This window comes from Megalops cyprinoides, chromosome 21 (genome assembly GCF_013368585.1).
Source record: "Megalops cyprinoides isolate fMegCyp1 chromosome 21, fMegCyp1.pri, whole genome shotgun sequence".
In the NCBI taxonomy this organism is placed as follows: domain Eukaryota; kingdom Metazoa; phylum Chordata; class Actinopteri; order Elopiformes; family Megalopidae; genus Megalops; species Megalops cyprinoides.
In genome coordinates, this window is record NC_050603.1 from 18,922,737 (window position 1) to 19,024,204 (window position 101,468).

The window sequence follows — 101,468 nt, forward strand, 5'->3', positions numbered from 1 at the left end:
ATCTTGTGTTACCTTACAATAGTGTTATTTTTTTGAACATAGTACCCAAAGCACTGAGAGTGTAGAAGTGTGAGATAATCTCTCACCAACAGGTGGCAGTCTTGAATTTCATTTCCAGAAGGTTGCCCTCAAGCTTTAAGTGCCTGTGGCGCAAAGCTGGTCATCTCAGCCTTAATAGGAAGAGTCCATAAATCCTTATTACTGGCATCACAGGCAAACATCACTAAGGGGCCCCTTAGGGCTGTGTCAGCGGTTCTCTCCCCTCCCCAGCCTCCTACTGCAGAAATCATTCTCAGGAAGCCTTTTCTCAGACTGGAACAACAAAAAAAATAAGGTTATCGAGAGAGAGAAACAGTCACTTTTCATCTCATAAGAATCCGATTACAGTGAACCCGCCAGCCAGCCAGAGCAGCCAGGCCTTTATGCCAGCCAATGAGGATAGGACTAGAGGAGATCAGGGGCAGGAAACAGGGGCTGGAGCATCCAGATAGCTCTGCTGCTGCCAACATGCAGAGGGAAATACTGTCTCAGGAAAAAGACTTTAATCTGACTCTCGCAGAATGGCGGAATGGGGTGGTACTTCCCTGTAAACACAAACTGCTTGGATCACTATAATAAGTGACCAGATTTGTCCTCGGTTTTGAGTGTAAATCTAATCCCTATAGTCAGTGCATGATGGTTGAAAATCCACACATGCTCAGGACAAGTCTCTGCTCACCTACTGGATCATGTGTTGGCATCTGATGTACATCCCATAAGTCACCATTTTTTGAGGGTCAAAGAACCATTAACACACTTCTGATTAACTGCTTCTGAAACATGAACTGTTACTGTGCTTTTTCCATAGTATCCTTTTCATTGTTACTGACAGTAAGATTTAATAAGGCCTGTGACAAAACCGTTAAATGCCAAGAAAGTATTTAAGCCATAATGCAAATGTTCAGTGAGCCTGGCTTTAACATTAACAAAAGCTAAAGTATGACCCTCTATCTAAAGTAGCAACAGATCAGTTGAGTCAGTGAATAAATCTGTGGATGCTGACTGCATTTGAGGAAAGTTGACATTTTGAAGAAACAAGGGTATGTTAAATGCTATTTCTTGACATTTCTCTTAGACAATACCCTCTGGTTTTCATGCAGAACCCAATTATAATTTTTTAGTGAATTTCTTGACGAATATTATGGTCTATGAGAATATATTGCAAGGTATTATTCGAAAGAACCATAGGTTATAACATTACAAATGCCTAGTGGTCTGCATATTGTTAAGTGATGCTTTGTTTGACCTATGCTTTCACCATACATACATTAAGCTTGTAAAAAGGAAGAGCCACAAAAAGATGTTATGATGATGGTCAAAATTTGGATGGATCAGAAAAATATGAAAATATGTCAGTCAGAAAAGAATACAGCAAGCTTCAGAACTGACCAAAATGAAAAGGCAAAAGTTCTGTGTGCTTCAGTGCTGTATAAAGACTGGCTTTTAGTCTAGTTAAAATATTCTTCTTGAAAACCTTGTAATCAGAGCCAAGTCAAATGGCACCACAAATATCTCCTCTTATTTTTAGCTCTGGTCACTGAGTTTGCACATGACCTTTGGTATAAATGTGTATAAATGGGCAAACATATCTCCTGACTACCGTGGCACCAAAGTGAGGTCAGAGACTGGAACGAAAGAGAGAGTAACTAAATAAGAACATGGTGTAGAACACCCACAACATTCACCTTTGCTTTTCTCATTATGGGTCAGTGTGTACAGAAGTATGTAGACCCAGCAAAGTCTGAGCATTGTGGTTTAACTTCCAACTGAAAAGAAAAGGGTCGGGTAGATGATGAGATACCTGTGCCATACCATTGCTGAATAAAGTGATAGCAGAGAATATCTGAACAGGAATTGAAGAAACCTATTGAGAAATTTTGACAACATTAATGCTTTTGCCCACTGAACATGAGCCAGCATAAAACGTACTTCAAAGCTAAACCTGTTGTATTTCATTTATTTAGAATTAGGGACTTATAGATGAAACGCCGCTACTTACAGATTCCATTAAATACAGAAAAAAAAATTCCATACCCAAGAAGCATGAAAAGGATGAACACCGTTACACCTGACTGAACTCATTGTGCCATACAGCCCTGCTAGACCCTTACAGTCTCAGACAGCCAGCTTCCTGTCGTTTCCAAAATGCCAGAGGCTAACACAGGTCACAAGGCATTTTGAAACCGGCCGCTGAAATAAAGGAATGCCTTGCCTTATCATGTGCAGCGGACCAAGACTACCTCGGTACCTGACTCAAGATCAAAACCCTATATTTGAAAGCTGTCTTATCTGCTAAAAACCCTCCTCTCTGTAATGTGTATACACAGCTATGCTGCTGGAGATTTGCTGCTGATGAGGTTACTTGTGTCACTTTGGTGTGGGCTGTATTATGGCACTGTAAAGCCACCAGACTTCTTATTATCAGACACTTACCACATGTTGGCCTCTGGCCTCTATTTTCTATTCTTTAGTCCTTTTTGTCAGACGCTACCGAAATCCCACATCCACTTAAAATACCCACTTCACTCTCAAATGCTCACTTTCCCCACAAGGAGACTCAACCTCTTTTTTCTTCACTAACCTTTGAGTTTTTGTGGTATGTCATCCTTTCATTTAAGTGACAGCGTATCTTACTAATCAATATGACATATTGCATTAGGGTACCTGATTGACTTTCAGTTATATCCACTATGAACTATATTATATGAAACATCCTTTTTGAAGCCCTCTATAATTTGGTAAGAGCACTAATTCAAATGTAATTTGGTTAAACTGACTGATTGCTGCTGTACTCTTGGCTGAGGAACCTTGCCATTTTTTCTACATAAAACATGTATGGAAGTGTACAATAATCCATGATGTGCAAGAATTTAAAATACAGCAGTGCACACACACATCTACACACACAAGCACATATGCAAATACATGCACACACACACACACCCTGAAGGCCTGTGAGCTGCCAGGTAAGAGACCTCCTGTGGAGCTGTAAATGTGGGACACAGTTCAATGCTTTCACAGACACCATCACAGCTGAGGCATGCATGTGCACATTGGCTGAGCCCTCAAATCAGCCAGCCGGCAAGAGGATATGACCAAATGAGGAAATTCATAAGGTGAACATCTGCAAATGACCGAATCAGCTGGTTGTTAGAGGAATCTAAAGGCTGCTACCTATTTGATTACACACACACCTTAGAAGCCACTTGCCACCTGCTTGCTCATTACCACAGGAGAAACCTGAAGAGCAGTTCCACTAACACAGTGAAAAATCCTCCCAATCTTTAGCGCTTCACCTGTTTGTGATGTAAGTGCTGTGTGACCTTCACTGTGTGTGTACACTTCAAGGCTGGGCCTTGAATTCAGCGAAACAGAAATGTCACTGGGGCTCTCTGTGGGTGATATAATGCCAGAGGCAACTTGACATAATTACCTTTCACCCACTTCATATGGACCAGACCTGCCACCACATAAGTTTCATAAAAGGCCTCAGTGACCCAGGAACAAACATACAGCATGTGTCATAGCCAGTGAGCTGGCAGTTCCATTCTCATAGACAATGAGAACACAAATATGGATGGTGCTTTTAATTATGTATATTATTACCATTTCAGCTTAAATTAAAAATATTGTTTTTGAGAATGAATTTGTGCACTTCCTGACATCTTCTGACTCGATTTTCATTCCAATGCTCATTCATAGTTGCAATGTAACCTGTTTTTAAAATGTTTTATCCAACAGGTATTTTGTGAAACCTGTGTTGAATTGTGTTTTAATTTAAACATCTGAAAAAACCTCTCTGCTGCAGGGATGGCTTACAGTAACTAGACAGTGGGTCTCCCTGGGAAAAATGGCTTATAGTTGCCTCACACTATATTTCTTGCTTAAAAGACACTCTCACTGAGAGAAAATTACATCAGCTTAAAGTATTTAATTTTATCCATCTGTACAGCTGAATATTAAGCTGAGGCAATTTATGTTACATACCCTGCCCAGGGGTACAGAAACAATGACTCACTGGATAAATTAACCTTTTGATTACAAGCCCTGCTTCTCAACTACTACAACAACATTGCTGTCCATTTGCAATATGATTAGACCTGGGCGATGATGAGGAGAATCCTCAACAACTGAATGTAATTATAGCAATAAAAACTATACCGTAGATGTGCACAGCAATGCACTGCTCTTGATTGCTTTTAAACAGCATTCCCATCCTTAACCTGACCTTATGTGGTGTGATGAGCTGTCACTCACAAATGACATCCGTTGTGCCACTGACCATACTGTGTCCTGACGCACATTTCTCTCAAACTCTGGGCACAATAGGGGACCCTCTAGTCGGATGTCACATTTAGTAAACATTTATAAAGAAATGGTGGACGTGCCAAATTGGGCTCGCTGAGCTTCCCTGTCTCTCTGCACCTCTCCAGGCAGCAGTTTAATTCTGCAGGCCTTCCAGTCGACCCTGCCAACTACACAGAACAGCAACACATTAGCGTGTTGTATCTGCTTATGGCTTTCCTTGCACACTTGCACACTTAAAAAAAGGCAAGTGGAATACACACACACACACACACACACACACACACACACTGGCCTATAAATGTATGTTTTCAAGGATGATGATTTAAAGGATGATTTCAAAGTGAAAATACAAGCGTACATTTTTTCTCAAATATATGAAAGCTTGCTAATGCTATTTTAACAGTTGCATGTTTAAAAAAGAAACAAATGTGTATGTGATTTTACATGCATATTGTTGTAAAATGTTTTCTATGTGTTCATGAAGAGCACATAGATGAGGCTCGCAAGAAAGTGCTAAAAATAACTATATCTGCACTTAATTACAGCAGAGATGATACAGGAATTTAATGATGCAGCGAAGTACCAGCATCACCGTTACGCGGTACATCTCTTTCACTTTAAAACTCTTCTTTAAGGTAAAATTCAAAGTGCGTCGTTAATATTTCACTGACAACTAAATAAAAATCGTCGTATGATCAGGAGTAGGATGTAATGACTACATTTTATTTAGTTCGCATCTAATGGCTGCTGGACTTTCATTGGTAAGAGAGGGTGTAGTACGTACGTGACTCGGACTTGATGACACCAACATATGAGCCACATACCAGAATAGTCACTGGACTGTCACGCCTTCTGCAGTTTGTAGCACGCCGGTTTCTGAGAATTTTCACGCCACTCCTCAGCCCCTGATCATGCGTGTCGTGCTTTCTTATTGGCTAATGCCTCACACACCTTAACTTGTGATTGGTTTTGGACCGAATTGTGCCACCTCCTCGGCCCCCATGGCTGACATGCTGTTTGAATGGAATTGAGATAAGTTAATGAGAAACATGCTTTGTTACATTTTGCTGGACGGCGACGGTGGGTTAACTGACGACAACGCTCAGGTTGCAACGATCGTTGGATATCGAGTGATACATCGCTTATAAAGATGCTGTCTTGCGTGGCTTCATACTCAGAGTTGGCATATGAGGTAAGCAGTTAGCTGATGTAGGTTGGCTTGTTTTGTGCTATCGAGAAAAGTGTATCTGATTAGTAAATAATCAATGATAACGCGCCTGTGATATAACTTCGTAGCTTTTGTGCTTTAAAAATAAGAAGAGAAACAAATCTATGGATTTTGCAACTGGATTCACATCAGGCATTTTGCTTCATTTAGGCCCGTATGATCAAATGCCCACGCAAATCTGGCAACAGCTTTCTGACATTTCCTTAAACAGGACAATGTAAAATATGAAAAGAAATTTCAGTCATTTAACGTAATAATTGCAAAGCTATTGTAAACACCCATGCCATGACGTAGAACTGTCTGTCAAACCATTTATTCTATTATTATATTCTCCACAACGATGATTGGTTTGCGAATAAATAGGTGAGAGGTTACAACTTTAAAGCTACTTTAGTTCACGTTCTCCTAGTGCTGAAGAACAGCAGCCGGTCATGGGCTGTTCACGTGTACACCCGCTTACTTTGGCACCAATCAGAGGCGACCATTGGAGGCTCAGACACCAATCATATGTCGGCATTAGACGCGGCGATGGGTTTTTTGGCTCCGGATATGCTGGAATGAATCCATTAAGGGACTGGCACGTCACTAATGAAATGACCGAGGGGGACACCCTGGTTGAGTAGTTATTTTTGTTGCAAAGGGTGTGTCCGTATGGGTTGTCGCCAGTGAAATTACTGAAGTAGGCTACTGTACTGTACTGTACTGTATGTACTATATGATTTGTTGTTAAAAAGAAGAGGACACTAACAAAAGCATATCCATATGAATTCTAGTACATATCTTTTTAAAATAATGCTGCAACAATTCTACATGCTTTCTACATACGTTCAGACATACATTCTTAGTAGTTATTAAACAGTTGTGAACTAATTAATTCTAATATGTTTTCCTTAAAATGTAACTATGTCTGTGTAACTGGCATAAATAGGTTAATTTCACAAATGGAAATGCACTTGACAGTCAAGGGCATGTCCTTTAAGCACAAATATTAGTCCCTCCCACTGCAAGGGAGTCATGATTTAACAGGGACATTAATAGACTATGGGTATAGATTTACCAGTGAGTTCTATCTCAGCCCACTCATGTACTGAAGTGGACAGCTTTCTGGAATGCCAAGTTTTTTCTGATCTCTATTGACCTGAAACCTGCTATCAAGCAAGGGGAGCTTTATGATTGTGTGGAGCAAAAGGTGGAGCACCTCACCCTCAGGAAAGGGGAATGTCAGTTTTGTCAGCTCTGGCAATGTGACAGGGGTGATTCCTCCTTGTCCTGGAGGTCCATTGTCCTGAGGGCTTTATAGATCCATCTTAAACAGCAGCTGATTGAGACTCAAAAGCACAATTGACTCAAGTGCCCATCCAGTCAACCACTCAACTTAATTAGGCATGAGCTACAGTGCAGAGCAGAAACCTGATGATCATCAGTGGACACAGCGGCATGGTGTCCATGCATCCTTTGTAGTCAAAAACTGGACTTGGGGCAAGGGGAGTCTCTTGGTCAATAAAGGCGGCATTAGCTAATAAGCTTCCTCTCATTGTGGATTCAGGGCGAGATGATGGAGGTTGGTGTAAGTCACAGAGAAGACAAGAAGAGATGGAGCTGCAGCCTGGAGAACGGGAACATGGAAGAGGTGGAGGCTTTTGTGTCCATGAATTCATGGAAAGCTGAGTGGTGTAGGTTCCGTGACCTACGACCTCTCACGCCCTCCTCAGACACCCCCGAAGAGGACTCCCTTCTGCCCGATCCTGTGGAGGTCCAGGACTCACCATTTGTAAGTGTCTCATCCTCTTGTTTTTATGGATGTAGATCATGACCCCCCTTCTCCAATATTCATATCATCAACCTTCCTCTGAGCACTGTGCCAGTAATCTGTCACTGAACAAATGAAATAACCTTCCTTATTTAAATTTCTTATCAGTGTCTGACACCACCGTACAGTCCTCCAAACTTCGAGGTCATGCGAGCCGCCCCATCTGTGTCACCGGAACCGGTTCAGACCGGTTCGTGTCAGAGCAGAAGGCTGACAGAGGAGAGCACCCCGCCTGCATCCGCGCAGTGCAGGTCTCAGGTCATCAGCGTGATCCGGCACACAGCGGACTCACAGCCGTGCACCTGCAGTACCTGCCCAATCATATGGCGGGAGAGGGACATGTTCTCCAGGAAACGCAGCCCTGACTGGGGTCTGCTGAAGAGGACGACAAGAGAGGGCAGGAGAGGAAACACTGCACCTTCCTCTGGCTGCCTACCTAAGCTATACCCACCACCCTCAAACTCCACTTCCCTGCCTGTGTCTGCTGATCCCCTCCAGGGGTCAGTACCTGGCATCCCTGTTAGTTCTGCCTCAGTGGGAGTTTCCCTAAAGCCTGCCATCTGTCAGATGCTACCTGTGCCCTGCTCCGCCCGTACCATTGTCACAGCCATTATGCCCCCTCCTCCAGCCAATCAGCAGCCAACGGTGTGTCCGACTCTGGTGCTCATGGGAAGCCAGATGCCTGAGGGCCCAGTCATGGTCATCCTCCCTCAGCCTGTGACCTCGAAGCAGCAGCCCGCAGCAGCGCCCCCTGGTGGCACCAGGCTGCTCTCCATTGCTCCCGCACCGGGCTTCACCCCTCCCGTGCAGAGGAGCGGCCAGCAAGTCAGCGTGTCACGTCCTCGCAGCTACATCTGTGCCCACCTGGGGTGTGGCAAGACCTACTTCAAGAGCTCCCACCTCAAAGCCCACACCAGGACGCACACAGGTAACAGAGGTCCTCCGTTCCAAAGGGGACATTGGAAGCTGCCGTCACTCAGTTTTAGCAATATCCCAGATGCCCTTTTTGTAATGTTAACAAAGCTTACACACACAAGCACACACACACAGACGCACATGCACACGCAGTATGGGGAAATATACAGTAAATAAATATGGAGGGTGTCTGATTGGTCTAGCTCCAAATTAAGTTGTTTGCTTTCTGTCTTTGTTACGCATGAAAACCATTTGTACTTAAACACACTGTACTACTAAACCACAATGGGACAAAATGTTTAAAGGATGACTGTTCTGCACAGCTTTGTTGATGACACAGAACCCCCCCCCCATCCCCCCACAGGAGAGAAGCCATTTGTCTGCAGTTGGGAGGGGTGTGAGAGACGGTTCGCCCGCTCTGACGAGCTGTCCCGCCACCGGCGCTCGCACACGGGGGAGAAGCGATTCGCCTGCGCCGTGTGCCACAGCCGCTTCATGCGCAGCGACCACCTCTCCAAGCATGCCCGCCGCCACCTGTCTGCCAGGAGGGCGCCCAGCTGGCAGCTGGGGGCCCGCCGCCTCAGCGCCCTGCCGCCTTTCGCCGCTGTCTGCCCCGTGCCTTTGGCCTGAGTTTGCAAATGGTCGGATGGGGGAGGACAGGGGTGCCCGCAAAACAAACGCCCCACGGACTCCTGCGGGGCTCTGAGGAAACCTTGCACACGGTGTAAATTGCACTCAGAGGCCGGACTTGAGTTTGTTTGGACTTTTGAGCCCGTTTTCCCTGCTCTTAACTCTGTCCCCGGTGTTGAAAGGGTTTGGCTGTCCAGTGTTTTACACTTTTCCTGTGTATATGACTGTCTGTTACTTGTCTACAGTGGTTTCTATACCAGAGCTGGCCTTACTGTTTGCACCACCATTAGAGGTGGCTTTGCCATCCTATTTTGCACCACCTCAGGGGCTAGGTCCTGTTTCTGACAATGACCTCAGACTGTCCTCCCACAATGCTTCACACCAGTCCTCACTGCTCCCATGGTAACAGTGATTAGCCACATGTTTTGCTGCAGCAATGGTGCATTGCAGTATTTCTGCCTCTGTCCTCTAAACAAACGCTGCAGTTTTAACAGATGGGGAACAGATTGTGAAATAGCAGGAAAGTTAAGTGACGGTGTTACAAGCTTAATGATGAAGAGCACATGAACTGAAGCACTGACAAGGAGGACAGCCCAGAGTCAAATCAATTTGACCTCAGTGTAGTTTTTAGACTTCTTCACTTTGTATCTTGTCGTATTTGTTAATGAAATAGTGTTCTTTGGTTCTACCAGTAGGAGAAATACCTGTTCAGTTCAGTGTGTAAACCATGACCAAAACCAGATGTACTCAAATGTAGCAAAAGGCCTAGTCTAGGGACACGTGTGAAGATTTTTGTTCAAAATTCTATGAAGCGAATTGAAACTTTAAAAACACAAGTGTTTTGTGGTGGTTTAATTTTGTTCATTGGTTTGAAAATGTTTCAACTGTGATGATCTGACCAAGTCAATGTAATGAATAAATGTCAGCTAGTTTGTGTCACAACTGCCAGCAAATGGCTCCCTTTTTTACATCAACAACTTTGCAAAATCCTTTTTACAGCATATTTTTTTGTCAAAGGAAATAAAGCCTTTTTGCAAGAACAAGACTGAAGTGTTATTCTGTTGGAAGGGTTGATAGGAGAACTGAACAACAGGTGCCCTAATAGATGCTTAAGTTGAGTGTGTACATCGCTCATCCAGGTATCTTTACACTAGAACATGGACAGAAAGCTGACATTGTGAGAACATTAGTTGTGCCCCACTCAATGTGCTACAAAAATAAGAACCATGTTCGTGTTTGCCTGATTTAGTACACGGTGCACTGATAAAAATAACACAGTTCATGATTTGCATGAGCAAAGTGCACTCAATTACAAAAAGCACATCAGCCCTGTCAGAGATTTATTAAGTTAAACAATTTCATTACTTCATCCAGCACAATTTTACAGACAAATATACACTATGGTCCATTAGTGCCGTAGACAAAATGTATTTTACATTAAAGCTTGCATCTTTTTCTCCATGGAAGAGTTTAAAAATAGCAGACAGTTAAACTACCACATTGGAACACTACAGGGCTATAGTTCCAAACAGTGACATGCACCTGAGTTGAACTCATCACTTGGAGGTAATGTCCTTACAGACCTCCTTCCTGTCGGGGGTGCTCTTCTGATCTAACAACATTCACCATCACGTTTCCTAAAACACTTACTCTACGCCAACCAAAGCACGTTCAGGAACAACGAGGTGGGAACGACCACGCCACTCAGATCTCTGGCTCAAGCTTTTTATAGTCGTCCTCTTTGCAACATAAACAAGAACAGCCTTCTACTCTGTACAGAACTCAATTACCCATCAGTCACCTGACCGTACACAACTCAATTACCAATCAGCCACCTGGCAAACAGCCACTACAGTCTGAAAGCCACTTTGAGAAGACTACTTCCCAAGCCCCGCACACAGAAGGTCAAGATACTGGCATTCTGAGGTACAATGAAAACTTCAAATGAGGCCTTGTTAAAAGGCAGCACTTCAAAAAAAAAATCAATATTTTTTCTAACGTTTTTTCTAAAGTTTTTGTACAACTTAGATTTTTAAATGAAGGTAACCAAACTGATACAATGTTAGCTGGCATCTTGAATGGGTTGAGTTTTCATGGAAAAATGAGAAAAATGTTTTGAACTGCTTTATTGCACTAGATAATGCTAAAGATTTTTGATTAGATTTTTGAATTATATGTTCAAATCAGACCAGACTGGATTTCTAGAAAACTGCAATATATGGGGCAGACAACTGACTTAAATTGTGGTCATATGACAAGTATGAACATCATAAGCCTACAGGTATGTGAACTGAAAAAGAAAGAACCCAGTTTATGGGTTATCTCTGCTAGATCATCCATTTTGTTTGCGTATTTCATTAGATTAATTTCAGATGGGTTTGCTGGACACCATATTAGCTTTTCTTTCAAATAGAAAAATATAGCTGTGAATCCAGTGTTGACACATTCTCTCTCTTCTCTGTAGAGAACACTCTTCTTCATATTCTTAAGGTGGAAACACTGCTAGGGGCTTCCTTCAGGGTCATTCCACCTCTGGAATGATGACCCGACAAATTCTGGGGACATCATGGGTTGGAGAACCACTCCGATGTCACAATGGACTAGGGTGACTGTGTCCTCCCATGAGCTAGAAGCAGTATGGCACCAATAACGTATTCAAAGTGCTGTCCAAGTTGATTCCAGCTTCCTGCATCTCGTACCTGTGGATCAACACAAATGAGGAAGAGCTAAACTCCATATTCTGTATAGACCTCCATGTTGTCTTTAGTTTTGTCTGCAAATGGAAAGTTTTTATTCCTACCACAATTACAAGCTTTGCCCTTTGTTCAAATTATTGTGCAATATGCATTACCAGTTTGTATTAAAACGACAGAGTCTTTTGCCACTGCATTATTCAGTAAACTTGAAAACAATAAGCATGCTTTCATGTTTCTCTACCAATGGAACTGAAAGAACAAACAATCCAATTTAAAAGTGTATTTAATGCACTCATCTCTCATCTCCAGTGCTGTTTGTGTATATGTGGAGCGCTCACCAGTCTTCTGCAGTGACGATGTAGTAGACAGGAGGTTTCTGTATCGCTGTGCAGCTAGACGGCTCCCCCAGACTGCCGGTCCCCATGTTGCTGAAGATGACCCAGTCTCCAACACTCAGCTCGGGCAGAAGGAGGCGCTCCACCACCCGGTCCAGCCCGTCGCACGAGGGCCCCCACAGGCTGCTGACAAACAACGGCTCCGCCCCCCTCGCAGATTTCTGGGATGGAAGACACAAACGCAGCACTTCACAACACAGACTCCTCCAGCCACATGCAGCCTAGCCAGTGCTGACCCCCAGCTTCTTTCCACTGGCACGTATCCAGGTGCACTTAAACGCTGCCATGCTAAAAAAACTCCACGGTTTACAGCGAGGTGCGGGAGGCTAAAAACTAGCTACGTGTGAATGAAAAAAACAGAGGCGAAAACTACTGATTTTCAACCACTACTGACCAAACTCTGGAACTCTCCGTCAAGTTGCATCATTTTTCCTCCAAGACAGCTAGCTGCTACTAAGTAACCAGGTATTAGCTCCAGTTGCACGAGTTGCTAGCTGTTCCCCACTGTGAGAAGTAGGGTGTAAAAAGGTAGACATCCAATGTCCTTCCATACCTAACTGTACCTCCAAATACCAGAGTAAGAGAACACAGTTTAATTTTTGGATGGTCCATGTATGCTGGGGTCAAAGGAGCCAAGTTATTTGTCTTTTCCTGCCGAGATAAGCTCGAAATCCATTTAGCTGGCCTTCTGATTCACCACTGTCACCTGTGCACTCACCTTGTGAACTGATGGAGCTGGGATTGTGTCCTCCAGCAACTTGATGGCAAAAGACCCGTACACCCCATCGTTCATGTAGTACAGGAAATCCGGCTCGTTGCCCGGGGACATCCCATCTGAGAATGAATCGGATAAAACCACGTGAGACAGCGAGAGGGCAAAAGCTGCCTATTATACATTATAATGCAGGTTGCGTCCCCTCTGAACAGGGACATGGCTAACCTGGAGGCTGGCCATGTTGGTCCTGGCCCACCGCTTTCTTGCCAATGATGGTGACCGCCAGGGTGAAGCAGGAGGACACATAGTAGCTCCCGGGCTCGGCCATGATGTGCACTCCGGACAGAGCAGGGAAATAAAGGTCAAGCAGCGGCCCAATGGCGGACGCAATCTGTGCATGATGGACAGGGAGAACAGACCACATTAAAACCACAGGTGTAGAATGACTGACCACATTACAGAAGGGTTACTTACGTAATAAAACTGTGAGACATTATGTGAGATGAGACTGAACGTAAGATTTTGGCTCAAATTCTCTCTCCTTATGACAAATATGCATTATCATTGTCATACTATTATTGTCAACAAAAAAACCAGCATATAAAATTTAAAAACTCTTTTAAAAGGAAAACCTTCAATGCTTAAAATAGGTGACACATTGGACTTCGAAGTTCCAGGAAAACCCCAAAGTACCTGTTCCAACTGGCCCTCTGACCCACTGAACCCCCCACCAATGTCCAGGATCTTCATGTCAAAGCCAAACTCCTCCTGTAGGACACGATGCAGAGACAAACAAGTAAATCAACTGGAACGCTGGCACGATGTAAGCGGTAAAAAGTCAGTATTAGGATAATCCAGCTTCCCCACATTCTGCTGAAAAGCATCACCTTATTTACTCCCACCCACCACCGGCCCACCCAGCAGCCACTCACCCCCATGTCAAACACACAGCGGGCGTCAGACAGCGCGTGGGAGTACGCCTGCAGGCTGCTGCAGGAGGCGGGCACGTGAAACCTGGCAGGAGAGAGAGAGTGTGTGAGTGAGAGACAGAGAGAGAGTGAGAGACAGTAAATGAGAGGGAGTGAGTCAGAGAGAGAAAGAAAAGGAACAATGAAATGAAACACAGGTGTAATTACTCCAATGGAAAGGACCTGTTAAAAGGGATCCAGGGTATTCTAGAGAGAGATAAAATAAAACTGAGGAAAAAGTCTTTGTCTGACAGGCCAAGCATTTATATACATGCCTCGTGTGGGCCACTGGCTTAGCGTTTCCTTGGCATGTCCAAGGAAATGCTAAGCTATGTCTACATTATCTCTGGGGTACCTGCCAGAACAGTTAAAATTAATAACAAGTTGGACATCTGTAAGGAAAATGAGTGACAAATGAAAAGAGAAAAAGCTCCAGGTGACCTTTGACCCCCCCCCCTTAAAAGAGCTAACAGACTCACTTGACTCCCACCACCTGCAAGCCCAGCTCCCGGGCACACTGCAGCAGGTGTCTGCAGCTCTTCAGCGTGCAGCCAAAGGGCATGCTCGTCTCCTCCGCCGCAGTCGCCGTGGCCACCTGCAGCAACAGCCTAAGGACAGAAGCACAGGCCTACATAACCAATGGTGCCATCGACAGCATTAAAGCCCGTCCTTTTAGACCCGGTCCAAAACTCAAAAGTTTCACACTGCATTTTTTCTTTGCTCGCCAGACACCCCTATACAGAGCTATCTACACAGATTACAAACCATAAATTTATTCAGCTGGATATTTACTGAATCAATCTGGGTTATGTGCCTTTCTCAAGGGTAAAACAGTTACCCCACCTTATTTCAAGTTATTCTAAGACAACGGTGTACAGGACCAAAAATAAGTTTCAACGCATTGAACGTGTTCTAGGGGCCGCTTGTTTAAACAGTGTCCTGGATATTGCAGACTCGTGCTGGGGAAACCCCGGGCCTACATGTGCTCTGTAAAATGGCAGACGTGTACCTGGCGGCGGGGTGACACCGTGCGATCTTACGCAGCTCCGTCTCGCTGTCGCACACCAGCAGGTGGACACCGGTCTTGGCGGCGTGCCTGACGTGGGAGAGCTGCTTGCAGGGAGCGCCGCAGACGATGCTCTCTGGAGGCACGCCGTAGCTCAGCACCTGCTCCACCTCGCTCTGACACGGGAGAACACGCGTGAGCAGCACACACGCCACGCACCTACACAACCGCACCAGAATAAAACTAGGGCTGCTTTAACCAATAAAAACCGTTCTTAAAACATCCACCTGTACTATAACTTTCATTTCCAAGAAGTCTTTTTATACTTTTATTCTGACAGCCACTGGTTTACTTTTTGTGCACATGTGCCTTTTTCTGTGACGTGCGCAAATACACCAGAAAAATCCATGAGCCGACTTGTTACTTGTGTGTTACTGCAGTTGCCTTTGTCAGTAGGATACAGGCACATCTTACTTTTAAGATACGAGGCTGCGTCTGGCAATACACTTTACTGAGGCTGGCATACACTTCTCCAGTAGGTGGTGCAATTTCTCAATTTTCTTAGGGGCAAAGCGCTCTAGAGGTCACATGACAATGAGCCTTCTGTGTATTTGTCATACTTCTGAAAGCAGAACATTTTGCCCTTGATGAATCTCTTTATATTTTTTAAAAGCACCTTTATGCTGTCTAACAAATTTTATATAACCATATTTATACATGTAAATAATATATTTTTATTGGTTGCTGCTGCTAATAAGCTTTATTTTTAATTTGCCCATCTCCCTCCATGTTTTACTACAGTGAAGTAGCTGTGATGTTCACTTAGGAATACCTACTAGGTTATATCAAACTGTTTTACTCATACGAAAAAGAAAATATATCTTGAGCAGATGTGAGATATTGGAATGAAAGAGACTGTGTGTGTGTGTGTGTGTGTGTGTGTGTGTGTGTGAATCACCTTGCTGGCGCACACAAAGGCAGCGCCGAGGGCGGCCAGCACGTCAATGACCACCGGGCTGCTGTTGCATGCGACCGTGTAGAAGGGCCGGACCCGGGCCATGTGGGAGTGCCAGAGGACATGCTGTCGCATCAGGGCGCCAAGGTCAGCCACGAAAAACGCGTTCTTCTCAGCCTGCAAGACACAACGCACCAGACCTGAGTCCACACAGGCGCACACACACTCACCAATGGCACTAAAATGTGCTGAGCTGGAGTGGACTGACGCACAAACAGCAGACAGGACTAAACCCGGGTCTGAATCTGTCCGCCACCCCGGTTAATCGGTTACCTCAACAAACAGGAACGAGCTAAAAGACAAGTTAATTTTTGGAACTCTTATCTGCAACTTCGGTGAACGGGAGGGGATGATTATCGAGTCAGCCACTAATACAAAAGCTTGTTCCCCACCCCTGTGGGTTCTGCTGTCAGGTGGCTGACCGACGGCGCTTATTGGTCAAGTACAAACAGAAGTTCGGAGACAGAGTCCGTGTTACTGAAGCGAATAAGCGCTCCGGCAATCATTTTCCCAGTCTCACCGATTATGCAGATATTCATGTGTAATGCATTTACTGCTGCACTCACCAGAGTTTGTTCGTGAATGCGGTCGTCGATGACATCATCAACGGTCACCCCTCTGTCCAACACGTTAATGGTGTAGACTGGTTCGTCAGCAAGGACTTTCATCTCAACCGTGTTCCGCAAATCAGCCAACCACAAAGAGAGCTGTCCAGAGTCAGAGTCGACGCCGAGCTGCTGGGGTCCTGCAGGTCTGCATTAAACTGCAGAGAAGAGGGAGAGAATCACCATGCAGGCAATGCAAGACACCTGATTCCCAAACCCTCCGTATAGCAGTAATTCAATTGTACTGTACATATGAGAAAACACACAGAATCTACTTGTCTGAAAAATTAATAAAATTTATTCCTCCAACATAGACTATACATGTTACAAATGATTGTCTGTTGTCTTGCATGGGTGATAGACCCTGTCTGAAACAAGATATCCATACTCGTGAGGACTTGAAAATGAATGTCAGAATAACAAATACAAGTGTATAACACTTTTCATTTTATACAGGTGAAACTTACTAAAGCACATTGGCTTTGACTGGAAAGCATGTACTGACAAATTACTTTAGCAAAAACAAAATTGTGTTATTTTAACGTGCTACAACACAAACACTAAAAGGTGGGAGACTCCCAAATGCCTGGGGGCAAAAAATGCCTTGCTTTACTCCAGTTACAAAAATGAGGAGGTAGACTCTAAAGCAAAAGACCAACCGTCCTGATTGCGTGACCTCAACATACAGTGCGTGACATATGGGAAAAGACAGACAGATCGCCACTCACATGGTCAGGAGATGGACCACTTCCTCTATCAGCTGGGGTCCCAAGGCGGCTTGGCATTGAAGTCAAACTGCTCCCGCTGAAGGACCGCCCCTTGGCCTTGTGGGTAGTTTTCAAACACCTGTGCAGACAGTGGTGTGCCCTAGGGAAGACATTAAAGATTTAACAAAAGGGATGGTCATCGTACGCAAGCCCAATAACGGACAATAAGCATGAAAAAAAATGTAATTAGTTTTTGACAACAGCCCAAACAGTCTCTGTGCTGTGATAGTGGAGTTTATTCTGATAAAAAAATATTCCACTCACGGGCTAAGTGACTTAGCCTGCACACATACAATATCCCCTTTCATACTAGTTTGCACAAAATGTAAATGGGTATGGTAATACGCTCAAATTCGATTCAGGAACATGGTGTGTATACGTATTTGCAAAAATACTTATACATTACAGCCATTTACCAGATGTTCTTATCCAGAGCGAATTACATTGGTTGTATAAAGTTGTGTTTCAGATGTTCTGAACAGTTCACCTATGATACAGTTAAGCTATGTACACTGGCAAAGCAGATGCCTTTATTCAGTGCGATTAGGACGCCTTCAGTAACTCTGTGCATGTGACAGTCTGCACCCCAAATATACACACAGGATTTATAGTGGGGGAACGCTGGATGGGTTTAGATTGTGCAAAGTCAGCACACTTCACCACAAATACCAATAGTCTTCCATCATAATAATTGTCCTATAATTAAAGTATGATATCAAATTAAAAAGCAGTAAGGTATATCAAAGGAGATATTCCTGCACTGTATAGAGAATGGCGCAAGTTAAGGCGCTTCGTTAGTTTGATTGACACATGCCGGCGATGGGGGCAGGTCTCGCTGTTTATGGATTAGCTTCCGCACATGAATAAATTATCAAGCCAGGTGACTGTGCCCGCTGTTTAAACTACGGTAGCCACAGTTTACAGTAAAGGCATGGCTCGATTCAAACAAAATGCTTCAACTGTTGCCGGTGGGCGTTTCAAGGACTTAGCTTGCTAAGAGGGAAAGTTACGATCCTGCCCTAGAGCATGTCCATAATTTAAACATTGGCATTGCAATCTAATGTTTGATACTGTTGCAAAACTGTAACGCAGGTAAAGTGAGTTAAAGCCGCCAGACGCTGTTTAGTTACATTTTACTGCGCATGTCAAACTATTCGCACACCGTAATAAATTTCAGATAGCCAGCAAGCACCTTCCTCTTTCTGAGAATGAGCGTTCAAAGCAACGGTAAAATTTCACACTCTCACCGACAAAGGAAAATATTCTACAAATACGATAAAAAACTTGAATGCATTCCATAGATGTCCCTTCAAAATGTACTAGACTGACTCGCTTGCTAACCTGTTCAGTTACTACCTAGCTAGCTCAAACACGCTCAATAGGAATACCTATTACGGCATGACAGTCATGTCACAAGTCATGACAGAAAATCAGATTTTCCAATATTTCGCCAGACTAGCTAACCAGCTTTACTACATCTGCCATCAGTTAAAATAGCTAACTAGTCATTTCACATCTTTACACAAACACGTAATATTAACATTTGCAACGTGGCTAGCTAGAAAGGTGAGTTAAGTGAATATCTAACGTTGCAAGCTGCCACAACCGCAAACGATTCACTCCAATCGCCATGTTGCGAGTTAGCTGGACTGGCTAACGACGTTAGCTTCTCCTCTCCTAGCGCTACTCCAGTTGCAGCACCATGCGGACGCTGCTTCCTAGCAAGCCAGCTGACCAACACACCATTAAAAAACGGATTACAGCAAACCAGCGAGCTACTTACGCGAGATGACGGCCAAAATGTTTTGGCAAAGCGCCTTCTCTTTTTGGGCGGAATTTTTAAAGAGTAGTGGGTATACCAGTGTAAGAAATAAAAGAGGCCAGATTTGCCATACGCCTTCACTGAAGGATCAGCTGCGAATGTATGACCGCACTCGTTCAGTGAAGTTCAGCTGAGTGATGGGCGGGGTTTATCCAGTGACCAGGGCTAATACGTTACTATGTCTGAGAGCGGCTTTCCCTAGGAATATGTAATATAATTGTAATGTACTTGTAATTGTGCACTTTTTTCAGCCTGCGCAGAGAGCGAACTATAGTCATCACAGATTATTAAAAAACTGTAAGATGTATATATCACTTGCGTATTGTGCGATTCATAAGAGAAACTGTCATTTGTATTAGTTTTAACTTGAACATAGACATGTGCACGATAAAGCCAACTTTAGACCAGTATCTGCACCTACCATTTGATTTAGACTGGTATGCTGCATCTTGACACGAAAGCTTGCTAAGTAACACAATGATTCAAAACAAAACAAAACAAAACAGAAAATCTATGCTATTAAGACTGTGGTGTAATGTTACAAAACTACCACGAGCAATGCGAATACTGTGCAGATGCATTTTCTGTGACAGGTCGAAAACGTAACAAATATAGCATACTGATTTCATTGTATTTATACAGATGTTAAATATTCATGTTATTGTACTTTAAATATGCTATATTTACCTTTGTATCCCGTCATACAAACTGCATCTGTACAAACGTCATCTGTACAGTTTCTATGACAGGTCACAAAAGAAACAAATATGGCATATTTCCAATACAGTACAATAACATCAATATTTCAGACATGAACAGGCATTTTAAATGTACATACCCAAGATAGTAGTAGTGAACAACAGAGGTGGTTTTCGCTCAGAACTATCTGTGGTGTGGAAAATTTGTAAAAAAAGTTTAATCCTGGTGGTTGGTCTTCTCTGAGGTCAAACTTGATTACAATTGTCTTATTTCTCTTGTAGAATTGATGGGTGAAGTGTGCAGTGTTGTAATGGTCTGGTGTTTCTCCGATGATTTTAAAATTTGGTCGCTTTTGGCTTTACCGAATACACGTCAAGACCCTCGGTTGTCATCTGATGACTTTGCATCTAGAATTACTCCTTCCTCCAGTCAGATGAATACGGAGTGCAAGTCCTGGTCAGGCTTACTTGTGTAAGGGTTCGACAAGTGGGTTTGGTCTCTGTGAGCTGGCAAAAATCCATAGACTGTTTATGTAGTCATTTATTAACATTGACAAGGAAAAGCAGCAGAGCCATTTGTTGTCTCTAGGCCATTGATCAGAGTAGAAAGTCACAAGAGGTGTTGTTAAAACCTTCACCAGGCAAAACATATCAAGGCATCTAAGCCTACATTTCCATCGCTGCAGATGTGGCATGACCACTAAACACTTTGAACTGAAGTGTTTCAAAGTGTTTGAATCCTGACCAGTTTTTCCACTGAAGTACAAATGTTTTAGCATGAAAATTGTAGGTTTACTTGCTGCGGAAATCACAAGTACTGCTGATGCATAATCCTGGCTGTTAAAGGAGACTGAGTTAAACAGAGTTCCACAGTCTTTTGCACACAGTCAGTAGGATGGTAAATATTTTTCACAACACAACATACAGACCACTGATCCAAGTCTGAAGCAAACTAACAAGAAAGGATCTATTAATCTGTGAACTGTTGTATGGAGTGCAACAGAATAGACCTTTGCTACCACTGCAACATAGCCTATCACCAGTTTTCTGGAGGACAACAAACTTCCTGCTGACCTTTGTCATGCACTAATGCGCTTTTGTAATTAATTCTAGGTGATTGTTTACTCACATAATCCATAGTGATGTAACATAGGGACACTTTGTTACTGTGTGGTTCTTGGAAAAACTGCTGAAGTGGGAACAAGATTTTGCTCTGCATGAAAATCTAATATCATACTGTACGTGTAGGATAGTGTCAATTTCATTTCAAATGTCACGGAGGTCTATATAATTATCCATTAATACTGTTCCATATGAATTATTATGGCCTGGCTGCAAAGTATCTTTATATTCGAAACAACATAAGTGGGGTTACGTGTCAGCTTCTTACTAAACTATTAACAATACCACTACATGGATTCTGAGTCCCCTTTCAGATAATAACATAACACATCTTTCAGATGGCAATGTATTTAATTCATATAATTTCTCTGTAAAAAGTACCTGGGACATTGCATGCAAATAGAATTATGTTTAACACTGGAGTATTTTTTCTCTGTTTCATGTGAATGTAAGAGATATTTATTCCTGCATGTGTATATTTAATCTAAGCTACATCTGATAATGTTTCTTTTGGTTTTTTTAAGCCTGACTAGAATTTTTTACACAAAATCATGAAGCAGTTGTTCCTGGATATTGTTGTTGTAAGACTGCAGACACGTCCTTAAAGAACATACAGCAAATGTGTGAACAAAAACATTAAAGGTCACTGTCACTGTGTGTGACTGTATGTGTTTGTTTTCATGTCTTTCTATAAAAGGTCACTGTCACTGTGTGTAACTATGTGTTTATTTTCACGTCTTTTTTGTTTGAGGCTAAAAATAAAAATAACTAAAAATAACATACAAGGGCTTACTTGTAATGTCAGCTGACGGCAAGACCATGGGAACATAATACCCAATTGTTGTGACTTGGAGCCTGTAGGAATGCATTTTCATTTCATTCAATTTTATGCCTGTTCCCAAAGACTATGAAGACCAATAGTAAATCTAATAGCACATACAAGCTAAAGTTGCTTTTGGTTAGAAATAGAAAAAAAACAGCATTGGATCCCTATTGTTTTGGACTACAATGTGCTGTTGTCACTCAGTGTGCCCGCTGTCAAGATCTGTATGCCAGCTGCTGCAAGTGGTAAATCAGCTGCAAGTATTGTGCACCCAGAATTCCCATCCACCACCAGGAACCAGGTTACATCAGAGTCCTGACACCTCAGGTCCATGAATCTGAAACCCTATGCCGTCTGTGGGACCCCTGTCTGGGTTGCATTTCTTTTTAAATTCAGGGTTTAACTTTAGCTCAGAATCTGTGCAGCTGGTATTCATGAGGCTGCACTGTGTTACCAGAGGGAAACATTCCCTGTAGGTTTCTGCAAAACATTTATTTATCGTTTTACTGTTCAAGTTTGTGATCCACCAAAGGCAGTGCATCTGAAGTTTTTTCCTGGATGTGTAGAAACCCATTCCAGACATATTGGCCACATTAAACAATGGAGCAAAGTAACAGAGCAAACACTTTTATCATAGCTTATGTAATGAGTGAGAGACTGAAAGGTATTGTGTATGTTTGTGTGGACATAATACAGCACATTGTAGCGTGCAATAAAACAATAAAAATAAAGCAACAAAAAATGCAAGTCATGCCACATTAAGTTGGGAGGACACACTGAGTGTGTAATGATTCTTGATGGTAGAAACTACGTCTTTCCCTTCAAATTTTGCTTTAATATTAAAGCTCTGTACTTCTTCACCCCATTAAACAGGGAGTATTTTCACTTGTTGGACGCAGTCCACAAAATGTCAGAATGTGCATCTACCTAAAGAGCCCTCTGTGGCCTTTGCGTGTGTGGTAATTTACTGTGTTTTTTGAACTTTCATGACCCGTTTTATTGGCGCTTGCATCTGAACTCCAGCCCCAAAGTACATAGTTTGAAAACAATGGCAGAAGCACATTAAACCCTCCAATGGTTGCCATGGTGTTTTTGAACAGTGGAGGATTAGTTTTTTTGCAAATGCAAAGGGAAAACTATTTCATCTGATGTCTGTAGATTGGTAATGTTACCAACTATTGAAAAATACAATATCTATCTATCTTTCTCTCTATATAATATATACATTCAAATATAGAGTTTCCCCAGACTTTGATATTTCCCATCATGCTTTTTGTATTGTTGCCCTATCTGTAGATTATCAAGCCAACAACAGTCAGGATAAGGTCCAACAGTAACTCCCTTCACTGCCGCCATTTGTACCTCTCATGTCACCTCTACAATACTCGCCCATTATATTGTATTGCAGGTGTCATCACATTGTACACAAAGTAGTTCAATTTTTTTGCAAGTTAAACCAGAGATTCTCTGTATTATGTAACCAAATGATTTATGTTCACCAGCTGCCCCACTGAGATCCTCTTCCTGCCTTTGTCACACTCTTTCCAAGAGACGCAATGGTTGGCTGGGCATTGATTTTGGCCCCAGATGCTCAGTGGACCTTCTCACTGCTGCATCTGTACATGCTGCCAAACTACTTGGCAAACATTACCTGGGATGGATCTGACTTGATGTTAAAAGTCTTCACCATTTTTGTCATTGAATCTTGAGAAGATCAGACACAAAATGACATTTCACATTGTACTAGGTTACACAAAAAACAGGAGACAAAGACAAGGAATTAGCAAATTAAGAGTACAACAGAATATACAACAAAACCAGGCTTACACAGTAAGTAAATCCTTGAAGAATGAGTTCAAAGCGACCCTGGTCACAGACTGAAAGGTTTGGAGAACCAGCATGTAGTATCCATATTTGTCAGGTTAGTGCCTGCATCCAGATTTGTCTATCCTCACAGGCATAGTGGGTTGTGATTTTGTTACAGGTCTGACTCAGCCAATTAGCAACTCATGGGCTGATTACCCATCATCCTCAGCGATGTGTGTGCCTGTTTGCAAGGCCACTGCTGTCCAAGGTCCTGAAATTATGTGCTTTAGAAAGTACAAGAAACACCTGAAAAAACACTTAGCAGATGTCCTTGTCAAGGGCATGCATTCTGCACTTAACATTTTGTGTATTGCTCAGTTAAGCAACTGGATATTTCAGATTATACATCTTGCTCAGTTGTACAACTGCATTGGCTCACCTGGGATTTGAATCTGCAGTATTCTTTCCTATTCTGCTCCCCAACCCCTGCTGTAATTACGCAGAACTTCAACCATAAGTAAATTGGGCTTTCCTTGGAATTCCTGATGGCTTGGTCAGCACTGCAATGCAGCAATGTCTCTAACCCTCTCAACAAATGAACAGTTTCTGCTTATTGGTACTGTTCCTGGAAGTGTTGCTCAGCAAGAAACCTCCCCTAAACAATTACATAAAAATAAAAAAAAATATCTCAGCATACCACAGAGGAAGTACAAATGATGTCCTCCATTCTTCATGACCTCTGACCTATGTGTTTGTGGTAACTACTGGAATCATGGAGTGATTTCATGATACATGTAGTTGCGATGTGAGAAGGGGCCGCATGGCACTTCTTGTGACACAATGTGATAGGAACACACTCACTACCACACATAAGCAGCACAGATTCAGTGATACTTGTATTATCAGGATCGCTTATTTCCACAACAATAAGTTTCATGAATGCATGGCCCAAAGTGTATTGCTTTGATTTGTTTTATGTCATTGTTTTGTATGTGAGATTCTTCACTTTTTGTTTGACACTATGTGTTTGTTGAATAATTGCACTGTACATCACCCTGGGCAAGTGTGTGGGTGCAATTTATACAATTATGCAACATTTATACAATTTCATTTGTATAACTTCCCATTCCTGTGCAAATAATGTGTACTGAGAATATTAGAAAAACATACATATTAAAAAAAACAGAAACATAAAAAATATATATTTTACTTCAAACAATTTACTTAAAATCTGTTAAATATTAAAATTCAAATATGTTAAAATTCAAAATGTTTAATGAAAAAAATTACATATGTTTGGTATATTTGAATATATTTATGATTTGCATTAATATATTTTAATTTCAATATATTCTAATATATCCATATGAGTATGACACTCATCCTGCAATTCTAACTTGTTCTAAATCCTTCATACAGTTAGTTTTCGCTGGCTGCAACCCTAAAGCTCTGAACAGGAATGTCAAGTCTGCCAGGAAGCCGTGGAACACACACACACAAGTGTACCAATCACAGACTAAGGACTCTTGCAATATAAAATTAACTGCTTATCGTTTGCTGCCATGTTTACATTTTTATACCTTATCAAAATTAATAAAATGTAATTGATGAAAGTAAAATTATAACCTACGTAAGTCGCTCTGGATAAGAGTGTCTGTTAAATGCAAATAACGTAATGTAATAAAATCAATGTCGGATATTGCTTGTTAGCCAAAGTAAAGAGATTAAATGGACGTGGAATTTCTAACCTTAATTTCTAATTAAGGTTGCTTGGGTGCCATACACGTATTGTCTCAAAAGAAACCTTTTATCATTTGTTTGACAAGGGGACTCAAAACAGATCAGGCGCTTTCCGTACATGTTCATCCTGTCCAGTAGAGGTCAGAGCTGAAAACCTTGGCAAACCGAAACATTTTCCCAACCCCCATCCCAGTCCTCTTTCTGATGGGAGAGTCCTCTGCGCAGCTCGTTCTGCGCAGAAGTCCAGCTTCTCCTCTGATCAGCTGACTGTGAGTGTGATGCTCTCTCTGGAAAGACCTCTGAAATGAAAAACAACGATTAGCTAGCCGCCTAGCTATGAGTTGTCAACTGTGAGAATTAGCAACGCTTTTCGTCACGTGCCCAAGCGATTCTTTCTCATCGTAAATCCAGTAAGTGCTTGAAAGCGATTGCCATTATCTTGATCTTGGTCTGTTTCGCTTGCTAGATAGCAGGCATTAGCTGAAGGCTTACTGGCGCTGTCTTGCGAATGTTATCTAACGTTACGTTGGTTTACTATCACAGTGACTCTGATTTCAAAAAGCATGCATGACCAAACTAGCTGTCTGTTCCAGTTAGCCCTGTATTATTGTCCATGTTGCTAGCGAATGCAGGTATACTATCCCAAGTTATACCTTGCGAGGTAACTAGGGTTGATGTATTTTCATTGACGGTTGAACGGTGGCTAGTTATCTACCGATAGCTAGCCACCTAATGGTAATTATAGCTCAACATGTCGACAGCAGCTCGTGATCTGTCATGTACGGAAGTGAAATAAGTGGAACCGTGAAGCAGAAGGAGATCTAGGACTGACACGTTCTATATAGCCTTCTTAACAGACGCAACAGTTATTTGCGCGAAGTTTTCTGCAGTGCCTCCTAAAATGAAGTAATAGGTAAAATTTTCAACAATGATGGTGCCCGTGTTTTTAAATTTACGCCTGTGTGTTAACAAAGATTATAGTTGCGTAATGCACATTTCAGAAAGCGTTCATAAAGGTTACTCTCTGAGCCTTTTATTTTCACTGATTTAAATTATGGCACTTTAACCACAGACCGCTGTAGCCCAGCATATCTGTCATTTGAAGCATGAATGGAATGCTTTTCAAATTATGTAGCCGCACCGACGTGGTAAAAAGCATCTCCAGGCTGCGCTGTTCAATTGACGGTGTAATAGAGATATTAGTGTGCTTGGAATACGGTGAAAGGACAGCACTGATTACAGACACACTGTTTCTTATGACAAGGTAACAGTTTGAAGTAGAAGCAAAGTAGACATATAGAAATGTTTGACATTCCCAATACTAGAGCTGTTGCAATGATTGCATGTAAGTATTGCAATATGCTTGCTTGCAGTATCATGCTGCCACACACACATATATGCACAAATATCATCATCTTTTTGTCACGGGGGGCCTGTTTTCAGTTTTTTTTATTTAAATTTTGATCGTGGATTTTTCAGTGTCCATGTTGAATAAAAAGTGCATTTGTAACCTCATACGGAGTGTTTCTCATTTTGGTCAATGTCCCTATAAGGCAAGGCAACCCATCCTATTCAGACCTAAGGTGACTCTACAGTTGGTAATCATGGAATGTCTGTGTGTGAGCTGACAGTGGGCCACGGGTTCCTCATGGAAGCTGTGTGTCATGTCTTTCAGCTCCCTGCCCCTTCAGCCGGCCCTCTCTCTGTCCGCAGCCATGACTGAGTTCTGGTTGATCTCTGCGCCGGGGGAGAAGACCTGCCAACAGACCTGGGACAAGCTGGTCGCCGCCACGCGCGGCAACAACCTCTCCACCAACAACAAGTTCACCATCCCCGACCTCAAGGTGAGCCCTGTTTGGTCCTCCTGAGGTCACATGACCAGACCTGCCCGGCAGACTCACCCTCATGGTGATGTAACCCGGCTGCCAGTGTCTTCTCTCCTGTTCTATACTGTGATCCAGTAGCCTCACCACTATCCCAGGGTCGCATGACTGACCCATGTCTAACTGGATGAGAAGTGACCCAGCAATGCCTGGTGGGAAGCAATGGTCTTAAGTGTTCTGGACATAATTATAATGTCCACAAAAGAAAGGAGCAACATCTGAAGCGTAATACTGAACATTTAGAGACTTTACATATGGTGCAAAGCTAAAGATTGTTTATGAAGACTTTCAGGAAACACTGAAGAAGACTGAGGTTGAAATGCATTGTATGCAGGTGAGTGCAGGTATAAAGCAAATCAGCATGTTCATTGGTCTGTTTTTTCAGTGCTTCGTAAATAATCATCGGCGATGTTTAAAGTCAGGAATTGTCCACGCTTTTAAAGTCAGGGGCTGCTCCTTTCTTCTTACTTACCTAATAATGTGCATGGCTTCATGATGAGGTAGTCACAGGTAGTCTACACCATCCCCAGAGCGCCAGTAGTCTCTCAATCAGCTGGTCTGATTGGAACGAACGGCTACATCATGTGTTCCTGTGGTTTGTGCTCTCTGAATAGGTGGGAACGCTAGATGTCCTGGTGGGACTGTCGGACGAGCTGGCAAAACTGGATGCTTTTGTCGAGAGGTAATCTGCATGATAGCGCTGTGTCTGTGAAGCTGTTAATCCTCTAACAGTGCCAGCCACAGAGACAGACCTCCAATAATTTCTGCACTGTGCAAAAGGCTCCCTGTTCAACATGCAGGTTATTTGATGTGAGGTTTTAAAGAACCTTTTTTGGAGGTGAGACTTGTTCCCTCCCTGCCACATCCCAATCTGAGTCATGTGATCTGAGTCATGTGATGTTAGCTCAGTGTACCTTCTTCCTTTAACTCATTAACATGAGGAATTTCACAGAGCAATGCGACTGGACATTCTCAGATTAAAGTTAGCCATTTGCAGTTTGGTAACAGATGGACATTTCTCAGGTATATTTACAGCATGTAGAGGCTCTAGGCAACCTGGCTGGCAGAATGAGGCTCATAAATAGTACTGTGACCTGACCTGTATTTGCTTAATGCAAAATTACTTAAGTGTAGGCGTGACTGAAGGCATTGGAGCAGGAATGGGTGGGGTGAAATTGGGTAGGGGGTGTAGCTTTGTTACATGTGGTCCAGCAAGTTCCGGATCTGCATAAATAGTCCCAGAATGCAAAGCAGAACCGGAACTGTGAAAAAGGCAAATAATGTCACTATAGCAGGATTAACGTCTGTGGCACTCTATGAAAATCAAATGCATGTGTGAAGATACAATTCAGTCTGTGTTCTTTATGTACACAAACATATTTCTGACATGCTCAATGTAAACTCCACTATTGAGATGGGTCTGAAACATAGTCGTCCGTTTAGAATACTTGATGTAGAGTGTGAGGGAAATAATGTGACCCCCGTGTCAATGTGTTACTCTGACACGCCCCTGCTGCTCTTGGGCACTGTGGATGCCGGTTTTGGGGTGCGGCTGTATGACACGCCTGTGTCCTCTCGGCAGCGTGGTGAAGAAGGTGGCACAGTACATGGCCGATGTGTTGGAGGACAGCCGGGACAAAGTCCAGGAGAACCTGCTCGCTAACGGAGGTGTGGCGGCCAAGCGATCGCTCTGCATGCTTCTTAAGAATGCCCCCAAGCAGCAGTACAGGTCAAAGGGGGCCTGCGGGGGAAGGGCAGTATACATGCTATTAGATCTTATATCTGTATCATTATATCTGCATATAAAGAATGAGCCTGAACACTTGAAAATGAGACACTGTAATGAGGAGAACTACTGGTGTGTGTTGTGTGCTTTTTTAGATTTCCTGAGTGAATGAAGGGCTCCATTTATATTTTAATTATTTTTAAAGGAATACTTTAAAGAAGAATGTAAAAGGAACTTGCCCATCCTTATGCATTAATTTTGATTGATACTTGGTTGGTATAGTAAACCCATCACAGCCAAGAATCATTAACTGCCTGGTGAGGCTGCTTAGTTGAAGCTAATAAACTGTGGATTTGGTTATTACATCTAGGTGATATTCTGCACATTTAAAATTAATGCACTTTTGAGATTTCTACCAGCTCCTAGCTTCAGTTGAGTCATTTCAGTTCTAATTCTTTGATGGTGAAGGATGGCGAGTTTGGGATTTATGTTACTGTTCTCCCCATTCTAGTGGATCTGGTTACCTACATCACCAGGTTTCAGTGGGACATGGCGAAGTATCCCATCAAACAGTCTCTGAAGAACATCTCCGAAATCATATCCAAAGTAAGTGCGGCCTTGCAGACACTGCCTGTGAGCCGGCGGTGTTCTCTGATGTCATGTGGGTGTTGTGAAACACTTTAAAAGCACACTCTTACCAAAATCTCTTGGCTTCTGCTCTGCAGCAAGTGACACAGATCGACAATGACCTGAAGGCCAGGGCGTCGGCCTACAACAACCTGAAGGGGAACCTGCAGAACCTGGAGAGGAAGAATGCGTGAGTGGTGGCTCCGTCCCCACAACTTCCTGCCTGTGTCTAGACTGGCACTCAGTAGAGCAGTGTCCACGTGTCCTGCATGTTTTAGATCTCTCCCTGCTCCAACCCAGCTGATTCAAATGATCAACTCGTTATGAACTCCTGAAGCTGCTGAATGACAAACCGATCATTTGAATCAGCTGTGTTGGAGCAGGGAGAGATCTAAAACATGCAGGTCATGTGGCTCTCCAGGAGAGGGTTGGCCACCCCTGCAGTAGAGTGCATGCCTGCAGCAGCCTCAGCACTCATAGCAGTAGCCTTAAAACCCCTTCATTTCCCCTGTCCCAAAGGCAACCATTTCATTTACTTTGAGGCAGTCAGGCAGGTGATTCTGTCATTGTAACTTCATTTACAGCCCAATCGCTGGTGATTTTTTTTTTTATTACTTTGTACACTTTCTTTTTGGAATCCAGATGTCTATTTTCCATATGGTGCAGTAGGCTTTGCCTCAGACTTAAGATGCAGTTATGTGGATTAGTGATAGGGATCAAAAAATGCATCCCTTGTGGTCTACCAAAGAATACACTATTCAAGACATCTTCAAGAGAATTGAAGTGTACATAGCAGACAGAATGGTAATGATCTGTTATTTCCACAAGGGGGAGCTTGTTGACCAGGAGTTTGGCTGATATTGTGAAGAAAGAAGACTTTGTGCTTGACTCGGAGTACTTGATCACCATGCTGGTGGTTGTCCCAAAGTAAGTTTTAACATGTTAATTTTAAATAACACTGTGTTGGAAAGGAATTGTAAAGTTTTACACAAAAATATTGCAGTAGGTTGTATTATGTAGTTGCTAATCTTCTTGGTTTTGGGGAGAAAACAGAATGAGCTCCCTCTAGTGTCTAAAGATGAAGAAACAGTAAATCTGTCAGATATGTCTTCTCAGAGGGCATTTTTATTCATGGCACTATGTTTTATGTCTGTTTTTCACTGTGCTTTTCCACTGAAGAAAATTCACAATTCCCAGAGGTCCTATGTTACACTGAGTGGCCCTAATACGTGTGTATTTACATGCGCTGTATCCACTACTGTTTACATACGCATAGGTTTAATGATTGTTAGTACTATGTAATTATTTCTACCTTTTCTATGTAAATACATTTGTTTAACAGCCACAACGTGAACGTACACAGTAGTTCCTAAATGGGTACAGTGAAAATACACAAGTATTAGGACCGGGAATTAAAAAGCCAGTTTCTCTGCTGGAAATTGGAAAAATGAATAAATGTAAATTAACTGATTCCGTTGTTGAGTCTTTTGGGTTCTCTTACACTGCTTTTGTGCTGAGATTTTTGTTGATTTTTGTTGATTTTTCACATTGAAAACGCCAACCTTTTCTCTTCCTCAGAGCAAATTACGCTGACTGGCAGAAGACGTATGAAACGCTTGCAGAGATGGTGGTGCCGCGATCGACTAAGTGAGTGCATTAACTAATTACTATCTGCACAGTGTGTACAGCTGGGCTCAAGCAGTGATAACCTTAACCTTGGATCACAGGTATCCAGTGATAAAAGTCATTATAAAACTGTCAGCTTTGTTCCTGTTTCTCAGTTACAGACATTTATGAGATATAATATGGAGTCTCTGTAATCTGGTTCTCTGGTCGTGGATCTCAGGTACAATGTTTTAATGAGTAAGTAAGTAAAATTTATTTGTATAGCGCTTTTCACAGACATAAGTCAAAAAGTGCTTTACAAGAGCATTATACAACATAAAAGAGAGAAAACATGAATATGAAATGACCATCTGAGCCACGTATTTAAAAAGAACAAAGCTAAAAACTAAAAAACACAATACACAATAAAATACACAATAAATACATAAAATGCAGACCTGGTGCATACAGATTACCCAAACACCTGTCTAAACAGATGTCTTAAGCTGCCTTTTAAAAGAATCCACAGAATCAGCAGACCTTAAGGGTGTGGGCAGAGCATTCCACAGTTTAGGTGCAATGAGGAAGCAATGGTCCTGACAGATCTGATATATTGGTGGCACAACACAACGCTGTATGTCTGACTTTCCTAACCCTAACCCTAACTCTAAGTCTTTGAAAGCTGGTAGCAGCCTTCACTTTAAAACCCTTGAAATTTCAGATGTCGCATGAAATTCTGTTGTTTTCTTTAATCTTTTAGGTGATACATGCTTATTACTTGTAGGATATGGGTACATCATAATAAAACCCAGTAACTGTAGCGAAGTCATCTGTTAAGATTTGTTTTTGGCTTAGGCAGACAGGGCACTATGTGAGACACCTGGAGCTTGGCTACTGTGAGGAAATGGATAAGTGTACAGCTCACTTCCTCTCTCCGGGTCTCAGAGTTGAATGAAATGGGGACCCATTACAAAGCAGTTAGGCTATAAAAATATCCAATAGCTTGTTGGTCAGGTATGTAAACAACAGTGTCTTATTCTTGCAAGAAGCGTCATTGTAATACGCGTATAAGTGCTGTAGTAGGGGGGCCCAGTTTCTAGAATGTACAGTAGCAATCCCATCATGCACTGAGGTTTCTCACGTCAACCCATAAAGGAGAGGAACAGGGACAGCTAGCACAAAAGTTCAGGAGACCAGGTATCCATGGAAACCAGCCATCTGCAGCACGTAGGAGAGCTGAGGAAAGGAGCACTGTTTCCCATGGGACGGTGTGTCTTGCTCAGATTCAGTACCACATAGAGGGACATTATACAGAATTATACCTCTAATAAACCTGCAAAGGTGCCTTTCATTCAGTGCGGGTAAGAGAATTCATATGAGGCCAGGCTGAACTTCTGATGCTGTAGAACATTGATCCTGGAGGACTCCCAGGACGTCCCAGCACACTCCACGCCTCACGTAACACACGGTCAGGAAAGTGGAGGAGGAAGGCGACGAGCCCGGACAAGTAGCTGATTAGCTGGATCAGGTGGCTAAACGCCTGGGCGGAGGCGGTAATGAGCAAGGAGAGCGTGAGACTCATGTTAATTGAGGTGACACAGCACAGCTCAGCCCGACTGTACAGTCTAGTCTTCAGCATTCATCCGAATACGTGCCAGTGCCCCTCAGAACTGCCGCCAGCGATTATAATCATTCCGGGCACCTCCGCGGTCTGTTCATATGCTGCTGCCGGTTGTTAAATGTCATAATCGGGCTTTATTTGCGGTGTTTAAGGGTTTTTATTCCTTCAATGGGGCCCAAATGGCCCTTCTATCTGTCCGCCCTGTGTGTACTGTCTGCCATGTGTTCTATTATTGCTTGGCTTTCATAGTGGGCATCTGAGCCCTGAATGTATCTGATGTGCCGTACAGGGCTGCAGAACTGAGCGCTCATCTGCTTTCAGTACGCTTCCATGGAGTGTGAGGCATTCCAGCACCCAGTATTACATTACATTATATCATAATTTTGTCTTCTTGTAAGCCAGTTGGCATCTTTGTGGTAAATGGGTCTGCCGTCAGACCAGAGGATTTTGGGCATTTAATCCCAGTCTGGTCAAAGAAATGCCTTAAAACAAGTTCCCATTGCCTCTATGTGTCTCACTCTGTGCATTGCAGGGGTTGATTAGGGGAACAGCCCTGCAGTAGGGCTGATAGTGTTCCTTTTCCATTAGGGTACTTCAAGGCCAGTTTGTCATCCTCACTGTAGCCCTTCTGTACAGATTAATTACCCCTTAGTTTATTAATTACTCCTAGCTTTAAAAATCTGGTCATGCAGACACAACTTTCTAAAGCACTCTGAAATCACAGTCATGATGAAACATGGTTTTGATGTTTACCCCAGGCGCAGTTCTTTAAAATTACTGAAGCCAGTTGATTGGTTGCATGTGCGCGCATGCAAGCCAAGATGGGTCGTCAGGGTAGTTGTGGAACATTTTCTCGGTCGTCCAGAAATTCATTTTGCCCTCAAATTATGGAATAGCGTGTGATTCTAGCCACACAAGACTGCTGTTGATCTCATGGTTTGATAATGTATTGAATCTCTCATTGAATTTCTCCCCTGTGTGCGTTTAGAATGAGAGTTGCAGTAAATGGAAATGGATGTGTGATAAAATTATCATTTTATGTTTATATTTGACATTTGATTTTGTGATGAAGAGTATCAGTAACTCCTTAAGGGCTTACTAGAAGGCGTATGTAATACCAACTCCAGTAATGAGCTGAATACCACTCCACAGCCTGCTATTTGAGGACCAGGAGAGCGGCCTGTTCAGCGTCACTCTGTTCAGAAAGGCCATCGATGACTTCAGGCACAAGGCCAGGGAGTACAAGTGAGTCCTGCTGCTTCCAGCCACACACTGGAGCGGCTCAAGGGTAACTCGGTGTGAAATGAAGGCCAATTGACAGAACTGTTGTAAAGGTTCAGTAAGAGCTCAGTAAGAATTTGGTATACAACCAGGCCATTTGAATTTCACTTATTTTACTTCACTTGGTGAAGGCCTTGTAGATTCAGTAAGCTTTGCCAAAGAAAGTGAATTATGTAAGGTGTTTTGCTTCTCGTCGTTAAAGGACATGCACTTCTTTTCTGTTTCTTTTCTGCATTCAGTACCCAACCCTCCCCATGTGCATGTATGACTGTTAGCAGTTTCACGTCCAGAAACCCATATATATGCCAAAATGTTGGCTAGTGAATGTGGTGGCAGGCACGTGTCTGACATGAATACTGGCAATACTGCTGGGGAGGGGGGTGGTTTGACAGGGACGGCTTACTAGGGGGGGCATTGGGTCGAACGCTGCCCAGGAGAGCCATCCCCTCTGAAGCTCTGTCCCTCTCCAGGTTCATGGTGCGCGACTTCCAGTACAACGAGGAGGAGATGAAGGCCGACAAGGAGGAAATGACGCGTCTGTCCACCGACAAGAAGAAGCAATTTGTACGTATTGCTTTGTTTCCCCCTCCAGAGGGATGACTCTGCAGTTTCTAGAACCCTCTCTCAGGGAGGAGAAGCAGCTCTGCTCATGTGATAAGAAGCTACCATGATTGGAATTACCATGGTTCCAATTTTTAATAGATTTTATAATTGTAATTGTATGCACAACAATATTGTCTAAGAAGGGAGTGGAGCTCTGTGAGGAAGGCTTATTTCCAAACTTTTCCTCTTGTCAGGGGCCTCTGGTTCGGTGGCTGAAGGTGAACTTCAGTGAGGCGTTCATTGCGTGGATCCATGTAAAAGCACTAAGGGTTTTTGTGGAGTCTGTCTTAAGGTAAAGTATGCATGTCAAAACTCCTTACATTCTCTGTTCACTTCACAGTTGCTCCTCTCTGAGGTAAGTCACAGCACTGCCTCCTATATAGCTTACATGTTCTGCAGTACATTGATCCAGCTTGAATTTTACTGAGGCTGATAAGTGGAAAAGTTCTATAACATGAGTACAACTCAAGAGCACAAGCAGCAAGGTAGTACATTCGCCCAGGATATCAACCCATGACCGTGTGATATCAACCAATGACTGAGTGATATCAACCCATGACCGTGTGATATCAACCCATCACACTCAGATTCAGCGTCCAGAACTGTAGCCCACTCCATCCCGTGTTAACCAATCGTGGACTCAAGTTGCACACTTGTGTGTGTGTTCATGGTGCAGTTGGTTTTGGTGTGGTGTGTTGGAGCGGCACTGTAGCATAGTGGTAAGGAGCAGGACTTGTACCCAAAAGGTTGCTGGTTCGATTCCCTGCTGGGGCACAGCTGCTGTACCTTTGGGAAAGTGCTTAACCTAGAATTGCCTTAGTAAATATCCAGCTGTATAAGTGGATAAAATTGTAACCTATGTAAGTTGCTTTGGATAAGAGCGTTTCCTAGATGGCGATAACGTAATGTAATGTAATATGTGTTACCACGGAGGCCTATCAAGGCCCCTAGGCTGGAGCATTTCAGTGTTTCAATTGGGCAGCTCTGAGACTAAGCCCCTCCTCACCCCCCTCCCTGCTACGTCCACAGGTACGGGCTACCCGTCAACTTCCAGGCCATGCTGCTGCAGCCCAGCAAGAAGAACATGAAGAAGCTGAGGGAGGTTCTGTACGACCTGTACAAGCACCTGGACAGCAGCGCGGCCGCCATCATCGACGTGAGTAAACTGAGCCAAGCCCCCTCAGTGGGGCTCTACCAGATGAGCTTTGATATCACGCTCAAAGAACAGACTTAAACCAACCAATTTCAAGCGAGCGTGTAGAGTTGGATTAAGCTGCATCAGTCCCAGAGAGACGTAACCCAAAAGCCGTTTCTGGTTTCTTTAAAGCGCTAACATTCTCGGAACTGGGGATGGGAGCTAAATTGGTTCAGTGAAGACAGTCCTGTCAGGCAGCCTCAGGTGGTCAAGTGCCTGGAGCAAAAGGCACTCCATTGGCTGGTATTTGGCTTCTAAAAATGTTAGTGAGCCTTTTACTACAATTTTCATGGCTCAGAATAGTAGCCTCTCTGGCCCCATATTAAATGCTCAACTACATGAAGCTCTCATTGCAAGTCTTCTAATGGTTAATTACATGATTTGAAATACAATTTCCATTCTGTTTTCTGGGCACAGACTGTTCTGTGCCAGGGGTAATGTCTCCTGACATTTAGGACTGGGCTTTCAGGTCTAAAAGAGTTTCAGTGAAGTTTCAGAATGCCACCTTCATCAGTGAAGTGGTGGCACTTTGTTGGCAACCTTTTTAAACCTCATTCGTAAATGTCACCACAGGTGTTCAGACTAATTACAAAGGAATTGTCAATCAGTACCTGTTTTTGCCAGCAGGACTCTCCCATCTTGTGGCAGCAAATCTAAAGCGAAATATGTTTTTCATGGATATGGATTGCCCTCCTATTTCAGCATATGGACAGAAGTAGGTAGATCAAAAGACCTACTGAAGATTCACTGAGTAACGCCATATGCTGCAGACACTGTATGAATATTGCTGAGATTCGTTTGATCTGCACATACTGATTTTAAATGTTATGCTGAAATAAGAGTGCAGTCTGCACCAATTAACGGCTGAATTTAAACCGTCATTTCAGCCCCGACAGTAAGCAAACCTAAGCTGTCTGTTCTGTTGCAGGCATCTATGGACATTCCGGGTCTGAATCTCAGCCAGCAGGAGTACTATCCTTATGTGTACTACAAGATCGACTGCAACCTGCTGGACTTCAAGTAGAGCAGCACCCCCACCCCCCACCCTCCGCCCCCTTTACAGCAGTCCTGTTTTTCTCTGAAGTACATAAACTAATCTATTTTTCATTTACGCCCCATCCTCTCCCATGATCTTCAGATGTAGGTGAACCCCCCCCCCCCCCCCCTTCCCTGCATTTGCATGTCCATTCACAGGGGTGAAGACATCTCCCTCTGCCGTATGAACAAAAGAGAAAAGGGGACTCCTGTGTATGCAGGGTTATTTTTAATGCTATTCTTCTGAGTTTACAGTTTTCTTATTTTCAGAAACAAAATGGAGTATTTAAAATGACGTGTGCTCAAAGGAATTATTTATGGTCGTTTATTTCAAAAGGTGAAACCGAGAATCTGAAGTCATTCCGCGTCTGTGTCGTGCTGTGAGGTAGCTCAGTCGGTGAAAGGCTTACCCGTCAGTGTCATTCACATGAGGGATGGACCCTGTTATTCGTACGTGGTACATTTTAGAAGTTCTGGCTCTCCTGAGGCTACATGTCGTGTTTTCACAAAGCAGTATGTGTACGTGTTGTTTTTCTCATGATGTGTGTATATTATGATGTTTCAAAAAAAATCAGCAAGCACTGTCAGTACCAGGGAGAAAGACAAACAAATCAATAAATGTGAAAAATGATACCTTCCCTGTGGTTTTGATTACCTGCCGTTTGCCGGACTGTTGCAATACTGTGTGACAAACATCGGTGTTCAACCTGACCGTTCATCACAAACTGTCTTTGGAGATGACTGAGCAAAGGGCATGGTGTCAGTGTTTTTTTTTTTTTTTTTGTGCACAGCATCATAAATTCTCAAACCTATTGAATCTTCCGGAAACAGGCAGTCGCTGTGGAGGTCCAGCAGAGTTAAGTGCGGGAACTCTGACCTTACTTGCTCTGTATGTTTTTTTTAAACCCTGAAATTACACACCTTTCGGAAATAAGGTTGACAGTAATTCATGTTTCATGAAAAATGAATACCTGACGGTTAAGAATAAATCCTAGCAATATTTAGGGGTGTTCACGTTTTATTTGATTGCCCCGTTGTAAAAACCTGGAAGAAAGGCCATTTCATGTCAGCGTGGAATAATTTACACGAGATGTTGTCGTCACCAAGCTGAAGTAAACATTTAACGCCGGGATACATAAAGGGCTCACTTGATTTTCTGGTTTGATAAGTGCTATAAAACTGAGGAATGGGCGGGCTTCTACCTTATTTTTGTGTCAACGATTTATGACGGCATATATTTAGTAATCCATACATACACCCCTTCTCCTTGTGACATTATAGATGGTCCTCGACCAATAGTATCTCATATTTTCAATTCTGTACGCCTCTCATGACGTAAACTACTTAAGCTATATCAGCAGGTCCCGTGAGCCCGAAGAGGCTCAGTACAGAACATCGCAAGCAACTTGCATAATGACGGGGAAATTTAGTGGTGCAGACGAGCCTTAAAACGGGGAAACAGGAGGAACATTCCAGATGCAACGGGAGTGTTTGTAGAGGACGGGCGCAGGTAGCGATTCCTAACTGAACGCCATCCAGTAACGCGAGTTGTTCGCTGCAATGGGCTGCGGAGGAAGCAGAGCAGATGCGATTGAATCGAAGTATGACGAGAGTTGGACCAGAGAGACCGAATCGACGTGGCTGACCAACACGGACACCGAGACCCTTCCAACGGGCATAAACAATAACCACAACCACAATAATAACAATTACGAGTGTGCGGACAGTGCCCGTCTCATGAAGGAAAACACCACGATATGCGCAGGTAACGCTGCTTATCGACTGGTCGATGTAGCTGCGCTGATATCGAAAAGCTGTTAAAATTGGTGTACGCATTAAAGTAGGGCAATGTTTATAACGAATCTGCAAGATGTTTTCTTATGTGTTATTTCTAAAGTCATGTCCAGCAGACAAAGGGGCAGTTAAAGCAACGGTGTCTCAACCAAGAATATCGAGGTTAAATTCTTATTTAAAATAGACTGCATGAACACAATTTCCTCCGCAGAACCAACCAACATCTGTTGAACTAAATCTTGAACAAAAAAAAAAACAAAACTCAGAAAATATGTTATTGAGATTATTTAAATAAGTTACATTAGCTATTTATAAACAGTAGCACGTGCCATAAGGTTTATGGCTGCAAAAGTATCTTTTTTATCCTTTCAGTGGGTTGATATTAATAGCTTCGTAGCCCACTTTTAAAGAAACACAAACCTCTTCAAATCAATTACCAGCCCTTACCCCAGGTATTGTAATTAGGAGCTTTGTCATATTAAAAATATAAAGTTTAAAGAAGATACTGCCAAAATTTTAATACCATCTCTGTGTGTTTGATTTTACATTGGTATTGGGTGGTAATGTATTTTATAGAACATGAACAGTTTGACAGCAAGCTGTACGAAACGAACTCTGAAAAACAAACATTAAAGACCAAAGAAGCCAGCAATATGCAGCAGTACCACACAGGATACAAATATTAGTATGTCAGCTGCAATATTGTCAATGTGATTATCATAGCCTATTTCAAATATTACTGACAAAGACAAAACAATATAATGTTAATATTTGATTCCATACTTTAGTATCTTCACTTAATTATGTTTTATGATATACTTCAGTGAATAATATAGGCTATATTTGAAATTGCTGGCATCACCTACTGCATCACGTACTGTAGTTTAAATTGAAGGTTATACAGGAGTGATTGAGGAAGGTATGATTGAGAGAATGTATCGTCAAGTGGAAAAGCAATGACAGCATGATGCAATGCAATAATACAGTTTATACACACACACATACTGTACATATACATTTATATATATATATATAAATAGATAGATAGATAGCTATAGATACGCATACATAGGGACACATAAAGTAGTGCATTTGCAGTTGAAGTGCCTGTGAGGTTGCAAAGAGGCATCTGGGGATCATCCCCAGTGCTGGCTTAGCACTCACAAAGTGTATCTCACAGTGTATCAGAGGTAAGGCTGCTCCTATCTCTGCTCTCCAGGTAAGGTGGCTGGAGGTGGCTCCTCCCAGCAGAGGAGACAGGAGGCGAACCCTGTGACAGAGAGTGGGAAGCAGCCTATCAGCTCCAGCTCCACCTCCACCAACCAGAGGCAGGCCCCCTGCGGAGATGAGGTAGGACCATCCTCCTGTCATTAATTTCATTCACAGCGCTGATTCTGAGTCTGAATTCAAACACCTTCTGCTCAGAGGAGACAATCTATCCCGACACCTGCGGTTACCTATGGGGTAACCTGTTAGCAGCAGGCACGGTTTTGTGATTTAAAGGAAGGTTACGCTTTTTATGTGTTGTGGGTGATCTTTACTATGCCAGCAGTATTGATGGATTGACAAAGTGGTGATTTGAGGGTTGTAGTGTTCTGGATGGAACATTTCTGTTATAATCTAAAATAAGGTACTTTACTACTAATTGCTCCAGTTGTCAATTATAATATTGTCAGAGGTATTCATTTGTATCTAGAAAGTCATGCACTTTGTTGTATAGTATATGTTGTAATAATTTACAATGAAGAAGAGTAATGTACATTTATGTGCTATTTTTCTGTTCTTTCAGAAGACAAAGAGGGAGTCCAGGAAGGTACCAGCTATGGACATGAGGTTCTCCACAAAGGAGGTTACCCCAGCAAAGGGCACCCAACTGACCAGCAGGGTGGATATTGCACCTAGACAGAGAGGGGCAGAGTGAGAGGGACATGGGGTGGGTAGGCTGGATTGGGAGATGTGTTAATCCCAGTACCCAGCACACTGAATGAAGCAGCAGACCCCTATTTACCCACTATTTACCTTCACTTCTGGTTGTCACAGGATGTCTGTAGAATCACCAGGGGGCGTAATTCTTATTTTATGCATTACAAACATAAGTCCTCAAGTAACTCCTACCATAAGACAGTTTTCATCAGCAACTCCACCCATGTAAATTTCCATGACAACATGAGTCACGATGCTTAAGCCAGGAGCGTAGGGTGGAGATGGCTGAGGTAAGAGCTTCAGCTACTTTTTGGATGATGATGGGGTGCTGTGGAGTCTTTTGTGAAAGCAAATTGGATTTAGAGCAGAAAAGGATGGTGAAACAGGAAATGCCTTTGAGAGGGTCCTGCCTACTCACAAACAGAGCAGCTGAACCATTTCAAATCATTCATACCTGCGTGCAAGCCAACAAAATACCCATTTCTGAAGGTAAAAAAGTGCTTTAGAATTTCAGAAACTATATCACATAGACGTCATCACTTCACATGGTTATTTGTTTGGTTTATACAAAATGACAGCTATTGCAGGCTGTTGAAAAGATGGGCTAGAAGGAAAATGAAAAATGCACTTTCAAGTGTCAGTGAATCCTTACGACGAGTAATTGTGTTGGACTTGCGAGAGGCATGTAATTACACTGCCTGACCTATTGTGCTGACGAAGAGCATGTGTGAGTGTTCTCAGGTCTGACGCTTTACAATCTGTTCCTTATGGTAATGTTGTGCATATTAACAACATTCTGTCCGTTGCATCTGTTATGTAGGTCAGCAATATCCAGATGCAAAGAACTGATCTCCCCATGGAAGTTCCAAGACAGAACAGGCCCTGACAGGGCCTTCTGGCCTGCTGTGTTGCACAGTTACTCACTGGATAAGATTTCAATACTCTGCACACAGTGTCTTTATTTAAATGCCCATGTGCGCTTCACTGCTCATACGTCTCATTAAATAATGTGGGGAGCCCTACTGGCAATGTTACAAACTACTGTACACTATGCACTTTTTCAGCATTCAATTTCCCTGTGTCTATAATTGGTGCATGGTTTTGGTTAGAGACTTTCAGTAAGTATCCATGCATGTGATTATTGTCAGTGATTTAGGTTTGTCCTGTTTACATCTCTTAACATGAGTGGAATCAGCCCCATCATGGTAAAAATAAAATTTAAAGTGAAATAAAATGATAAAATCTTCAACTTTATATTACTCTATTCTTTATGAAGTATGTTGAAATATACATGATTAAAAGAATTTGCTTCAGATGAACCTAAAATTGTGTCAGTTATTGTGCCTTTAGTAAGAAGTAGTTTTGTAGTGTATGTAAATTTGTACACACACACACACACATTTATATATATATATATATATATATATATATATATATATATATATATATATATATATATACGCGCACCTTTCCTTAGGGTTGTGGGTTTCTATCATGGTCTGTGTGTGTGTGTGTGTGTGTGTGTGGGTTGACATTGTAACAGTGTAAACAAATATACAGTACATGCCATTCATTTTATGTTATATTTTAATATTTATTAAAATATACGGTTCTATAAAAGGATTATTTGGTAAAAAGAGGTATAATTTGTTATTTAAATGTCCTTTCATTAACACAAGAAACTCCAAACCGAATCTTGATCACTTGATTATGATTAGTCCTCACGTTATCCTCACAGGACCATGTGTCTGATGATGGCAGTCTGAAAATTCTGTTGTCCTGAAAATTTTCCACACCCGAACTCTCTGAATATCTGAAAACACACTATGTGTCTGCCTCTCAACCAACCATGACTCATATGCAACCCCCTGCTGCATTATAGATTACTATCTGTGTGGAAAGTTCCTCTTTATGCCTTTATTCTCTTATCCTCAGCCCCAGCCTAAAGCCGTGCAGGGCTAATTGTGGTGGCGAAGCTCTCATTAGGCTGTCTTGTTGTGGTCTGTCCTGTGTAGGGTTGGGGTGGATCTCTGCCCTATTTCCCCACCTTGCACCCCTAGAGCACCAGGTTAGGCTAGAGCTTGGCTGTGTTCCTTCCCCAGTGAGAGGCTCTGGGATAGCGAATGGGCTGAACCACTTCAGATATCGAAGGGGTTCTATCTGACAGTGTCATGAATGGGGTTTGGAGGTATTACAGTAGCACTGTTTCAGTAGAAACCTCATAATAAATGCCTGCTGTATTTTCTTCTGCAGTTAAATGGTGTATAAAATTTGGCAGGAGATTGCCCAAACAATTATTTTCAAAGGCGACCAGAGGGGATTTCAGGGCGTATAAAGTGAATATCAGAGTGCGTGTTAGAGACTGATTTCGGGCCTAATACTGGATGTGTCGATGCAATCTCGCTAACACTATCCCCACCCCGCTCCCACCGTTTGTTCAAATAATATAGTGTGCGCAGTTTTGGCACTTCTACATCCCCGCCATAATAAAAGACTACCCTGCTATTTTTAGCGTCCTCCGCTCTCAGTCTGAATATTGAAATTGTTTTTAATGTTTTTTTTTTTTTTTCCAGTTTAAACGATGAAAGCCCGTCAGACTTGAGCAGAGTGGTAAGAGGAAACGTAAAAAAAATCATTAAGTGTTCTGATTTCACATAGTCCTTGACATTTTAAATAGTCTTAAAATAAAATGATCTGTCCTGTCTGTTTTCAAGCTTTCAACGCAATTATAAATACACACATGCATTTATTTGATTTTCATTAACTGACAATTTACGTTTACTCATGATTATGGTATTCTACTTCCCTGAACTGAATAGTTTACAATAGTATATATAGTATATATATATAGTATAATTATCGAAATAATTTAAAAAAAACCAACAGCAGAAGCTAGTATTTACGTTCACTCATTATCAAGATTCGGATGCGGCAGTGTGTTATGAAACTGTCCAACAGATGGCGCTATAAACAGACTAATGAAGTCCTCACGACAGTGAATACTGGCAACGTTTCCGAAAAGAATTGACCACGTAAATTAATTGGATTAAATTGGTTTCTTTTTGCTTTATTTAAAACCCTGTTTTTATTCGGTAACGTGTAAGGAATATGATGGTAAGAAAAATATTTCATGAAACGCGGCGTAAAGTATAGCGACGGTCTAAATACTGTAACAGGTTATGGGTTCCAGTCCCGGGAATACTGATGTTGTACCCTGTACCCCACCTTAGCTGGCCCAAAGAATTTACTGTGGTTAGGGTGTCTGCAGACATACACAATGAAACATTCACATTGCTATGAGAAAAAAATGCGGAGTGTTTTAAACAGCAGCCCTATGTTATGAAACTGCACATGGTAGTGCGTCCCTGGTTGATACAGCCTGCAGTGTGCGCATTGCCCAAGCATCTTCATGAATTCCAAAGACAGCATTTTGATCTTGCTGGACATGTGCAGTCAAAGCAGGTTATTGATGTCGGCTATACACTATTGAATAGTTTTTGCACGATATTCCTTGGCTGTAAAATGCACTAGGCCTATTTTTTAAATAGAAGTGAGAATTCTTGTTAACTAGTCCCTGCGTGTATATCAACGACTGATTAATTATTTCACTGCATCTTTCTTTGGCTACCGCATCTCCTCATGAACGATAAAATAACGGAAGTATTGGAAACTAAAATTTAAAATGGCACAAACTGTTTTGATCAGTATTTGTTTTCTATTTCTCTACATATCCATACATATATTTAGATAAGCATATTTGCATCGTTAACAACGAATGTTTGCAGCTTATGTAAGCCTAGTATAATTCTCTAGTCCAGCTGATAGTGGAAACCCTGTAGACATGATCGGTTAATTTGGGAATCCTCACCTGATCAATGTAGGTATTTCTTCAAACAGGTGTTTCCGTCGTAGAATAAAACAGTGTATCAATGGTCCCCGTAACACAGAAGCTGAAACCAATCAGACGCTTAAAAGCAACACGAAAACTTGACCGGCTTTAAGACCATGCAAATCTGTCATATGACGGGAGCCCATAAGAAACCACTCTGAAGCAGAGAGCAGTCATTGACGGGAGTAAGTGCATAGGGCTCAACACCGGTGAGAGGCGCGGACACAAATCTCAATGACTTAAAACAGTGGTGTCGTTTTTCCTCCCCCCCAAGACCTTTTGTTATATCTACAGCCATTCTCTTATGTTTATAATGAGAGGATGGCTAAGAGGCGAGACGCCGACGAAGGACAGCTGATTGCCACCGCGTACCAGCAAGACCACGACGATGCACCGACTCCCGAAGGCGTAGGCATGGAAGGTGGCGATCGGGATGACGAGCTGTCTCTGGAGGAGATATTGATGCTGTACGGTCAACCGATCAACGAGGAGCAGGCATGGGCAGTTTGTTACCAGTGCTGCAGGTCACTTACACGCGGACACCGGCGAAGACTTTCCAAATCCGACAGAGAGGTGGATTATGCGAGAAGAATTGAGGGACCAGGGGATGTCCGAATTCGCAAAGACGGGACTGTTAGGTTGCAAACCCAGGATGGGCAAGGTAAAACGCAAAAAAGGGCCCTTCAACTTTATTTGAAATCGTTGTGCATTGTTGCTTAACGTAGCTTTATTTGTTGCTTATCTTGTAGTAAAGTAAGCTGGCTAGTGAAGCAAGGCGATGTTGCAATATTGCTGGCTGTTTTTCTAGGGTATAGCTATATCTGTTTAGCTCTAACTATACTGTGCGATTATTCTGTTACTTAAATTTCTTCTGAAGAGATGGTGACTAAAATGAGTTACAACACTGATGATTAACACAGTGCCACGTCGCACCATATACTGTGCAGCTGGCTACTTTACATATTTCCATCAACGTAGGTTACTTAATTTTATCAGGCATCTAGCCTTTTCACATTAAGTCCGCTTATTTGGGTAGCCGAATCAAGCTTGTAGTGGCCATATTTGCTGTGTCGCCAACAAATGTGCTGTATTTGTTGCTAATGTCCCTGAATCCATATTTAGCTCGCGATGCACGGCTAGGTACGGCCTCTTCCAAGGGATTCTCTATCTGGGCTAAACTGTCAAAAATAATTAACCTAAATAATTATGTAACTGTAAACCTCCTCGGTAACACGCGTGAAGGCAAGGCAAACCAATGGTTTTTCGCCGCGCTTGTTCCGTTGATGCCTAACGGCTAACAATAACACACTCGGCGGTTTGTCATCAAAGAATTTCATTCAGGTCGGCTGAATGCGGGCTGACAACACGAGATGTCAATTAGCAAGATTTTGAAACGAAAACGGTATTTCGGGCAGCTCGCTCGTCTGTCCCTAGAAATGGTTGACGTGAAGGTGTTGGGACTGTCACTGTAAACAATGGAGCCATGTGATTTATTCAATCGAAAGCACCTTGCCCACCGGAACAAAAGGAGCACGGTGTAAATGCATCACTTGTACAATGGCAGAACTGCTTAAACAAAACGAACAGGATGTATTGTTTTGACACACAGGGAAAAAACGTTTATCCTGCAGTTACGTTTGAATTAATATATTTGCGAATATATCATCTCTCGCCTGAGAATTGTTTCGTGCAACACTACATTTAACCACATTTTGCCGTCTTACTGATTGGGCCTACAACTCATAACATAGCTCTAATGTTTTTGTGGCGTGATGAAGGAATGCAATTTAATATTTTCACTTTCACGTCATTCACAGTCCTTCACTGCATATAGTACATCGTATTACGTATTACATTTATATTTGAAATGTTAAATATTTAACGTTTTTCATTGTATGGAATCATTTACCATAATGTGTCTCGAGGTTTTTTGTAAATGTTGTTGAATCAATTATGATTGTTTTTAAATGACTCTAGGTAACCCTCCCTTAAAACAATTACAAACAAAACAAAGAACTGCTTGTTATGAAACCGACATGAACAACACAAAACTGGAAAAAATAATAAACTTCACAAAAATTACAGTAATAAAAGCCTCCATGTCTTTTCTACAAAGGCTTTAATTATCAGTCCTTAAATCCTTCTGTAAAATACATGTGCAGGTATGTTTTACAGTGTTTTGAATGTGGAGTGGTGCATAAACTGAGATATTGCTTTTCCATATTGTCATTTGTCACACAAGTGTGCCAAGTGATTTCTGTTGGTCTATGTTGTGTATGCATGAGTGCTGAGTTGCTAACCTGTTGGCTCCTGTTCTTCGGGTTGCGGGTTTGTGCCGTGGTCTGTGTGTGTGTGTGTGTGTGTGTGTGTGTGTGGCGCGCGCGCTCTTATCCTCAGCCCCAGCCTAAAGGCGTGCAGGGCTAATTGTGGTGGTGAAGCTCTCATTAGGCTGTCTTGTTGTGGTCTGTCCTGCGTAGGGTTGGGGTGGATGTCTGCCCTATTGCCCCACGTTGCACCCCTAGAGCACCAGGTTAGGCTAGAGCTTGGCTGTGTTCCTTCGCCAGTGAGAGACTCTGGGATAGCGAATGGGCTGAACCACTTCAGATATTGAAGGGGTTCTATCTGACAGTGTCATGAATGGGGTTTGGAGGTATTACAGTAGCACTGTTTCAGTAGAAAACTCATATCCAGGTCACACTGGCTGCCATTTCAGGTCGATCTGAAAGATCTGGAGTGACTTATATCAGACTGTACCAGGTTTAACATTCCTACAGTTATACAATGTCATTCTTTATTATATACATAAGACTGTGCAGTCTATTGAGGTGTTTAGTTGACAGCATTGAATACATTGTATTTTTTTTTTTTTTTGCTAGGCAGATGCTGTTGTCCAGGGCTTCAGTTTTTTTCCAGCATTTTTACACTGGATTTACATTTACATTTGCATTTACATTTATTCATTTGGCAGATGGATTTGATAATTAGTATTGATCTGTAAAAGAGTAGTTTGGGTTGTGTTAAAGAGCAGCATTAGAAAGGACTACCTTGGACTATGAGTAGGCCCTCTGGTCAGGTATCTAATGCGGTGTAGCCCTCTGCATCAGCTCCACCTCATTCAGGCCAGCGTCCCTCTGCAGCCTGCTGTAAACAGGGATAACAAGTCTTTTCAGTTGCCTGGCCTGCCTCTCCCAGTGGAGAACATTGGGGTTTGCTGTAATAGCAGGCACATTGACAGAGCTCCTTATATCACTGCTCTTTAAGATGCCTATTGAAGGCTGGCTGATTCCATTACCCATTGGATGAGGCTTCGGAGAGCGATGAACAGCTCCTTTCAGTATTGATGTATACATAGAAACTCCAGTCTGCTGGGGCCCAGCACATTACAGAATGACAGTCAGGAGAAATCCACGATGCACAGAAGTCAGTCTGAAATGTGCTGGCCTCCTGTTTGGGAGGCTCTTTTGGGAAAGTCTTGCTGTTGTGGTCTTCCTTAGAGACTTTGATGAACAAGCTGTGCTTAGATGAACACCAGTGCTTATGTAACAAATTGTCTGCTACTAGTGCACAAAGTTGTCCCACCTCAACCCCAAATTTTCTGGTATCAGTGTACTTGTACCCAGGACCTTGAGCCTGTCTGAAATGAGCTGTTTGCATATGGGGAACATAAAATGAAAGAAGGTATGTCAGAAATAGTAATTCATGTTATCACAATTTAATGTGTTGTTGAATATTGAAATAACTTATTTACTGAAATCAACAAGCCCCAAAGGCTGCTGATACAATGGAGCATGGGAGTAGCTTTCATGTCATTTCTGCTGTGTTGGTAATGAGGTACCTTGTCTATAAAGTGCTTACTTTAAAGGAAATTCACTAGGGTCATTTTGAAACGGTTCTGAGTTCAGATGAAAAGATCAGCTTCAGAATTTACAGATGTAATCCATCGCACTCCAAACACTCCAAACTGGGCGTCACTCCAGTTCGTTCATATGAGTTTGAATTAAGATGGCGACTGGTAGGAGAGGTCAGTTAAAGTGTACGCAAACTTGGCCGGTCCTGTGTGAACGGCTCCGTGGGTATGACATCATAGTGGCCGAGGTACGGCTTGCTGTTGTCTCGCGCTATCGTGAGAGTGTATAGTTCTATTGACTGGGGCTGGAATTATGGCATTCTGCGGGCAGGCATAGCTGTGGTGATGCCCTGGGCCGGCCCAGGAATGCGGCCCTTGATTTCAGTGAGACGGGCAATTCTCCACACGGCTTTATTTTGCTCTTGGCCGCAGTCAAAGTGGAAAAGCTGGGCACAGGAAATGAGAAAGAGATCGGCACAAAGCCTTCAAAGAAAGCTTACAGGATTGCTTGGAGAGGGCAGGGCTCCGCTTTTAGCTGTGGTGTTGTGAGTGATGAGGCCGAGACCAAAAGTCCAGAGATGACTTGGACCTGTTATCGCCACGACCGCGAAATAACACCAGTGAGACTGTGCCGATAAGATCCAATGAAGTCAAGGAGAATGGTTCTGTTAGGGTTATCGCTCAATCGTTAAAGCTGTAGTCCTCAGAGGTCTGCCTGTGGACATTTTTGTGCCAACTAGAGTTGTTTGTCATGCCTGCGAAGCATGTTTTAAAATACGTGACTGTGGTAAAATTGCCCATTGAATTTAACCGCCAGAAAACATCTCTTTTTATGCTATGTTAATTTGTTAATTTTGAATATTTTGTGAATGAAATCATCACTTACACGCACATAATATACGCAGGAATTAAACTGAAATTATTTGTCCAGATCATTTGCTGCGCTCTGATGAGAATTTGTCATCTTGTTGGAGTTCTGCTTTAAAGGCTGCGGCGTGGAAGAATCGATCACTCCTTGCATTGCAGGAAGACGAAGGACAGTGGAAGAAATGACTCAGTAGAAGTGTTGCGTTAGTGCTTTTATACAGTCACAGAATTCTACACTGTATCACACAGGAATGTCTGTAATGCCATCATTAAGACACACCTTATGAGAAATGTGCATGTCGGTTTCCTGTGAAGGAGATGCAAAAAGTCTGAACTGACTGACACCCTGCGTTGCAGAATTCCAGTGTACTGCATATCAGCACGTCCTTTTTTACCCTCTGTAACCGCTGATACAATGCGTAGGTTTTAGGTACCTTTGAATCGGGAGGTTTACATGAGATGAGGTGCATCCACCAGTGGTATTTGACCATGTAGCGCATGTGGCAGGTTACTCCTTATGTTCAAGATAATAAATGTGCTTTCAGGTCTTGCCATTGTGGCGCAGGTGCTATAATTATGGTGGTGTTTTAAGATGTCAGACAGTCTGCGGTTGTGTAGGGATAGGGGCGTCCCATGAGGAGGACTTCCAGCGGTGTTTACGCTGTGCTTCTGAGGCGTCTAGGCGAACATCGTTCACCCTGACAATTTCCCTCAATGGGAGAGACCTAGTGAGAGGCAGAGGGAGGGAGAGCGACAGCGCAAGAGACGAGAAACGGGGGTTGCATAATTGAGCACAGGTGGCCATATACTGTATTAATGAAATCAGGAGATCCAGCAGCACCTGGATAGCCTTTTCTGTGAATGTCATTGTTGCACAATAGTCTGATTTCTTACAGATCACAACCTGCTTCTTGACTCTCATAATGAAATGGATCTGTGAATGGCACACTCTGCAAATAACCTTATACCATCAATTATCCATAAAGATTCGAGCTGAAGCCCTGGTTCTGTCCTTGACAGAATACCTTGGTAATCTTCACTCCCTTGTGCTAGAGCATTTTAGATTAGATTAGAAATGGGTTTTCCCAGTATGAAAGCACCTGCATAAAGTTAACCAACCGGTGCTGGGATAATAAATGCCACAGGGAGAGAAGAGGTGTAGTTTGTGGCAGAACATGTATACAGGCACAGAAAAGAGAATAAAATGTAACACTTCCCCACTCATCTGCTGCATGGTCCGTTTAACCATGAATTTTGATGGAGAGGCAGAGCGCAGCCATTTTGTGTGGGAGTAGGGGAGAGTACTTTCTGTTGGCTGTAGTGAAGACGAGTGCCGTGCTTTTCTCATTTTGTTGATTCTGACAGTTGAGTGGAGGAGAGGCTGCCAAAATGGAGGCTTGTATTAATATTATGGGTCTGCCAGCAGTTACCCTGGCTCTGGGTGTTCCAGTAAAAGACAATGTGGTATGCACAACCTCCCAGCCTGCTGTGTGGCCGGTGTATGAAATGACCAACATCATCAGAAATGATTAGCATTTTGCCAGTAATGATTTGAAGGATGGCTGGTGCTTTTTGAGGTTTGTTTTTGAATCAAATTTTCTGTCTGTGTGTTAGACAAGGATTGGGAGTGGAGTAAATATGATTCACAGTTCCACAAAATTTTCTTTTTTCAAAATGGTAAAATGTTATGGTAATTTGGAGACATTTCATACTGTAAGTTTAAAAGAATGTTTAATAGAAGTTTGGGTTTGTTTTTCCTCCTGGTGAAGAGTGATATAAAAGCCGATGTGAGCAGGGTTAAGCACTCAGCTTTATGTGGGCGTGCTGAGTTTGCGACCTTTCTTACAACAAAATGTCATCCGAGCTAGTGGAGTGTTTCTATAGCAACAATAGGCGCTGATCAATGTGGGAATGCCAGCATCAGAGAGCACCATCATGCTGTTTGTCCTGATTTGCAGATCCAAAGAAATTGAACGCCACGCGGGCGGATGAGCTAGCGCGTCTACTGTTCTTTTTGAAAACGGACGTGCTCCTGGATTTTAAGCAACGTGAAGTTCACGATTTTCTGAATTGCCTGCCTTGTCACAGGCAGATTGCACACGAGATTCTTTTTCGCAGCAAGTGCAAACTCCAGCCGGTATCGTGTAGTCTTGAGGTGAATATTCTGTCAGTAGTTGAAAAGGAGTTTTGAGATCTATTATGTTTTATTCTTTGGGGACTGAAAGCTATTGAGCGACTGAATCACATCTCCTCCTAAGGTAGCAATGAATTTAAAACTGATGCAGCTCTAACCAGAGGTCTGTTTCTGTGAGCCAGATTCTCATCAATATCACCCCCAAGCTCTGTGAAAGTGATCATTAAATGAAAAAAAAAAATACATGTATTCATATGTGGTTATTCCTTTAAATGCCCAGCAGACATTTGGTTCCTCAAAATATATGCAGCTTGAATATTGCATTAGTCATGCCCATCTGCCTTCTGTAGATTTGATTTTAATATTTCATGTTTGCTGAGGTTCACTGAAGTCAGGCCCGGGGGTCCACTGCTGTATGAGAGGGTTCATCAGTCGTTTCTTTTTTTTCATCTGTATTTGTTCAGTTTCAACCTACAGCACATAATAGCAGGGCAGAGAGGCATTGAATGAGGTGGGAAGGGGAGAAATGTAGGGAGAGGATAGGGTGAAAGAGAAAGAAGGAGGAAGGGGAGAAGAGACAGCGAAATGACGTTTTGGATCTGTTGGAGAGGATGAGGGCGAAGCGGAGGAGGCCCATTCCCATGAGGCCTTAAGCTCTCCCATCATGCCGTCTGTCTGTGCCGGTCTGAAAAGCTGCTCAAGTAACTTGCACTCAGGATTTAACACCAGATTTTCAACCCCACTGTGCTGCATTTCAGAGCAGGGGAATGTCACGCTTTATTAAATAAACTGTGATCCAGATATCTTTTTGAAAAGAAAAGTGTATTCTTTTGTCCAGGAGCAGAACAAGAGATGTTCAAATTTATGTATTCCAATAAAAAGACCCTTTGGGTAATGCTTATAAAATGGACGCATTTAGGTTGTTGTAAGGGGTTAAATGATAAAAGAATGTAGCGTGAAAGCCTGAAAAGGTGTGATTGTCATATTTGATTACAGTTGCCTGGTATCACTTACTTTACATAAATTACTACCAGGCTACATTCTGCCTGGTGTGTCATCAGCACAGTTCCCACACAGTTCCATCTCCTTTACCTAAGCAAGAATGAGGTCCTAAGGTTATGATGGTTACTATGAAACAAAATATTGAACTGCAGTTGAAGTTTGCTAAATTTACACAACCCGTATATAGAGGCAACAAATGTTTGAAACAGTTATGATAAAAAATGTCAGCCGGTGATTTTCACTGCTTGTAGCTTGGGAAATTGTTACCAAATACTGAAGGGACAGAAATGACTTTCCAGTGAATGTTCTGTAGTTTGCAGTACACATCTAATGTGTTACTCATGGGTGTCAATCCACATGTGTGCTTTTCATTATTATATTCTAATTTGTGTTTTTTTTTATTTTCTCTCCACAGATAAATACAGCTCTCCTTGCACATCGGTAGAGGTGAGTGACTGTTAATTGAGATGATTCAGAAGAGTATGTTTCTAATTACTGTGTACAAGCACAGAGATGGTCAAGTAAAAAGCGAGGCCCAGGAACAGTCACACTGCAGTGGGTGGATTCAAGGTGTGAATCTACTCTCTCTACATCCTGAGAGTTTGGCCTCTCCTAAGGTCAGCCCCTGCAGAGGCAGATGGTGACTCAGGTGTGCAGAGAGCATGTGAAAAGTGATCTCCGTCTGGCTTCTGTTCTCTCGCGATGCAGTCTGGACATGAGTCTGGACAGAGCAAATGGTTTGTTTTGAGAAGGGCGTCGGAGGTGAAGTGGGCTCGGCCTGGCTTCCCAGAGCTTTGACTGGTGCAAGGATGTTGGCCTGAAGCAGTAGGTGTGTGTGTGTGTGTGTGTTCCCAGATGGCTCAATTCTGATGAATCTGCTGACAAAAAAAACAACCCCTATTTGCTTTAGCCTTCTTCCTGCCCAGGAAACCATTAGTGAATCATTTGTGCCGCATTGCCGTGGAAACTGGAAACCTGGAACATGATTTGGCACATGCTTTAGAGCTCGTTTCTGCAACACTCCCCCAATCCTGCCCATGCAGCTCCGGGCCCGCACGCAGAACTTCTCCACAGACTGTTCAGGGGGGTGAATGTGTCGCCTTATGGAATCTGAGGTAGATAAGCAGACTAAACAAAACCGATTTTTTTCTTTCATTCTAGTTGTAGTTTTTGGAGTGGAGGATAATCGGAGCTTTTTGCAGAAGTTGGCTCTGGCAGGCCCTCATTTTCATAGTTGCTTATTGTGGTTCTTTGCATTCTCTCTAGTGCATACAGTACTACAGGTGGATGAGCACTGGGGCCTGTAGTTTGTCTCTGTCTGGCCGTGGCTGCTTTGGAGTCCAAAACAGGCCTTTAAAATGAAAAGAACTTTCGTGCCTCCGACCCACAGAACTGAGTCGGGAATGCCTTGTACTTTTTTTTTTCTTTGCAGTGCTCTGTACCTGTGTTCTCTCTTGCTGGCACCTGTGGTATTTGCATAGCATTACTCGCATAGCCTGGAGGGTCACATGTGCTGTATGGGAAAGTAGGAGCACGGCTTATGTCAAGATGCGACTAGTATTGCCACAGGAGCATATTACCAGTTCAGCTCAAATTAACATCTACAGCCTCAGTGGTTGCCGTCCGGTTTTTGAACTGCTCAGGCAGCAGAGGCGCTCTCTTCTCTGATTGGCTGCTTTATGAGGAGTCAAGATGCCTTGATGGTCTTCGGTGCTATTCATCTTAAAGAGCCGAAGCTTCCCAAGCTGTAATTCACAAACCGCAACCGGTTACATTGGGCTATTTGTGGATGTACTGTACTTCACACGGCCCGGATGTTGCTGCACTGTCAGTGAACTCCACAGTAATATAGTTGTGCCTGCTGCTTTTAATTGGGCGGCTCGTGATAATTGTGTGTGAGGCCTTGCTTTGAAGGCAGCAGCCCTATAGATGGGAGTGTGGGGAAGTTGCACTCTTTCTCTCGCATTGCTGCAGCTGTTGGTTCTAATTGGCGCTGATCGAATCTCCCCTCTCACCCCATCACGATTAAACCTCATCTGCGCTGACACTAAACGCTGGGCCCTCTGGCATTGCTCTTTGTAGTGCGGAAGGATGTCGATACTTCCCGCGGTGGGCGAAGTGGGTCAGTCGGTGCCGAAACGATTTCTAAATGGCAGCTTTTTTGAGAATGCCTTCAGTTTTGGTCACGCCCGCATTGCCTGGAGGGACTGTACCTGTTCAGGAAAGTTTAGGTGCAGAACCAGCTGCCGTGATTTAATGCAGACACATCCGGGCTTCGTCGGTTACCTTGCAGTCTCTGGCCGCTGCAGTGCATGCTGGTCTTAGCCGCACTGCGGGGGTTCCTGCACTGGTCCCAGCCCCCGGGCTTGGATGGCCGGACTGTGGGGGGGGGTCATTCCCTCATTCCTGCTTTGCGGTTTGTCACTCTGCTTTGACTGGCAAATTTTAGCAAGTGTGACCTACTTGTCACTTAAGCCCACAATACAGTTTTGGTAGAGGTTGCGTCAATAATGACAAAATGGCACCTGCTTTAGTTTGTTATTCAAAGTTTTAGGCCAAGCCGCTAAGCGTGAGGATAGATTTGCCCTTCCTCCCTTCCCTCTGCTTTAGAATTACTGCCCCGCCCCCATGAACAAGTGACGTGGAGGATTAAGTGGGACTTCCTGGTCGCGGAATTAAGGTGGGATTATGATGCATTCCATTGTAGGTTTTTCTGGCAGCCTGGACCGTGCTGCATCTTATTGCTTAGAGTTTATGGTGAAGTAGTCAATCAAAGCCCAGAATCTTAAAACGGCACACATTATGTAAAGATGTTTCTTGGAACTTTATTACGCCTGAAACGTAATCTCGGATTGTTTCGAAAATGCATTTTGGAATTATATCTTTAAACAGACAGTTCCTACTTAAGCACTGTGTTTGTTTTTTTTTTTTTTTTAATCATACACCCACCCACCAGCTATCACTCTTTCCTTCTGAAGATAGCGAATGTTTCCACGGGATGAATCCCTATGGTAAACTGCGTCCTGCCCACATACATGAAAGCTGTTTCGGAAAGACCGGATGCTGCCAGGCGAGTTTGGAAAGTCACGCCTGCGATTGAGTGCCTGGCGTTGCGGGTCACGGGCGGGCGCTGAAGGTGGGGTGGGGTGGGGGGGGGGGGGAGGGTGGGTGGTGATTCTTGCCCGGTCTACTCCTTGATCAATGAGGGGTGCCAGTGCCGCGTGTGCACCAACAGATGAAGGGGGACAGGCACGCGCTCAGGGTTCAGTGACAGAGGCTGTCAAAAAACTGCGTCCAGAGATCTGCTTTTATTCTTTATTTTCTCATTGCTGTGGTGACATAATTGGATTGTGTGGCGAAACAAACATCACCTGCGGTTCTTCACTGAATGAGCTAAAGGTCAAAATATGATGGCCATTAAATTGAGAGATATATCTTTAAAGGTAAAACCTTTACTGTTGCCTTAACTGCAGCACCACAAACCACAACTTTTTTACCATCTCCTTTTTCCTCGTCTTTGAGTTCTCAGTATTTTTAATTGGCCTTCTTTGCATGCTGGTCACAGTTTTGTGTCAGCTATTTGGTAGTCCGTCCAAGTGAGGACCTTTGTTTCCGAAAGCGGTTTGTTTTGCCTCTGGAGCAGAGCGTGGGTCACGACCTCCTCCTCCTCCCCTTTCTGAAGCGCTTGTTTGTGGTGTTACTTTGACTCTCTCCAGATGAAGTGCCCTGGAAACACAAACGGCAGTCGTTCGTTCCCAGCGAGGTTGTTCTCGGTCCTCGTGTAAAAGCGAGGGGTTTTTTCCATGCATCGTGTTGTTGGTGTGCCGCTTGTCGCTCGCTGCTGCCTGTTGTGAGAGAGGGGGTCGGTGTGTGTGGGTAGGTGAGAGCCGCTCGTGGGTTCGGCACATGCGGAGAAACGTGTGAAAAAGAGAGAGCCGGCGGGTCTCCTGTGAAAGCTGGTTTTGAGCCTGCCTGCTCTGAGTGAGGATTGTAGAGCTGCGATTGGCTGATCTGGAAGGAGAGATGTCACGTGGCAAATGATTGGGTCAGAAGCTGTGGGGGTCTCACCTGCCACTGAGAAGCGCTTGGTGCCTGTCTCTGCTCATGGTCCCCTCCACCTGCTGTGTCCTGCACCATATTCACCCTGCTATGCACAGTTCCCCTCTACACCAGTTTAAGGCAGAAGCATACAACCTTCTATTGTTCTCACCCCCAGAGGCATAATTGATACATTTCCAGCCTAGCGTTACTTTGTCCCTCAATGAACCTGGTTTCATTTGGGCTTTTACGCTAATGTTTAACTTTGTGCATGAATGCTAATATAGAGTCGACGTTACGGTTAACCTGTATGGAACAGAGCAGTTGCCAGGAAAAACGTGTTTTTTCCATTGCACGATGATGCCTGATTGGCGCTAAATAATTATTTGTAAATGTTAATACCACACCTGCACGTCTTTAAAAGTAATTTTGTTTGGAATTACAGCTTCAACGCCCTTTTAACAGAAGGAGGGATGAAAGACTGACAGTTACAGTGAAACGGGGAGTGTGATTAAAGGGTAGTCCCGTGCCTGTTGTGTCTGGCCAAAGGACTCTCGACGTGGAGACGCCCTCCTTGGAGGGCCTGGGTGCGGGCGCGGGCGTGGGCACGGCCACGGACGCTGGCCCTGGCAGAGCGGTGCAGATGGCATACGGAGCGTGCTCTCACTGGCAGGGCTGGCTGCCGCGCTAACGAGGTTGACACCTCCCCGCTTCTGGGAAGCAGAGGATCATAAGATAAAGGATCATGTTTGAACAGGGATAATGACTGAGTGTTAGCGGTGGCTCGCGCGTGCTCTGAGACCTGCCTGTCAGCTGGAGGCTGAGGCGGAGATGAGTTTAAGGTCACGTGACTTAGTCCTGTCATGGTGGATTCTTCTGCTGTCTTGGGCCTGACACTGAGTGGGTGCCTACTGTAGGGTTATGTGGCTTTATTTTTTTTTTCTTTTGCATGTGTTTTGTCTTCTGACAACAGTAATTTCAAAACCTCTGACATCACTTGCTCCTTTTCACTATTTCACTGTGTAAATCAGCTCTAACTTACCAGTTTTAGTTGAATTTTCTTCAGATTGTCATAAACCTCCATGATATGCCTCTTTTCGTTTTACCCCAAGACATTATTTATGAGCTCTTCAAAATACAGAATCTATGTACATCAAGATGCAAGAGATAAGGTTTCACTATACATACCACTGTTGTATCACACTGTCTATTAACCTTATCCAGCTTTCCCCTGATTTTTGGATGATCAAGACATTGTGCTGCTTTGGGACAGAGTGAGCTTTGTCAAACTGTCACATTTTTCGGTCAGTTTTGGAGGCCTCCCAGCGCCAGGATCACCGGAGCGAGCTGCCGCTCCTTTTGTTTCCGAGCGCCCGGTTGTCCGTTTGATTGACTCTGTTTTGAAAGAGCACTCCGAGGTGGTGGTGATCCTCTCCGCTGGAGTTTTGCCGTATTTTTTTGCGCGGCGCATTGCTGTCGTCATGGTGATGCTTCGCCGCGGGAGATGTTGGTGTGCCACCCCCTTTGCGATGCTGAAGGGATGGTGGCATGACCAAACCATCGGTGCAGTCAGCTGCATAACCTCTGAGTGCTAAATCTCTATAGAAGACCAGCTGCATGAAGGAGGTAATGTTAATGGTGCTATACTACAGTGGTTATTAGGCCCAGGATCATGCGTTTATATCCATGCAACTTTCTTAATAAAATTGTTCTATTTTGTAGTTCATATGTTTATTTTTTAAACGTGATTGTAGATCAGAAAAATGAAGGCTGTTTCAGAAGCTGATTAATGAATAGTTAGAGAGGCTGTGTAAGGAAAGATCTAAACCTGTGAAGATTTTCTGACCTTTGTTTACATTTATTCATTTAGCAGACGCTTTTATCCAAAGCAACTTACATAGGTTACAGTTCTTTACAATGTCATCCATTTATACAGCTGGATATACAGAGGTAATTGCGGGTTAAGTACCTTGCCCAAGGGTACAGCAGCAGTGTCCCAGCGGGGATTGAACCAGCAACCTTTCGGTTACGAGTCATGCTCCTTAACCACTATGCTACATTGCCGCCCTATTGTTTAGCTGGCAGATGTATTTTCCCTTGTGAGAGATGTGCCATGTGCACTTCACCAGTGAGGTGAGAATATTGTCCACAGTATAACATTTGTATAATATTGATGCAGAGCTGTCGTGTTTCTGTATTACCGCAGTCTATACAGGGTAGCTGGGAAAGTCACCACTGTGCATGTGTGGGAAATGCGCAGAGATTATCTTGATATCTTTGTATGTACTCTCCACTGTATGTTTGACAGTGAGTCATCCTTACTGCTCTATGGAGAGGGCACAGAGTGTCAGCAGCGCTGAGGGGCTCTAGATTTAGCCGATTGGGATTACGTAACTCCTGTCTCCTCGTCGCCTTTCTGCCGCGGCCCAGAACTCTCCAGGTTTGCGGCGCTCTGAACAGTGTGGAGACTCCGCTCTCTGCCAGGGCAGCTTGTGCCCTCAGCTCGTCAGATCGATCCGCTGTGGGTAGGCTGAGTGCAGAGGTCTGGTGTTTCTCAGCCGCCGATATTGAGCAGTTAAACTATTCAGGGAGACCAGCTGGTGGAGGTGCGGGTGGGCAGGGGAGCCATGGGCTCTGGCTCTGGGTACTGTGTTATGTAACGGCAGCAGATGCGGGGGCACGCTAGTGTGTCAGCTGGTGCTTTCTCTCCAGGAGCACAGCCCACGTTTTCTTGGTGTCCCTTTGAAGCACAGCCTACATTTCCCTGTGTCTCTCTGTGAAGCACAGCCTACATTTCCCTATGTCCCTCTGTGAAGTCCAGCCTACGTTTCCCAGTGTCCCTCTGTGAAGCACAATCTACATTTCCCAGTGTGCGTGAATGTCAAGAGGTTCCAGGCAATGGCTTTGTGTGGACACCTTGAATCTCGACACCTCTGTGTGTCAGTGGAGGCCAAAGTGCTCTCCTGGTTTTGATTTGAAGGTCCCATTTCAGTAGCTATTTGAATAGGAGACTTCATCACCCACTCATTCTGGTTAGGGCTGGGGGGTTTTCTGTCATTCCTACAGCTTCCAGAGGGCTTCATGTTGAATTTGGCTCTGCTGAGAACTTAGAGACATGTGTCTTGTATTCATTATGAAGTGATAAGTCCTGATCACTACGTAATGAAATCCCAGCATCCAACATTAATGCTGGTATTTTAACCTTATATGAGTTGCGTGCCGCATCTCAATGTGGTTAGACAGTGTTGTTTACTTCGCACGCATGACTCCCAAAATTGCATGATTTTATTCTGGCAGTTCTGTTTTTGGGGAGGCTTACCCTTCATGTGCATAAATAGAAAACATCAGCTGAAGTATTAATTTATCCACTGAAGTATTAATTTATTAATAGGTCACACAACCGCGGAGACTTGGAGAAGGAGTATAAAAATGTAAGAATGTGGCCATCAATGCTGGATCATGTGGTAATTTGGTTGAGCTGATCTAAAAGTGAAAGGCAAAGATTCTGTCTTGTTCCCTAAGCTTTAATCCTAGCTCCTCTTTCTCTGCTGTTACATAGTCACATAATCTTTTCCCTCCCTGAAGACAGTCCAAAGATAGACAAGATCAGACTAGTGTTGCATCCCTAGTCATTCACACCACTTTGCCAGAGACATGGTGTGTGTTTGGAAAAAAAAATAGATCCTTTGTAATTGACTTCAAGGCAATTTATATGCTAATTACCATTGAGGCCTACCTGTTCACTGTCAGAAGTGATGAATAATATCTCCAGTCATAACCAGACAACTGATTCTGTGATCTTTTCAATAGAAAAGCTTTTGGACGTGGTGCTGTGGGCTGGTATAGGGCACTTTACTGCTGTGGACCACTGTGCTGTGCTGTAGGAGATGTGGTCAGATTGGCTGCCTGTCATGACTCCTGTGGACTGTGTTCCGTTTGCTGCTTGTTGGCTGGGAGACTTCTTACTCCAGGGTTAGTAGATAGAATGTAAGCTTCTGTGCATGTGTGTATCCACTCGTCTCAGGCAATAACCGCCACCTGTGCAGTAACCTGAGGAAGTTTCAGCCCATGCATGCGAGCTCTCTTACAACGCATGTGTGAAACTCTGTCTGGCTTTTGCATTCACTCAAAAGTGAGATCCTTCACTCAGAAGACAGCTGAGCCTAGTCTCTGAATCCTCCTCTAGAAGCTATGTGGGTACGAGGAGGGCTAACCTAATTGTGTAATCAGTAACTGAAGGCATAACTGAGCACAGCACAGGTAGGCCTTCTCTTCCCTCTACCGCAGCTGGCCTTCTGGCAAGTATTTGGACAGCGGGCAGAATGCTGCCTTGAATTAAGCTTTTCTTTTTGGCCGGGGTGGTGTTTTCAAACGGCTCCATGGGAGTGGCTGACCTTACTGACCTATTTCTGCCGGCTAAGGGACTAATACTCAAGCTCAGGAGAGGTATTTAGCTAAATACAATTAAATTTATCGGTAGGAAAAAAAAAAAAACAAAAGCTCCTTTCTCTCCTTTTAAATCTGTGCGCGTTAACTCTGAGGACGTCAGGTATTGGTCAGCCTTTGGCTTAGTGGAGTGGCTGTTTGTTGACAAAAGACATTTGCTTGCCAGCTGGACATACACTGGTGTCCCAAATGGCTGAAGTCCTCTTTATGAAGCTTTATGAAGCTACCAGAAACTGCACAGTGTATGTATAAGGGAAAGTTAATATTTTAGGAGCCCATCGTGCTAAAGGTCTCTGCTTGTATCACTGTTGGTGTGGTGTTAGAGGGATTTCCTCTCTAATCTTCAAAGTGTGCTTGATGATTTTCAAATGGAAGATGCTGTTTTTAGGCACGGGATTTTAAAATAGAGCTAGACTTTGTGTAATCTGTTCACTTGACCCAGATATTATTTGTTTTAAGAACCGTCTATGGGGGGTGAAAAAGCAGAGTGTTCTCGTACATAACTCGAGCGGAACAAGCGTGTCTTAGCCATTTCCCATCAGGTCTCAGACATGCAGTTCGCAATCAGCAGGACTGAGTCTGAAATTGATAGAAAGTCAGTGTAAATATTTAATTGTGTTTAAGGATTAATCTTTGTGTGTGGGTGTTGATAGGCCACCGGGATCAGTCTGGGGGTTGGTAAGCGCACTGTGTTACAATAATTACCAGGGAGAACGTGAGGGAGCATCACATAATACATAGCTCTGGAAACGCTCAGCCCCGTCATAACACCAGCTCTTTTGTTAGGTTTTCATTTACGAGCGTCTCCACTATAAAGGCAGATTCTGTTCAGGTGTGTGTGGGGGCTGTAATTCAATGACAGACTGAAGGGGGAAAAAAAAGACTAGTCATGCCTCCGTGCGTGCAATCACATGGGATTGCCTTTAAGACATGCCCGGGTCTGCCAGGAGGGGGTCTATCTTGGGTTGAGAAGTGAGGAGCTTGTTGAAAATACTTTAGGTTAACTTTTCTCCTTTCCAAACATTTTGAACTGTTCGGTAGGTTAAAATGGGAGGTTTTAACAGGCAAGTAGGTTGCAAATGCATCATTGATCTGCCTGAGGTGTTGAAACTTTTTAGCAGTCAGATTGCTTCTGATACAACATAGGAGAAGGGTTATTGGATGTGTGGACAAGAACATTGTGAGAATCAGGCTTTGTGCCCAAGGCAAAGAAGCTAAATGCCCTGTAGCTAATGATCATCTGAACAATCATTTCCTTTCTCTGTACGGCAGTATACTGCTGTAAGTAACTAGGTGGAATTGAGAGGACCCCCATCGAGCTAGCTGTCAGTTCAGAATCAGCTTATAACGATTCAGGGCCATGCCTGAGGTGGGTTGTTGTGCCCAGGGCCCTCTTTTCAGCTTCTTCCACAGACAGGAGGGTGAGGAGAGGCACAAAGCCGATTTTGGCTCTAGTTGTCTGAGAGGGCAGATATCGGGTGACCCCCGAGGAGCAAGTCGGGTTGCGCGCCAGTGAGCCCCTTTTATGCAGAGAACGTGGGTTTATTTCACCTCTCATGAGATCACAGGTCAGCCATGATTATTACTGTGTGCCCATTCTGTTCCTTTTTCTGTTCTTTCACTGCCCCCCCTGTTCTTTTCCCAGGCATTCAGTGCTACTGCTAAGCATCTGCCAAGGCAAACCATAAGTCAGTGGGCAGTGGCTGTAATGCAGTGCTTTGCTTGGGTGATTAAACCTCAGAGAGGTAGTGCTCTTTTAAAGTGCAGGGATGAATCAGTGATAAAGATGGAGGCCTGGGTACTGTATACAGCGTGTCATTGGGTGTTGACTGCTGTAAAGGGCAGTATCGACCTATATCAAGGTCCATTTACTGAAAGGTATATGGTATACAGTTACTGTATATATAAAATGTTAGCAGATTGAAATGAGTCCCTAAAAAAACTCCTAAAGTGCTTCCTAAAAACTCAGTTTTTTGTAGTAACAGTCAAATAAAATCAAATGAGTTCATTGTCTGGCATGTTAAAGTGTTCCATAGAAATTACATTACTGTCATTTGTCATAATGTAATAAAATAACAGTAACGAAATGGAAAGAATATGCATGCAAATTTCAGTGAGAATGTAGTTGATATAAGGAGATGGAAAGGCTGGAAGGGTGTACTCTGGTATCCTCACTGGGGCTGTGGATCCGAGCAGAGGTGCAGTCAGTTCCAATCACGAGTGCCACTCATAAACCGTGAAAAAAATGCTAACTGTGAAGTCGTGTTCTGTTGGGAAAAAAAAAAAAACATGTCCAACAATATGAAGGAGTTCTCTTTTATTTAAGATATAATACGCAAATGCTTAGGATTAGCCAGGGTTAAGTCATCTGGATTTTCCCTGCTGCCTAAAACAGCGGGACACGGGCACGGGACCCATTTAAGAGTGCAGAATTTAAATGAACCTGTCCAAGTGTTGGCTAGGAGAAGACACTGCTGACTACAGAGGGCAGGGTCTCTGACAGTAGTGCCACCGCTGCAGTTAGAAGCATGAGATTTATGGAGAGAGTTAGCGTTAGCTTCTCTCCAGGTTGCCTTTTTCAGCAAAACTGACCTCCCCCCACCCACCCAGCAGCACCCCTCCGCTCCACTCAGTCGGTAGCTTGCAAGTGAGACTGTGGTGTGTAATTGGGGAGGGAGGCAGGGGAGGGGAGAGGGGGAGGCAGTCATTTTTTTGTCAGGCAACTGTAATATTAGCCTTCCTCTGTCCCTGGACCCCACTGAAGAGCTAACAGCGGTAGTGCCTGGAGGAATGCAGGGCAGTGGATGGTAGGTGGTCAAACAGGGTTGGTGAGAATGGGTCCCCTAGCGCATCTCCCATGAGCACCTTCTCTAAACACTTCCCTCAGTGCTTGTTTCTGCTGCTCTGCAGAATAGGCTGCTACCTCTCTCTGTCTTAGCCTCCCCAGAGGTCTGACTCTCCTCAAAATTTCGACTGCAAGCCTCATTCTCCTTCATCATGATGAAGGCGAAATGCACAACATTGAAACTGTTGGCTCAATAACTACATCTGTGGTAAAGGGTTTCACTCTGGTATAACAAAGCTGATGTTCCCATAGGTTTCAGGCTGCCTACCACAGCACACCTATATGGAAATGAAATGTATTGGAACATATTAAGAAACAGGTTGTTCAGCCCAATAATACATAGTAAAAGCTTATAAAACATGTATTAATGCAAATCAAAAATATGTTGCAGTATACCATAGTAACTATAATGCACATATTTGAAATCTCTAAAATATATTCTCAATATAATTTTTATGGCCAGTTTATATGGCATGTAGGGCATGTGATTCTTCTTTAGAGAGCTGGATTTGAATTGCGTAATATTTGCATATGGAATCTGACTAGCAGACCAACCCCTGGCTGATGTTGTGGCTTTAGTAATTGCGTAATATTTACATATGGAATATGACTAGCAGACCAACCCCTGGCTGATGTTGTGGCTTTCTGTTGCGTAGATTCCTACTTCACCTTCACTTTTAGAGTTGTTAGAGCTGCAGGTGTGATGTACTCAGCTTTTTGCTTATTATAAACACCTGCAGTATAAAACCGTATTATTGCCAGGTCTCAATGACGTAGCTATTGGCAGGTCTAGGGAATCTACGGGTGCGGAGGGATTAGCCTACGTTTTCACGTCGCCCTGGTCAGTGTCCCTATAGCACATGGAGGTGGATTATATTGCATAACCTGAGAGCACTTACTGTTATGTTGCCACTCAGAGCATCTGTCACAGAGCGGAGTGCTGTGGTCACGTGGCCTGCAGACTATGGGCTACTAAAGAGCAGAATCAACAGTGTGTGTGAATCGAATGAACACAATTACAAATGAATGACCGCTGAGCCCAACTTTGATTGATTTGATGAACAGTGTTAGGGTCTGGATTAATTGCGGTGTGCTTTACTTACTGCAGTTGAAATCCTACCTCAGGTCTTGGCAAAAACCAAATAGAATAAAAAAAAAACGCAAACGTCTGTTTCCCTTGCTTGGTTTTTTGTCGGTAGTGTGGCAGAACAGCCATCAGTAGGTTCTGATGTCAGATCCTAGGCTTTTCCTGTGACTGGTTCTCTGTCTCTAAATTAATGCTCAAGGGCAATGCCATATATTTTTAACTCTTCATTAGAGCTTAAAGGGATGTGCTCTGGTGTAACTGAAGAGCACTATAATCATGTCTCTACAGCCTCCACTCCCCTCTTTCTTTCTTTCATATACCAGCATGAGTAGGAGACCTTGATCTGTTGGTGCAGAGTTTTAACAGCATTATTGTGTGGCACGATGCCCAATTCTAAGTTTGCAGAGTACAGCTAATCCGTGTTGCCTTTCGCGGTCATTGAATTACTGTAAATCAGTTTCGGGATCTGCTCTGCTCCTTGTGTAAAAAAAGAAAAGTGAATTTAACCAAAGCCGAGTCTTATACCGTAACAGTCATATTCAGGAATTTTATTTTGGTTGTTTTGACCCGTGAATGTTAATTTGAACAGACTGGCAAGGTATTGAATTTAGAGGGATGTAAAAATTGAACATCGCCACTTTATCTGTATGGAAACAGCTGCAAAACAGTGTTGCGGGCTGTTGGTGAAGAAGCTTGGCTGTTTCCAATCGTTTGCACAGAAAAACAGGCCCTCTGAAAATGGCTCCTTCGGCTCGTTGGCTGCAGCTCTTGCTCTATTTCCAGCTCTTTAGCATGTGATTAAAATGTCTCTGTTATTGGCATGCTAGTTTCACCTTTGTATGCTGGAACAGGGGCTTTACAAAATCTTAATTGTGGCAGAACCATTCAGAGAGAGACCTCTGCAGCCTCTGCTGGTGTTGCTGTGTGGGGTAACGGTCTCTGGTCAGCTGATCCGATGTACAGAAATCAAAATAAAAAGGAAGAGGGGCAGATGTTACTCCCAAGCACAGAGCTCGGGTTTGACGGGGGGCAGTGCTTCCAGGGGAGCAGGAGCAGCTGTGTCCTCCCCGGGGTTTTGACCACACAACCCCCAGTCCCATCTCACCCTGCTGTCTTGTTCGTGATCAGCATTGGCAGTTCTCAGCAAAAGGGATTTGGGGAAAGTATGGGCATGTACTCTTCTCTGCCTCTTCTGTTCTCTTTCCAAACTTCACTGCTGGCGTTCAGCTTAGTGCCTGCCCTGAGCCATATTCTCTAGCAGGGCACTCCCTGTCCTAGCAGAAGTGCCTCACCTTGTATAACAGGAAGATTACCCAGGTCTGTACTTGAAGCTTCACTTGAAGCGTGTATGCTGGGACAAGAAGCATGTCTTTGTCTTGGAATGTGCGAAACTCTGATCAGACCACCCAGATTAGATGTGTGTGTTGAATGAAAATTTTAATGTAAACAGTGGTCATAACAGACTTTGGTTCATGAAACTCTTTGTCGTAGTGATGGGAAAGAGAGTCCAAGTCCAATGTGCAGAGTGAGATAACTGTGGTGTGTGTGGGAGTGTGGGAGTGTGTGCTTGTCTGTGTGTGTGTTTGCGTGCTGTTTGCATGTGTGTGTATGTGTGAACATCTACTGTGTGGTCTGTGTGTGTGTGTGTGTGTGTGTGTGTGTGTGTGGGGCAAGTGTAAGACACCTGTCACCTCTCCAGGGGGGCGGAGCAGGGATGTACCCAATAGATGAGGGGAGCAGTGTGTTTCAGCAGGATCTCCATCTGTCTCTGTCCCCTCGTCCCTCGGCTGGCTGCCTGTTCTGGGCCCTCCCTCCCAGCACTCAGAAAATGAGCTGCCAGAAAATGAATGCTGATCGCTGTCATTCGTCTCACTCACCCTGCTCGTAAACAGCCAAACCCAGTCTGCGCTCACTCAGCCGAGCGGCCTAACCCACAACCTCCGGGTGCCGTGATTGGGATTGATGGAAGCTGACAGGAAGCTGGCGGTTTGTCCCCCCGTCCCGCTGAAACGGGATCCTCAGCGGACCTTTTCCCCGGGACGACCTCCAGAGTCAACCAAAGGGCCGAGCTAATTCTGTGCCGTTTGTGGCGCCCTCCCGTCTCTCCGCTCCCTCTGTTCCTCGTTGCGTAACGCTGCCGTTTCACTCCGCCGCTGACTGCCCTCTCAGGGCTTTCTGCCCAGGCTGCGGAGCGGCGAGCCTGGCGCGGATCGGATTGAACACGGAGTTAACGACCTTCTGAAAATCCGCCTTTTCTTAAGTGCATCAGCCGGTTAAAATATTAGAACTTTCCGGAGGTGTCACTGCGGAAGTGGCACTTCCAATGTTCTTAGTTGTGCGTTGACTTTTTGACCCTTGACTCTAAGGCATTGTAGCCTTGCAGCCGTGATTTATTGCTGATAACTGATGTCGTATCGTTTGCAGTTGTGAGGGGGGTGATGCGAGGTAGTCTATGTTTGTCCCCGGTTTGTTTCTTTGCCATTTGCTTTGATTGTATTGTGGTGGCCACTACACTGGACTCCCTGTGACAGCAATTCCTATTCAAATAAGTAAATTGAATTGTGGGGGATGCTTTTTATGACAAAGTGGCACTCATTGGGCATGACTGTTGGACGCGTGGTGTGGTAACAGTGAGAGTCCTTGTTCTTGGACTGTTGATCAGCCGTACAGTGGAGGCATGGCCGGGCATGAGGTTCAGAGCTGAGGCCGGGTGAGAGCCAACAGGGTGATCAGGGCCAAATTCAGCCATTTGACCACGATCATAGATCATTCATCCATTCCTAAATTAAGTGGCTGTTGACAATTATGGTAATCAAAAAGGCTTTTGCTTGTGTTTTACTCTGCCTCACTTGTAAGTCACTTTGGATAAAAGCATCTGCCAAATGAATAAATGCAAATGCATTGTAACAAAAAAGCCAGAAAGTGCTGTAATCTTATTCAGCTTTGAATCCTTAATATTGTTTTGATTGTTAGTCATAATTGTAGCTTTGACGTTTGCTTATGTTAATAGAGATTCATGAATCATAAGTGCATTGATATGTGATGCCTCAACACCTGTGGAAATGTGTTCACATGTGCACAGTATTCAAACTATACCTTCTCTGCTTCATTCCTCTGCTTCATTGGTGGTAATTTAGAATTTATATTGAAGATCTGTCATTATGTCATGTTTGGATGAAACTGATGGACTGATAGTGCTCTCTTACACAGTAAGACAACCATAGCTCCTTAGCTTTGCCATTCCAGCCACATTCAGGCCTATGTAGTTTGTTGGTCATTGCCTCATCAGAGTGTTGAGACTTTCATTTATGTATGGTGCTTTGTAGGAAAAGTGTCCATACTGATCCAGAACAAGGCTCTCCCCTTCTGTGATGAAGTATTACAGTCCAAAAAATGTCATCAACTCTAAGCCACTTTCTGGTGATCAAATGCATTTGATGACAGCAACAAAATCTATGTTCATATGCCAAGGCTGTGGTTATGATGAATGTTTTTTTTCCCCCTGACACAGTGAGTGATCACAGACCAAAACAGTGACATGATCACTTTACTCAATTGTTAGATTATATTAAAACACTTGTGGAATGTTCAGAGGAAGGGCATGTATGAAAATATGTATCTGCACCTGTTCTGTTCATTTCCACAAAGGTGTGATATAGGTGACCTCACTCATCACTTCGATTGCCATTGTGTAACCGGATATTACCTTGGAAAGTGTCCATCGTATGATACATAAGATAGAATTTAAAAAAAGATGTCATATAATGGATGTGCATTGTGTAGCCAGTACTCTGAAAATAATTTCTGAATATGAATTCAGCTGAATTTTAGGAGCCAGAGGATTGGAAGGGGGCGTGGTGGCAGGTCCTGTATTAGCAGAGATGTGGTGCTGTATTCGATGAGCACAGGCGCAAGCCTAGAGAACTGTGTTGGACGAGAGTTTTTATGCCCTGTGCCGACTGGAATATAGATGCCTGTGTTTACTGCAGTGCCCTGTGCCTATTGAAGAACACGTGCCCTGTGTTTCCTGGAGCATGTTTATGTCTTTTGTTTACTAGAGAGTTTGTGCTCTGTGTTTACTATAGGTCTCATGCTCTGTGCCTACTGTAATATGTAACCCTATGCTTACTGCAGGGCATGTGTGCTGTGTACTGATTGGAGTACCCGTGCCCTGTGCTTACTGTGGTTTTTGCGCCCTGTGTTTGGCCTGCAGGTGATCGAGTCCCTGGGCATCATGATCTACAAGGCGCTGGACTACGGGCTGAAGGAGAACGAGGAGAGGGAGCTGAGCCCGCCCCTGGAGCAGCTCATCGACCTCATGACCAACATGGCCGAGTCGGAGAGCGACGGCTGCCCCGACGAGGGCTACGAGGCCACCGAGGAGGAAGACGAGGAGGAGGACGGCGACGACGACCCCGCCGGCGCGTGCAACGTCCGCGGCTACCGGGACATCCTCAAGGTAGGGGAGGGCCACCCTGGTACAGGGCACAACATTCTGTAATTGCTTATCTCACAGCATGGTGTTAATACTCCATATCGTCAAAGTAGCTCCTTGAGACACGTTTTTCTTAACTAGAATCAAATAACTGGAATCAAATAATCCTCCAGAAATTTATAAATCAGTTTATTGACATGGATGAATTGTTTGTACTGATGGCTGCTGTTTGAGCCTGTGGTAGACTCACAAACGTCAACCTGCTAGACCTGTTACATAATTGAATTTTCCACAACCTTAAAGACCCTGACTTTTCAGAAGGAGAGAGCGATCACGTTGGACATGCAGTGGTGTTGCATTATGGGTTCTTGTGGAATGAATGTTCTTGTTAAGTTAAGCCTTTGCCATATATGAGAAGGCTCTGGGAGACTTCTTGCAGGCTAACATTATTAACAGCAGCACAGTCTTTTTCAAAGATTAGCCTCCTTGCTTTGAGTATTGTTATAATTGTCGATGATGAAAACTGCGGTTAGCTTTTGAAAATTCTGGCTAAAAGCCTCAAATTTCCCAGTCACATGATGCATCATTCCACTAGACACTCACTAATCTGCTCACTGCAAACAGTGCATAGGTCCTTCATATGGGTGGCTAATCGCACTCTTGACTCAAGGTGCTTGACGTCACGGAGGGTTGGTCCCATTTAGCTCAACTGTACTGAGCACCAGTACAGTCACCCCACTGAACAACCTCAGGTGACATTGTTACATGACACTGTTGTCACCAGTGAAGTGTTGCTGTGTCCGAATGAGGATCTTGCTAGCCAACATTACAACCATGAGTCATGACTTGTGGCCAGTGAGCCTCTGAGTCCACTGCTGGCTCAGGCTGGTAAAATTAAAAATGGTGGTAATCCTATTGTCACAGGGACAGTGGGATATGACAGACTATGACCTTTCAATGCGGCATTTATCTCAAGCTTGTTGTCTTTGGAGCCACTAAAATGGCAATCTCTTCATTCAGCAGAACTGAATGAAGAGACATTTGGGAATTGAGGGGAAAGGCCAAGAGAACAGGGTGGCATAACAGCTGTGATGGAATTAATATGGTCTCCACATACTTTCTTAGATTAACTCCTTTATACATTTCTAATTTCACAATGAATGGGGAGACCTTATTTTTCAGCCCTTTTGAGTGACTGGTACTTTAGGCAAGGTCTTGATGATGTGGTGATGAATGGATATGGATTTCTTTTGGGTCTTACCTAAATAGTGATATGGTTTGTGGAGGAAAATCCCAAAATGCAAGACATTGTGGAAAATGGTGTCATTGATTGTGAGAGATCCCACTCCTTCGTACTTTTCGAGTCAAGGATGTCGACATTTGTAAAAAAACTACGAACGATTTAAAAAAAACAGAAAAACCTGTCATGTGACTGAGCTTTGTGATGTAGATGGTGCACAACAGGAGAAAATTACACATGATGATTCACTGTTGCAGTTAAGATTAAAATGATGTGTTACTGAGCCCTATTAAAACAAGGTGCAGCTCAGTGAATCAAAATGGCAGTTTGTGCCTTTGGGCGAGTATCTGCAAATCACAGCTAATGAGCGCATTGAGCAGGACACTGATTTTGATAATGAGGGAAATCAAGAGAAATACAAACAGTATTATACAAACAGAAGTACTTGTAAAGCTGTATAATATGGACACGGTGGAGCAACCTGCAGTGCATACCTGGAAAGCTACCTGTGCATTTTCATTAGGCTGTTTGCCAGCTACTGCTTAGTGGGGGAAAAATGTCCTACTTAACTCAACCTGTGTTAATTTTTTATGTGTTTCAGTGGAGAGGGAGCATTTTGGGAATATCTATGTCACATAGAACTGCCACTAAAATGAGATGGATAGAGATGTCACACATGGTCATGACTTTTTTAGTATGGAATTTTCTGTCCCCTTAGAAGCCACTTGGAGTTCTTCTGTGAAAGATGAATGAAGAATAAAAAACACAGGAGGAAAGTGCTAGATTGAATGCAATGCCGTGCATTGGTTGACCATAGTCCCTCTTGTGTCTGTGGTTAAGTGGTTTAGCACCTTTTACATGCGCTCTCGGGGGCGGGACTAAACGGCGACCCCACAGGGACCCTCCCACCAAGGAGGGCTAAGCCCCAAAAAAATGTCTAAGGAGCTTTTGGGGGGCTGGAAGTGCCAGTAAAAATAGCAAGAGTTAATAATGTAAGAGAGAAAACGTACAAGGGAGAGGAATCCTGGGAAAGTTGCCCCAGTGTGGTTAAACAATGTACCCTGTGTAACGTGAGTGCTGTAGGTACAAGGGTTGGGTTGCGTGAGTGCGTGAAGCCACGGACAGAGTGGGATCAGTAGCCTGTAATCAATGCAACAGTTGCCTGATTGAGGAGTGCGGAGCCGTCACCAGTATTAGATAACTCTAAATGCATTCCTCTCCCTGGGGTCAGGCTGGAAGACGGCAGAAACGGAGGATAATTAAATGAAACGGCACCACGTGAGATGCAATGGAGGGCCCCCACATTCTGATAATTGTGTAGCTACACAACATCATGAGTGAAGGCAGCTCTCAGACAGATTCTGGTAACATCTGGGTTTGAGTCGGCCTGTGCTGTCTTTTTATTATGCAAGCGGTTTGACAGGAGACTTGGCTTTCCATGAGACGATGCTATTAACTTGAGGTTACAGGTTAAAGAGATGAGCATGTTTGCGTAGATGGGTAAACTTAGCCCGCCCTAAGCAGACACTTTGATTTAACCAGCCAAAACAAGTATAAAGTGGAACATGGACCAGTGGTAGTCATGTTTCTGAAGGTACAAGTCAACGTGTTTGTCTCTGTAATTAATCATATACTACAAAAGGATTAATTTGTACACAGAGGCATGCTGGGAATGAAACCGGGAAACCAAGAAACTTTGTTACACAGGCCAGAGAAACGCCTTGGATAGGTCCATGTATTGTAAATGGTGGTTGTATTCAGCTGTGCAGAGTCCTCGACTTGCCTCGAGATGCTTCAGTGAGACTTTCCATAATGTCAGCTCCCAGTCAGTCAAGCCCTTGGGCATGAGCGAGGGTGCGATAATCGCTTTAACGCGCCTGGGTGGAATCGTCCCGCGTTGGAGAGAGCTAGTGAGGAATTGCCCACTGGAGCTAGGGCTTTGTCCCTATATGCCTCTTTTACTGTCATTGTCTGACAGGAGGAGGACATTCTAAAAATTGACATTTGGCCGCCGTAGCACTTAAGACAGTTGCGGTCTTGTTCATTCAGGTAATCTGAGCTGCAAATCCAAGCAGTGAGAAACATCACAACTGGTAAAAGTGGGAGCAGATATTTTCCACACCTGCATTGGATTTCCCTTTTAATGCTTTTAGTGTAATGTTTTTTTTTTTTTTTTTTTTTTTTTTTTTAAATGTCAGACTTGTAGGCGGTAGGAGAAATTCCTTTTGAAGGCAGGGCATGGACAACAGCATGTTAAAATGTCATCCGACCAGTCTGAGGTGTTGTCCCCCATGGGTGATTTGACATCACAGCTCAGTCCGAGTCATGGCTCGCTGGCTCTGGAGGAATGCTTCGACGCGGCTGTCTCCGCCAAGCCATGCGAGGAGCGGGGCCGGGTGGCCTCCCGCTCACGTCAGGGTCATACATGACACGAGGACATGGTCTGATGATTGAGCCTCAGCGTTTGGATTCAACATGTCTGCCTCACTGACATCAATAGGAAATGCAGCTGGTCCCCGTTTCACAAAATCCAGATATGCAGGCAATTAGTTGTTTTTGTTCAGTGAAGCTGAAAAATGTATAGGAACCTAACCCTTGCTAATGTCGTAATATTGAGAATGAACTCGTGACCATCTGTTTTACAGCAGGGTTTCCAGGAAAGCACCGTGTCGTATAAACGGCCTCTGCCTACATGCTGTTGAAAGTGTGGAGCAATATGTTCCCCACTCAAGGACATTGAGGGTGGCATTATGTCGCTTTTAAAAATAATAACGTGTTACACACCGTGCAATGATCCATCATGTTTTGTTAGTAATAGGTTTGTTATGTAGGCCCATCATTTGGTCATCGGTGAGTGAACATTATGTGTGTGACTTTCTCCCTCCCGCCTCTCTACCTCTGTCCCTGGCAGCTGTGCACCTCCCACCTCCCCAGCCCCTCGGACGTGCCGAGCCACTACCAGGCCGTGTGCCGCGCCCTCTACGCCGAGACCAAGGAGCTCCGCACCTTCCTGGAAAAGATCAAGAGCGCCAAAGAGGTGAGGCTCCTGGAACGGCGCAAACAGTCCATCTTATTTCATGTGAACTGAATTTTGTTGGCAGATTCCACCGAGAAAATGAATTCATATCATACTCATTTCAAGTTCTTCCAAGCGAAAAGTAATACTTAAAGTACCGCTGCAACTACTACTATTACTACTACTACTACTAATAATAATAAATTACAGATTATACTCAATCATGTGCAGACTTCCAGGAAACCATATATGTAACAAAGAACAACAGGTTCTTGTTAAACTGTTTCAAATGTAGATGAGCACTGAGTTTATTAAACCTGCTTGAGAAATGGAAAGAACATCAGCATGCCCCGGGGACCAGTGCTGGGGAAACACATTTGTGTCAGAGTTCACTGGGCCATCGCAAGCCTTCAGGATAATGAACCTTTCCAAAGTCAGCGTCTCTGGACCGGACCGGTCTGACCATCTGCACAGAGGTCACTGGGAGAGATTATTTCAGCAGACCAGGCACAACAAGTCTGAGTATTAGACACGCTCTGCAGAGGAAAACAGCCTGGCAGCTGGCCCTGAGTGTTTAGCGGCTGGCCTGGTGTGTGCTGTGCAGAGGCTGGATGGAGGAATACGTATAAATGGGCTGTGATGCGGCTCCGCTGGTTTGCTGGTTTTCCCCATGTTCCAGTGACATGGTGACCTTGGTGCTGTCTGTTAAAATATCCCTGGGTACGAGATTGAGGAGTGAGCTTGGGGTACAGATTTCTGTGTGCTCATGCCACCCTAATGCGACACTCTGTGATGTACCAGAAAGGGTTCCTCTTGGGTGGGTGGAAACCGTGTGCTTCTACTACAGTACTAATTACTACAGTAATTAACATCAGCAATGTTACAGAGGTGATCATGTACATTATACACATACAAAATAATAATTCTAATAAATACTAAAAAAATCTCTCCTCCTTTGTCTCTGTCTCTACCTCTCTTTCAATTCAAATTTTCAAATTCAGATCTGTGACAAATAAAATTATGCTGCCACGTCATAAAAAAGTGTTAGAAATATAACAATGCCATAGACAATAGGTATATACTGCATTGTGATATAATATACACATATCCATGTACACCCTCATGTACATGCTTATATGTACATGTATACATGCAAGTGCGCACACACACACACACACGCTATATACAATACACTACACATGTGCACACACAATTTATTCATTATTTTACATTAGCTTATTAGTTTACCCACTGTCCCTCAGGGTATGGCAGAAAGTATGGTACACATTTAAATGCCAGATGAATAGTTTCTTTTCAAGGGCGCTTTATTGGCAGAACAAACAAAAGCAGTGTTGCCAAAGCAATAATGTAGACAATATTAAATGTATGTGCATCTGTGCAGGATAGAAGAATATCCATGCATATTTTACAAATATATACTTGCATGCATCCACAGATGCATGGATATATATGCTGTCTATCTATATCATCTAGATTTCTGTTCCTTTCTCCCTGTCTCTCTCTCTCGCTCTCTCGCTCTCGCTCTCTCTCTCTCGCTCTCTCTCGCTCGCTCTCTCTCTCTCGCTCTCTCTCGCTCTCTCTCTCTCTCACTCTCTCTCTCTCACTCTCACACTCTCACACTCTCTCAGTCCCACTCTCTCTCATGCCAAATAGCACAGACAGCTGTAGGACATGGCACGCACAGTGTGATCAACAGGGCGATTATTGGCGACCTTTATTCTGAGTAGTACCTTGATGTTTATGCAATGTTCTCATCCACGGAAGGGTGTGAGTGGGGTAATTGGTTCTTTGAGTCACGCCAGTGATTAGCACAGAGGAGATGGATGGCATCCAGCGCAGGTTTATTGTGCTGAGCGCACCTCTCATCTCAGAACAGCTGTAATTATTTTAATAGACCTGCTCAAATTATTTGCACTGCCAAATAATGCATAAAAATTGAATGACATTGAAAGAGAAACAATCAGATCCACCTTTACTGAACCCTCTGGTGGGTGTCCAACAGTCGACTGGTTTTACAAGGGCGCAGAGGAGAATAGGGACAGGTCCAAAATGCTGACCAGACAGAAACAGAACTGGCTGGTTAACACCCTGTCGTCCCACGCAGTGATAAGGCGTAAGTGTTATGTAAGGTTGTATGACGGAGGACAAAGGCACAGATTCAGGTGGGATTTCTCGGCTCAAGCCAAATGCTGTCTGTGGCTTTTGATGGGATCAAAAACCTCAGGGTGCAGAGCCAGGGTGCTCTTTGTGCTCCGAAATTAATACCGAAAATCGCCTCCTAAGCCTTTAAACAGGAAGGTGGCTACCACAGAATGGCACAGTAGGACTTGTAAGCAAACTGCTCCCAGTGTCTCAGTGAACTGATACCAAATTCCGTTGACCAATATATTGGCATGGATTTGTGTGTGTGAACAGTGTGTGTATGTGTGTTGTGTGTGTGTGTGTGTGCGTGTGTGTGTGTGTGTGTGAAGTCATGGGTACTAATTCCAGGTGTACAAAGGGACGGGACTTACAGCTAAAGGTCAGTCCTCGCTGCTGTTTTTAACCTGTCTGCGGAGTGCCGCGATTAGGCTGGTGTCCCGGTTCCCCTTGCGTTAACCGCGCGTCTGCGGCAGCACACCGCACCAGTTCAGCCGCATTCTGCATTGTCAGCTTTCACATCCCGCAGTGAAATTAGGCGTGGCTCTTCTGTCAAGAGCCACATTGAACTGACACAGCTGGAATGCTTGGGGTTTTCCTTGTGTATTGTTTGAAAGTGTACAGCTATTAGGTATTTGAAAATGACAGGGTGGTTGGCTGCGACTTCCATAGTTTAGGTGTGGCCTTGCTGAGAAATTATACCTGAACATGATAAAAAATAGTACAAAAATTTTGTTTGTGTAGCACGACTCATGTACAAGCTCTGACAAAATAAAGGTATACAGTTTAACAGTGTGCTGACCTGGCGCTATTGTGTGCTAACACACAGCATGTCTGCTTTGCTGGGTGACTTGGCTTATTCTGGTGTTAAATTAAAAAATGTCAATGATCAAAGCAAACAACTGGGAAAACTTTACAAATTGGATTTATCCTCAGCTCCCATATGTTTCTATAGCTCATCTTAGCACTCGTTGGAATCGCCTCCTAGCTTCATCTTATTCGTGCTCAGGCTGGGATTTGATCCCTATCAGATTATGTAATTCATAGTCGCAAAAATCCAACGGGTCCTTTTTTTTCCGACAAGGAGAGCATAAGGAGATTATGTTGACGGGAGAGGCGCGGCACAGAATGGTTCAGTGCAGTTGGTAATGCATAACCAAACGCCATATGTTACAGAAACATGTAGGAGAGAACCACAGTTCTGGGTTTGGTTTTCCTGACAGTGTTGTGGTGCTGTGTTTTTGAGTAGCTAATGGGCCTCCGCCTTTCCAGCTGTATGCCAGTTCAGGTCACAGTATGGACTGTGCCGCCTATCAAGTTAAATTGGTATCCAAAATGGCGATTGATCCTGGATGAGTGATCAGCCTGTGAATATTGCAGGTTGTTACTGTTGTAGATCAGTGTGTGGGCTAGAGAACAAACTCCTTTCCCTTGAGATGTTTTACTGCTTTATCACATTCTAAAGCCACGATTGCGTAGGCATTGTACATGAGAATTCACATTGCCCATTCTTGTCTCCATTTCCTGGTCCATCCGTTTTTGGCTTCTGTCATGTATGCAGGGCATGGAGGAGATAGCGCTGTCTGAGAGTGGTAGAGTCCATTCTGGCTATGTCAGATCCACAGTGTAGCCAGTAGGATCTCTGTGCAGAACCAATACTGCCTTGCATTTCAGTTTTAGTCTCAGACAGCATTTTCTTGATCAGTCTGTGTTTCTATTAGCATTTACTCACAAATAAACATCTGACAAAGCATTCTGCTGGAAATAGCACCAGTAGGGCTGTAGTAAAGAGTCAATACGGCATTGTGCCTGAAATTTAGTTGTGGTGACCTTCGAAAGGCGGTGTTACCTTGATGAATAGTTTTGTCAGCAGCATGCCCTCATAAACACAGATATGGCCCTGTGGGACACAGCAAGTTTTGGCTGTGAAGCACAGAATGAGGGAACAGGCACCCTGGCTCAGATGGAATTCCAGACTTGAAGTTTAACGCTGGAAACACTCTTCAGATTGAACCAAAAAACCTTCAGGGCAATCAGCTGGCATGTGCTTTAGCGGGCTTTATGTTTTTTATACACAAAAACACCAGAAAAAGTCATAAACCTGAACCTTTTAATATAAAGCTATCTGCGGCGCAATATCCCAGAAATGTGTATATCCACGCAAAGAAACCAAATGGATTATCTGTGGAATGCCTTAGAGGTATACAGGTATAAAATGAAATTCTGTGGATGGCTACTGTTGTGGAGAGTGAGGTCCGGGGTTCAAAACACCAGCTGTGTGCATGGGCAGTTTTTACTGTAGTTTTGTGGCATTTGGAAAAGCACTGTTAGTGCTAGCAGCTAGTTCGTCTTCTAGTTCAATACTGATCATGCCATACTCTGAGAGGCACAGCATGTCCATGCACAGGTCACTGAAACGGGGAGGTCATATCGATCACACATCCCAGATCCGGGCTTGGAAAGATGAGTTCCCTTTCTCCAAGTCTCAGGAATCCCACAGGACATCTGTCTGGCTGCGACTGGCCTTAATTGAACAGAGAGCTGTCAGGGGTCAGCTTGCGGTCATACCCTCTGGTCTGGGTTTTCGTGTTTGGTTCAGTGGCCGTGGAGAGCCTTCTCACTTCCCACTTGAAAGTGCCAAAAGCCGGTGCAGGATGGTCCGTCACCCCAGACTGACCTCTTTTGTCACACCTGTTGAAGACCCCCATGAACTTCTAAAGGACGTTCAACTTCACCTCAGCTGCAACGGGAAAGACAAGATGTGTGAATCATATGTAGCAACATCTAGAGGGTGCGATTTTGATCCCAGAAATTCTTGAAATCGATGTTGACCCCAACCACAGATATATAAATTTAGAAGTGCTGGGGAATGTTAGCAGTTAGTCACCCTTTGTGAGCTGAGGGTAGAAGGTTTGTCAAATGATTTGGATACATGGAGATCCCTTGTACTTACTAATGCCTTTGCCTTGTGGAGCGCATAACCCTGTGGTCAAAACCCTGTCCTTAAGGCCTGACCATTTCTCCTGTTCGCAGAACCTGCGGAGGATGGAAGGGGAAAGCCCAGAAGAGCCAGTGAGAGACCTGAACGAGCTGCAGAACGCTGACTGGGTAAGACAAGCTCATCTCCCACAATCCTTTTCACCTCTAGCAGATGTGTGGCAGAGTGGTATTTGAAGGGTTTTGACCATGTTTGGTACTGAGGGAGTTGAGGCTTTGTGTGTGTGTGTCTGTGTGTGTCTGTGTGTGTGTGAGTGCACTGTATGTGTTAAAGACAAGAGTCCAGGCTTGTCTTGGCATTCATTTGGTCTTCATAGCCCCTGCATGTTTGTGTTCTGGTCAGGCTCGGTTCTGGGTGCAGGTGATGAGGGACCTGCGGAATGGAGTGAAGCTGAAGAAGGTCCAGGAGCGGCAATATGACCCCCTGCCCTTTGAGTACCAGCTCACGCCCTACGAAATGCTGATGGATGACATCCGCTCTAAGCGTTACAAGCTGCGCAAGGTCATGGTGAGCGCAGGGGCGGGGCCGCACAGGGAAGAGGGCAGGGCATCGTAGATGTAGCCTTCTATTACAGTGACCTGCTGGTCCATCCACTCCCGTGTGCACACGTTCATGTTGTCCTGAAACGGTAACAAGTTCTGCATTGGCGTTTAAAAGGTTCTAAACGGGTACCTTGACTGGCCTACAACCTGAACCATTTGAGTGTCTTAATATTTGCTGTGTTTAATGTATTTCAAAGACATCCACATTCCTAAAACATAGACTAACGTTACAACCAGCATTTGAAAGTAATCTACACTATTAAATACAAGATCCCTTCAGTTAAACGATCCATGTGTCTTGCCCTGGAGTCTAACCTGTAACTGAAGCTGTGAGTTGAGGCGGACTGAATGATGTGTCTGACTGACGTACTCTAGGCACAGGGAGCGTAAAGCAGTCTAACAGTCTGCACAGCAGATGGAAAAACAGCACATAGCAATGCGAAGCTCACCGCTTCTAAACCACAGCCAATCCAAAAAGCACTCGGGAAAATCGTCCGCCCAGGGCTGAGACATGGTTATCTGCCTCAGGCTGTGACCACAGTTGTTCCCCGCCTTTTCATTCTTACAATATCTGTGATAGGAGGGTGCAGTGCTTTTAAAAATACCAGACATGGATCTTTTGTCCTGTGGTCATCTGCCGCATCCAGACCATCTTGCTCTGTGGTGTTCAGGAATGATTATCGTCTCTAATTGCGTTCTGTGTGGGCTGAATTGTCATGAGGCTGAAAAACTATATTGTCAGATCTGAGGAATTCTGTCAGAAGAGCTGTTTGCTTGGTTGCTCCGGAACTGCAGCAAAATTTGCCTCTACATCCAGATGGCTTAAAGGTAGCTAGATGCAATGTTGTCATCTAAATCAGTGTTAATAACGGGAAGATGAAAGAAAGAGATCCCACAGAGATACTTCAATTTGTGTGTGATTTCACATGCCACTCCTGGATACTAACTGAGACACCATACACAGCGTAATATTTACTACTTTTGCTGTACATTGTTTCAGTTGCATGACTTGTTTAATGGGTGAAATGTGAACATTCCTTCATGTAAAGGGCTTAGCCGCCATAATCGCTCCTGCTAATCTCTTAACGACTCTTCAGGGCAGAAATGGACAAGTAGACAACAAACCCAAAAAATGGACAGCTGAGACCACAAAGTGAGTCCTTGAAGGTGCGCTGTCTCTCGGGTCAACACCCAGAACATACATGGGATGGCATTCTGAGAGTGCCATGGCCTCCTCCCTAGCCTGTCCACACCCAAAGTTGCAGCTGCTGCGCTTCCTACACTGGTAGCTAGACTGCATGCTGTTGCGCTCTCGTCCGTAATCTTTGTGTATTATCGGCTAACCGTATTCTTCAAATTCCCTTCCAAAGCATGAGGGTGCTACACGTGACAAAGTGAACCATGCTAACGATGATAAGTTGTCCCATAAATTCTCTTTTGAAGCTGTTTTCCAGTCTGTGAGTACATATTTGATTGAGAGGTGTGCATGAAGCACTGTAGATTCGATCTGGGCTATGTAATCAGCAGGATCTCGAATAACCGGAATGAACACGCAGCCAGCTGGGTGCAGTTTGTTGTGACGGTGACTGTAAGGGCAAGCTGACCCAACAAGATGTCGGGCCTGGGTCACGCCCCTGCATCTGTGTACCCTAATCTCCGCTCCCCTTCCCATGATCTCCCAGGTGAACGGAGACATCCCGCCCAGGTTAAAGAAGAGTGCCCATGAGGTCATCCTGGAGTTCATCCGGTCCCGACCTCCTCTTAATCCTGTGAGTGCATGCTGCCATCCACAGGGCTCAATGATGGTGATGATGAGGATGATAGTAGTAAAGATACAACTTTGACATACACATGGGAATGACTGTCTGTTTCCTTGCAAACAGAGAAAAGTGTTCACTCTGTGTGTGTGTGTGTGTGTGTGTGTGTGTGTGTGTGTGTGTGTGTGTGTGTGTGTGTGTGTGTGTGTGTGTGTGTGTGTGTGTGTGCGCGCGCGCGCGCAGATGGAGAATAGTATTCCCTCCTTAGTGTGTTAGGTGCATATTGAGAAGTATGCTCTCTTTAGTATATTTATATGCACATGTGGATGTAGTAGTATCTTGATAGTATCTTGATATGTAGGCATGGGGATGAATATTCTCTCTTTAGTGTGTTGATACATATGTGTAGCTCACTGCTGTCTGATGCCTTTCTGTATATGTGTGTGTGTGTGTGTGTGTGTGTGTGTGTGTGTGTGTGTGTGTGTGTGTGTGTGTGTGTGCACGTGCATGCTCAGGTCTCTGCCCGCAAGCTGAAGCCCCACCCCCCGCGGCCACGCAGCCTGCACGAGCGAATTCTGGAGGAGATCAAAGCAGAGAGGAAGCTGAGGCCCGTGTCCCCTGAGGAGATCCGCAGGAGCCGGCTCGGTGAGCAACGTGCACACATGCACACAGACCCATATCCACACACACACACGAACACACACGCAGTCATGCACAAAGATACTCAACTTCATATACACATGCACAAATACACCCCCACCTACACATACACATACACACAGCCACATGCATGCTCACACACACATGCAGTTACATGGGCTCAAACAGATATAGACAGGCATACACACAGCATACACTGGCACGGTTCATTGTGTCACGATTATAGTCTCTACAAATATTTTCACTTCTTGGCTCGTCTAAGTAAATGTGTCACCAGTTGGGATTCTGTCCTTAATAAATGACACACCATCACAAGGTGTATCAGGAGTGCAGTTACTCTGGGAAGTCCCTGCAGCTGTTAAATGCTTTTAAACTGTTAGCACTGCATGCTTTGAACTGCATCACGCAGTCACACAGTAACACATACCTTCCAGTCAGTTTTTTTCCTTATGGAGAGCTTCACTTTTAGTGAAGATATGGTGGATTAGACCCCACCTACTGACAGTGTGACACCATTAGACGCATGGCTGTCCTAGATGGAGAATGGCAGAATGAACATATACTGTATGTGTGAATACATTGTTGTCATCAGATCAAACGGTGCTGATCTATGACTGTCTGCCATTCTCCTCTGCCTGGCTTCTTCATCTCTGTCTGATGCTCTGAACTCAGTATTCTGAGATACTGTTTAGTATCTGGACAGCGTTCAGATTTGCCATTCCTGATCTGCTTTTCTGATGCTGATTTTTTGTTTTTCTTTGCTTTCCAAATGTTTTTATTCATTATGCCCAGAGCTATATTTCAATTCAATTATTGATTACTGGGCATTGATCCTGATAACCATGTTACCACTCATGTTACCATAAAAGCATGATCTATAGATTTGCTCATGTGTATTGGAATACAGTGGAAACTAGCTACCAATAGAAGCCAAGTTAAAATAAGTTATTAGTTCACAGAATTAACACCTGGATCCAAATCTTATTTTTCTACTGACAATCCCCTGGGCCCTACTGTGCAGAAGTTTCATCCATGCTTGCATAGTTTTGAGCAGAATAAGAATACAATCAACAAATTTCAGTAATTACTTAATTTCAATAAGTACTTAAGGGATGTAAAAACTGAATTATAAGTACCGTTCAATACCCGTGAGTTGCAGAGGGATTTTGTTGTTTATCTTTAGTGTTTTTTTTTTAATTTCTATTAGGGAAAGACTTACCGGGAGGTTCCAGCATTAAATTAACCAAAAGCACGAGAATAGGTTTTAAAAATGAACGATTGTTTATCTCTCTCCCTTAATGCTGTCCCATGATCAATGGTGAAACCAAAGTCCACATGCCCCAATGCTGGGCCTCATAAAGAATCACTTAAGTCCAGGGTGGATTTCTGCAAGATTGCCTGTGCTACACAGCGACAGAGGTGCTTAAGTTAGTCGTTAGAGGATCTACAGTGAAGGTCCTTGTTTACTCCCTCTCACCCAATCCCTGTTTGGCTTTTAGAGGTTACATGAAAATGTAGGTGGAGTACATGTTTGTGAAAGGAGAGCTGGAAGGTTTTCAGGGCTGAAATGTACACGTTTTAAAATTTTGACAGGAGATTTTTTTATGTATTTTTTTGGGGGGGAGGAAAGGAAACGGCAACAGCTGCTTGCCGTTGTTATCTTTTTCCTTCCTTTTCTTTTGTACTTTTCCCCCGCTCCCTCTGTCTCTTTAACGTTCCCGCTGTTTCTCTTGCAGTAATTCGACCGCTTAGCATGTCTCAAAGCTTTGACTTGTCAGGTAAAGTTTCTCTCTAGCTGTCCTGCCTGCATCGGTCCCGTGACACGCGCTTCCTCCCCCCTCATTTCATGCTTATTTTCCGTGTGGGGGGGATGGCTGTGTCACGTCAGCGTCGCCCACTGGGGTTCAGACACCGGCCAATGGGAGCAGGAGGGGGGGGGTTGAGTGCTGAGGGGCCTGAGGTCACAGGGGCAACGTCCCCCACAGACTCATTCTGGATGGTTTACCCCTTTTTATCCCCTTGCATGTACAAGAACACAGACGTGAAGACAAGGCCTTGACTATTGATTCAGAGATTTTATGTCTGTTCCCGTCCAAGGCGTTTTGCCAAAAGGACAGAGCAGATCAAATTAAACACCGTGTGACAAGGCCAGATCAAATTTGTTCTGATGACAAATTGGGAGCTTTTGCCCTGTCTAATCCCGGAAACAGGACTTTATTGAATGAAAGCCTATTGGAACAAACACTCAAAGCTTTATATCACAGATTATTTACCATTATAATCATCTCTGAAGGCAGAAATGATGGTATGAAAAATGCTTAACCTGTGAAGGATATTTGAAGAGCTGGCCTCAGTTCTGCATCCAGTTGGTTATAATTTGATCCACTGAAAGCCACTTGACCTCACACGCAGTAAGGGCCCCTCCCGCTTGACCCCTGTCCCGTCAGCGCTGGCGTCTGAAGGTCTCCCATCATGCCGTTCACCAGTGGGTCTCCATCAGTGGCTTGCTCGTGGCGTGGTCGGAGCATTCGCTTTGACACATCAGCCCCGGAAACACGCACTCCCCTCGCTCATGATCACCCACGGCTGTGATTGGCTGGATGTCCCACACTAACACAAAGCCCCCGAGCCCTGGTAACCGTACTGTGGGAAGGCTGTAGCACAGACCGCGTGAAAGATCGCTGTTGCTGTTAACGAACGCTGGGCGTACTGAAGGACATGTTCCCTTTTAGGGTCTGGCAAAAGCATCAGCACGCCCCAGGATTTGTATTGTGGGAGAGGTACAGTATCAGATCTGTGTCCCTGTATGTTACGCTACCCTTGGACAGGGGCATTACTCCTGCTGATGTGAGCTTTGGTGTACGTACAGTAACACAAGTGCGTGTGTGTGTGAGCTTGTGTGTGTTTCGCACGTGTTTTGCATGTGTGTTATGTGGTGTTTGTGCGTGCGTTCAGGTTGTCCGTGTGTTGTGTGTCTTCCTCGTGTTTTACCTGCGTGGTGTGTGTATGCTAACACGTCTGCTTGTCCAGCTCTGTGTGTGCACACGTCTGTGTGTGAAGGTGCTCGAGAGTCACGGGTGTCACCAAGTGTGTGTGTGAGGAGGCGGGCAGTAAGTGTGACAGCCATCCCAACACAGCAGGGACAGGATGTGCCGCTGGGGTATCAATCTTTAATTCTGCCTGTTTATTTTTACTCCGCCTCCGTCTACGCGGTAATTATTTCTTGCTGCCACAGGCGAAGCAGGAAGTGCTGACGCTCGTTCTCAGACTGCTTCTTTAAGAGGAAAAAAGCCCCCTCACAGCCTCTCCTGTGTGGCAGCTGAAGATGTAGGAGCCGTCAGCAAGCCGTCAGTCATGTAGCGCTCTCGCAGAAGCTGCCACGGCGTTATTGAAACGTTGACGCTCTGTGTCAGCCGGGGTGGCTCTGACAGTGCAGAGAATGGTCAGAGGTGGCGGGCGTGAATGTAAAGGGCCCTTGTTTGTCCGATTGTGTTTGTTGTGAGTACGGTTAAGGAGCTGGTGTCTGCTGTGACACTCGGAGTGACTCACTGCGGCAGCCCCCTCATGTGTGTGGGTTGCCTTGTTGGAAGAAGACGCAGCGGCTCCTCCGCTGCGGAGCGCACCGTGATTAATGCTGCAGTCAGGCGCTTGATTTAGCCGCAGTGAAGGGAACTTGTGATATGCCTACTCGCCCTAAACCAGAATTAAAAATGATGGAGTAGCTAGATGTAGAAGCTAGGTCCAGTTTTTTTTAGCCATTTTATAAAGGTTATATTAGTCAGACTGTATTAAAATGTGTAATCAGTGGCTCATGGCTTCCCATTATAATCAGTGTTGGGTTCAGGAAATTGTAGGCTTTCATTGGACTGGTTCAACCTTGTGTTGTCAGACTGGCTGTGTCTTGACTGTCTGAGCCTGAAAGAAGGCTAATGAAGACTGAAGTAATCAGGGCATTGGGAATGCCATTGAGTCATCAGTAATACTGATCCTACAGATGCCCATATGCTAGCGCAGCAGGGAAGTCCCCAATTGGACGGACCACTGTGAGAAAAGTAATGAAGTTCTGTTTTTAGAACCAGCCTCCCCAAGTCCTCAAGTGCTTACGATAAGCTGTTGCCTCGAATTTGATCTTGTTTTATGGTGGTCTGCGTGCAGGTGTGTACACTCCCGAAGCCCCCAAGAAGCGGCCAATCAGCACGCTGGCTCTGGCCAATGGGACGGCGCAAGGTCAGGCCCAGCGGAATGGAACGGGAGGGGCACAGGCGCTGTCTCAGAGGAAGAGGCTGCTGAAGGCCCCCACCCTGGCTGAACTGAACAGCTCCGACTCGGACGTGAGTGTGTGTGTGTGTGTGTGTGTGTGTGTGTGTGTGTGTGTGTGTTGGAGTATTCATGTATGTGTGTGTGTGTGTGTGTGTGTTGGAGTATTCATGTATGTGTGTGTGTGTGTGTTTGTGTGTGTGTGTGTTGTTGCAGTATTCATATGTGTGTGTGTTGCCTCATTGGTGCTCTTTCTCTGCAGGAGGAATCCACATGTATGTCGGCCAGCAGCTCCAGCATGTCCACATCGCTGATGGATGACACTTCCCCAGAGTCCGTCATTGGCAAGAAGAGTGAGTCTCCTCCCGCCCTGCCTTTCCCTCCCTCCCGACACCCCAGTGCCGTCCTCTGTCATCCCCACCCCATGGGACCCTCACCAATGCCATCTCTTGCTCTCTCTCTCTCTCTCTCTCTCTCTCTCTCTCTCTCTCTCTCTCTCTGTCTCTCTGAAGCCCCGCCCATGTTCCTGCCCATCTCCTCCACGCCGCAGCCGGAGAAGCGGCAGGTGTACCAGAGGAGGCACTCCATCGAGAAGGAGACCCCCACCAGCGTCCGGCAGTTCGCGCCCCCATCCCGCCAGAGCTCCAGGTCTCTGGTACGTACGGCCCCGCCTCCTGCAGAGGGGAACCAATCAGGAACACTGCTATTCACAGTCTTGCTTCACAATCCTGCGCCTTCCAGGGGACACCAGATTATTTTCAAAAATAACAATAATAATCTACCAGAGTAATGCACCCTAACCATCTGGTAACTGAAATTGGTTCAGAAGTGCTTTGTATGTCTCTCTCTCTATTTTTAGATTTAACAAAATGTTTTCTGACAAACGTTCCAATTCACTCGCTGTACCAGCTCTGTGGAGATTTGATGGCCTCCTTTGACCTGACAGTAATGTAATAATGGCCCTTCTGAGTTTTGCCCTGTGGACGCCTCCCACCCCTCCCTCTCAGCTGAACTGATCTGGGGTGCGCTGATGTCATAGGGGTGGGTGGAGTCACTGGAGCATTCCTTCCAGAGTGTCTCAGTGCTCCTAAGAAGCGTTGCCTTAACTGAATCGGCCTAGTGTGCTGTTTAGAAGGTGGGGTGGGGGGCGGAGGTGTGACATAACAGCGTTCCTCTCATTCTATCCTGATGCAGCCCCAGTCAAAGCTAGCCAGCACTGACCTCCTAAATCCATGTCCAGTGTTCAGGACCATCTGGTTCTGACTGCAATGTGGAGTTGGCTGCAGTGTCATGTTTGAGGCTTTTGTTACCGCTCCTCAACCATCTGGTGTTCTTTACTAAAATGTCATTTTATCCCTATGGGTAGGTGTGTTTTACAAAAAACATCAGTCACAGAGGGCTGTGTTCCCACTTGGATGCATGTAATTTGCTATGCTGTACAGTACCTGCTTCCCACATTCAGATAACCAAACGGCTATTGACAAGAAGATATTCAATTGACACAGGTTTTAGCGTTTGAATTTGAAGATACCACACATTACTTTAGCTCAGACTGCTGTCACGGTAATTTTTGAAGCATTTGATAATTTTTAGAAATGTGTGCTGTTTGTGCTTCAAACCCCGATGGACCAATGTTTTATTTGCCCAAGGTACATATCTGACAGGTTTCCCCCTGAGAGCCTTTACTCAGAATCCTTATGCTCGACCCTGTTCGAATTCATTTAAGTGCATTTAAAGTAAGACACTCGCAAGTTGAGTCAGTATAGCCCTTACAGCTGATTTTCATGTTTATAGTTGTCATGCATATAGCAGTATTTAGTGTTAGTACAGACAAAATACTTACCCATGAATCTTGTACACAGGCACATGTGCATAGGTGGCAGTTACCCATAATGCACTAGAAAAAACCCATCTTCAGGACCAGCAGGCAGGCAAGGCCCAGCTCTGTATGTATCCCTCTCTATCTGTGGAGATCAAAGACCTTCAGTAGGGAAGAGGATCTAGGTTTTAAGTAAGGGGAGTGAAAGGGAGCCTCCGAGCTTTGAACCCCTTTGAAATCCCCGAACAAAGTAGAGCCAGCGTGGCAGGGGCGGTGGCAGGAGTAACCCTGTGTGTGAGGCCGCTGACACCGCTCTGTGCGCCGGCGCTCTCCCTCCTCTCACCCACGTCTTGGATGAGTGAAGAAGAACACAGGGCTGCCTGTGTCACTCTCTCTCTCCGGGCCACGCAGGTCTGGGACCGCGTTCAATCCTCAGGATTTCAGCCAAGATCCAATTGTGTTCGTTAGGTGCAAAAAAGAGGCTCTATTTGAAATGGTTCTATTTACAGGGTGCTGTTTCTGTCCTGCCTTGACGTTGTGCACCAAATGCATTCTACGTTGCTGAGATGTCATTGTATTTGTTCCACAGATGCAGCGACCCCCCGGTAACAAATGACTCGGCTTTCTTAGCAAAGCGTTATGTGATGGTGTAGCCATTCAGAAATAAAGAGCGCAGCCTCAATGTAGAGTGTAGCCTGGCCTGTTCAGGGTGGATTGTGTGTGGCTTTGGGGTGAAGTGCGCCCCCTATGGGCAGCGCTGGGAGCGGCGAGATGACCGGTTGATCGGGTGGTTGAAGTGTTCCGGGCTGTTGACTTGCACACGGCTCACTCATGTCGTTTCCTTCAACGATCAGGTTGCCGTGGAGCCCAGCCCCAAGGCGGTAGGTTCTGTATGACCATGCCCTCCTTTCAGACATTAGCGGTGTTGGAAGCTTGTCTCAGGCAACACTGAGCCGACCTTTTTCAGCCTAGCAATGCGTCATCGACAGCGTAGTTGCCAATATGCATTTTCATTCAGTGCTCAAGAATATTTAAATATTTAAATCAGTTTTCATAGCTCAGGGGAGACAGCAGTAACTCAATTATTTCAGAATTGGCACCCTGTTCTATTGTTAAAGGACAAGAATATTGGCAATTGTGTTGTTCGATTACACATGGGGATATAGAGGACTGTGCATACCATTGTTTTTATTTCCTGTTTTTTTTTGTTTGGGATTGGAATCGGCATATTTTGAAAAATGCCAGGCCCCGTTCAAAAGTATTGCTCAGTGTCATAATGGAGGTAAAGGTGCAGTTCAGATGCATGATGTTTATGTCAAGGCAAACTTTGGATCCATTACTGAAATAATAATGGTGGGAATGTGGTTCAGATCTCTTAGAACTGAACTTAATGTAAATGGAACGTAGTTGTAAATGGAGAGATCTCATTTTGAATCCCCATTTCTCTGCTGTTTTCCAGCGGAGAATTTAGCAAGGAAGTAAGGAACTTGGCCTGAGCTGTGTAATTTCCCCTTTAAGCGTATCTGGCAATGTAGCTAATTAAAAACAACAGCAGCAAGATGAAAGGCCCTATGAAATACTTTCTGGTATTTATAGGAATAAAAGTAATGAAATGCTTTACCTCGTTCAGTTTGTGTAATCTGATGTTTTCTTAACCTCTTTAAAAGAGACTGAGCAGTATGAGGATTGGCATTGTGGTTCAGTGTTGAACTTATGACAATGTATAGTGTCTGTCGGTGTTGGTGTTTGTCCTAGTATGCTGGTGTGTGTCTGTGTCGATGTTGTGGTTGTTGCCTTATAAATGTGGTGCATCCTGGGATTGGGGCCCTTTCTTTGTATGTCTGTTTGGGGGGAGGTGGCAGCCCTCAGGTCTGAAGGTAGGAATGCCAAAACATTCCTCCTGATTTGCGATGGCCCAGCTTGAAGCTCTGGTTACCTCCAGGGGGCACTGTGGTTCAGCCTGAAGGCTCAATGTACCAATCTCTCCAGTCCTTTATAATGGAAAAAAAAAAACACTGTACAGTGAAACTCTGTCAAATGCAATTTAAGGACTACACTGGACCTTTAGCTAGTTGTTTGCTTGTTCAAATCCTTTTCCTTTCCAACTGTTTAAATGTTGAACTAGGTCCTAATCAGTAACCAGCTTCAGCAATTGTCCCACTATTTAAATGGACAAGATGTACTATGTGAATTGTCTCATAGTGTCCTGGATTACAGTATGGGGGGAAAAAAGCTTTCAATTCCATAATGTGACGGTCCATTAGGTGAAAATTGCCTCTGCTGTCCATGAGACAGAGGGAGCATGGTCATTATCTGACGTTGGAGAGATTGGTTCTGCAGAGGTGCGGGGTCTCTGATGGGTGTTGTATTTAGATGCATGTCGAACGTTAGTCGGCAAGGTGACAGGGGACGTTTTTTGCAGGAGGAGTTCTGTTACCCAGTGGAGTGTCTGGCGCTCACGGTGGAGGAGGTGATGCACATCAGACAGGTTCTGGTCAAAGCCGAGCTGGAGAAGTTCCAGCAGTACCGCGACGTGTACAACGCACTCAAGAAAGGAAAGGTGAGTCTGCAGACCTCACTGTCAGTTTCACTGATGAGAGTAAGCCTCGCTTTGTGAGAATATGAGCTTGGGAAAAACTTGTCAGGAATAGGATCATGGTTTGATTAGAAAATCTTTGGGAAAAATGCCTCATGTAAATTTCTGATTCTTAGTGAAATTGACTTGTAATGGTGAAACATTGTTGGAAGAAGGCCTACCATTTGCATTTTCCTTGAAAACAGATTTCCACTGTGGTTGTATTTACACTGCTTTGTGGTCAGTGTGGTCCGGCTACACAGCACTGCCTGATCTTCTGTAAGAACAGCTGGGTCATGCTGAAATGGCTTTTCTCCTTCTTTCCTGTAGCTGTGTTTCTCCTGCCGCACAAAGAGGTTCTCCTTCTTCACCTGGTCCTACACCTGCCAATTCTGTAAAAGGTATAGGCACACACACACACACACACACACACACACACACACGCTTAAACCGTCACCATTGCAGTATGCAGCTTGGAGAATCTTGTAGACTGAAAGTACGTTTCTTGGACTTCTAGCAGGCAGACAACATCAACAGAATCCAATTTCAGCAATGATGTCCAATACAAATACCCCATAAACAACTAAATGCATTTAAAGATGAATGCATCAGGTTTGATTGTGATAGAGAGTTACTAATATCACATTAGATATAAAATACTGAGGGATAACATTCATACCAGGAGAGTCCGGTCAGTTTTTTCGAAGCTACAGATGGCTAGTTACCAGAGTAATGTGTGAATCAACATTATTCCATGCTTGACACTGTTTCTTGGTTTTCTCTCCTATTGTTAGGCCTGTATGCTCACAGTGCTGTAAAAAGGTAAGCAGACTGCCATTGTGCTGTCCTGCATTGGCATTGATTGGCACTTTAGTCCATGTGTTATAGTATACTTTGGATTTATTGTCCCTCTTGTACAGCTTGACATGTGCTAAGTAAGCCTTGTAATACTCCTGTACACAAGCGTACAGCAGGAGTTACAACACCTGAGATGTGACACCTGAGATGGAACCTTCAGGTTGCAAGCCCATTTCTCTGACCGCTACACCACACTTCTCATTACAGATGAGACTGCCCTCTAAGCCCTTTGCCAACCTGCCCATCTACTCCCTGGGTTCTGGCACTCTCCCTAGGGAGGAGGACACGTCCAGGGCGGACACGCCCTCCAAAAGCCCCCACCACCTGCAGAGGACAGGCTCCAGGTACACAGCGTAGTTGCCACCGGCGCCACCCCCAGGACTGACCATAGCGATGTGTCAGCGCAGGTGTATTCTGGGAATATAGCTTTTATTGCCCAGAGGCTTAAACTTAGGTCTCTCTTTTTGATTTTTACCTTGTATATTTAATCATTATTTGTGATTAATATTTATTGTTGTCTGTTCTATCAGGTATACCCTGTACATCTCTTTGAGGTACCCTTGGTGGTATTTGTATCCCCTACGTTGGAGAGCTTCTTTAGTGAATGTATGCCTAAAGTGCTCGGAGTGATTCTGGAGACGTCTTTCTCCCCCAGGGTGTCCAGGCAGGGGGAGCGCCCGTGCCGGGAGGAGGGCGAGCTCCCCAGGGAGCTTACGGAGGATTGGAGCGCCATGGACGTGTGCGTGGACTGCAAGAAGTTCATCTCCGAGATCATCTCCTCCAGCAAGCGCAGCCTGGCCACCAAGCGCGCGCGCCTAAAGCGCAAGACGCAGTCCTTCAACGCGTCCTCGCCCGACACGCCCAGCTACCAGCCGTCCGAGCGGACCATCAAAGAGGTGTAGACCCCCCCACCCTGCCCCGGTGCCTTCTCCGTCCCCCCCCCCCTCCCTTGCGCTGCAAGGGGGCGGCTGCCCCAAACGGTGCACAGTGAACTGGTGGAGGGGGGGGTGTCCCTCAAGGCGATGCGGTTCAGACATATAGTTTTGACTGTGTTGGTGATGTCACAGAAGCCCAGTTATATGCTTTGACTGTCCAGCTGCATCCAGTAAGCCAATGGTGGCACATAGGGGACATAAAGCACAGTTCTGTGTATTTGTGCTAGTTGTCGCTGTGCACCAGTTCTTCCAGACAACAGAATGGTAATGGTATAAATCATATTAAGTGTTGTAAATATTGTATATAGGTACTGGTACCTCGCCTTCCAGCCCCACCCTCCCTCCCTCGCCAACCTCAGAACAGTGCACAGTGGTGTGCAATTTCAGGCTGAGGGCACCCCTCTACAAACATGGTAGGGTCTGCACCCCCCCCTCTCAGGAAATTTGGGTTGGTCCACTCTCAGGCCTGTGGGTACCTTGATGCCCGCCAACAGGAATACGAATGAGCACATTCCAGTGGAGCTGTTGCCAATGGAGTGACGATAACTTTTTCCCCATCGAAACAATGAGGAACATTGAGAGACTTAAATAGAAAATTAAACATTCAGTCTCAGAAATGGAAAAAGGTTATTGCCCCAAGCTTATGGTCGTTTGTGGGGGAGGTGAGTGAGCTAATGGTAATGGCCACCCAAAGCATCATTCTTGAAATGTCAGTGTCTGATAGAGTGATATTTTGAAAGAATGATCAATGTGTATATAACAGGAGTATGATGTGAGAAGTGACTCTCCTCTTTTTCTTCCCCACTCTCAGGGAGCTCTTGGGAAATGTATCATGGGAAATGTATTTCTTTACTTTTACAGATCTTGTGGGCCTATCGGATCTAAGCTGAGGTACTGTTCTTGACGAACACATAAATTGACAAAGCACCCCATCATTTCTGATTTGGTGTCTGCTTCAAAATGCCGACATATTTAATTTTTTCCTTTTACCGTTTGAAAACACGTGACACAATGTGTTGGTATGACAGTTTTGTTCATAGTTGACCCATGACCCATCAGTGCGATCCTTCCAAATACTGATAAGGCTTTGCTGTTGTGGGCATCACCGGTAGCCATGAGGTAGTGGGGCAGTTTCTCACAGATGAGTTTCTTTAGATGAGGGGAGGGTGGTTATTGAAACACTAATGTCTAATATGCTTTAGTACTTTTGTAAGTTAAAGGTTTGCCCTGTGCCAAAAGTTTTTATCTTAATCTTAATATTTGCAACCCACTGTAAATATCATGTGATGAGGGTTAACTGTGATCCTAAAAGGGGTATCTGATTGGATCTTCTCTGCTCCCAGTTGGCCAATGAGAGGAGACATTTGTAGGGTACCTTTTGTGTACATTCTGTATATCCAAATGTTATTGGTCTACAGTTACTGATTTATTGAGATTTCTTCCCAAAACCTTTGTTAAATAATTATTGTTACTTTAATTGTGTTGTTGTTAATATGATTACCATTTATATTGATATTATTTTAAAAGTAATGTAACCTTGGTTCTTGGTTCAGACTAGCACTGGAATAGCACTTTTACTCTTTGTTTATATTTAAACTTTATTTTGTGTCTGATGCTGAACTGTGGCAAGAGTTTATATATCCAATCTTGGAATTTTTTGTAGTTTTGATTATCTCCGTACACGTTTGGGTAGTCCACATTATGGTATTCAGACGTTTTCACACACACACATGGTGCCATTTGTGTGCATGAAAGAGAAGATTCCTTTTTAGGCCAAAAGTTGGTGCAGGGGAGCTCTGGTGAAAATGCACTGAAAGGAGGGTTTATGTGTTCAAAATTATATTGATAAAATTGATAAACATAAAATGCAGTGAAGTTATGAAAAGTACAGCATGAGCTATATGGGGTTTGTGTAGATAGAAGTCGCATTCATGTCAGAATATTCTAAAGCCTTGCTCAGAATGTTTTTTTTTTTTTCTAAAACGTTTCATTTATCATTTATATACCTCAATTTACCTGTACAACATCAAGGCTGAGGTGAGGAGGGCCATTGGTTATCAAGGCAAGCATATACAACTCCAGTTGATCCAGCATCTTTAACATCAGATTGCTTCACTGCTGATTTCTTTCTACATATTTTTATCATAAATTTCTCAAAATGGTGCAACCAGAATTGCTTCTATATCACATTGCAGTTTGATGTTATTATTCACAACACAGTTAAATCACTGAATACCATTTCTGAACTAGAAGCTGTAAAAACAATCTGAGTCATTTACTGTCTCCATTCATCCCCCATTTGCACCTAAAAAGGTAAAAGCCCACAGTCAGTGATATACAATAATTGTACAGTAACGCGTGTTTTCCCTGTAGACCAATCCTTTCTGCCATTTTGGGTTGATCAGTTACTTTGGCATTGTTGATCCTGTATCAGGATGTGTAAAATAGTTCTTTTTGGAGAAAATGTATTTGTGTACACATGATTTTTAGCGCAGTGGATAGTTTTGAACATGAACATTTGGTATATGTTTTTTTTTTTGTTTTTTTTTTTGTGTAATGTGCTAGTTGGGTAATGGCCGCACTAGATTGGTGCAGCATCATTTTGGGAAAGTAAAACCGGTATAGTGGTGATTTCACATGTTTAGGAACCCAGGCCCAGAACAGACTGAGGGGAGGTGAATGCTCTTCCACACAGGGGTCACAGTCCAAATCTCTCCCCTCCAATAACCCGCAGGGGTCACTTTCGGTTCTCCCCTCATGAAAATAACCACATTTTTCACAAGTTCTTTAATATGTCTCCCTGTAGTAACATCAGCTGTACAGATGAATTCAAACCTGTTTTGCTTTGTATAAATAAAGGCTGTGTTTTGCACTGTGACTGCAATATAATAAGACCGGTGCTTTAGTCTCTTCACTGGATTTTATCGGCGCCATCTTCTTGACCAGCTGTTGTGGTCAGATTGCAAAGAACACAGTCAGAGAAGCGGGATAGTTACGTGCTGTACAGTTCGGCCAATGACGTCACACCTCTAGTTTAATGATGCCTTTTTTTTTTTTTTTCTTTTTTAAGCTATAAGCTGTAAGCTAGTTCTCAGTGGTTGCGGGCTGCACCTTTCAGGATTGGCTGCTTGGTGATCTGGGTGCTCATGTGTGAAAACCTACTGCATGACACACAGGGGGCAGGGGATTTTTGACAGGTGTCTTGACCTCACATTAGCAGAATGCTCCTATTCCCCCAGTGACATGGTTCCAGCCAGTCCTGACGAGTTCCTTGTCAGATTAAAAACAAAACAAGCTTCTGAGTGTATCACAAAGTTCTCATTTGTTCTCAGTTCTCACTGAACGGTTGTTTCTTAGCTCTGTCTGCTTTGGAAATTTGCTTATAACCAAATTATTTGGTATTACTGGTTAGTCACAGTTACATTTCAAATGCTTCTGTCAATTGAAAAAACAACAGCTTCAATTTCATCAATAGTTGCCAGTATACCTCTGTCTAAACCTTTCCCAAGAATTAAAGAATTAAAGAGCTGGGGATTTTCATTATGAAATGCCATGACTGAGGAAATCGCACAACAGCAGGACAGATGATTTAGGAAGCACTAATCACCTCTCCTTCCCCCTCAATCACATCTACTTATTCGCACCAGCTGCCGCTCATAAATCAAGCTTGTTAAAAATCCCTTTGTCACAACTTAGCAGTGAGTGGTTTGGCGCCTGTCAAGCTTTTGAAATGAGTGCGGTGGCAGAAATCACAGCCCAGTTATATGAATGCATTTTTACTGGGGAAAAGGACAGCTTGATGTGAGTGGGACAGTGGGTCTCCTTCCCCCTAGTGTGGCTGTGCATGGACCACTGGGTGTCTTGTAACTTTAAACCATAGCGTTGGTTCTTTAAGAAATGCCAATAAAGACGAATAAAAGAACTGATGCACTGTGTCTCAAACGTGTCGTGGATTTCAGCGTCGCCGATGAAAAGCGGAGAGGCTTAATCAGGCCTCCTTTGAACATTGCCTGCTTTTCATGTCACTGATTAATGGGCAAAATTAGACTCCATTGTTTCCATACCAGGCTGGAACAGGTTTGTTTGTGCAATCCCTTGCAAAATGAGCACAATAAATAGTGTTCAATGTATACCATACTATTCAATAAAACTAAGCATTGCCAAGATGCCCTGTCCAACTGTGATTGTATTTGAAAAATAAAATTGACAAAAATGTCGTGAACAGCCTTGGGAGCTTTGAATGAAATTATATCATACAACAGGCCTGCTGTATGTAAGTAGATTGCAATATTGCGTAAAGGTCTTATGCTCCTTTCAGAGAATATATACATCATTACTGGAGCAAGATTAGCTGCCAGCAGAACTAATGTATTTTAGTCAGTTATGAACTGTACAAATATAAAATATCAGCTGGTATAATACCGTAGCTTTATGTGTGTATGTATTTCTAGAATTCTATATTTAAACAGCGGTTATGTAACAAACAGTTATTGCTTTTTCAGATTCCTGTACACGTTTTTCTCATCTGGGGAAATGGAATTAAGCCTGAAATAGAGTTGAGAATGGGCTCAACAAAGCCGACAGAGACATCTAGTGGTTAAGAGGAAAACCAACCTTGCGTTTGGGACATGGAGGGTACAGCTGACAACTTTTCACTTCCTTTCTTGTAATAAGACATCCTCATCTTTTTGTCAATGTAATTCTGTACTATTTATGGAATATGTCTAACCAGCCTGATGCTGGTTATTTAGTGAATAACGCTGACCCTCCTAATCAAATTCACATGATGCACTGTCAAGAGTCAAGATTCAAGATTCACTTTATTGTCCCACACTGTGGGAAATTTGGCTTGGGCTTCCACCCATCCTGCAATCCGTATATATAAAGACAGGGTAAGACAGCTGCAGGGAACAAGAAACACATCTAAGAACATAATAATCAAATACATACAGTAAAAAGACAGAGAAAAACATACACTGATGTAAAAATAGATAAATAAATAAATAGATAAAACCTATAATGCCAAAAAAGTACAGAGAGGCGCTACAACTGGAAATTGGACATATTGATTCCATCTCTATTATGTCTATTGCCATTTAAAATTTTTATTGTCACTGTGTTGACCCTCCGCAGAGGCACGTCATACCTTAAAGCTCAGCCGTTTTATAATGTTTGTATAATTATTTAGCATGCTAAGGTGTATATGTACTCGCTTATCAGGGGAATATCACTGACCGCTTAACACTATACAGTGCATATCTGGCAGGAACGTTTGAGAGGATAGAGGCAAAAGTGATGTGGTTTTCCTTTTTTGTCCCTTTAAATCATGCAAACTATTGCAAGTTCAGTACACAAACATGCAGTTTCTGCCCTTTTGAATTAATGCAAATCACCGAAAAAAAAATTCCAAATGATCCGTATTCTGTAATAATGCTATTACTTCAGTGTTAGACAATGTTTGGTGCTATTTTTGGACCTTGTGACAATGCATACAGCCCCTCACACCAGTGTCAAATGGAGGTGTCATCATGGCGGGTTGCATAACGGCCAGAGAATGTTACGTTAATAACAACGCTTCATATGCAGCGAGAATGCAGGTGCCCTGAGTCATAAGCACACCTCAGAAAGGGCACTGTCATAAATTACATTTGAGAGAGGGCAAGATTGTGCTCATAACAAGTGCAGAGCTCGCTGTGACTGCAGGCCGACTCCGTTTACCGCGTCGCTTCTGGAGGCCCGAGGCACTAAAGCTGTGCCGGTTACACTCAGCTGTGCAGCGCAAGAGTCAAGATGCGGCTCTGTGGCTCGACCTCTCTGGGAGGGACGGCAACAACAGACTGGGAGAGATGAAAGAGGCTCTGTCTTCGCCGATAACTCTAACCTGTTTAGTGCTGGTGAGGGAGGAGCTGGCCCACAGGCCACACCCACACTTTGATCCCAGGCACCAACACGGTGACGGCATCGCTGGCTAATGCATTGGCAGCTCTTTGAATTACACAGACATTCCTTTTTAAGTCATTAACTGTATGGAATGCTTATTTGTTTTAGTGGCTGTCGGCAGATGAAGCCAGATAAAATGTGGCGTCCTTCCTGTAATAAACGGTGAGGTTTTGAGTCCCCATCCTCTTTCAATTTGGATATTGCACTAATTTGTGTGCTCCGTTTCTCATTTATTTGCAACCCTCCTTTTCTTCCAGAGATGCGCAATAGTTTGTTATTTGGGACACCAAGACTCACACGCATACAGTACCAGATTGGACATGCCTTTCTTTATTTTTACTACATTTTATCTACATTTATTTCCACATTTTAGAATAATAGTAAAGACATCAAAACTATGAAATAACACAAATGGAATTATGCAGTGACCAAAAATGTGTTAAACAAATGAACTAGTATATTTATATTTTAGATTCTTCAAAATGGCCAAAAAATTTTAATTCAAATGTTTTTGGAAAGAAATTCATACACGCACATCAGTTTCACTGAAGCATTTAAGCATAAGTCTTTAGATCAAAATGTCTTTTAATGCATTTTTCCCATTATCTTAATCAGGTGTGTCCAAGTGTTTGGCTGGTACTGTATATTTCATTCCTGTCAATGCAGTCGAAGTTGTAAAATCAAAACACCTGATTTCTAACCAGGACAGAACTGTGTAGTGCTTCACCATCCCAAGATGAACAGTCCTTTCCTCAACGATTGTTATCAGAGTATATTGCCGTAGTGTCATCATATATCAGGGTATAGTGCAGGTCAAGCTCAACGCAGCAGGCAAGCGTTCCACTCTCTCTTCAGCATCTTTACCACAGAATTTAACATCCTCTTAATAGAAAATCTTAGGTAACAGTAAGGTATCCCATCTCTGCATTTAAAACCAGCACAGCTGAAATATGAGGTACGTGATGCTCCTCGTAATACTGTCACTTTGCATGGTTTGTTCTCTGTTGGTCATTGATGGAACTTTGTTATTCTGATTCGTATTCCATTCCAATTCATTTTGGTTCTTTTAGTTTTGCATTGCACATCTGGTGCGCTTTATGAGTTGCTAGGTGACAGTTTCTTTGTGAAAGGTGTCATGTTCATTCAGGTCGGAGCTGCTGGGAAATCAGTCTGAGGGGAAGCGGCCCGGGAGACCGCCTCGGGGAACAGGGCAGTCCCGTCTCCTATGCCGAAAGGATGTTCAGTTACTCCGCTGGAAGGACTAGGCGTGCTCAGTCAGGGGGGTGCATGACTGGTGACAACTCAGGCTGTGTCCCAATCCAAGTGAGCTACAGAAGTGTATGATGACAGTGTGTCCAAAATGCAACGCCAAATAACACCCTCAAGTATGTACTTTACATGAAGTATGGACTCATTCACTTACACCTTTTTGCTCACTGTTGGATTAAAACGCAATACCTGTAAAGAAGAACTGAGCATACTCAGTCAGCAGGTGGCAGTACTGTTGAAGACCAACCCTGGGGTAGGATAAAAGATAGCCGTCTTGGTACACAATGTACAATGCAGTGGTAAAGTTTGTTTTGATTTTATGTTGTGTACCTGAAAGACCAGGCTTTTAATCCCACTCAGTGGCAGGTCAAATGATGCATTTGCCTGGTATTTTTAGAGATGCAAAACATTCTAGAACTACTCTAGATAACTTTTATTTTCAGGGGAAAAAGGACAACGTGCCAGCCATAGCCAATCCCACGATGTGTGTCTATGTGTCTGCGCATATGTGTCTTCTGCCAATGGGAGCCTTGTTTTTCTGACTAAAGTTCCAGTTTCTTTCATGATATTCTTCCCATAGTAACTGTTTCTTCTTCAAACTGCTGTTCCCACTGTTTCTAGCTACAAACCATCCCAGAGTACAGTGTGCCCAGTCTGAGGATTTATTTTTCCTTACGGTTCCAGGTCAAGCCTGCCTGTATGATTCAAGAGGGACAATAAAAGGACATTTGTAATAGGTTGAAATGTTTTTTTTTACTGTGATTTCTGTAAACTATTTATGCTAATATAACTTTACTTACTATACTATTACCACAAAACGTAATGCATATAGGTTTTAAACTCGCCTTAAGTCAGTCAAAATATAATATATTCAATTCAATTCAATTCAATTCATTTTTATTTGTATAGCGCTTTTTACAACACAAGTTGTCACAAAGCAGCTTTACATTGTTCCCAGGCCTGAGACCCCCTGAGAGCAAGCCTAAGGCAACAGTGGCAAGGAAAAACTCCCTATCAGGAAGAAACCTTGAGCAGAACCGGGCTCAGAGGGGGGGCCGGCACTGGGCAGATAGAGTTAAAGACAAGTTATGCAATGTACTTTAAGACATTTACGATTGATAGACAATAGTAGTTAACAGCAGTGTGATTATAAGAATGTCTCCTAGGATGTCTGGTTCTTGGAACGCAGTTGGCTTTGATATATAAATAAACATTAAAGGTAAATCAATTTTTCTGTTAGTTCCTCCGTGTGTTTTGGGCGATGAGAGACAGTGAGGATATTCTTATCCCCTTTTTTAATGATTGTGGTGCCACAGAGTCAAGCTGTTTTGACTGTGTCATATAAACACTACTTGCTATTTACAGTACTTGGTTATGATTGCATGTGCTGTATATTTTCCCCAGTAGGGGGCACTGACACTGTTTTTCAGAAATCCATGCATGCAGAAATTATGGTTCAGTGAGGACACAAATTTAATCTGCAATTCTTTTAAATCTCGTTTTGTCTGTGCAAAGGATATTGAGAGTTATCTCAACAGATGAGCTTGTTCGCAGATTTCCATGGAGATTTTAGTTATTATAAATCCTACTGCACGTTAACCGTTTCCTGTTTGGTAAGATCACGTTACACCATGGTGACCCATAGCACCTCTGATCTATTCACAGTTTATGATTGTGGGTTCAAGTTGCAGATGAGCTAATACCGTTATAGCTATTGCCACAAGCTCTAAATAGTGCGTTTCACATTGTAAAGGCAAAGATTAACCCTTTCCCTTACCCAGTTTCACTCTGTTTTTCTTTTCAAACTAAACTCTCTCCTCTGATTAGTCTAAACTCCCCAAGTGACATGTATGAATAAATTACAGACAGATATGTATTATGTTCCTTTTATCCCTGTTTTCTTAACATGATTTTGACTCAGTTTTGTAAGTTGTACTTGAATTATACAGTAAAAACATGACATGGAGAAACTCTTGAATATTTTTGTAAACCATGGGATTTATTTTCAGGCACTTTAAATGGTTCAGTTAACTGCCAATGACCTTTATTAGAGCACAGTCAAAACTGCCACACAACTACAGTCAAAAAAGAGGAAAAAAAAATCCAAAACCTTCTAAAACCTCTAAAATAACATTTAAGAAATGTATAAAAGTGAAAAATGAATATACATACAAATGTTTTACATATTCTATATTACCAGTCAGTCTGGTGACTGCCCTCATAACATTTTATTTTGAGAATGTACGCATGTTTTTCCAAATTACAGCCATCCAGAATAGCATGGGGTCTCATGCGGGACAGAGCTAATATAGCTGAAGACATTCATGAAGGGAGCGGATGCTCCTTAAAGGACTCCAACCATCTTTGATTAAACCAAAAACATCATCTCAAAATCCAAATGGAATCATTTCTACAGGAGTCCCTGGACAGGATGTTAATAAGACAGAACGT

At 43.8% G+C, this 101,468-nt stretch overlaps 5 protein-coding genes across 10 annotated transcripts; 4 read left to right on the top strand and 1 right to left on the bottom strand.

The window, feature by feature from the left end:
• Positions 1–5,431: 5,431 nt before the first annotated feature.
• LOC118769203 (Krueppel-like factor 10) lies at positions 5,432–8,976 on the top strand. The gene is made up of 4 exons (XM_036516233.1): positions 5,432–5,539; positions 7,122–7,346; positions 7,494–8,313; positions 8,665–8,976. Exons 1-4 carry the CDS (start codon positions 5,498–5,500, stop codon positions 8,928–8,930), a joined length of 1,353 nt encoding a protein of 450 aa, XP_036372126.1. The 5' UTR covers positions 5,432–5,497; the 3' UTR covers positions 8,931–8,976.
• A 2,112-nt stretch (positions 8,977–11,088) lies between these two features.
• azin1b (antizyme inhibitor 1b) lies at positions 11,089–19,013 on the bottom strand. Its single transcript, XM_036555554.1, has 12 exons — positions 18,881–19,013; positions 17,059–17,197; positions 16,292–16,488; positions 15,669–15,842; positions 14,714–14,886; positions 14,184–14,312; positions 13,669–13,750; positions 13,430–13,504; positions 12,962–13,127; positions 12,740–12,855; positions 11,965–12,182; positions 11,089–11,629 (listed from the first exon to the last, which is right to left on the bottom strand). The coding sequence occupies exons 3-12, from the start codon at positions 16,391–16,393 to the stop codon at positions 11,557–11,559; spliced, it is 1,308 nt and encodes a 435-aa protein (XP_036411447.1). The 5' UTR covers positions 16,394–16,488; positions 17,059–17,197; positions 18,881–19,013; the 3' UTR covers positions 11,089–11,556.
• Positions 19,014–25,350: 6,337 nt separating this feature from the next.
• On the top strand, positions 25,351–36,803 carry atp6v1c1b (ATPase H+ transporting V1 subunit C1b). 2 transcript variants are annotated; one of them, XM_036515584.1, is made up of 13 exons: positions 25,351–25,518; positions 26,784–26,952; positions 27,606–27,673; positions 28,574–28,659; positions 29,229–29,323; positions 29,443–29,534; positions 30,173–30,271; positions 30,923–30,991; positions 33,723–33,815; positions 34,322–34,415; positions 34,649–34,746; positions 35,484–35,610; positions 36,578–36,803. In XM_036515584.1, exons 2-13 carry the CDS (start codon positions 26,824–26,826, stop codon positions 36,671–36,673), a joined length of 1,146 nt encoding a protein of 381 aa, XP_036371477.1. In that variant the 5' UTR covers positions 25,351–25,518; positions 26,784–26,823; the 3' UTR covers positions 36,674–36,803. The 2 variants fall into 2 exon arrangements, with proteins under 2 accessions (XP_036371477.1, XP_036371478.1); XM_036515585.1 differs by having other exon boundaries at positions 26,822–26,952.
• A 1,230-nt stretch (positions 36,804–38,033) lies between these two features.
• On the top strand, positions 38,034–41,593 carry si:ch211-215i13.3 (brain and acute leukemia cytoplasmic protein). The gene is made up of 3 exons (XM_036516133.1): positions 38,034–38,449; positions 39,698–39,828; positions 40,268–41,593. The coding sequence occupies exons 1-3, from the start codon at positions 38,245–38,247 to the stop codon at positions 40,397–40,399; spliced, it is 468 nt and encodes a 155-aa protein (XP_036372026.1). The 5' UTR covers positions 38,034–38,244; the 3' UTR covers positions 40,400–41,593.
• A 2,880-nt stretch (positions 41,594–44,473) lies between these two features.
• On the top strand, positions 44,474–91,810 carry spire1a (spire-type actin nucleation factor 1a). 5 transcript variants are annotated; one of them, XM_036555428.1, is made up of 19 exons: positions 44,474–44,951; positions 52,556–52,587; positions 68,770–69,015; positions 73,143–73,268; positions 78,441–78,515; positions 78,748–78,912; positions 80,630–80,716; positions 81,220–81,349; positions 83,101–83,142; positions 84,097–84,144; positions 85,520–85,695; positions 85,884–85,974; positions 86,134–86,276; positions 88,295–88,321; positions 89,863–90,000; positions 90,346–90,416; positions 90,810–90,837; positions 91,081–91,217; positions 91,529–91,810. In XM_036555428.1, exons 1-19 carry the CDS (start codon positions 44,612–44,614, stop codon positions 91,773–91,775), a joined length of 2,349 nt encoding a protein of 782 aa, XP_036411321.1. In that variant the 5' UTR covers positions 44,474–44,611; the 3' UTR covers positions 91,776–91,810. The 5 variants fall into 5 exon arrangements, with proteins under 5 accessions (XP_036411321.1, XP_036411322.1, XP_036411323.1 ...); XM_036555429.1 differs by lacking the exon at positions 88,295–88,321; XM_036555430.1 differs by lacking the exon at positions 84,097–84,144.
• Positions 91,811–101,468: the final 9,658 nt, after the last annotated feature.

Bases quoted from the DNA above. Each gene is read 5' to 3' on its own strand.
- atp6v1c1b (XM_036515584.1), top strand. From the start codon at position 26,824: ATGACTGAGTTCTGGTTGATCTCTGCGCCGGGGGAGAAGACCTGCCAA. The intron at 29,535-30,172 runs GTGAGTGGTGGC...TATTTCCACAAG, and splicing joins AACCTGGAGAGGAAGAATGC to GGGGAGCTTGTTGACCAGGA. The intron at 34,747-35,483 runs GTAAAGTATGCA...CTACGTCCACAG, and splicing joins TTTGTGGAGTCTGTCTTAAG to GTACGGGCTACCCGTCAACT.
- si:ch211-215i13.3 (XM_036516133.1), top strand. From the start codon at position 38,245: ATGGGCTGCGGAGGAAGCAGAGCAGATGCGATTGAATCGAAGTATGAC. The intron at 38,450-39,697 runs GTAACGCTGCTT...TCTGCTCTCCAG, and splicing joins AAACACCACGATATGCGCAG to GTAAGGTGGCTGGAGGTGGC. The intron at 39,829-40,267 runs GTAGGACCATCC...CTGTTCTTTCAG, and splicing joins AGGCCCCCTGCGGAGATGAG to AAGACAAAGAGGGAGTCCAG.
- spire1a (XM_036555428.1), top strand. From the start codon at position 44,612: ATGGCTAAGAGGCGAGACGCCGACGAAGGACAGCTGATTGCCACCGCG. The intron at 84,145-85,519 runs GTACAGTATCAG...GTCTGCGTGCAG, and splicing joins GGATTTGTATTGTGGGAGAG to GTGTGTACACTCCCGAAGCC. The intron at 90,838-91,080 runs GTAAGCAGACTG...TTCTCATTACAG, and splicing joins GCTCACAGTGCTGTAAAAAG to ATGAGACTGCCCTCTAAGCC.
- azin1b (XM_036555554.1), bottom strand. From the start codon at position 16,393: ATGAAAGTCCTTGCTGACGAACCAGTCTACACCATTAACGTGTTGGAC. The intron at 13,751-14,183 runs GTGAGTCTGTTA...CTCTCCTGCCAG, and splicing joins TTGCAGGTGGTGGGAGTCAA to GTTTCACGTGCCCGCCTCCT. The intron at 12,183-12,739 runs GTGAGTGCACAG...CTTCCATCCCAG, and splicing joins CAGCTCCATCAGTTCACAAG to AAATCTGCGAGGGGGGCGGA.
- LOC118769203 (XM_036516233.1), top strand. From the start codon at position 5,498: ATGCTGTCTTGCGTGGCTTCATACTCAGAGTTGGCATATGAG. The intron at 5,540-7,121 runs GTAAGCAGTTAG...TTGTGGATTCAG, and splicing joins ACTCAGAGTTGGCATATGAG to GGCGAGATGATGGAGGTTGG. The intron at 8,314-8,664 runs GTAACAGAGGTC...ATCCCCCCACAG, and splicing joins CCACACCAGGACGCACACAG to GAGAGAAGCCATTTGTCTGC.